General features: G+C 40.3%; 1 protein-coding gene across 1 annotated transcript; it reads right to left on the reverse strand.

The window, feature by feature from the left end:
• Positions 1–49,973: 49,973 nt before the first annotated feature.
• Positions 49,974–119,784, reverse strand: ACTN2 (actinin alpha 2). Its single transcript, XM_075203733.1, has 21 exons — positions 119,472–119,784; positions 103,557–103,671; positions 101,144–101,263; positions 100,358–100,444; positions 94,522–94,609; positions 90,320–90,398; positions 84,148–84,229; positions 80,261–80,346; positions 77,339–77,431; positions 74,807–75,037; positions 74,310–74,457; positions 72,772–72,922; positions 70,643–70,751; positions 68,564–68,704; positions 65,542–65,724; positions 64,864–64,998; positions 64,418–64,597; positions 63,282–63,428; positions 59,415–59,480; positions 57,757–57,915; positions 49,974–50,770 (listed from the first exon to the last, which is right to left on the reverse strand). Exons 1-21 carry the CDS (start codon positions 119,595–119,597, stop codon positions 50,612–50,614), a joined length of 2,685 nt encoding a protein of 894 aa, XP_075059834.1. The 5' UTR covers positions 119,598–119,784; the 3' UTR covers positions 49,974–50,611.
• Positions 119,785–134,861: the final 15,077 nt, after the last annotated feature.

Genomic DNA, 134,861 nt, shown 5'->3' on the forward strand with positions numbered 1-134,861 from the left:
TGAAATAGGACATGCACACTTTAACAAACCAATCATTTCAGCGACAGGGCGTACCAAACAACTGTGGCTGAAATGATTGGTTTGTTTGGACCCCCACAAAAAGAGCTGGCAAAGAAAAAAAAGAGTTGCAAGATGGAATTGTCCTTGGGCCCTCCCACCCACCCTTATGTTGTTGAAATAGGACATGCACACTTTAACAAACCAATCATTTCAGCGACAGGGCCTACTAAACAACTGGGCCTGAAATGATTGGTTTGTTTGGGCCCCCACAACAAAAAAGCTATTCATCTCTCCCTGTACAAAATAAACAGGCTCTACTGAGGCAAGATGTCGTCCTCATCCTCAACCTCTGATTCCTCTCCCCCTACAGTGTGTACTTCCTCCTACTCACACATTATCAATTCGTCCCCGCTGGACTCCACAACCACAGGTCCCTCTGTACTATCTGGAGGGCAGTGCTGTACTTGATTGAGGAATTGATAATTCATTTTTATGAACATCATTTTTTCAACGTTCTGAGGAAGCAACCTCCTTCGCCGCTCACTGACCAGGTTCCCTGCTGCACTAAAAACTCTTTCTGAGTACACACTGGAGGGGGGACAACTCAGGTAAAATAGAGCCAGTTTGTACAGGGGCTTCCAAACTGGCTTTTTTTCCTGCCAGTAACAATATGGACTTTTTTTTATAATTACTTTTTTTGTCATTTTTTTTATAACTTTTTTTGACATTTTTTATAATTTGGGAATAATGGGGAAATAACAATGCCCTTAGAAGGACAGAGCACAGGACACAGCACCACTGGACTGAACAGGACACAGCACAGAACCCAGCAGCACCACTGAACTCAGAAGGACAGAGCACAGGACACAGCACCACTGGACTGAGCAGAACACAGCACAGAACTGAACAGAACAGCACAGCACAGCACAGCACAGAACTGAACAGCACAGCACAGCACGAGATATAGCAAGACAGAGGACCACCTAACACAACCTCCCTCTACCCTGATTAATGCCCGAGTGAAGATGGCGGCGACTAGCGGGGAATTTATAGGATCCGAGTATCGCGAGATCCGACAGCGGGATTATGACTCAGAGCCTCGCTTTCAGTTTTGCAATTGGCGGGAATACCCGGATCTGTCTCGGATCCGCAACGTTCGGGTGGGCTCGGATTTCAGAAATCCGAGTGCGCTCATCTCTAATATATATATATATATATATATATATATATATATATAGTTGAATAATACGAAAGTTGAATGATATACTTGAATAATATAATAGAACTATCAACTGTGCTTGTGAAGTAATACTTCAATGGAAACCAAAAATGTAAAATACATATTATTTCTATATATAGTGCATGCCATCAACGTATCTCAGAGGCTATGTATCAATAAGTTGAATAGTATATATTAAATAACATGAAGTACTTTACTAAATATTTCCACCCTGGGCTCTTTCACTTCTCAGCAGCAAGTTGCCATGTTAGGGGGGAGGTGCTTCTTTAATAGAGTAGACACAGAGTGGGTGAAATCTTGGCAAACTTGTTTTGCAGAAATGCACTTTGCAGATTTGTTGATTCATACGCAACTGTGGGGTCAGTGATGTCACAACAACTCAAATGACTGTATTCTCAGCTTTTTTATTTGTATCAGATCCCATTAGAACAATGTCCTAAAGATGTGGTTGCCTGTCACTTCCTGCCGGAGAAGCCCTGTTGCCAGACAACAGGGACGCTGCTTCCTCCGGCTGTCTATGCGCTCCCCGGAGCATGCGCAGTAGTGCGTCCTGTTGCTAGGCAACGGGGGGCTAATTCTTGACCCCCTTCAGCAGTCAGTGATGTCACCGACCGCTGGTCTATCACATGTTTGACACCACTATTTAAGCCTGAGTATCAGTTATTTTCCCACCTTCAGCGCTCCATATGTTACTTACCTGCCTTTAACCTCCAGTTTGACCCGACTTGCACTTTGACTGTTCTTCTGGATCCTAATTTGATGTCCTTGCTCTCCTGTATTGACCTCGGCTATTCTGACTTTCCCTTTGGATCGGCCTCGGTACCGCATTGTCCGATTGGCTTGACCCAGATTGTCCTGACCACCCTCACCATTACTACACTGGTAACTGTCCTGGAGAATCACCACCATTGCTGTGAAGCCCAAACCTCCTTGCGGGGGCCCCTGGTGAATACCGGGGGAGCGTTAGACTCTGCGCCTCCATGTTCAGTAGCGCCAATATCAGTTAGTAGCTTGATCCAATTTGTTATCCTGACACATCTCACCGGGTTTTATTAAAAAGAAGATGAAAAAGGTGAAACACGAAAGGAAAAAAATATTACTATTTCTGTTCCTAAAACACCAACGGGTCCTTATTAAAAGTACACATTTAATATCATTATACTGAGGAGAATTAGATCAATGTGCTTGTCTGAAATTACCCTGAATAAGTAAATAATATTTTATGTTTCCATTTAACTATTGGAAAAATAATAGATTTTTTTTTTCTGGTATTCCCCAACAGGTATAAAATAAAAATATACCCTTTTCAGATTGTGGGGTCTATTTAAGAAGCAGTGAAGTGCCAAAATCCCTGCATAAATGCTGGCAAAAGGCTCTATCATCGCTTTTTGTTATTAGCGTTATAGAAATCATACATTTCTCAGTATTAACCTAATTATTGATGCTTACTGTCGTCATCATGGACCTCGTATTGATTATTTTCAATTGAATCCAGCTGAAGCCTCTAAAGCTTCCCTAGTTCACTCACTGGGAAAGAGCTATGCGCATAGCACTTTCTCCATTTGCTGGGAGAAGGGGGGTCATTGCCAGGGCTCTCAGAGCAGGCAGGTATAGTAAATCGCAGCCGTGTTTCTTTTTTGCAGCGGTGCATAGTGAGGGCTACCGCACTGGCAGGGCCAGGAGAACACAGTAAGCAAGGTGAGGGGAGCTCCATGTCTGAGAGGCGCTCCACTCAACTTGTCTTCCCATTTGTCCACCAGGCCAGTAAATTAAAAAACTTCCGACTACATCCAGCGGTGGCGCCCTTCTTCCTGCTCCCTTCTCACTGACTGTTGGGTGTGACATCATCATGTCCCCACACTGTTAGTGTGGAGCGGCGCAGAGAGGAGCCAGAAGACTGAAGAAAAGTAGACAGAAGAAAAGAAGATCATAGAAAAGTAAGTAAAAAGCGAAGGGGGACAGTGTGATGAAGGTGCAACAGTGTGATAACGGGGGCAACAGTGTGATGAAGGAGGGGGTACAGTGTGATGAGAGGGCACAGTGATGAATGGGGGGCACAGTGTTGTGATTATGGAGGAGGCACATTGTGATGATAGCGGGGTGCAGTCTGATGAAGTGGTAACAGTGTGATGAAGAAGGGGGCAGAGTGTGATGAAGGGGGGTACAGTATCATGAAAGGGAAAACGTGTTGAAGGAGGGTACAGTGTGAGGGAGAAGGGGCACAGTGTGAAGGAGGAGAAGGCACAGTGTGATTGTGACATATTGCACCAGCTAAACCTGCATTTATGGTCACTGTTCTCACCTGTTTCCCTCTTTCTGCATTCAATTGTTGGGCTGAACTGAGCATGCACACACCTGGTCTGCTCAATACTTCATGCATCCTCTTGATTGGCTAATTGCCTGTCAGCTCTGTCTATTTAAAGTAGAGAAGCTCAGGCTCGGTTTTCTGAAAACCGAGCCCACACGAACTTAGGGGATCTGAGTAGGCTTGCGAGCCGGCTCGTTACTTTCACGGCTCCTCGAATCTGAATCAAAACAAAATGTCATCGTTGCATTGTCGGATCTCACGGGTTTTGAATTCCAAAAGTACCTTCCTTCCCAGGAGATCCAGCGCCATTGCTGACACAGAAACAAGGAGTAGCAGTGTTCTTTTCACTGTCCAGTCTCCAGTGCCATTGCTCAGTGCCATTGCTCATACAGAAACAGGAGGGGTAGCAGTGTTCTTGTCACTTGACAAAAATTTACTGGAAATTAATGTTATTGAAATTAATAATAATAATGTAGGGATAAAAAATAGGCAAATTATGTGATTTTAGCAAAAAAAGATAGGGATTTTAGAAAAATATTGCGATCCAAAACCAAAACACGTGAGGGCGGTTTTGCCAAAACCAAAACACAAAGTTAACCCAATTAATCAGGATCCAATACCAAAAACAAAAACACGGGGGTCAGTGAAAATCTCTAATTTCTCTTCTATATTTCTCACCAAACTAATTTGGCAAAAATGTAAAATGTTATTGCAAAAAACATATATTCTTCATTTATATTATTCATATAGCAATAAATGTTTGCTGTTTAATGTATTTATTTGTATTACTCTCTTTATTAAAGTTTATTATATGATTTGTATTAAAAGAAGAAAAGCACTATTGAATGAACAAATAATTTTTAAAAGAAGAGGGTGCAAATGTATTGTTTGTAGGAGGGCTTCATTCGAGTGAGCATCGGCCATGCGCATTGTGGTCATAAATAGACCCCTGTTTCAAGTGCAAGGAAGAGGATTTCTTTTGTTTGAGGTTCTGTTTTGCACATAAGTTAAATACTGACTGTTTTTTCATGTAGCACACAAATATCAACTTTCAATTTCAGTGTACAAATAAGCTATCAAGTATTTGTGTGCTACATGAAAAAACAGACAGTATTTAACTTATGTGCAAAACAGAATACTAATTTGCACCCCTTGCATTGTAACATGGTTTTGTCCAGGAGACTGAAATAAGAAGTTTCTCAAGTTAAGATCCTTAATGAATTAGGCCCCAGATGCTGCAGAAACTTGAAATATTTGGAAAACAGAGAGTGAGGGACAGGGAATGTTTGAAGAGGAAAATAAAAATTTTTAAACACTTGTTATTTTTTTATTAAAGACATAGAAAACTGTTATATTTTAACATGACTTTTTAAACAATTTTCATTATAGTTTCCTCATAATTCAGCAAAACCTGATATTCAATACCAGGAATACCAAAGAGATTTTTCGATAACCTGAGTTCCAGAAATTATGTAAAAACATGTTAACAACAGAAAACACAGAATATGCTTTTTTTCTTTCATGTATTAAAAATATAAAAATATATACAGTTCATTAGTCAGGACATTATTTATCAATTTTCTTTACTTGGCTTTGTCATTGACTAAAATATACACTTATGTTTTCAGCTTGCTTTATAATATATGTAGCAAAAATATTTCTATCACTGCTTCCATCATTATGCCAGCTCTGAATGGCGGATATTGGCAAGAGTTAACTGGGCTTGCATGTCAGGGTACGATCTCCGAGAATTCAATAAGAGCTTGCCGAACACACCGGTGATGACTAATACCACTGTCAAGACACAGACAAGGACCATTGTCTCTACTGGAATGAGTGTTCTCTGAGCTGTAAGGAGAAGACAAAGACATGGTGCTGGAATAGTTTTTAAATTATTTAAAAAAAAAAAAATCAGATCGCCAATGAATAATAAAATGTTAATATTTTTGCTGCCTTCTGGTATAAAAATAAATGCATATTAAAGTTGTTTCTAACTTAATCACATGTGAGCTGAAGATTTAAGCTGACCTATGAATTCAGTTTGAAAATCACTTGCATCCCCATCATAGGCAAACCCGAGAGGGGGTTTCCGAGTGCCTGGAAACCCCCTCCAAACCTGGGGCACTGTATAATTGAGGTGGCTGGACCTTGCCCTCACTTCACAGAGCTCGGCTTGAAAAGGGAGAGCTTCATGCACCTAACAGTAGTGCACGCAGCATTGCCCATATATATTATGGGGATGGGAAGAGTTGGAGAGCAGCCAAGCACTGTCTTAAATTATAGCCACGCCCCCATGCATGCTTGTCACGCCCACTGGTGGCGTGGTGTGGAAACCCCCCTCTACAAATCCTGCGTTTGCCCCTGAACATCCCTTCTCTACCCTTATCTATACTATCATTTTCCCTCTGAGTAGTCTTGGCTGTGCATCATGTCAGAATGGCCAGTGTAGATTCATGCTTGTTACCTTCTCATTAGTCCTGATACCAGGTCAGAATAGATAATATGGACTCATGCTTCCTTCTTACCTTGTCATTAGTTCTGATGAATGTAAACTGGTCAGAACCTAGACAGATTGACTGCTGGAAGTCACCTTGTGGAGAGGTAGGTGGGTAAACTGATCTACTTTCTTTTTCTTTTTTTTTTCTTAATAAAAAATGTTAACAACAGCAACAGGTTTCAGCAAGGGAATGGGGGTCACTAAGTACAGATTACTGACATTGGATATGAATCTACATATTATAGTTTGCATGACATAAGGCTCTGTATATTAGACTGGACATCAGATTTTGCCCTGTATGTTAGACTTGGCACCAGATATGGCTCTACATATTAGTTTTGGCACCACATATGTCTGTGCATATTACACCTGGCACCAGAAATGGCATTGCGTGTATTAGACTTATAGTTAGATATGGCACAACATATATCACAGTTGGCGCCAAATGTTGCATTGCATATTTCACTTGGCAACAGATATGATTCAACTTTAGTGAGTGACATATATCTGTCCAACTTGGTACATACATAAGAAAGATTGATCTTGGACCAAACTACAAAAACCAACAGGGCACAATTAACATATGCAGTTGACCACATACACAGTCTGTTGCAGTCATAATTTGACCACATTTATGTCCTAACTGACATCTGAAGGTTCTCATTCAGATAGTAATAGGGATTGGTGGTCTTTCTGTCCTTATACACGCTCAGCAGGTTCCAGCTAACTAGAAAACAAAACACCTTTATAGGCCATCAAAATCATAGAGTATGGGCACCTAGAGGCCAATGCCACCGTAGCTTTTTTCTACAGGCCAGGGACAGCGGCACACGGTAAGCCCTGTAAACACAGTAAGCATGGCAGGAGGTCGTCGCTCTTACCGGTGTGCCCTGACAGCCCGCCTGCGAAGTCTCTTCTTGTTCCGAGTCCCTGCTCAAAAAAGAGCATTGCAGGGTATATGGGTTTCGGCGCATGCGCAGGATATAGGGATTTTTGTGTCTGTGCAGGATCTAGGTATTCTGGTGCATGTGCAGAGGGCAGAGGTATAGGGCTTTCTGTGTATTTGCCATGGACAGTTTCACGGTGTGCTGCAGGCACACACAGGTGTGCTTTTTAGTGTCATATAATAAATCAGCTCAATGAAAAATATACTTGATTTTTGTTTTGAAGAATTATTTCACCTTATTGTATATTTTGGCTATATAAGCTCATTTTCTTGGTGCCCTCATGGCTTTAGATGTGATATCTACAGTGATTACAGACAAGGTTATCTCTCAGCCCCTGCTTCACAAATTCTTTTCAGACTGAGGTCAGTGACTTGTCAGTCACAACAACAGACTGCTCTTTATATGAAGTATAACATGTCAACTTGTTATTACCTTACTATTACCCTTTTTTCCAGGACAACATAGGCATAGTTACATTTATTAATCTGTATTTTGTATTTATTTATGTGAATGAGCATTCCTTGTTTTAGAATGCAGGAGTGCCTGTGCTGCCATGCTGCTCCCTGACCTACCAACCAAATTGTATTTTTTGGACCCAGTGTTTCAATGCTTATCTTCTTAGTAATGAAGGAGGTGTGATTAGCAAATGAATAAAGCAAGGGCATACTTGCCAACTCTCCCAAAATATCCTGGACACTCCCGAAATCTGGGTCAGTCTCCCGGGCTCCCGGGAGAGAGGGCAATTCTCCCGATTCTTGGGCGGCGGTGGAAAGTGAATGGAGGAGGCGGGGCTTATCGGCATCACGGGTGCGTCATTGTGGCCCGCCCCCTTGTTTTAGTGGACGAAAATGTGGTGACAGCTTTGGGGGCGGGGCTAACAGCGAGATTCTTCGAGCCCCGCCCCCAAACACCCACCTGACCCCCGGACCTCCCGGGACTTAACCTGCCAATGTTGGCAACTATGAGCAAGGGTGAAGGTACTAGAGGGGGAAAGAAGAGTTCAAATGTTCTCTTTCACTATACCTCCATCCAATCCTCAACAGATCGCTAATCATACAGATATGCAAACGAAGCGCACAATAATGATGTTATTCATTGGCCTATCTATCTCTGTCAGGGTCACACGCAGGGAGGTTTCTGGGTCTTCAGAAACCCTGCCCCTCCGCTAAAAAAGTGCCCTACATAGCGGCACTGCACTATACAGCAGCCGCGGACGCTTCTTTGACAGCGCCGCAGCTGCTGTATATTACAGTGCTGCCGAAACGGAGCTGCGCGGCAGATCTCTCGCTTCTTTTTTTATGGGGGGGTGGAGGGGGAATCCCCCTTAAAAAATCCTCTGTGCGCCCCTGTCTGTGAACCTCTTCCTATATCATTGTAAGAGCAGTGCAGCTAATAGACAGACTGCCAGTGGCAGCCTCTCAGTGTATGCCCTTTAACTCATGAAGTTAACCTATTCCAAATGTAGGTGTCATCATTATTCCCTCTGCATTGTTCAATATTAGGTTTTTTTTAAAATTTTTGTACTTTAGCTTGATTCTTTACTAGTTTGGCCCCATGGATTTTCAGTTTCTCTGTGTTGTCTTTAAATTAGGGATGAGCGCACTCGGATTTCTGAAATCCGAGCCCACCCGAACGTTGCGGATCCGAGTCGGATCCGACACAGATCCGGGTATTGGCGCCAAATTCAAAAGTGAAACTGAGGCTCTGACTCATAATCCCGTTGTCGGATCTCGCGATACTCGGATCCTATAAATTCCCCGCTAGTCGCCGCCATCTTCACTCGGGCATTGATCAGGGTAGAGGGAGGGTGTGTTAGGTGGTCCTCTGTGCTGTTTAGTTCTGTGCTGTTTAGTTCTGTGCTGTTTAGTTCTGTGCTGTTTAGTTCTGTGCTGTTTAGTTCTGTGCTGTTTAGTTCTGTGCTGTTTAGTTCTGTGCAGGGCTGCCAAGAAGAATTCAGGGCCCGGGTACAACAAATTCATGGGGCCCCCCTCATATTCAAGTAAGACCCAAAATTTTTTTGCGCCGCCTTACGGCGGCGCAAAAAAATTTAAGTGTATGGTCATACATTCAGGGGCGTGGCTAGCCAAATGGCGGTGCAAAAATTTTGGGAGGTGTGGTCATGCATTTGGGGGCGTGGCAAACGTGCCATTGGGGCGTGGCTAACATAAAAACCACTAGGCTCTCAATTCGCCAGAGCGTCACATATGTTCAAGCACTCCTGACTTTCAGGACATCTACCACCACAGTGTAGTATACAAACAATGCAGTGTGTACACAAACAGTTCAGTCTTGGCCTACACCTTACATTGGGCACAACATTCACCAAAAATTGGTATTGTCCTTACTAGAATCACAACATTTCACACACTGTGCTGCTCTCTCCTACCTGTTCTTCTCACTTTCTCCACCTGTGGCTGCTGGTTTCTTTAGTTGTGGCTTGTCTGGATCCAGGAATGTTGAAGGACCTATTTTGAAAAAAAAATGGCTACATTTAGAAAATTACAGCCAGCCCCGGCCTTAAATCAATAGCACTCACGATTAATAATTAGGCCTTCCTCCAGCCCCAACATTAAAATAATAGTATTCACATTTAATAAATAAACCTATTTCACTTCCTGCAAACAGCCCCAGCAATACCTATTTCCCGCAACCATCACTGCCATTAAATAATTCATAGTCACATTTAATAAATAGACCTCATTCTCCCTAAACTCACCCCAAGATTCAATAGCCCCCAAACCACCCCATCTTAAATTAATAGTCCCTACTATTAAATTGCCTCACCATCACCCTACAAACAAAATAGCGCCCATTAATTAGCCGCCACCTACCTCACACACACTACATTGCAACAAGCCCCCTGTGCCATCACACACATTACTGTGCCCCTTCATCACAACTACACTGTACCCCCTTATGCTCACACTGCGACCTCCATGCTGCTTTTCCCCCTTCTTTTTTACTTTGTGCCTCTCTCCCACTTTTTTTATTCCTCTGTTCCTCTCTCCCACTTTTTTTCCTCCTCTGTTCCTCTCTCCCACTTTTTTTTCCTCCTCTGTTCCTCTCTCCCACTTTTTTTTCCTCCTCTGTTCCTCTCTCCCACTTTTTTTCCCTCCTCTGTTCCTCTCTCCCCAATTTTTTTTTATTCCTCTGTGGCTCTCTCCTTTTTTTTCCTCCTCTGTTCCTCTCTCCCACTTTTTTTCCCTCCTCTGTTCCTCTCTCCCCAATTTTTTTTTTATTCATCTGTGGCTCTCTCCTTTTTTTCCTCCTCTGTTCCTCTCTCCCACTTTTTTTCCCTCCTCTGTTCCTCTCTCCCCAATTTTTTTTTTATTCATCTGTGGCTCTCTCCTTTTTTTCCTCCTCTGTTCCTCTCTCCCACTTTTTTTTTATTCCCCTGTGGCTCTCTCCTTTTTTTCCTCCTCTGTTCCTCTCTCCCACTTTTTTTTTTATTACTCTGTGGCTCTCTCCTTTTTTTCCTCCTCTGTTTCTCTGTCCCCTTTCTTTATAGTACTGTCCCTCCCTGTTTTCCTCCCCTAGCCTCTCCGTTTCTTTACTTACCTTTTGTCAACTTCTTTCTTTTCTTTTCTGCTCTTCTGTCTCCTCTTCTGTCTTCTTTCTTCCTGCTGGCTGCGGCGCTCCTCACTGACTGACAGGCGTGACTTGATGACGTCACGCCCGGCAGTCAGTGTGAATGGAGGAGAGGAGGGACACGGCGCCGTGCGATCACGTGAGTATTTTTTTTTTTTATTATTTATTTTTTCTTACAGCTCCCAAGAAACCCAAGACCCCCCCCCCCCCCCCCGCGGGAAAAAAAATAAAAAAAGTTAAAAAAAAATACCGCAAGAGAGAAAAATAAAATAAGAAAATAAATAAATTTTATTAGCAGCGAGGGCCCGGCCCGGGCCCCCTGGCATGGCCGGGCCCGGGTAAACTGTACCCGCTCCCCCCCCCTCTCGGCGGCCCTGGTTCTGTGCTGTTTAGTTCTGTGCTGTTTAGTGCTGTGCTGTTTAGTGCTGTTTAGTGCTGTTTAGTGCTGTTTAGTGCTGTGCTGTGCTGTGCTGTGCTGTGCTGTGTTCTGCAGTATCAGTCCAGTGGTGCTGTGTGCTGTGCTCTGTCCTTCTGAGGTCAGTGGTGCTGCTGGGTCCTGTGCTGTGTCCTGTTCAGTCCAGTGGTGCTGTGTCCTGTGCTCTGTGCTTCTAAGGGCATAGTTATTTCCCCAATATTCCCCTGTGTTTAAAAAAATAAAAAAAAGTTTTTTTAAAAAATACCAAAAACTACTTTAATATTTTTTAATTACCACAAAATTTTCACAACCAATCCTGCAGTATAAGCCCATTGGTACTGCAATATTACCAAGTTCACACATTCAGCAGTAAAAGTCCAGTGGTACTGCAATATTACAAAGTTTACACATTCTGCAGTATCAGTCCAGTGGTGCTGTGTCCTGTGCTCTGTCCTGCTGAGTTCCGTAGTGCTGCTGGGTCCTGTGCCGTGTCCTGTTCAGTCCAGTGGTGCTGTGTCCTGTGCTCTGTGCTTCTAAGGGCATAGTTATTTCCCCACTATTCCCAAGTTTTTTAAAAAAAAAAAAAAAGTAAAAAAAAAAAAAAAATTAAAAAAAATAAATAAATATAATAATTATAACCAAATTTGCAAAACCAATCCAGCATTATAAGTCCATTGGTACTGCAATATTACCAAGTTCACACATTCTGCAGTATCAGTCCAGTGGTGCTGTGTCCTGTGCTCTGTCCTGCTGAGTTCCGTAGTGCTGCTGGGTCCTGTGCCGTGTCCTGTTCAGTCCAGTGGTGCTGTGTCCTGTGCTCTGTGCTTCTAAGGGCATAGTTATTTCCCCATTATTCTCAAGTTTTTAAAAAATAAAAAAAAAGTAAAAAATAATAAAAAATTTAAAAAAAAAAAAAAATATAATAATTATAACCAAATTTGCAAAACCAATCCAGCATTATAAGTCCATTGGTACTGCAATATTACCAAGTTCACACATTCTGCAGTATCAGTCCAGTGGTGCTGTGTCCTGTGCTCTGTCCTGCTGAGTTCCGTAGTGCTGCTGGGTCCTGTGCCGTGTCCTGTTCAGTCCAGTGGTGCTGTGTCCTGTGCTCTGTGCTTCTAAGGGCATAGTTATTTCCCCACTATTCCCAAGTTTTTTAAAAAAAAAAAAAAAGTAAAAAAAAAAAAAAAAATAAAAAAAAAAAAATATATAATAATTATAACCAAATTTGCAAAACCAATCCAGCAGTATAAGTCCATTGGTACTGCAATATTACCAAGTTCACACATTCTGCAGTATCTTGTGCTACATATAATGGAGACCAAAAATTTGGAGGATAAAGTAGGGAAAGATCAAGACCCACTTCCTCCTAATGCTGAAGCTGCTGCCACTAGTCATGACATAGACGATGAAATGCCATCAACGTCGTCTTCCAAGCCCGATGCCCAATCTCGTAGTACCGGGCATGTAAAATCCAAAAAGCCCAAGTTAAGAAAAAGTAGCAAAAAGAGAAACTTAAAATCATCTGAGGAGAAACGTAAAGTTGCCAATATGCCATTTACGACACGGAGTGGCAAGGAACGGCTTAGGCCCTGGCCCGTGTTCATGACTAGTGGTTCAGCTTCACCCACGGATCTTAGCCCTCCTCCTCCTCCCCCCCCCTACAAAAAATTTAAGAGAGTTATGCTGTCAGCAACAAAACAGCAAACAACTCTGCCTTCTAAAGAGAAATTATCACAAATCCACAAGGTGAGTCCAAGGATGTTGGTGGTTGTCAAGCCTGACCTTCCCATCACTGTACGGGAAGAGGTGGCTTCATCCAGCATTTGCAGCACGCCCTCTGCATATGCTGGAAGGATCACCCACAGTCCAGTTACAGATTTGGCTAATGAAGGTGTGAATGTTGTACACCGGGAGGAGGATATTGATGTAGCTGGCGCTGAGGAGGATGTTGATGATTATGATGCAGACAGATACCAAATTGCCTTTCTCAATTTCTATTTATATTCTAGATTATATAACGGCTGAATAGTTTTCTATTTTACTCCTAGTGGAGAGGGGATCTGATGCAGATAGATAGCGAACTGCCTTTGTCCATTTTTTTGTATATTTGAATTTCTAGTTCTACAGTCTATGCAGGCTGCTTTTTTTATATTCAACTACAAGTGTAGGGCGGGGAGGGGGGGGGGGGCATAGATAGCCACCAAAGTAACGTGGTCCATTTAATTTCACTTTCTAGCTCCACAGTCTGTGCAGCCTGCTTTTTTTATCTTCAAAGTATTTACAAGCCTTGCAATCTAAATTAACTAGAGGTAGTGACGTGGTAGAACTCCAAAAGGCAGTTTGGAAGCCCCTGTACAAACTGGCTCTATTTTACCTGAGTTGTCCCCCCTCCAGTGTGTACTCGGAAAGAGTTTTTAGTGCAGCAGGGAACCTAGTCAGTGAGCGGCGAAGGAGGTTGCTTCCTCACAACGTTGAAAAAATGATGTTTATAAAAATGAATAATCAATTCCTCAATGAAGTACAGCACTGCCCTCCAGATAGTACAGAGGGACCTGTGGTTGTGGAGTCCAGCGGGGACGAATTGATAATGTGTGAGGAGGAGGAAGTACACACTGTAGGGGGAGAGGAATCAGAGGTTGAGGATGAGGACGACATCTTTCCTCAGTAGAGCCTGTTTAGTTTGTACAGGGAGAGATGAATTGTTATTTTGGTGTGGGGGCCCAAACAAACCAATCATTTCAGTCAAAGTTGTTTGGTAGGCCCTGTCGCTGAAATGATTGGTTTGTTAAAGTGTGCATGTCCTATTTCAACAACAGACCTCTCAACTGCAGCTCATCCCTCCTCTGCGGGGATAATGTCTCCTGTGCTCTGACACGTCACTCTGTGTACTCTCAGCCTCAGGATCTGACACTACAGCTACCATGCCTCTTGTAGCAGCCCTCACTCCAGGGCCTCTTCCATGTGCAGTGTCCCCCTCTCTCTTGGGTTCACTATAGTGGCATGGAGTTCTCCCCCTCATCCAGGGCACACATTCCTTGCCCTGGCTCAGTCACCACGCTCAGACTTCCAGGCAATGCTGGGGGAGCCTGGGAGCTTCCACCCCAGGTCCCCAGCTACAACTCTCCTCTCCTGTGTCTTCTCTCTCTTTCTGACACTTTAAAGATCGTGCCTTTAAATGAAAAAGTCAGTCTTCATTGCACGACTATGTGCAAGTGCAACAGGGACATTTTTTTGGGTTTACAAAGTCAAACAATAACACTACGACCCTGTCTGTCTGGGGTCTGTCAATGACGAATTGTCTGGAGCATGTTTGGAGGAGGTATTGTGGCCCCGGTATCAAATTGGGTACCGGGGCCACCCCACTATGCAGTCCAGATACTTGTTTGGTGGAATTCCGACACGTGGAGGGTTTTTAAATTATATTGTGGCCTCGGTACCAAATTGTGTACCGGGGCCACCACACTACGCAGTCAAGATACTTGTTTGGTGGAATTCAGACCAGTTGAGGGTTTTATTATTATATTGTGTGGACCACTCTATCTATACCACACTACAACTCTATACCACTCTATTTCCTACTTTAATTCTATTTAATTCTATTTCCTACTTTAATTCTATTACTAATTAATTACCATAAAGAGGAACAAAAAAAACCAATTTTACCAAAAGTATAATATGACTTAGACTTACAAACACTACACTTTAAAGATCGTGCCTTTAAATGAAAAAGTCAGTCTTCATTGCACGACTATGTGCAACAGGGACATTTTTTTGGGTTTACAAAGTCAAACAATAACACTACGACCCTGTCTGTCTGGGGTCTGTCAATGACGAATTGTCTGGAGCATGTTTGGAGGAGGTATTGTGGCCCCGGTATCAAATTGGGTACCGGGGCCACCCCACTATGCAGTCCAGATACTTGTTTGGTGGAATTCCGACACGTGGAGGGTTTTTAAATTATATTGTGGCCTCGGTACCAAATTGTGTACCGGGGCCACCACACTACGCAGTCAAGATAGATAGATGCGTATTGCGTATCATAGATAAAGTACATTCAGTGGTGTGGGGCAAATTGAAAAATATTCCAAATGCACTGACATTATCAAAAACAAGAGGTTGTCACACGCTAAAACTCCAACATGTATATGATGGAGAGGATGGAGGAGCAGCCGTATGTGTAGTGTAATGCAGATCTGTTGAAGGTTTTTTATATATTTTATTGTGGTGCCCAGTGCCCACTCCTCTACGCAGTCCAGATACATTTATTGGTGCGAATCATAAAAGTTCAGGGTTTTTAATATATATTGTGGTGACCCACTCCTCTACGCAGTCCAGGTACATTTATTGGTGCGAATCATAAAAGTTCAGGGTTTTTAATATATATTGTGGTGACCCACTCCTCTACGCAGTCCAGGTACATTTATTGGTGCGATTCATAAAAGTTCAGGGTTTTTAATATATATTGTGGTGACCCACTCCTCTACGCAGTCCAGGTACATTTATTGGTGCGAATCATAAAAGTTCAGGGTTTTTAATAGATATTGTGGTGACCCACTCCTCTACGCAGTCCAGGTACAATTATTGGTGCGAATCATAAAAGTTCAGGGTTTTTAAGATATTGTGGTGACCCACTCCTCTACGCAGTCCAGGTACAATTATTGGTGCGAATCATAAAAGTTCAGGGTTTTTAAGATATTGTGGTGACCCACTCCTCTACGCAGTCCAGGTACAATTATTGGTGCGAATCATAAAAGTTCAGGGTTTTTAAGATATTGTGGTGACCCACTCCTCTACGCAGTCCAGGTACAATTATTGGTGCGAATCATAAAAGTTCAGGGTTTTTAAGATATTGTGGTGACCCACTCCTCTACGCAGTCCAGGTACAATTATTGGTGCGAATCATAAAAGTTCAGGGTTTTTAATATATATTGTGGTGACCCACTCCTCTACGCAGTCCAGAAAGATACCTTGTTGCAACGTTTTGGACTAATAACTATATTGTGAGGTGTTCACAATACACTGTAAATTAGTGGAAATGCTTGTTATTGAATGTTATTGAGGTTAATAATAGCCTAGGAGTGAAAATAAGCCCAAAAACTTGATTTTTAAACTTTTTATGTTTTTTTCAAAAAAAATCCGAATCCAATACCTTAAATCCGAACCGAGACCTTTCGTCAAGTGTTTTGCGAGACAAATCCGAACCTCAAAAATAACGAAAATCCGGATCCAAAACACAAAACACGAGACCTCAAAAGTCGCCGGTGCACATCCCTACTTTAAATTCAGTCTCATGAATCTACATTGTACTGACTCCCAGAGTTGTGGCCTTTTGTTATCCAGACCTGTTACTTTTAAAATATTTTCAAACTAAACAAATAATTAACCCAAATAATTAAGTGGATACCAGCCCCAGACAGATTGGGCTGGTATTCACAACAACATAGAACAAAAATGTGGGATCCTCTTGCTATAGTGAAAATCAGCTTAGCAGAAAAATGCTGCGGCTCTCCAGGACCCCCTGGACTGTGGTGGCTGACAACATTAACAAGATTCAGAACTCTGGAGGGTCAACCCTGTGGAAACACCTTTACTCTCTCCAACTCGTCCTCTCTGCCTGAGCAAACAGCTTCTCCTCCACAAATGCGATCATCTTGCTCCACAAACATATGTGCACTAGTTGAATCCTAAGTGCACTTGTGCAAATTGAAGTTTTATGCTTGGTAAGTGAATTCTTCTATTCCCAGCCATGTTACCACTTATCCCAGTTGCTGTATTACATTTTATTGGGTCTTGTTTTCTGTTTTTTATGTTATTGTCATCATTTTACCTGTTGTTTGTTCGTTTATGTAGCCTGCTTTCAGCGAGCACATGTGGATTAACCCATCCCAGCAATTTAAGAAACAAGAAATAATTGATCCAATATATTTTCTCTTCTCTCTCAACTCTGTAGGGCCTCATTAAGTTACAAAATGCTGAGGCTTAGCACAAAATCAATTTGAGCAGGTGAGCCTAGATTTCCACCAAAGCAAAGGCGAGATGGCAGCAGAAGAGCAGTTTGCACCGGCGAATTTGAGTAGATGGGCAGAGTGAGGGCGTTCCTGGCTAAGTATGGAGTAAGCGCATGTGTGCTCCTAGTTTTGTGCAGTACATTAACAAGATTCCATTCCTTGGAGCTCAATTATTGAAGTGAGAGGAAGGGTGAAGAGCAGTTTAGGACATTCCTTGCTGTACATATGGAAGCAAGGAGGTCACACAACACATCTGATCAGAGGAGGAATGAGTACAGTGCATTCTGTACCACATGCTCTCCCTCCATCCACTGTGGACTGAGAGTTTCCAGACTAAAGGTAAGTATTTTTACTAAACATCACTAGATTAGCTAGTGAGTGGATGAGTTTTGGCATTTGGGCGGGTCTGGGTTGCATGTGTGAAGATCTAGGTGGCAGGTGGGGAGCTCTGAGATATATGTGGGTGGCATGTGGGGAGGACTGTGGGGGCATTTGGCGTAGTCTGAGTGGCATGTGATTGAGTTTTAGAGCACGTGTGAGGGCATTTTATAACAAGTGGAGGTTTGAGTCCTTGTATGGACATTTTGGAGCAAGTGAAAAACATGTGGGGTATTTTGCGATGAGTGATGGGGTGCAGAGGTCATTTTGGGACTTATTATTAATTCTTGAAATTAAGGGTAATGTACAGCCCTTTTGAAGGTTGGAGGGCTGCACATGTTGCCCTTGAAGTATGGCAGGTTAGCCATTACTGCTGTATAGGTACAAAATGTTTTTGGAAGTCTCATGTCAAATGTTATCTTTACTGCAATCAAAGCTGAATGGTCACAAATGGAAATGAAATAATTTTTAATCTAGAGAATAATGAATATGTGCACATAAGGACGTATCAACAAATGATTCTCTGGAAAAAATGGATGCCCGTATTACATATGCCCCTATACAATGATGATGGCATTGCCCTTATGTATTTTATGGAAATGAAATGAGAAACTGTTGTAAAGAGGTTATGCAGCAGTGAATACTTCATGTAGTCTGGCAGTGGCTATTTATTTATTCAGTTACTTTTTAGCTACGTTATGTATTCCTCTACAACAGCACCTGGAGAAAGCATATCATAGAAGCTTTATTGATCATCAAGACAGATGATGATTTCATTGCTGATGCCTTCATGGAAGATTTGCAGCAAAGTCTATGTATAGTAGCACAAAGATCCTTGTGACTGTGAGAGGCAGACACCAATTTCAAGGTGAACTTATGCCTGTTGTCTTTTCTAGGCAGTATTTGTATTGGACCCTGACTGGATCCTGACTGTGTAGTGTTATACAGGGGAGGGTTGACAAATTTTAGCCTGAGGGCAAGACTTGACTCAGCAACTTATTAGGAACATTTTAAAGTAAAAAAATGCAGGTGGCCCAGTAACCCTGCCCAAAGTAGCCCAAGGTAACCCAGAATGGGACCAACCCGGGGGGCAGATGACCCCCTGTCCCCCAGCCCAGCCCGCCCCTGGTGTTAATATCATGATCCCCTGCTGGAACAGCTCCTTCTAACTGCAGAAATAAACAAGAATTGGATTTTTTGAGAAAATATGCTTGTCAAGGCTACCTTCAAAGAAATAAGAAAATAAAAAAAACTGGTAGAGCTCTTACAAGACAACAGGCATGGAAATCAGGCCACAGTTCAGCAAAAAGAGCACCCAAATGTTAAAATAAAGCCTTTTGATGATCAGTATCTGGCTCTAACCCTTGTGAGCCCCAAGCTTGTAAGCTTCAAACTATTCAGGTCTACTAACCTAAAAGTCATCCAAACTGTTCCTACAGATCTGTATGTTCTAGTTATTCACTATTGTTCCCAATAAATTATTCTGAAAACTGTACCCCAATCATCATTGCTTCCTTAACTTTTCTGCCTTTGATGGATGTTACCAGTACCGTACAATCACCTTCAGGCCGGCCATCTCTCCCTGTATGCTTTGAAAAGTACTTGTTATGCTCATTTCTCATCTACTGTTACAGAGCATTCAATTAGTTTCCTACCTGGATGATATTCTGATCAATGGCACAAATCAGTCGCTCCTCATTGAACATATCAATATTGCAATAGCGTTTGCAAGAGAATAATTGCTTGTTAATTGGGCGAAACTACAGCTTCAGCCTACTCATATCATCAATTATCTGGGTGTTATATGTGATACAGACTAATTTTGAGTGATCCTTCCAGTGGACAAGGAGAAAGATGTCACCAAGACACCTTGGAATTTTACAGAGCAACCTATAGCCATGGTCAGGGTTTGGGAACAGATGATGGCAATTAGCCCATGCAAGATTACTACAGTTTCCTTTTCTAAAAGAAGAACAAAAGCAAATCTTGGGCACCACTAATTTTTCACACTTCAGGGGGGTAAATGTATTAAGCATTGGTTTCTGCAAGTCGTCGGAAAACCTGCCTTGAAAGCGATTGCCATTTTATATTTTCTGTGCAAAGTCGCCGATATCCGGCGACTTGCAGAAACCAATGTATAATGCACTTACCCCCAGAGATCTTAAAATTCCTGAGCTGATATAAGCATAAGAGCGATCTCTGCCATGAGATCTGACTGGAACCCCCACAGTGGTGAGAGATAACAGTAGATGCCAGCCTCAAGGGTTGGGGAGCTGTTAGCTTGGGTGGTGTTGCCCAGGAGAACTGTATATTGTAAAACAGGGAGGGACATCCAGGTTTTCCCAGATAATATAAATTTGGGCAAAGTCCAACCTTCAAGCAATAATAGCTTATTTTCTTCCATGATGTCTATCTTAGCAATGTTTCTCAGCTGCTCCAAATTTCAAACTCAAGAAGAGAAGTTATCTCAGAACATCCTATTAAGTCTCTAGGTCTTGTGGAAAGTCCTTGACCTAGATCTTAAGGCTACCAAAATGCAATATAAAAATCAGTTGATACTGTTCAAGATTCCTGGAGCGGTGATCGCTAAATCTGGGTACACACTGTACTGTTTTCTTCCAATAATCGGCTCAATCAGCCGACATACGACCGCTCGTTCAAAAGTTGGGTCAGTGTGTGTAGTGACACAATGGTCGAAAGTCTGCCCAAATGGACGATTGTCGCCTCATTTGGTTGGTTGTACCGTCAAATATTTTCGTTCCAATCTCGTTTCTGTTGTCTAGTGTGTATACGTTTCAGATCGATGTTGCTTCAGTGTGTACGAAATTACAATCATTGCTCACGACAACATGGCTGTAAAAAGTCGCTAAAGGGACATCCGCTCTTCCCTTTATCATCCTAAACAAGGCTAGAGTGTATGCAGTCCATGGACCGAGCGATCGGACCATCGATCGCATGTAAAATCGCTCGGCATAAAAAGTTGGTTGAAATTTCTGTAGTGTGTACCCAGCTTTAGCATTAGCTTCAGATGCCTTCACTTTAACCTGGGAATTAATCCCTAACATTTTCCTGCAATTCCCCTGTTTTTTAAGGGTCTCAGGAGAAATCAGAGAAAGATATGTGGAGTTTGTATGTTCTCCTGGTGTTTGTGTGGATTTCCTCCTGGTGGTTCGGTTTCCTCCCACACTCCAAAAACATACTGGTGGGTTAATTGGCTGCTATCAAATTGACCCTAGTCTCTCTGTCTGTGTGTGTATGTGTGTGTGTGTTAGGAAATCTAGACTGTAAGCTCCAATGGGGCAAGGACTGATGTGCTTGAGTTCTCTATACAGTGCCGCGGAATTAGTGGCATTATATAAATAGCTGCTGCTGCTAATGATGATGTAGCAGATATTTCCATGGTGGCCCAGGAGTCATTGGTTTCATTAACTGTCTTCAATGATGATTTTGCCCAAGTGAACAAGTGCTTAGGGGTTAAACGAACAAGTATGAAGTAGACAAATATGGAGTACAAAGGGCTACTATTGATTCATTAAAGGCATTGTGAAAGTCTACTACATTTTCTGTGTATTATACAGTCCTGGATATTTTCCTAAGTTGGTACCATATCATACAGAAAGTCCAAAGATTGAAGAAGTCAGAATTTATTCAAACTGGTTTTATTCAAGGTCTCTGTCTTATTGTTTTGAAGGACCAAGTCTACCATTTTAGCAGTAACCATCCCAAGATATAGCATGGTGGGGAGAGGGCTATTTGTTTATTAATTTATTTTCATCATCAGCACTTATCTTTGCACCAGCCTTCTGGAGCTACAAAAGCAATGCCTCCTAAGAGAAGTATATGGAGATGCAGCCTACTCTAACTTATATTGGAACAGCACGACCATACTGTACGTAATGTGCTTTTGCATGCACCGATCCTCTTCTCCAGGCACAAGGGATCACAAGTGCAAGGTATGTTTTACTTACAATTCTGTGTTATTTTGCTGTGTCTAAACTATGTCTTGCTAGTGACTTACAGCCCTGTATTTCAAATTAAAGGTAGACTAGCATGAAACATTATTTTGAATATATTGTTGGCACACAGTATAAATAAAAGGAAGTATTATTACATACCAGAGTCAGCAGCTCTGTTGTTTGACACTTTGAGTTTAATTGGCCCATAAGTAACTGTATGAGTAGCAGGAAGGTTTCTTCTCTTTCTGGCTATGCCTCTGTGGTTCGTACAATTCTGACAAATAAATAAGAAATACACATATCTTCAAATACATCCTGAATACAAATCTTGAATAAATAACTGGCATTAAATATAAATACTTACCGGCATGCATAGGTATTCTGTATTATGACATATCTGAACGCTGCAGTGCAGGAAGACATTGTTATAAGCCAGCCCCACAAACTTGAACATTTGAATCCTGAACATTGCTTCTGCACCAACTCCATTAATAATTATTGATAAGGTCTCTTGCAAAAATACATGGGAGCAGCTATTTAGAGATAAAAATGAAATAGATAAAATTAATATGGTTATTAATTATTATATATAAAGAATTTGGTGATCAATTGGTTTAGTCATTTATATACTGCATAATAATGATATGGAAACAAACATGCAAGTGGGGAGCTAATAAGAACTGTCTATGGTACATGTGGTCCACTGCTGTGTTTACTGTTTTTAGATGGTCCAAATCATGTACTGATCCCTCAAACATTGTAGCATTAAGTACTGTTTGTTGACCCATGTTGCTCTATGAAGTCTTTATCCTTATATACTGTTGTAGAGATATACCATATGCCAGAGATGTCTCTCTTTTTACACTGCTTTGCATACCTACCAATTAACAATGGGCAAATTGTACATTTTGACTTGGTGCTTTGAAATTTTCTAGCTTTACCACTGCGCTACGTACATATTTCACATATTGGGGCATATTCAATTGTTGGTGTTACTGCCTAAAGTAACGCAGCACGGGCACTATTACTGTCATTACGATAATAGTGCGCGTAAATACCGTTATTACGGTACCTTTCACGCTGGATTTTAGCTCGCGGCTCAGGGAGCTGCGAGCTGAAATCCGGCTTATTATTACCGTACTAACGGTAATACTTTTTCCGCTGCGGAAAACGGGAACAATTGAATATGCCCCATTAAGTCCCTCACAGATTTCATCACTGTTTTGCCACTGCAGAACAGATCTCTCCTCCTGAATTTCAGTCCTAAATGTTGAGAAACAACTACTTCCCTACACGGCCCCATCCCCAAACAATTCCCTCCTCACGCTCAACCTGCCCATTTCACTCCACCCCCATCGTCTCCATTTACTACTCTATTCCTCTTAATGTCAACACCCACAAGTTTGGCCCTCTCAACCCCCTGTCTCCTCATCCTCTTTGTAATGATTCCTTTGTTCTAGTTGTGTCTTCTTATGTAGTTGCTTTCTCTACAGTCTCTTGTATTGATTTTTATCGATTCTGTTGTTTCTCTTGTCCATTACTTATCTATATTTTTTCTGTTTATTTTTTGTTGATTGTGCAGCACTGCGGACTCTGTGATGATGCTGATGATGACTGTAACATTTCTATTTATTAACAGTCTCATTTTCTGGGGGCAAGTAGGAGTACCTTAAGACTGCCCTATCTTTTCTTTTCTTTAACTCCTAATAGTTTTCCCTATTGCATATTCAAATACATACAGCATTGGTACAAATCTTTAGAAAAGAGGGTGTATTAAAACAAGTCAACTTAAGGGAGTGCCAGAAGAACATCACATGGCAGCCTGGACTGGAGGGATGTCATTGGCAGGGGAGAAAATAAAGGGGTATAACTACATTTTATAATTCACTTATACTTATTGACTACCTCAAATTGCTTTCACTATATGCTGATGGTACACAGACTCTGATGTTACATGCATTCCAATTGTAAAACGGTATACTAGTGTTACATAAATAACTGTTAATAATAATAAACATATCTTCCAACATGGAAACTTTGCAAAAAGGGAGAACTTTCATGATCATACATGTTGCGCACAACACCAAAACATTTTTTTATTGGATTTAAGAAAAATAGTCTAGGACAGTGATGGGCAACAGGCGGCACTAGGACCTCATGCAGTCCTCTGTGCCTTCACCTGCGTCGCCCAACTCCTTCCTGCTTTATTATCAGATTTATTTAACGCTTGTTTGTAATTCACACCTGGGCCTTATCTTATGAGAATGTCAACAGGTTCTAAAGGGGGTATTCAATTGTTAGCGTTAACGAAAAAAAACGAGCGCTCAAAAAATATTACCGTTTATACGGTAATATTGCGCGCGAAAAGCGTTAATACGGTAGTTTACTCGCGGAATTTCAGCTCGCCGCTCAGGGAGCGGCGAGCTGAAATTTCACGAGTAATTACCGTATTAACGCTAAGATTTTTTGAGCACTCGTTTTTTTTCGTTAACGCTAACAATTGAATACCCCCCTGTGTGTCTACATGGTTAAAATAGCTTTATTTTGATTATCGACTAGTAGTAAATTCAACAGTCACAATGCAACATTAAAATAGCAATGCCACCACCAGCCGGCGAACCTGACCACAATAGAGCAAATGAATCTGCCGACAATACAGCCTCCGGACCCGCCGGCACAATACAGTAAATAATACTGTAAAAATGAATTAATGAATCGAGAACTTGATAAAATTCATACTTGTTAATATATATGTGTGTCTGTCTGCTATAAGAATAAAGAAACGTAGCAACAATAATAATTTGTATTTTGTGAATTCAAAGGTCTTTTAAACTTACTCACCTGTCTTGGATAAAGGTGTATTGCACAGGATGAGAAGGGTCATTTGTTGGGGTGGCCCAACATTTCTCTAATCTTATTGTTAGATGGCCTGGAATCTGTAAAATTACAAGTATTAAAGTACACATATTTACTGTCATTTCTTTCATCGATGTTTCATGTTTAATTCCCAACGAACAGCAGGGCTGCCAAATGTTACGAAATTTACTGACAAACAAAGCTAAATTTGAAACATCATTATAATTAGTCAGAAAAAAAAGTCTTAGCTATCAGTAATTTATTTTAAATAAAATTGTCAGCAAAAAGTATTTTCAAGGGTTGGAAAGTGAAAACATATTATCTACCTCCTGGAGGGGGCAGCAGATACCTAGGTTGTCATGTAGAAAGAATCGTACGTTTTATGTCCTGAAGCTTATTTTCTATTTTTGCTAAATTACACATTTTCCTGCAGAAGAATTGAAGGCCGTAAAGGAGCAGACTAATCAAACAACAGTACTAGTATACTGTTTTTTAAAGTATCATTTATTGTCTAAAATAAGATTGTATGAATTTTCTAATATACAAGAATAAATCCATCTAATATGTCTAATTACCCTGCTGCTGATTCATTGTCAGGATAGTAGTAATTGAACAGAAAGAGGGAGAAATGTGTTACTAGGGCACTCACAGTCTATGAATTAATATATAATAATCTTTATTGATATGCATTAAAATGTATACATACTGAGTAAATAATGATTAGCGAAATATTAAAAATAAGAAATGATTTTAGAGTGAAAACAAATGTAAGAACTATTAAAACTGGTAGTTCACACTACCATGGCGCGCCGCTGTTTACATAATGGTATAATACACCACCTCCTATGACTGTATCCTATGGTAAAACTACCTGTCTACTCATTAATCTTAGCTACGCAGTATAAATCAATGCTAATTTCAAATAGATAAAAGTGGATACAATCCATAGGTTAAGTAATCGATATCATGAATATTCACCATGCCTCTGGGAGTTATAACCTATGTGCTGCTCCCTTCCCAGTGTGGATTTACAAGTGCATCTGAATTGTGCCTTTATCTCGTATATGCCACATATAAAGCTGACCCCTGTATTTTAGAATGATCGTTATTTATACTGTACAAATCCCACTTGAGGTCTACTCTAATCCATTAGTTTGATAGTTATCTATTTTAACAATCTGGACTATCAGGCATGAATTTGATAAGATGGCAGCGTGCTGTAATCCCAACACGTGTTTCGCTAATGATCTTTTTCAAGGCAACCTGACGTAGCCTTTAGATCCATCTTTTATAATGTATGGCTCCGCCTCTGTTCAGCATCATCCTTAATTATGTTTGTTAGCTACATGGACGCAGGGCCGTCTCTTCCATTGGGCACAATGGGCAGGTGCCCGGGGGCCCGTCCGAGGCAGCAATGAAGCAAAAAATTCTGCAAAAAACCCCCCCAGTAAATACTTATTATTTACTTATTATACTTACCTTGCGGTCAGCTGGCGATCCGGCTCCCTCCCTGGTCTCCTCATCCGTGCGGCGCTCACAGTGCATGTCGGGCGTGACGTCATCACGCCCGCCCAACGTCCATTGCGGAGAGCAGCACGGAAGAGGAGACCAGGGAGGGAGCCGGATCACCAGCTGACCGCAAGGTAAGTATAATAAAAAAGTGATATATATATATATATATATATATATATATATACACGTAAAAAAAAAAGAAGTGATATATATATATATATATATTATATATTTATATATATATATATATATATATATATATATCTATCACTTCTTTTTATTTTTTACGTGTGTGTGTGTGTATATATATATATATATATATATATATATATATGGGCCCCGGAGCACTGCTTTGCCCGGGGGCCCATAATGTGGTTAAAAAGGCCCTGCAATGACGTCCCAATATTTGAATGGCAAGGCTGCTGACCAATACTCATAGCTGCTGGTTTATGCCCGCCTCCCTGCAGCGTAAAGTCCCAGCCACTATCCAGGGGAGTGTCAATGCAGCTGTCCATTGGACTAGAAATAGCCAGACCCCCTTTACTCATGATTGAAGTGAGAAATGTAAACAAACTGCTTATAGTACGACCAAAAGTCCAACAAGATATCATCTGTTCTAAGTATTTAGGTTACATCTCTAGAAATTCTGTAACTCTTACTGTAAGGGGTAAGTATTACACATGATGCACATGATAACCTAAATACTCAGAACAAGTGATATCTCTACATTGACTATCTGCTTTTCACTGAGTTCAATATAAAATACTACTACTAACATACAAGACCATCAACAAAACTGCACTAACATACATCTCACTTGTCTCAAAATATCTCCCAACTTGATACCTCTGTTCTGCACAAGATTTGCGTCTCTCCTCCACTTTCATTACATGCTCCCATTTCTGGTTACAGGACTTTTTTCGGGCTGCACCCACTTTGTGGAATTCACTACCTCGTGCATTAAGACTTTCCTCTAACTTTCAAGTATTCTTTGAAAAAACACTTCTTTAGGCAAGATATAAATACAATTTCCTGGTGCTCCTCTACAGAATAATGCATTACCATAATATTGAAGGCCTTAGTCGTACATTATTCTGTGGATGAGCGCCAGAAATTTGTATTTATATCTGTTCTACTTGAATGGTAGGGAAGCCATTCTCATTCCTATAGGCAGCACCCCCATGAACATTTTCCTTCTTTTTTCCATATTTGAGGTAAACAGCGCTGGGTAATCTCTATCACTTCTTTAGGCAAGCTTATAAAATTCCTCAACCACCCTCTTAACCTCCCTAGTTTACACTACTACCACCCTTTTCAAAATTCACTCAAGGCAACAATCCCATTTTCTAATGCTGTCCTAAAGAATGTGTCTTAAAATATTTTTTCAAAATCTTATTGAAAATTATTACACTTCTTCTAACATTGCTAATGAAATGTACCCATCTGTATACATAAAATGTGTTCATACCATATGTACTCTGACAAATATGTTGTCATCAAGCTTAAGAGATGGGACTGTGGTCCACATGTCCTGAAATGCTTCATCCTTGTACAGCATCATGGAGACAGAAAAGTTCCCATCCTCTGTACTTAAAGTTATGGTTCTGTAAATCAATTGCAAACTTGTTAGTAAAGAGGATAATTTCAGGACAGATATAGCTTTTGTCTGAAGTTAAAGCTGAAAGAAAAAAAAGAAAAACAGTCCGGCACTGTGGCAAGAAAAAAAACAGGGTGTTAAGGTATAAATAGAGATTGAAGTGTTGTTGTTTTTGCAAACAAAGTAAAGATTCATATGAGATTCTATAAAAATATACTTGTTTAAAGTGACTCTCAAACTAAACTCTTGAATAATTTATAAATCTAGTCATAAATGCCCCCATAGATGAACTTTCTTCTAACTGTACTATTACCAGCTGGAGCATTATAGCTCTGCCCTCTCCCTGGAGCCCTGGGGGTTGCTCATTGCAGCCATTTTGTCTGGGACTCTGTGGTTAGTCGCACTGTTATAACTTGGAGGGAGGTTTTAGCAGCACAAATGAGAAACCACAATCATGGCCATTGTGCTTCTGATTGGTCCTCCTGTTCACACCTTCCTTCTGCAACCAATGGTTAATGAAAGTGTTCACCACTAGTTGTGGTGGTGCAGTTTAAGGTGTTTGTAATTCTATATAATATTATACAATGCTTGTAGGTTTTTCCATGCTTTTTTCACACACAAATTTCTCTATCCTCCAAATCTTTCAAATTTGATTTAGTTATTATAAGTTAATGATGTTTTTTGCATAAAAATATGGAGCATCCATACAGCCAGGATTGTCAAACTGATATATATATATATATATACAGAAATGTAGTTCATCAGTAATTTTTTAAATAAAATTACCATACATTAGGGTTTGGCAACCCTGGTCACAGGAGCTCAACAGACTGCAGTCTCACATTCCAATAGAACACTGTTCTGAAGATGTGGGATGGGCTTCAGCTACAATGGAATTCAGGTTAATACAGAAGTATGTATTACCTTCATGTTTAATATACTGTATATCTAAAAAAAAATGTGTGTGTGTGAGAGGGGGGGGGGGATGGTATTGGTATTTGAAGCTAATTGTTGCAGAACTACAATTAAACACACATGGACTGATAATTCCATATGCATGACTGCCTAATACTAAATATTCTTGCATGTCTAAGAAATTGGTAAAACGTAGCATTCACAATCCCACAGTCTATATGAAATGATAATAAATATAACACTTACCTTATATCAACACTGATCCTGTTCTCCCCATTTGGCTGCTGTACCATGTAATTAATTGGGTAGCGACAGGCAAACGTAATATTGATGTATGATCTTGTAATTACATCAGAGGAATTGCTATGTATTGTATTGATGAACACAATATGGGTGTCATCTGAAGCCTGAAATACAGCAGTAGCATCAATTGGTGATGGCTGATATACAATTATTTGCCTGTATCATAAGATCTGAGATAAAAACTGATGTAGAATATACATTAGTAATATATAGTGGCACCATACAAATAAACATCATAACTGTTATGCTATTTATTTTCCAGTAGTGGAAATATAGTTAAAACACAAGAATTACTGAGAAAAAGCAAAATTTTCACTGTTTAGAGCAGTGATGGGCAGCACGGTAGCATAGTGGTTAGCACGTCTGCCTTACAGCGCTGGGGTCATGAGTTCAATTCCTGACCATGTTCTTATCTGTGAGGAGTTTGTATGTTCTCCCCGTGTTTGCGTGGGTTTCCTTCGGGTGCTCTGGTTACCTCCCACACTCCAAACAAAAACCATACTGGTAGGTTAATTGGCTGTAACAAAATTGACCCTAGTGTGTGTGTGTGTGTGTGTGTGTTAGGGAATTTAGACTGTAAGCCCCAATGGGGCAGGGACTGATGTGAGTGAGTTCTCTGTACAGCGCTGCGAAATTAGTGGCGCCATATAAATAAATGGTGATGATGATGATGGGCACAAGCTGGCTTCAGGACCACATGGGGCCCTCTGAGCCTTCACCTGTAGCCCCCAGCTCCTTCCTGCTTTATTGTCAGATTTGTTAGTTATAGCTCGTAACACTTGTTTAAATTTCCTGCTGATATGTCATTACAGATAGGTGTCACTTTCTGTGATACAATGTATTGTTTTAACTTATTACTGACATTAATGGTACAGCCTTTGAAGTGTAACAGGTTGTTTATCACTGGTTAAGGTCTATCTTTACGCAACAGATAACTAATGTGACTATGCCTACGGTACAGATATGACAATGGGCTGTAACTCATAGCAACAATCACAATTGCTTTCAGAAATCTAATAAATAAATAATAAAATCTGATATTATATTGGTTTGTTTTAGTGACTGCAGTTTGTCTTGTGACTTTCATCATGGTATTTAATGTGGTCTATGTAAATATGTATATAACATATTACCAATATAGTTCCACAGTCCGTAAAATTGGTCTGGATGCTAAAAATGTAAGAATCATTTATTTCTCTTCCTCGACATTCTGGGTCATTAAGATGCAAATCAGATATCTGAAAAAGACACAGATAAGTATAATGTTTAGGAAAAAATGCATTGGAATATAAAACATTTTAACATCTCAATAGCAAAGTTGTGGTGGATGCTATATTGTACTGTTTGTGTCTCTTTCAATGTAACATTTCCCTAAAAAGTATCTTCCCTATGTGCAGGGGAGTAACACACAATGATTTGTCCTCATAGCAAAATTTTTGGGGGCACAGTAATGTGTGTCCACCTTCTCTGGAGGCCTCTGCTCTGCTCTTCTAAGCAAACATGGGCTGTCACTGTATGCTGTATTGGTTCTCAGTTCTGGAACCGGGGCTTCACTGTGCTTAGGCATGGGATACTCAAGCAGTAATTAGGCCGCTGCCCACATTCTGATCCACAGACTTATATAAAAGTCTGCCCAGTTAGAAGTCAATCATATGAAACAGAGGGTTTTTTTTTTAGCTCTTTTATCTGTTTACAGATCATGCTTATTACAAAATAGACAAAGCATTGTGTGGCAATTACAGTTTTATGAGAAAAAATGCAAAACCATGTATTTTCAAAAACCCCAAGGCTGAATATATTATAAAGGCACTAAAAAATGCAAGGCCAGTAGGTTGCCTAGGGAGAGACCACACCTAGAATACTGGGCTCAGTTCTGGAGGGCATATCTCCAGAATAATATAAATTAGAAATTGTACAAAAAAAGACAACACAAAATTGACCAGCTAAAGGCTGTAAACATGAACCATATGGGGGAAGGAAGCACCCTTTAGAGGGAAAGAAAAGTATTAGAACAAGAGGACATGCACTGAAACTGGTGAGTAGTAGGTTTAGAGGAAATTTGAAGAAAAATGACATCACTGAATGGGTAGTAGATAGATGGAATAGCCTCCCAACAGAGATGGTAGAGGCTAATACACAGGTTATTCTAAATCTGAAAAGTACTAAGGATCAAATAGGGTCTTCCGTTACGAGGTGTAACAAATGGGCAGACTACATGGGCCAAGTGGTTCTTATCTGCCATCAAACTCTATATTTATGTAAACCACCATAGCAGTATTTTTTGCATTCAGATTGTAGATCATCATGGCACATGTACAAAGGCCTCACAACTGCATGAAGCATGATTCAATACTTATTAGTCATGCTAAAATATATGAATAGTTGACTGTTAATGCTGCACTATCAACTCGAACATTATAGTCCCCATATTTGGGCCAGCACCATGCACCTGTTTTTCTCTGGGCTCCATGGTTAATTTCACAGCTGGAAATCAGGGATGTGTGATGCTTAGAAGGTGGTGTGTGTGGGAGGACCTCTGGGAAGCAGCAATCACAGCAATCTGCAGTCATATTAAAATGAAGAAACAATTTTGATCACCACTTTAGGTGGTATGGCTAATGAGGGTATGGTTCTTTGGCAGACAGCTTGGGGGTTTGGGGCAGAACTTATTTTTTCAGGATTTTAGTTTTGTTAGGATTCATGGGCTGGTGTATTAAATTGGTGAAAGCCCTATTGTCTTCTTTTGCTTTGCACTACGCATCAGAGGGTTACACCTGGAGATAACAATGCTATCACAGTATAAGTGGTTAGCACTTCTGCCTTACAGCACTGGGGTCATGAGTTCAATTCCTGACCATGTCCTTATCTGTGAGGAGTTTGTATGTTCTCCTCGTGTTTGCGTTGGTTTCCTCCCACACTCCAAAAACATACTGGTAGGTTAATTGGCTGCTGACAAATTGACTTTAGTCTGTATGTCTACCTATCTGTGTGTGTTAGGGAATTTAGACTGTAAGCTCCAATGGGGCAGGGACTGATGTGAGTGAGTTCTCTGTACAGCGCTGCGGAATTAGTGGTGCTATATAAATAAATGATGATGATGATGATGATGATCACAGTCAATACTCCCTGACGGCAAAGGAAGGGGTGTCTATCTAATAAGTATCAGGTTGATAATTGCACTGCCACATTAACTGTTGTGTTATCGCCATCTAAGGATGAAACCCAAAGATGATGATAATAGATTAAAATTATTCAAACACTACAGTATTCTTTGCATAAAGTAATTTTTAATGAATAAACGGCGTAACTATTTTTTAATTTTTTTATTTCCATTTTTCCACATTAGTGGAACTGAAAGCCCACATCTGCAAAAGACTGGTCCACCAAATCGATAAGTTAACTTCAGATCAGTATCACTCAGCTGGCCCAATGATACATTTATGTTACATTGCAGGACAAGTGATTTAGTGGCAATAAAAAAATCTTACATGTCGCTGGAATTGGTGTCAAAAAGTGGTCATACAGCACAGATGTTTACTGCATGTTTGGTGGTTTTCTACAAATTAGACTAATATCCCAATGTGTATGGCTATTTGGGCAAACATCCTATTCCATCATCTAATCCACATCTATAAAGAATAATTGAACAAACAGGAAAATACAGTCACACAAAGGTACATCTATCACTTGCCAAAATGGCCATTCTGGCTGAGGGTCAAACCAATGATATGTGTCAACCAATTTGCTGCCCAGAGTTTGAGACAAATGGCCTTGTTTTACCTTGTCAGTGTAGTGTATGGTTTTACCTATATAAAATGCATTAATTATGCAGTTCTATCTAGTTTAGAACAATCAGTGTAGGGTGTTTTTTGCTCACATTACCATAGTTCTAACTAATTTTGGGTCAAGGCACGCTACATATACTGTGGTATAACACTTATATGTTCACTGTATATCAAACATACACAAATATGTAATTTTGTCTATACAGAATATGTTAGTATGTTAATTTATGTTCATGCTAAGGTTTGTCAAGGTTTACTTTGTAAATGACGTTGAACTTACAAAAATTGGAGGTTTCTTGGTCAAGAAAAAACTGCTTGGAATCTCCACCTCTATTAAGTCCTTTGTGCAGATGACAGTTTCATTGATTTCTGCATGAAGATTAAGAATGTCATCACAGCCGTTAGAACAGTACAACAATTACTTAATATTTATATTAGAATTGCACTTAATACCCCCCATTTCAATTATTCAACTCTGCAACAAGCTACCTATTGTGTGATGTATACCTAATGTAGATACTAATAGCCATACAATTTAGTTCTCACCAAATTCTGAATATATATTTATTCTTATGTACTAAACGTCACATAACATTTGCTACTTTGCCATTATTTATTCAACTAAAATAAGTCAATTTGAAGTCATGTGTGAAAAAATAAATATACGCTTTCCAGTTCTATGCTAATAAAAAAGGCAATTTGAGCAAAGTGGTCCTAAACAAATGCACTCCATTATTTAATGGTTGGTAATTTAACCATCAGGAGGTGCTACCACCTCTATATAAAAGCAGTTCGGTCTAGAGCATTTAGGTTTGTGTTAACACAAACCTAAATGCTCCTCCACTGGAATAAGCTCCCTCCCTCCATCAGAACTTCCCCTAATCTGTCCAGTTTCAAACAGGCTTTAAAAACCCACCTTTTTCTTATAGCCTTCCAGTCTCCCACTTAACTTCCTACCTTCTCTTCTGCCTCTTCTCCTTCATTCCCCTTCCCTTATCCTTATTCTCCGTTCCTCCTTCTCTCCCTCTCTCCCCCGTGTCTCTCTGTCTGTCTACCCCACCCCTTAGATTGTACGCTCCTTTGAGCAGGGACATCTCTCCTCCTGTCTTCACCATTTTTAACTCTGCTCTCCAGCTACCTAGCCCCCCTCCTCGAGGACCCTCTTCCCCCTGTCCCCTCTCGCTACCTCCTCTCCCCTCTGAGGGTTTCCCTGTCATCCATACCCTCCCTCTCGGGCTCCGTCCTATGCGGACCTTCCCCTCTCCCCTCCCCCGCCCCTCTAGCTGTGCTTTGAGCTCACTGAGTTACTGTGCTTATTGTTTACTGTACTGTGCTGTCTCACCTCGCTAAGGACACCTAGTGGCGCCCTATAAATAAAAATTAATAATAATAATAATAATAATAATAATAAAAACACCATGCCAGGAAGAAAATACATCAGCAATAATCTCAGAGAAACAATTGTTGCTGCTTGTCAGGCTTCAAATGGTTAACAGGCAATTTCTAAACAAGTTGAAGTTCATCATTCCACAGTGAGAAAGATTATTTACAAATGGAGAACATTGAGACAGTTGACAATCTTTCAAGGTACAGGTGTCCCAGCAAATAGAATAGAATTAGAATGACTACATAATCAAGAAAGTTATAGCTTTCATGGAATGGTAGCCAGGCGAAAGCCCAGTCTAAATATATATTACAAAGTTGCATCAAGACTCCTAGAACAGTGTTTTCTGCTGAACAGACAAGACCTAAAAGAAGTTGTTTGTTCTTAAATTCCATTAGTGAAAGCCAAACACATTTTTTCACCACAAGAACCTCATGCCAACTGCCAAGCACAGTGGTGGAGGGGTGCTGATTTGGGATTGAATTAAAGCCACATTACCTAGATGTCTCACTACAGTTGTGTCCTCTATGAGCTACTCTTTATGCCAGAGCATTCTTTAGGAAAACAAAACGTCATCTATTTACAACTGAAGCTAGGTTGAAATTGAATCATGCAACAGGCATAAGTACACCAGCAATCTACAACTGAATGGCTGAAAAATAAAAGAGTCAAGGTTTTGAAAGGGCCAAGACAAAGTCCCAACCTCAACCCCACTGAGATGATGTGGTAGGACCTTAAGATAAAGGTGCATAAATGACTGCCCTCAAGCATCAATGGACTGAAGCCGTGCTGTAAGGAGGAGTGGGACATATTTCCTCATATACAATTTAAGAGACTGAAAACTGTACAAAAATTGATAACTTCAAGTTATTGCTACTATAGGTGTTTCTACAAGTTACTAACTCCTCGGTTGTATTTACTTTACCATACATGGCTTTTTTTTATGTTTTCAGAGGTTACCTACCAGACATCTCTAATTATGTTGACAAAATGACAATAGACTTTACCCCTCAAGCTTACTCCCTGGGTATCCTTGACCCAGAACTGTCCTTATTTTACTGCAATCAACCTGTCATCAATTCTAGGAAACAGCTCTGGAATATATATATATATATATACCGATGATGTGCCCCTTCCCTTGACAAACCCCCAGATTTCAATTTCCAATCTGTTGATAGAACTCAACCACTATGGGGACCTTTCATGGTACAGAATTAATGATTTGAAGTTGGAGGCATTGACGCTACATATCTCTTACAGCACCCTGCAGAGTCAATATAACTAAAATATACTTCCAATTATACCAATCCAATTACTGAACGCCACATTTCACATTTAAACTCTCTGTTTATATCTTCCTGGACTACTTTATTTATTTTAGACACTCACAATGCTCTTACCTTTTCTTTGGCTTCATTACAAACACAATGTAATATGTTTATCTGGGAAGAGAGGAAGAGGTCAATGTGAGCTCCCCCCATTGGTTACTGAAATTCCACAGACCAGTTTCAACATATGCAACACACCATCCAATTTACCTTCACAATATAGGTTAAAGCCAAGAGTAACGTTAAGCTGGCAAACTACCCCTACCCCCCAACTCCAATCTGTTCCCAATGGGTTTCACCAACAAAATCACTGCACCATGGGTTAGCAAAAATATTAATTGATTTATACATATTTTGGCAGAATTTGCTCCCTCCTTCTTTTGCACACATGTATGAAAGGTATCACATACTAGAAAGGTATCACATACTAGAAAGGTATCACATACTAGTGTCCCTGCATTATCAGTACATGCAAATAAGCAGTTTCATTCAATCCCAAATTCAATCTAAGACACTCCATAAACCAACTCAATTGGAAAGGCTGTGCATTCATTAAGTGGGACGCATTGGCACAATCTCGGTTACTTACCACACAATTCTAACCCACAAAACCCCCACACATGAACCTCATGAGAAAGCATGAGATTAGGGGTTTCCCTGGATGATGAGGGATGGTCTACCATCAGACAACTAAAGCTAGATATATACTTGGTGTTGCCCAGTCCTTGACATACCCTACTTCATAAAATCATAAAATCTATGCTAGAGAGTGTGTGGAGAGGTTGGCACGTTCCTCCACATGTGGTGAGACTGCCCTATCATATGCCAGTTTTGGCTCCCTACCACAACCTTAATAAAACAGATTACTGAAATTAGTGGCCCTATCAATGGCATTTCTCTTGAACAAATCAATTAAATCCCTTACTAAGCCAATGGATAAACTGATTATGCAGATATGCAATGCGACCAAATTCTTAATAGCACGAGATTGGTCAAAAATCTAATCCCCCCCACTCCAGAATTGCTCACAACTGCATTTGGTTTATCTTGTCTGTGGAATATATCTTGGAACTAATAAATAGCACTCTCACCAAATACCAAAAGGCATCAGTCCTCTGGTATCAATTCAACAACTTATCAAATCCCAGTAAGTGGAGTAACTTTTGGTTATCCCTCGGGGATCTTAATAGTTAGAGTAACTCCCCCGACCTGAGTATGTGCATTCTCCCATCCCCACCCCCAACTAAAGAAATAAAAAAATGTTTAATAGAATAACTTTTTCTTTATTACTAACCATCAGATTCACTCAAGAGGTTACTGGACTGTCTTAATTGGATATTTGTGCATTTGTATTGCTCTGCACCATATACTGTGCCACTGTCAGTTTATCTTTCATTGTTTCCTATGTCAGTTCGTAACTGCTACTTCAATAGAAAAAACTGATTTAAAAAGGAAATGTACATAAATTCAATAAATCATTTCTGAAAGAAAGAAAAAACTGTGAAGGTCCATTTTTATTCTATAGGTAGAGATGGCCTTACATGGTGAGACAATGTCCATGGGGTACATTTACTAAACTGCGGGTTTGAAAAAGTGGAGATGTTGCCTATAGCAACCAATCAGATTCTAGCTGTCATTTTGTAGAATGTACTAAATAAATGATAACTAGAATCTACACTTTTTCAAACCCGCAGTTTAGTAAATATACCCCCATGACTTCAACTGGCCCCAGAAGAATGATGGTTGATGACAGGGTTACACTTATATATATGGTTTATTTTGCTTTCAAAGTAGATCTTTCATTCCTAAAACAACAACACTAGTGTTTAAAACACTAAATAAAGTATTTTTAGATCAGTGATATAAACAGAAAAAATCTGTTCTATCTTTTCACCAATCTACAATAGCAAGTGTCGTCTTTCTTTTTATACTACTAGAGTACTGAATGTCTCTCTTCCAATCCAGTTTCAAATAGATCATCTGACATGAATTATGAATTATCAGCAGAAAATGATGGAGACACAAAGAAAATTTAAATAACTACAACACAGCCTGATACGTCATTTCAAATTGAAGTAAGTACTAAGCTTTGCTATAGAGCCTGCGGGATATTCAGATTATAAAAGTGGTTGAATATGATGAGTTATGATGTGTGTTTTGAGAATGATGGAGTTCTAAAATTAGTAATAATAGAGAGCATGTATACAAGCTAACACCTAATACTGGAGAAACACATGGGGTAGTTACATGTAGCCTTTGCACTTAAATTTGTTTTCAAGGCATTCTGTTAGTTAGGACACCGACTTTACATATAATTACTTCCTTAACAACATGGTGTAAGTTGCAATGTGCCATAGCATGCAAAACATTATTAGTCCCTCTAGGACATTAATATAATCTAAATAATTTACTCACAATTTTTGTATTCCAAGTATAGAAATACCAATTATTTGTACTCTAAGGGTAAATTCATTTTTGATGGGTCTCTCCTATTTTCAACACTCATAAATCTGGTACAACATAAAGCTAATTGTGTGAGCTATAATAAGAGGTATGAGTGGTAGTGTACAGAGGACACCTTACAGCCCCTGGAGCTACCTCCACTAGTGCCATCCCATGGCCTCATCACAGTTTTGCCTCTTACCCAATGTGGAAACAAATTCGCTCCCCTTTCATAAGAACACTGTGCTCATTTTGAATCCTGTGTTCTGCAAAAACTCACTCCCTAAATCCACATGTGGTGTTACTGATAGACAATGTTTAGTGCTAGCAACACGTGAGAGTGAGCAACCACCACTTTTAATTCCCGGTTGTTCAATTTTCTATGACGTACTGCTTCCCCGGGCATTGCATGCTGAAAGAGTTTTAGCTGGGATTCCTCCATTTTTTTTGTATAGCACTGGCCTTTCCTGTACAGCCTTTCGGGGTGTCACTGGGCGGACCAGAGGAAGGTGCAAGCACGGAGCCTACGATTTCATGGGCGGGGAATGGGGTATGCACGTGGTCATGCCATGCTCTAGCGCATGCAGCAACATCTGATTCAAGCTTTGGGCATCTCAAAAGTTTGTGTGTTTTCTGTAGTATCACTTGCACTAGTGATGACGGTTGTGTATGTATGTATGTATGTATGTATGTTAGAACATGTGTTTACAATCAGGAGCAATTGTAAAAATGCATTTTATGTACAGTAGGCATAAATAACATCCTGAGAAGTGTATTTTATGGAAATAAACAAAAAATGTAAAAAACTTCTATATTATTATTATTATTATCTATAATATTATTAACAGATGACATTAATTGAATTTTTTTTTCTTTTCTGTGCATTCTTTTGTGACTTTACATTCCATATGTATGGGACATATCCTGCAGTGTATTGTCTTTTAGAGCAGAGCGGACCTAGACCCGTATTTATCCACAAATGTATCTTTACATCCACTCCTTGTTCAATACAGAGATATATACGCCCAATTTATGTGTGTTTTTTTAAAAAATTTGTTCATTTTGTGTGGCTTAGTGAATCAGGCCCTGAATGAGTAAAAATAATGCAGAGTACAGCAAAATCTAAAATAACTATACCATATAACCTAAATTGTTACATGCTTCTTTAAAAGAAACAGCATTAAATTGCACACTTACATAAGTAAGGCCATGGGGGTATTTGCTAAGAAACTAGAAATGTGCAGGAAAACACAACAGCCAATTAGCAATTACCTTTCATCAAACTCGTTAAAATCTATTGTTTTGTTAAAGAATCGGAACAAAAAATCTTTCCAACATACAAAACTGTTGGGACATCTCTAAGTTGTAGAAAGTGTCTGAAACATATTAACAGTTGCTGGCATTAATTGGGGAGGTAAACAGGGGTGTTTGAAAAGAGAAGATGGTCCGAGATGGGATGGAAGAGGGGGATATAGGCAAAGCTAAGATGCAGAGGGATCTATGCATGATAGGAATAGGCGAAGAGCAGAAGTTGTAGACAGACACAGGCAGTGTCGGACTGGCCTGCCGGGGTATCCCCCGGGAGGCCCTGTTGCCTGATAACCCCGCCCTCTTTGTTGGTGAGGCAGAGCAGAGAATTACCGAGTTGCGGTCAGTCTACATATGAAACGGAGACTGTCAAACTAATCCCTGCCTACAGCCAGCACGTGAGAACACTTCCTGCTCCTGAGACAGAGAGAGGCAGAAATGCTTCACAGTGACACAGATCTCAGATTACTCCTTCTGCTGTAGTTGCAGGCGTCCTGTAGTCATAAAGTTGCCATCCTAACTGCAGTGTGAGTCCGTGTAATCAGTAAGTAATAAATCGTGCAAACTTCTCTAGAGCTCTCCACTGTGTGACCTCGGAGGGAGGGAGATAAATTAGAATGGCTTCATTGCAATATACGTCTTCAGTGCCTCTATAAAAGGATCTTATTGCAGCTGACCAATGAATGGATTCCTAATAAACTAGTAACCAAATTCACTGTTTATATCATGTTCCATGTTTATTTGTTTTCAATCAATTGTGGGACTCTATTCCCTATAGAAGCATATCTTAATCAGAATAAAACACATTCAGACAGTTAGGTCCTTATAGGATTGCATCTGCTATATGCTTTAATATTAATGTTTTGCTTTTGTCCTTTGTAGTGGCATTGGATTATTATTGAGTGTACATTTTGTGGGTAGATCATTTTTTAGAGTCCTGTTTTTATTTGCCAGTGTCTAGAGTGTAATTAGATTTATGTAATATTTTAAATGTGCATATATTTTTATGCTAATAATTTTGTGGTCTCCATAGTGCTTCATGGATATATTAATTTTTAGTCTATACCCTTATATTGTGGTTTTCATATGATGAACGGTTGATCTCTAGTACTGTAGTATAGCATTTGTTTTCTGTGTACACTATGAGGGGAGAGAACACTAACCACAAAGAATGGACAGCACACAAATAGCTAATGATGATTGATTGTATTCAATTCATCCCTCCCCTTTCCCTGTCTCCCCTGTTTCACACAGTGCCCTCCATGCTGCATTTGCTCCCCTTCACTTACTTTCCTATTGACTTCTTTCTTCTCTTCTGTCTTTTCCTTCGCGGCTCCTCACTGCAAATGTCCTCTTTTTCTTTATGGACCATACTAAGGTGCTATACGTTGTCCTCCATGGCCTGACCCCATCCCCTTTAATGACTGACCACAACCCCTCTTACAGTTGGCCACACCCCATTGTAGTGGGCCCCTACCGCTGCATTTCCCCCGGTGGGCCCTTCATGTCCCAGTCCGACACTGGACACAGGGGCACAGCATAGGATGAGATTCAAGGGGAGGTGAATTCAGCAAATCAGCTTTAATGAATCTACTGCAATTTAGAAAATGCAAACAAATGTGTGATACATTTCTGCACATTATCACTTTTGAACATTGTTAGCAAATACTTGTAGCTTTGCCCAAGACCACATTTTAATCAAATGCACTTTATAAATAAAATTGAATACAGTTTTTAAACTAGATAAGATTCATTAAGAAATACAGATTCATTTAAACAGATTGCATGATGAATGACCTAAACAACTTCTTACCCACAGAGCTTACAATCTATGCATAATATATATATATATATATATATATATATATATATATATATATATATATTTATATATATATATATATATATATATATATATATATATATTGGAAATATTTTTAACTTACCTATACCAACATCAGAATCTCCTGATATCGGGTACATCAGGAGAAAAGATGATGGAACCACCACAAGCAATATCACAAAGTAAGTCATCATCTTAGTCACTCCAAAGCTCTTGACGCATCAGTGTTCAGCAGTCCTGTGAAGGTTCCCACTGTAAGTTCCTTGTGATGAGGTGATTATGGAGACGCCTACCCTCAATTTTTAAAAGTGGTGCTTTATTTTATCACCTTTGCAGAGATGAGTGCCTCTTACTCAGACATGGAACAATAAATTTAAAGGCCAACAATGGGATTCCCTAAATTCACAAAGACTGTTAGTGGAAACCACGACAACACACACAAAACTTTCACATTTCTTTTTTAAGACCAAATTGCCCAACAATAGAAAGTACAAAACAAGACATTTTTGTTGTTGTACTATAGTAGCGGTGTGATAACGTGTTATTTATTGGCCTGGAGTGTGTAACCTTTCTAATGCCCCACTTCATTGATGTCTTTAAAACGTTATAGTGTTTGTCCGGTCAGCTATGAAGACTTCTGAGTGGGAAACACTATTTTTTATTCCAGGAAACTATAAATACCACATATGTCACAACAGCTTGTGGGGAAATGAAAATAACAAAAAAATCCTTTTGAAATGATAAGGAAAATACTACTGTTTTGCTATAAGTTTGCATAGGAAATGATGAGATGAAACTCCTAGGATACAGGGTAGTGTAAAAGTGTTTTTAAAGCGTGATAAAAAATTTATAGCATGTCTTCAACACACAGAGCCATATGTTCCTCAGAAATGTGGGTAAAGGACATGCCACTATCTCATTAAAAAACCTTGTTAATATACTGATGTATGGGGATATACGGCTAGCCTAATACGTTTCATTCTACCAAGTCTTGTTATAATGTAGGCATCCTCACTGCAAACAGTATGTTAAATAACATTTACTGAGATGCTATGATTTAAATTCAATAACTGTCAATTCTCACCTTTGTCTGTTTTACCCAGTTTGTTTATTAGTTTATTACGTTTGTCCCCAATTGTAAAGCGCTACGGAATATGTTGGCGCTATATAAATAAATGATGATGATGATGATGAACTGTACTTTAAACAGCTTTTATCAAAGGATATGAAATAGAAATGAGTGGTTCGTATTCTATAGAAGTTAATTCCAAGATTTACCAACAGGAGTTCCCATACATCACATATCTGAAAGTCATGTAAAATGTGAAGATTCCCTCTTTGTGACAACGTCATTTTATGTTGGGAAGCGGGTGTGTGAGAGTCCAAAGTCTGAAGCTACAACCAGTATTCAGTCCAAAAGAATGTAATAACCTAAATATGGACCTCTCTTAAAGGAAAGATTTGGACAGCCCACATAGGAAGTAATCAGATAATACACAGGATTTATTATTTGTTTGTTGGCTAGGTTGTTGCTAAAGGATTACATAGATTCATGTGTAAAATTACATATTATTTACTATCTTTTTGAAACAATGGTTGTATAGTTATGGATGCTGTAAGGAACCCCTATAAAACTCTATAAACTTACTTTACACTGCTCAGTAATGGGTTCTATGTGCATACTATATTACTAGAAAATATAAGATACTATACTCACTTCTGATGATGAGTAAGCTTAACATTCTGAATGTGACAACACAGAGATATGGATGCTTTAAAATAATCACTGTAGGATAACTATCAGAGAGGTGTAGGATGTCTTTGGTAAGTTAGCTCTCAATTTAAAAACACATATGTATGGCCCAAATATATGGGACTCTCATTGTTTAGAGTAGGACCACCCTATTAGCAAAAGCACCGTGGAGTGGTGGGTGGCTTCAATATACATTTGCAAATGTGTGCAACTAAGACTTTTGCATTTTTATCTACAGTAGAAATAGCAGATCTGTTGCTGGCTATAGCAGTGTGCTGGGGGGATTTGTCTGTGTTTGTTCCTTTTAGGATAACCCCACCCTTTCATGCACCAGCTATAGCCTATAAATTGATTTGAACGAACGTATACTGAAGCAATCAGAAGACATTGTTGTGGTGTTTTCACAAGCTTAAAGTAGCTATCATATTCATACATGTATATCAAATAATTTGCAACCTACTCATCAAACGGGTCATTCCATAATGGTGACTTTTTTAATACACAACTGTCAAAATTTGGGGTTACCCAAGGCTACTTTTATTTCAGAACTTGTGTTACTTTTCTTAACTTTGCTACATTGCACTTTAATAATGACCACTACGTGCGAAACCCTAATTCTCAGATGAGCAAAATTAACTACAACAGCAGTATATCAGAACAAATATAGTCCCATTTCTGGATTGCCCAACATGTTTATTGCCATATTTCCATCAGTTAACCCATAGTTAGAAATATCTGTTGCAACTTGGTTTGATCCCACCAGGAAGTTCAACATTTCCACTACCTCTCATCCATGTCTTCTGAGTTCTGTTATCTTTTCAAAAATAAATTTTGCTCTAAACCTTTATTGATAGTAACTGTCATTTCTAAAAAATTCCACAATGACATCAGCTCGTAGCCCATATTTAGTCTTTCCCTATTGAAAGTATCCAGGATGTCATTGAATTATCATTGGTTTAGCATAACACAAACAACAGTCTTTTTCAGTATCTCTTTTATTTTAGGGATGGTAAAATTATGCATATGTTTATTTTTCCACCTGTTTCACTCGACAGGGAAACTGTGTGTGATCGTCTTTGTTGTCGCGTAATGTGAAACCGTCTGTGATGTCATCAAGCTGTAGAAAATCTGTTAGATTCATCACTCTGGCTCTTAGTGATCATGTAAGATTAGTAGCACAGGATATATAACATCTAAACAATATTCACTCTACTGAGCTTACAGGCTGGATATTGACCCACAGCTATTTGAACATGTCAGACATAGAAGCTGCTGGTTTCTTCCTCCAGGACTATTATGTCACTGTGTACATAAATTGAAATCATTCTTTTACTTCAGTTAAAGCTAAGACACACAAGGAGGTGCACCGCCCTCTCCCTATGTACAGCGCTAGTCTTGCACTCAGACCCCTCCATCTGTCCAGGGACCCCTAGTCTAGGGATTGTATCTTTTATTAAACTGCCATGTATTTATGCCACTGCTCTGTCACTAATTGTAGCCAACATATGCAGCCATTGGCCAAAATTGGTGAAAATTTCGATAGGTGCGAAGATATCATTAGAAAATAGACTGTAAATAAATGTTAATGTTATAAATAGTAATGTAGGAGCAAAAACAGCTCAAAATCACATGATTTTATCTTTTTTCACAATGTTTAATCAAATACAGATCCGAAATCAAAACCTTTCAGGACTTTTAGCCAAAACCAAAACACGAAGAAGTGTTAGAACCAAATCCAAAACCAAAACACAGGTCCGCGTACATCTCTAGTTTTAAAGTATGAATCTCTCCAAACTCTCTCAAAGTAACATTTCCCTCCATAGTTTCTTTCTCCAACAACTGAAATATTCCTTTGCAGACCTAAAATACATTTGTTTCAGCGCAGTCTATGTCTGTCGGTTCGGCTGAATCTTTTGTTGCCTCTTTCTAAGAGACCCATGAGCTCTAATAAATCTACTCTATTTATCTGTTTTCTATAAATAGATCGTAGATCAATATGGGATGTGCTTGAATGAATACTTGTCTACATCTTTAAGAAGGAATGAAAAAACCTTGCAGACAAAGTATTTCTGTAGAATGGTTGTCTGCAAAAGCCCTTATAATTATCTGCTGATTAATGAATGCATTAATTTTGTTTATGACTTTTCCTGTTTTTTGTTTGTTTTCTATTTGTTTGGAAAGGCGCTGGAAGCTTAAGATAAACACAGGTGGTTGGATCAGGACTAGCAAACCTTAAAAATATTTTTTCCTGACTTTTCTATAATACACATTGGATGTTAAAATAGATGTTAATTTATATATAATCTACTGTGAATAATATCGGTATAAAGTAAACAGTGAGCTCTGACTTCATTGCTTTAGAGTTCATTAGGAAAATATGTATTATAAAGAAAAATGATCATTATCATCTTAATCATTAGTTATTTGTAAGGCACCACAGATTCCATAGATTCAGTCATCTTACATGATATGACAAGTATAATACACCCCCTACTCTAAATTATTGTAGGCACTACAAGAAGGGGTGAAAAAGTTCATAACCTATACCCATGCAAAATTTGGGTAGGCAAAGCAGCTCTCATTTCCCAGACCACCCATTCTGCTCTCGGTAGACCAGAGCAGGGGGCCTTTCATGAACGTGCGTGGTCTGACACATATGCCCAACACGCTCTTTTGAGAACACAGCAGGGGCCTTGGAGAGGGGTGAGGTAAAGTCATACCACCTGCAGTCCCTATTGTTATACCAGTGATTTGAAATAATCTTTGATCTCTGTGACCTATTTAGAAATACTTGGCCTGTGCTTTGTGAATTAATATGGACACATAACCCCTTGGGAGCTTCTAATATCTTTATAATTTAGAGCAGGGGTGCATTATCCAATTTTTTTTAAAATGTCAGATATAAATAAGTAGTATGTCAATGATGACCAAAAATGTGATATAGTTTAACTGATGTTAAATTTGGTAATGGTTGGCATCTCATGGGCTGCAATGGGTGGGTGGGTGTTGCAAAACTGTGACACAAATGAATCTAGTAGAATTGAGCTCTGTGTGTGAATATTGTGCAATAATTTTGGCATTCAATTTGTACAGTGTCTTTTTAGATAATGTCAAGGGATTACAAATGAATAAGAAGGGCCATTTACTGAGCGCAAAATATTTAACTGCTTTTATCTGACCATCTTGTGCACTAATAAGTCCAACTTTTTTTTCTGGTAAATGTCTCAGTATAAACACTTTCATTTGGGGACTGTGGCCTGCTGCGGAAATGATCAAAAACATCCCTTCAAGATCTTTTCTATCACTGACTTTCCCATTTTTCTACTAAAATACTGATAGGTGGAGCCTAATTGAAATCTTAAATACGGTATGAGAGTAAGGGGTGACCGATATCTTTATTTCATCATATTTGTACATTTTAATCTTGCTAGTACAAGAGCTATTCATAGTAATTTGCTCCATGATGTTGCAAGGTATTTCATTAAAAGTAACAGCCAACTCACAATCTCTGCTTCTGAAGGTATGTACAATCCAAACACTTAAAACTGTTAACATCAGTCATTTTAGTGAATACCAATATGCCAGGTAACTCCTGCTTTTCACCTGTAGCAGTTCCTTTACCCTTAGAGCTAGATATGCTCACCTGTACTCTGTAGCAAGTTTTGCCTTTAAAGACATTGCCGTTTTAAATTTGCCCTACAAAGTTGCTGAATATCAGTGACTTGCAAACACCCTGGCATAATACATTTACCCCCAGGTGTCCCAAACCAGATCAGCTATGGCAGTGCAAAAATAGCATACCTAAATTCTCTCCACTTCCCCTATTTCCCATCATCTTTCCGCCCCTCAGGTACCATAGGTCTTTCAATGAGAACACCCTCCCCCACCTCACTTCCTATGGTGTATTCTTTCTGCCTCCCTTACCCACCACCATCACCCACATAGTCTTGTCACAATACACCCCTCTCACAATTCTTCTCACTATGTACTACTCTTCACCTCACTCTTTCTCCTGACAGATGAGGATATCTCTCCCAATCCTGGGCTCCCTCATATCCCCACTCTTCACTCCTTGGTTGCACACCAGAGAGGGGGCTCGGCTCTGTAGGGATCTTCTGATTGGCTTCCCGATCCTTATAGTGCATCAATCCTTGAGGCCAAACTGTGGCCCCTCTGTGCTATGTAGGCTAAGAATGGCTTGTGTCTATCCTTTATTGAATTGTAGGGCATTATAGAAATGTATTCACTCTCACAGTCATATAAGCTTTGCTAAAGTAGATCTACCAGCAGGATTTCAGGAGAAAAATCAATCATAGGTTTGATTATTCTACAGGAAGACACCCTTGTCTCATCATGAGCTAACACTTTCGATATTTGGCTGTCCCTATAAAGAAGTAGTGGTGCTGTTATAGAATGGTATGTTTACTTTTGCTTGCCCAAAAGCTAACATCTTCTACATTAAAGGTCACTTTGAGAGGAGCCCTGAGATAAAATATTGAGGTGTGGATCAGGGAAATTACATCACAAGCTTTTTTAATATATGATTGCAGCTTTTATTGTTTATTCTTAGGCACTTTAACAACCTTTATTCCTACTTTATATCAAATGTTGACTTGATAGTGAAGTAGTGGACAGAGTCAATCAACATACAATTCTTACAGGTTTTCCAATGAGTGTAATAATTACAAATGCAGACATATTGGAGAGCAAAAAGGTTGTGGGACATAACACAACATAGAAGAAAACAAACATGTATAAAGAACTGTATGAGTTATTAGGGACAGAAAAACAGATTACGTTAATAATCATTCATTTGATTTACAAACATTGAAGAGAAAATATTAGTGATATAGGACGGTCATATAAAGTTCACTTGTCACCAACATACAATGAAGGCATCTGCTTTGGGGCTGATATAAAGTGGGATGTACGCCAGTTTGCGTGGTGTAATTTGCTTGAAATCACACTGCGCATGCCCAGAAGGTGGACGCATGCATATGCACCTATGCAGACCTGAACGATTCTGGTAGTTACGTCTGGCTGGAGATGCAGGTCGGGGAGGGAAGGAGCGTTCTAACATGGGCAGAGTACAGTATAGGTGTGTTTACAGAAATCCGTTACAATATATATATATCACGCCAGGTGCAAATAAACGCTGATGATGATGACTTACGGCCTCCTGCACCTGGAGAGGTGGGACGCGGAAGGGAAGGGGCATGAAAGACCTGTAGAAGCATAAACGCCTGTTAGGCGGCTTATGTTTTCCACCTGCTATAAGGCAGGACAAGTATGCGCTGATGATGATTTATCATAGACCAGGTACATACGCTGCTGATGCAGTGGTGAATTCCTCCCGGGATGTGTACCGCTCTGCATATGGATGCAAATATCCTATTTTTCAGTGCTAATTTTTAGAGTAATTTCACACCCATTTTGCCAACATCTCTTCTCCAGCATCTTTGTGTGCTGGAACAATATTATTTAGGAACCTTATTAAGGCACTTTGTTCGGCACAGTGTTTGTAGCCATTTTGTGGGCTGAAGAAATACTTGAATGCAACATATTTAGTCACTGGTTCCTAACAAACATATAGCCTGAAAATCGTAGAATGGCTGCATCCACTCGGTAGGTGACATGTGCACACTTCTACTAATAGACTGTAAGCAATGATAATTGCAGCACCATCATAAGCCTAATACATGCAAACAATTCACTCTGTTAAAGATACATTATATAGAAATATTACTTATTCTAATTCCAATACAAGCTTTGTAGTTTTATTTTGCCAAGTAAAACAAGCACATGTCTAAGAGATGCTTTCTTCAAAAGTTTTTGAGCATTTTTCTTGATAATTTCGGCACTAGTCGTATTGATTGATCTACTGGTGTTGAAATCTGACATTTCACTTGTGTTTAAATGCCACTATACAGAGAAGTAAGGTTCTCTATGCAGGATGACATTATTTCATATTGTATTGCACATTTATGGAAACTTAAGGCATATCTCCTCTCCAAAATGATAAACAAAAATATTTTGCATAATTAAAATCATTACAATAGGTACAACTACTCACTGGAATAACTCTTGATTTTTGAAAAAAGGGCTTATTGGCCCTTGAAGACTCTGGGCTAGATTTACTAAACTGCGGGTTTGGAAAAGTGGAGATGTTGCCTATAGCAACCAATCAGATTCTAGCTTTCATTTATTTAGTGCATTCTACAAAATGACTGCTAGAATCTGATTGGTTGCTATAGGCAACATCTCCACTTTTTCAAATTCGCAGTTTAGTAAATATCCCCCTCTGACTTCTTTGTTGCTGCTATATTGGGGGCCCTTTAGAAGCAGTTTTATATGTGCTTGGTACGTACTTAGGGAAAAGCAAGTAAAGGTACCAAGCGTAATATATTAAATTTGGCAAAATCATTTTTTAAAATGATTTTAAAGTGGAGTTATCCTATAAAGTGAAAAAAACCTTTGTCTGTAAATAGGATGTAATTTCCCTTTAATTAGTCCTAAAGTAGTTGATAGAAGTGTATGATACATATACATTCATTTTACTTCACTTGACATGATTAACATTCTATTTTTGCCCTATAATTATCAACCTTTATCAGCTGACAGTGCCTACAGCACCATGCTTTGCCTTTTGCTTTGGTGCAAGTCTAGTACCTGCAAGTTTATTTCAATGATCTGAATATCAGATACTAAGTTAAGAGTAATGAGGTTTATACTTTAAGGCAAACATGTGGGAAGGATTGGCGCATTTCCACTTTTTCCTCCATATTCGCCTCCAGACTGTGTCATTTTAGGGGTGGACATTAATCATTACCATGCTGTGGTTTACACCACTCTTTTAACTTCTCACTGTGCTGAAATCCCATCATCTCTGAGGTGAGTAGGTTAGCTTTGCCTCATTATTGATCAGAGCTGCATTATATGTAATAATTAAATAGTACATATGGTGCCGCTTTGCTTCTGAATGAAAGCACAGGGGTTCTATGTACACTAGTGAATGGAGTCCCATGTAACTAACTCTAAGGGGTATATTTGCTAAACTGCGGGTTTGCAAAAAGTGGAGATGTTGACAATAGCAACCAATCAAATTTATTTAGTACATTCTACAAAATGACAGCTAGATTCTGATTGGCTGCTTTAGGCAACATCTTCCCAAACCCGCAGTTTAGTAAATATACCCCTAAGTGCCTCTTAATATCAGGATAAACATCTAAATACTCTAAATAATAATCTAAACACACTATTATGTTTTTAATCTTGCCAAGAGTCACTTTAAAGAGAAAGTTTCATAAAACTTATTATAAATGCCTTATATCAGTAACTTTTCATTGTGTGGTTTACTTGTAGGTAATGCCTTATATCAGTAACTTTTCATTGTGTGGTTTACTTGTAGGTGTATTCAGGAGTCAGATAGACCATTTAAATTACATCACATAAAAGTGGCAATAAAGGGTCACAAAGTAAAGGGCCAGAGTAAAATCTTGTTAGATAAGAAAAAAACATGTTTTTTCAGGTGTCTCTGTAGCAGATTTAGACACAATTTGTTATGTTAACAGAGAAAGAAGTCAAGATGGGACTTTGCAGAAATGTCCATTGCAACTACTTTTATTATTCACTTTGATGTGCACTTTATTTTTTGTACTGTAATATATTTATTTGTTTACTTTCTCATACCTAATATCTTCATGCTACCCAGGGCTGGAAATAGGGACATAGCGTGAAATCCCAGACTTCTACAGCAAACATTTTTTGGGGGTGCAGTGATGCGTGTCCATCTGCTCCGTAGGCCCTTGTTCTGCTCTTATTAGCACGTGCAGAAGACCACAGTGGGGGGGGGGGGGGGTTAATGTAGTGGATAGACAGGCATCACCGTGCTACCCCCTCCAAAAGTTATTTTTCCACCCAATATAGACTCATTTTCCATCCCTGAAAACTGTAGACTGAATTGGTGTTGCCTGTTTGCAACAATGTCAAGCAATCCCATTAATTTTATTCAACAAGTGACAAAAGCAATCATGTATGCATCACATTACAAAACATTTTGCCATTGACTGCAGACAGAGAAAAAAAAATATTCCCAGGTTTTCATACTTGTCCAATCCAAAAACTAAGGTTTGATTTAACATTTTAATCACATATATAGTTAATGCATGTTTTACTCTGAGCTCATCAAAACCTGCAAGCAAACCATCTGCGTTTTATGTGTGCACATCCAACAGAAAACAAGTTACAGATCACTTTCTCCATACAAAGCAGATGAGAAACAAGAGTAATCCAGGGCACCAGGAACAGCACCACGGCCAGTATATGGTGGCATCTTGGAAATACAGTACTGGGCTTGTTCTGGGGGAAGTTCTCTGCGAAGCTCCTCTGCTAATATGTAGAGCTGAAAAGAAAGACAAACATGTAATGATGTAAGAAAAACACCTAGGGGTATATTTACTAAACTGTGGGATTGAAAAAAGGGGAGATGTTGCCTATAGCAACCAATCAGATTTTTGCTGTCATTTTGTAGAATGTACTAAATAAATGATTACTGCAATCTGATCAGATGCTATAGGCAACATCTCCACGTTTTCAAACCTGCAGTTTAGTAAATATACCCCTAAATCTGGGCAGCGCACCGTATGTTTATGTCTATATATATTTATTTACAAAAGTAAATCACATTCAGGCTGTAAGTATATTTACCAGCTATAAAAATAATAGAACAGTGGCATATTAATAATAATATTAATATTAATATAGTAGTTTGGAACAATAACACAGCTGCAGGGGGATTGAATGTGTCCACACTTTGTAAACAGCAAACATGTACAAAAAACACCAAGTTACAGCACTGTAATTGCCCAAATAATGAGAAACCAACACGATGCTAAGTACAAATTACATGTTACAATACGTTTTATTTGATTAATAACTATAACCAAACAATCAGTATAATAAACACATTCTGGCTGCAAGTAGGGGTGAGCGGGTTCGGATTTTTGAAATCCGAACACCCCTGAACAGTGCCGATCCGAGCACTGTTCGGGGATTCTCGCCCGACGCAAAACTCAGAACGAGGCAAAACATCATCATCCCGCCGTTGGATCTCGCGAGATCCCGATTCATATTATTCCCCGCTTCCCATCGCCATCTTCACTCGGGCATTGGAGAGGGAAGAGGGAGGGTGTGTGGTGGTGTCCTCTGTCCTGCTCAGTCCAGTGGTGCTGTCCGGTGCTCTGTCCTGCTCAGTCCAGTGGTGCTGTCCTGTGCTCTGTCCTGCTCAGTCCAGTGGTGCTGTCCTGCTCAGTCCAGTGGTGCTGTCCTGTGCTCTGTCCTGCTCTGTCCAGTGGTGCTGTCCTGTATAATTCCAGTGGTGCTGTCCTGTATTGTCCTGTGCTGCTTAAGTCCAGTCCAGTGGCACTGCCATATAAGTCCAGTCCAGTGTTGCTGTCCTGTGTCCAGTCAAGTGGTACAGCCATTTAAATCCAGTGGTGCTGTCCTGTGCTGCTTAAGTCCTGTCCAGTGGTACTGCCATATAAGTCCAGTCCAGTGGTACAGCCATATAAATCCAATGGTGCTGTCCTGTGCTACAAAAGTCCAGTGGTGGTGTCCTGTACTGCATAAGTCCAGTGGTTCTGTCCTGTGCTGCTTAAGTCCAGTCCAGTGGTACTGCCGTATAGGTCCAGTGGTACTGCCATATTAGTCCACTGATCCTGCCGTATAAGTCCAGTGGTACAGCCGTATAACTCCAGTCCAGTGGTACTCTCCTGTGCCGCATATAATTTTTAAAGGCTTTGCCGAGTGTGTCTGGTTTAGGGGTACGCTCTCTTGTGCTGCAAATAATGGAGAACAAAAATTTGGAGGATAAAGTAGGGAAAGATCAAGAACCACTTCCTCCTAATGCTGAAGCTGCTGCTACTAGTCATGACATAGACGATGAAATGCCATCAACGTCGTCTGCCAAGGCCAATGCCCAATGTCATAGTAGAGGGCATGTAAAATCCAAAAAGCCAAAGTTCACTAAAATGATCAAAAAAAGAAATTAAAATCATCTGAGGAGAAACGTAAACTTGCCAATATGCCATTTACGACACGGAGTGGCAAGGAACGACTTAGGTCCTGGCCCGTGTTCATGACTAGTGGTTCAGCTTCACACAACGATCTAAGCCCTCCTCCTCCCCCCCCTCTAGAAAATTTAAGAGAGTTAAGCTGTCATCAAAAACACAGCAAACAACTCTGCCTTCTAAAGACATGGCATCACAAATCCCCAAGGAGAGTCCAAGGGTGTTGGTGGTTGCGATGCCTGACCTTCCCATCACTGTACGGGAAGAGGTGGCTCCTTCCACCATTTGCAGCACGCCCTCTGCATATGCTGGAAGGATCACCCACAGTGCAGTTCCATATTTTGATTATGAAGGTGTCAATGTTGTACACCAGGAGGAGGATATTGATGTAGCTGGCGCTGAGGAGGAAGTTGATGAGGAGGATGCTGATGTGGTTTGCTTAAATGAGGCACCAGGGGGGGAAACAGTTGTTGTCCATGGGATGAAAAAGCCCATCGTCATGCCTGGGGAGAAGACCAATAAATCCACCTCTTCGGTCTGGAATTATTTCTATCCCAATCCGGACAAAAAATGCATTGCCATATGTAGCTTATGTAAAGCTGCAATAAGCAGGGGTAAGGATCTTGGCCACCTAGGGACATCCTCCCTTATACGTCACCTGAAGAATCTTCATAATTTTGTGTTTAGTTCAGGAACTGTGGCTAGGACCGTCAGCAGTCCAGAGACACCTAAATCCCTTGGTCCTGTTGTATCCACACCAGCAACACCCTCCTCATCAATTTCCTCCTCGATCCGGATCGGAGGTAGTCCTGCAGGCCATCTCACCGGCATGACTGAGTCCTCTTCAATCCAGGATTCTTCCGGAGGATCCTGCAGCGCTACGCCTACTACTGCCGCTGCTGCTGTTGCTGCTGGGAGTTGGTCATCTTCCCAGAGGAGAAGTCGTAAGACCGCTTCATCTTTCACTAAGCAATTGACCGTACAACAGTCGTTTGCCATGAGGACGAAGTATGACAGCAGTCATCCTATGGCAAAGCGGATAACTACGGCCTTGACAGCTATGTTGGTGTTAGACGTGCGTCCGGTGTCCGCCACCAGTGGAGTGGGATTTAGATGGTTGATGGAGGTATTGTGTCCCCGGTACCAAATCCCGTCTAGATTCCACTTCACTAGGCAGGCGATACCCGGGATGTACAGAGAAGTACGAAAAAGTGTCCTAAGTGCTCTGAAAAATGCGGTTGTACCAACTGTCCACTTAACCACGGACATGTGGACAAGTGGTTCAGGGCAAACTAAGGACTATATGACTGTGACAGCCCACTGGGTAGATGCATCGCCTGCTCGTTCCAAGGCAGGCAACGTTGTCTATCACCGTTTTCAGTAAGAGGCACAATGCTGACAACCTCTTAGAGAAACTGAGGGAAATCATCTCGCAGTGGCTTACCCCACTTAGACTCTCCTGGGGATTTGTGGTGTCGGACAACGCCAGTAACATTGTGCGGGCATTACATATGGGCAATTTCCAGCATGTGCCATGTTTTGCCCACACAATAAATTTGGTGGTGCAGCATTATCTTAAAAGTGACAGGGGTATGCAGGATATGCTTGCGGTGGCCCGCGAAATTGCGGGACACTTTCGCCATTCTGCCACTGCCTACCGAAGACTGGAGCACCATCAAAAATGCATGAACCTGCCCTGCCATCACCTCAAACAAGAGGTTGTGACGCGCTGGAACTCCACCCTCTATATGCTGCAGAGGATGGAGGAGCAGCAAAAGGCCATTCAAGCCTACACAGCCACCTACGACATAGGCAAAGGAGTGGGGATGCGCCTGAGTCAAGCGCAGTGGAGACTGATTTCCGTGTTGTGCAAGGTTCTCCAGCTGTTTGAACTTGCCACACGAGAAGTCAGTTCCGACACTGCCAGCTTGAGTCAGGTGTTTCCCCTGATCAGGCTGTTGCAGAAGCAGCTGGAGAAAGTGAGGGAGGAGCTGGTAAAGCATTGCGATTCCACAAAGCATGTAGCTCTTGTGGATGAAGCCCTTCATACGCTTTGCCAGGATCCGAGGGTGGTCAGTCTTTTAAAGTCAGAGTAATACATTCTGGCCACCGTGCTTGATCCTCGTTTTAAAGCGTATGTTGTGTCTCTGTTTCCGGCGGACACAAGTCTACAGCGGTGCAAAGACCTGCTGATCAGGAGATTGTCATCTGAAGAGGACCGTGACATGGCAACAGCTCCTCCTTCATTTTCTTCCACACCTGTGGCTGCGAGGAAACAGATGAGATTTCCTAAACGACCCGCTGGCAGGGATGCAGAGCAGGCAGGAGCGAATTTGAACATCTGGTCCGGACTGAAGGACCTGCCAACGATTGCTGACATGTCTACTGTCGCTGCATTGGATGCTGTCACCATTGAAAAAATGGTGGAGGATAACTTTGGTGACAGCATCCAAGTAGATATGTCAGACAGTCCTTACTTGTACTGGCAGGAAAAAAAGACAGTTTGGAAGCCCTTGTACAAACTGGCTCTATTTTACCTGAGTTGTCCCCCCTCCAGTGTGTACTCAGAAAGAGTTTTTAGTGCAGCGGGGAACCTGGTCAGTGAGTGGCGATGGAGGTTGCTTCCGCAAAATGTGGAGAAGATGATGTTCATCAAAATGAATTATCAATTCTTCAATGAAGACCAGCAATGGCCTCCAAGACTACAGAGGGACCTGTGATTGTGGAGTCCAGCGGGGACGAATTGATAATGTGTGAGGATGAGGAAGTACACACTGAAGGGGGCGAGGAATCAGAGGATGAGGATGAGGACGACATCTTGCCTCAGTAGAGCCAGTTTACTTTGTACAGGGAGAGATGAATTGCTTTTTTTGTGTGGGGGCCCAAACAAACCAATCATTTCAGCCACAGTAGTTTGGTAGGCCCTGTTGCTGAAATGATTGGTTTGTTAAAGTGTGCATGTCCTTTTTCCACAACATAAGGGTGGGTGGGAGGGCCCAAGGACAATTCCATCTTGCACCTCTTTTTTTTCTTTGCCAGCTCGTTTTGTGGGGGTCCAAATGAACCAATCATTTCAGCCACAGTTTTGTAGGCCCTGTCGCTGAAATGATTGGTTTGTTAAAGTGCGCATGTCCTATTTCCCCAACATAAGTGTGGATGGGAGGGCCCAAGGACAATTCCATCTTGCACCTCTTTTTTTGGCATTATGTGCTCTTTGGGGCCTAGTTTTTTAAACTGCCATCCTGTCTGCCACTGCAGTGCCACTCCTAGATGGGCCACGCGTTTGTGCCGCCCACTTGTGTCGCTTAGCTTAGTCATCCAGCTACCTCAGTGCAACCTTTTGGTCTAAAAACAATATTGTGAGGTGTGAGGTGTTCAGAATAGACTGGAAATAAGTGGAAATTAATGTTATTGAGGTTAATAATAGTGTAGGAGTGAAAAAAAAACAAAAAGCTGGATTTTAGCAGTTTTTATGCTTTTGAAACAAAAAATCAGAACCCAAAACCCAAAACCTTGAGGGGGTGTTTTGGCAAAACCCATTAGAACCCAAAACCTGAAGGTAATCAGAACCCAGAACCCAAAACACAAAACGCGAAAAGTGGCCGGTGCACATCCCTAGCTGCAAGTAACACAAATAAAAAACGATTGTTATAATATCTTAAGAAATGTTCTGAATAAGGTATAGACCCTTTAAAAATTACTTGAACTGTTGGAAAATACGTTCAATGAGCACCAACCAATGGTAATCAAGAGATAATAGATATTGTACTTATTAAAAACTCCATAGATTGTGCATGGATGTTGAATCTCGGGTATCAATACTATATCAAATAAGCAGTAAATCTCTTGATCAGTCTGTTTGCATTCAGAAGTGCTGTGAGATACTTGATCGTTACTAGAAAGTGAGCTGTTCTTTAGAACAGATCCAAGATCTTTTTCACACAGATATGAGATGTCCAGTATCTGATTAGACAATGTGGGCTTACAGTTCGTCGTGGCTGACCAGCAGAAGTCCAGTCTAACCCGGGCTCTATGCCTCGCTGCTGATTGTGGTTGGACTGGACTTCTGCTGTATTTGGATTGATTGGGCTCAGTGAAGCCAAACATATTAGATTTGTGGCCTTGCAATAAGTCTTGTCCCACTGAATAAACAAACATATATAGGGGATAAACCAACTGGGACCGTATTAACATTAAATTGTTTTTCACAAATTATATGTTTTTCATAGGTTATACAAATCTCATGGTTAGTCACCTTCTATTATGACACAGAAAAATGTTTTGTAAGCATTAAATTTAGTGGGTTAAATTCAACTCCACACGATCAACTTCCCGGCAGAGTCTGGCTGTGCCCATTTCTGAGTACTATGCTACCCGAGCATCGTTCATTTCGGTGGTAGTCACATTTGCAAAGGTGTTAACACCGAGAGCAGTTACAGCGACTGTCAAATTCCAATTGCTGTAATTCCGATAAGCTGTCAATTGCAAATGCATGAAAAACAGACATTTTCACCATTATAACTTCCCAACAGTGAGATTCATGTCACTGTAAATCGTGACTCTTACATTTATGCCATTAAAGGGGCAATGCGAAGGCCCGCGGGGTGTCTACTGTCCAGCCCTTCCTAAAATACATTACACACCTGACGGCTCCTCGCATTGCCCCCTTAATAACATAAATGTAAGAGTTGCGATTTAAAGTAATGTGAATGTCATTGTCGGGAAGTTGTAATGGCGGAAATGTTCACAGTCAGTTTTTCATGCATTTGCAATTGACAGCTTCTCGGAATTACAGCAATCGGAATTTGACAGTCGCTGTAACTGCTGTCGACATTACCACCTTCGTTAAATCCTACCACACCCGTTCATTTTCCCGTTCAGCTCTATGGGGTGCAAGGAAAACTCGTTAAAGATACATAGCAGCGTAGTGTCTTTACGAATTCAATTCACCCCTGTGAGAAAAGTGATCTAGATGGCTTGGGACATATGTTCCCAGGTGTTTGGAATTACAGCCCGTTTATTTTACCACCTACAGAAATGGATTTTGCACTAAGTAGAGTGAATTGAACAAAGGTGAGTTTAACAGAAGTGGGGAAAGTTAAAATAACTGAGGTAGGTGAAGGTGAAGAACATCGATTAACTGAGGAGGGAATGCATTGTGCGTTACCTTTCTCTTTGTCAGGACTGACAGGCTACATCATTTTCTGTGTGGTTATTAGACTGTGTAGGGTATAGTGTGCCAAACATTATGCACATACAGAATCATCCATCACAAATAAATAAAACCTATTCCTGAGAAAAATGCTGATATTTTACTAACCTTATCAGCGGCCAAAATTCTGAAGGCAGCAATCACTTGTTCTGTCGAGTCAGTTTCAGCGGTCTCTCTTGTCATGAAGTCAATAAAGGATTGGAAAGACACTGATCCTGTAGCATTGGGATCAACTAGGACCATAATCCGAGCAAACTCTGCCTCCCCCTTTTAAACAATCACATATGGGAAAATATTACTTTCTATAGCTAAATGTATAGAATATGAACAACAGAATTATATATAATTCTATCCATGTTGAGATATAGCCATATGTAAAAGTAGTGTAGAGTTTCCATGTAAATTTATAAATTTAAACTTATGTAAATATCCATATCAATTTCTATATAAATTTAAATTCTGCCTAAAATAATAAAGCAATTCTAATCCTGAAAGAAATGTATTTAATGTTTTAGTATGTAATGTAAATACATCCCTAAATAGTAAATACAGAAAAGTGGTGATATAAAGTTAAACAAGCTGCCAATTTGAAAGTAACTAAAGTGAAAATATCATAAAAGGCATATGGGGTTAAGAATTCATAATTTGTATCCTTGTTTTATCTTAAATAATTACAATGCAGACTGCAAAAAATACATAGAATAACACATACTGATTCATCAAGGTATGTAAACAGCGATTGTGTGCATATAATCTGTAAAATTATTCTGCACGTGCCCCAAACCAGCTCATACGCCATAGAACGCAGCAACGTTCACTTCATTTTCGAGTGCAAAGGACACAGCCTACGATTTCCGGAAAGGGAGGGGGAGTGGAAGGTGCGTTTGCACATAGTCAATATACAGTGAGGGTGTGCCAATTGCAAGTGCACACAGCAGCATCCGATTTAAGCTATCGGCATCTCTCAGCTGCTAGTTTTTCAGCCATATCCCTTGCTCCAGCTACAGGGCTAGTCTAAGTGCCGCTTACTAATGATGATGGCTGTGTATGCAGCCTATAACAGGTGTCTGCCACCAGTAGCAACTTTAAAACTATACAGTAGACATTCATTACATCCTAATAAATGTATTTTATAGGAAAAGAAGATTAAACAAAAACATTTTATTAACTATTTTCATTGTTTTGTCATCAATGTCTATATTAATAACAGGTGACATTAATTGGATATTTCTGTGCATAAATAATTGTATCCTGCAGTGTCTTATGTAGTAGAGCTGAGCAGACCTACACTCGTATTCATCAGCGCTCGTATCTTCAGATATGCACCTTATTGAATTTCGGTGTACATATACCCGAAATACGTGCATTTTAAAACAAACGCACATAGCACTCAGTATGTGTCCCTTGTTGAATCAGGCACTTAGTTATGAAAGGAAATACATATAATACATACTTTATAATGATGTAGCAAACTCCTTATTTTCCTAACTTAATGGTGTTTACAGTGATGTTAAAATGCTGTTTTTTGGTTCAAGCCAAAGAAAAAAAAGAGTTAACTTAAACTCTGATCTGGACAATCACACAAGGTGCAAACCTTGTGTGATTGTCCAGATCAGAGTTTAAGTTAACTATCATTCAGTTCACATGAGCATTCTGGTTATCTGAGTGAAATGTATCTGTTACTGTGTTTGCTAAAAAACACAAAGCCATTTGCTACAATTTTTAGTTTTTATATATTTTCCAAAATTTAAATGACCATTACATACCAGGTCATAACCCATTGAAATAAGGCAAGCCCTGAAGTCATCATGTTCCATCCGCCCTTTCTTTCTCTTGTATCACCAATGAAGGTCATGTAGGCACAGGTTCAAGGTCAGTAGTTCCATGTAGGATCAGTAGGAGATTTATGTCATCCATTATTCCACAATGGAGTTTCCAATTTTTAAAGAAGCAGATCCAAATATAGCATGTAGAATACAAAGAAACATGAGTCATTGTTCTGTTAAAAATGTGGAGTTACTCCTTTCTAACTGACATATCACACCACCTACAGCATGGGATCTTAAATAGTTTTCAGCCTAGGACCCATATTATCTCTGGAAGTCATATGGGATCTGTGGCTAAGTTTTGAATTAAGAATGTTGTTTGTTTTAATTGCTTTTCACTGAGCTAAACATAAATGCTTAATTAAATTGATAAATTCCCAAAATATTAGGTACTAGTAAGCAATAATGAAATATATGGAGTCACCATAAGTCGTGTGTGGGTCTCTTTTTTTGAGTCTTGACCCACTGGTTAACAATCCATGCACTTCAGAAATGGTTATGTTCTAAAATGTTATATTCTATACAGTTAATCTTTGCGGGAGTGTCATCTCCACTATATGGTAATGTTCATAATGCAGGAGTCTGTAATCTTGCTTTGGCAGTTAGATAAAAATAGCCATGACATAACAGTATCACCATGAGGATTGCAGGTTTAAAAATAGGACTAAACACAATGTACACAGAGTATAAATAGCAGTCCATGAACAGATTATTCCTAATAACACTGTGTCCGATGCATTTCAGTAGATGGAAGTAATCCTGCTCTGTCTTTCTGGAAAGATTGACAATGAGCAGTAAACTCACATGAGTTCTGGATGGGAAGTTACTGAACATGTGTAGTGGTATTTCTGAATTGTTATACTCTCCATGTATTTAGAAATTATTGATGCTCCATTGGCAATATTCACCTAGCAGCATATTACATAATACAAGGATTGAGATGGAGATGTCACAGACTCTTTATGAAGCCTTACTTTTTGTATGGACAAGCTCTTATTTGCCAATTTAGGGCCTGATGCTGAATTAGGAGCAAAGCAAAGAAAAGGAGTAACTTTGCACCTTGGTAAAACCTTGTTGCATTCTAGGGGTAAGTAAATTTGAAATATAGGGACAGCACTGACCCCATCATCTTTGTGTCCTCTCTCGAACCCTTATTTGCTCCCATTTCTTCCCTATCATGTCCCAACACTGCTGTCTCTCTTTACAACACCACAGTCTCTGTTGCCCTTGATACTGCAGTCCCTGCCACCCCCTTCTTCCCCGCCAATCTAAACCCCAACCCTGGCACTCCCCTCTTACTCGTCTCCTCCAAATGTGCTCCCGCTCCTCTAAATACCAATGGAGAAAATCCTGCTCTATTGCTGACTTCACCAACTATAAATCCATCCTTTCCTCCTACTATGCCACCCTCTCTCTTGCCAAACAAACCTATTTCACATCCCTCATCTCCTCCCTGTCCAAAAAACCCCAACGCCTCTTTGCTACCATTAATTCTCTACTGTATCCTCCCCAACCACCTCCCCCCTCATCCATCACCACTCAGGATTTTGCCACCTACTTCAAAGACAAAATTGACACTATACACAATGATATCTGTTCTTGTCAGACTTGCCTCCCCCCACCTCTTCTCTCTATCACTTACTCTGCCACCCTTGGCTCCTACCCACCTGTTAGTGTGCCTGAGATCCTCTCTCTTCTCTCCTCCTCTTCTTCTACAACCTGTGCTCTCGATCCTATCCCTTCCAAAGTCCTCTGCTCCTTCTTTTCCAATGCCTGTTGTCACCTTGCTCACCTCTTTATCCTCTCTCTCTCTCTCTCTCTACTGGTATCTTCCCCTCTGCCTTCAAGCATGCTCTCACCTCTACTATTCTCAAGAAACCTTCCCTTGACCCATCTTCTCTCTCCAAATATAGCCCCATAACTCTGCTTCCCTTTGTTTCTAAAATTCTCGAATGACTTGTCTTCAATCATCTGACCCACTTTCTCTCTTCCCACTTTCTTCTTGACCCTCTCCAGTCTGGCTTCCATTCCCGTCACTCAACTGAAACTGCCCTCACTAAAGTAACAAATGACTTACACTCAGCTAAGTCCAATGGTCACTTCTCCCTTCTCGTACTCCTCAACCTCTCTGCTGCTTTTGACACCATTGATCATTCTCTTCTTCTCATCACTCTTCACTCCCTAGGTCTTCGTCTTCCTACCTCTCTGCCGCTCTTTTATTGTGTCTGCTTCTGGCTCTTCCTCCCCCCTTCCTCTTTCTATTGGATTCCCACAAGGCTCTGTCCTTGATCCTCTGCTCTTTTCTCTCTACACCCCCTCTATTAGTGAACTCATTCAATCATTTGGCCTCCAATACCACCTCTATGCTGATGACACGCAAATCTATCATTCTTCCCCTGACCTCTCTCCCGCTGTCGTAACCCATCGCTTCCTGAAATTCAACATCTCCAAATCCAAGCTCATCATCTTTCCTCCAGCCAATGTTGCCATCTCTCCCATAATCTCCCTCTTGGTTGACAACATCACTCTTTCTCCTGTCACCCAAGCTCGCTGCCTTGGAGTCACCCTTGACTCAGCCCTCAGCTTTACCCCTCACATCCAGTCCCTCATCAACTCCTGCCACTTCTGCTTCCGTAAAATCTGTCCTACCTCTCACGGGAAGCAACCAAAATCCTGGTCCATCCACTCATCATTTCTCGTCTCGACTATTACAACCTCCCTCTCACTGGTCTCCCTCGCTCTCGCACTTCTGACCTTCGATCCACACAGAATTCTGCGGCTAGGCTCATCTTCCTCTCCCTCTTCCACTTCTCCTCTGCCTAAATCCCTTCATTGACTCCCTGTCAGTTTCATAATTCAGATTATGCTCCTTACCCTCACTTACAAAGCCCTTACCAACACTTCCCCTCCTCACATCTCTGACCTTATCTTGAGGTACATACCTACCCGGCCACTCCGCTCTGCCTCTGACCTCCGCCTCAATTCACCTCTCAATACCTCCTCCCATGCTCATCTCCAAGACTTCTGCCGTGCTGCCTTTAATCTTTGGAACTCCCTACCCCGTCTCACTCGACTCTCCCCCAACCTCCATTCCTTCAAACGTTCACTCATAACTCACCTTTTCAAGCTCGCCTATCCTACCACCTCTTAACCACTCTATCCATCACCTCTTCTTCCTCGTCTGCCATCTAAAAAAATTCCCCCAGTTGGTCCTGCTGTCTCTCACCACCCCTTAAGCCCTTGAGGGCAGTGTCCTCTCTACCTATTGTCCCATGTCTGTCTCCTGTCCCTTGTACGTCCTGTCATGGCTTTTGCTGAACCCTGCATGAGTCCCCATAGCACTACTCACACTCATCTGAGCTACTGACATATATTACCTCATCTATTTGTTACTTGCTTCTGTATCCGGCGCTATGGAATCTGTGGCGCCTTATAAATAAATAATAATAATAATAATAATAATTTATAGTTGGGATATGGCATGTCATAGATAAACTTTAATATCCGTGTAACAATAAAGCTATCAAGTATTTGTGTACTACATGAAAAATCAGCCAGTATTTTCCCTGCATGCAAAAAAAGAAATCAATTTGTACCCTTTGCATTGTATCATGGTTTGTCCAGGTGCAAATTTGCTCCTTGTTTTTGCTTTGCTCCTAACTCAGCATCAGGCCCTTATTGTAGAATACCAGAATAAAATAGTAATATTGAATCTTGATAGTCAATCTAAGTTTGACTGTCAGTGAGGTCAAATTACTTTACAATCACTTTACTTTTCCTTTAACTCCAAGCAAATAAGCAGATTACCTTGTCAAAATGATTGAATGAAGAGCGAAATTCATTAATTTGCTCCTGTGTAATGCCTTTGGCATCCCGTGTGAGCATTTGAGTTTCAACCTCGTTGATAGTTCGGGCAACTGTAGTTAACAGGACCTCCCAGCCGACACGGATGTGCTATGTGGAAGCAAAACAATCGGGTCAGTTAAAATATTCATATTTATATATACTATGGGATGGTATATTTGAGAATGTTGAACCTTATACTCTCTTGGCATGATCCTATTTAATAGAGATTGTTCAGCTTAGCAAATATGACTTAAAAGGGGAAAAATAAGGCAATCTGTATGAAAATAGGTCCTGCAACAAAATCAAACTGGTCTACAATCTGCGGATTTTATAAAAAATAGGAAGTAACCTCACAATAATGTCTCATCACTACATAAGACTGTCGTACTTACATACACCTTTATCCATTGCATATACATATATATAGAATGAGCAGAGAATACTCTTAAAGTTACAGGTAGTGAAGCTAAAAGAACTGTATTTTCCTAAAAAATGCATAATGTAACAGACTCAATGCATATGCAAATGACTACACATGATTAGAATAATCGTTAATTGTCTAAACAACATCCTAGTACAATATACTGTAAAATATAGGATAAAGGATATCAGAAGTTACTGAGGGGTTCTGGAACCATATAAAACCACAAGGCTGAAAGTAGACAGAACCCAAGATGACTTGTAATAGCCTTATAGTTCACATTAGGGGTGCAACATTTTTAATAATACATGAGTAGAACTTAAATACAATAAACATTTTAGCATATTTCTTCCCATTGTAAAGAAAGGAAATAGCTGCACTGTGTGACAGGTTTGTAATTCTCTATGACAGCTCAGTCATGGAAGCTACAGTCAGGACCAGACTGAGTGTAGGGTACACCGCATATGAACAATTGTTGCAAATATTATTTTTGTCATGCTCTGACATCACATAGAAAATGATGACATCAGTAAGCATGAAATAAAAACGTAATACATAATCATCTTTATTTATATTTAGGTAGTAGTCACACAATATATGCATGTATTATATATTAATAACCAAATAAACACTTTTGTTGACATAATTTGACAGGAGAGGTAATGCATGCTCCTACCTCCATAGTGTAATTAGTGTGCTTGTTATCGAAGACGAGGGACTCTTGAATAACTTGATGATCACCTTCTAGCTTGTCTATGTTATGCTTGTAGTTGACAATGTTGTGTTCGTGCTGCTTGAGATTGTTCATCTGATCTTCTAAAGTTGTAGTGAGGTCAATAGAGCTGCGAGCGATTTCCTGTACAACATACATATTGTCATAAGAATTACTCCAAATGGATCAATGTTATTTAATCAGCTGACACCCTTGTGCAGTTTTAAAAGACATGTAACATTTTGGTACAAATTGACAATTTATCTTATATTTCAGATCAACATTAATAGTATCTTGCTACATTTGTTAATCAAGGAGTATGACTTCAATAGATTTCAAGTTGGAAATAATAAGACACATGTGAGTTCAATTCCTGTCGCATATAGTAAAGTCAATGGTTATTTTGTTACCTCCATTTTGCTCTGGATCCATGGTCCTATGACATTTGCTTGGGCAGCGAATTGACGGCGCAAGCGTTCATTAGCTTGCTGCCGGGCCAGCTCTTCTTGTAAGGACTGATCTCTAGCAGGCACAAGTCTTTTCACCTATCAAAGGATTATGCTTTATTATATCACAATTAATATAATATGTATGATGTTTTAACAAGTTTGCATTTATTGTTCATTATTATAAAAAAAAGGTTTAAAAAATGTGCAGGCGTCAAGATACCAGGGGGTAAATGTATGAAAGTCCGATTTCTGCAAGTCGCCGGAAATCGGGGACTTTGCAGGTAAAATTTAAAGCGGCGATTTCTTGTAAAGGCAAGTTTGCCTTTACAAGCCATTGCCCCTTTAAATTTTACCTGCAAAGTCGCCGATTGTAGCTCTGAAGTGACATTTGCTAGGGGCTCAGTGAGTTGCAACATCTCCACAGGCTGTGACAGAGTTATTGCACATTTGCATTTTGTTGTGACAGGGTTATTGTACATTTGCATATAAGACATAAATTAATTTTTTCAATTATTTTTTATATTAGTCAGAGGCTTTATAATAATGTATAAGATTATTTTCATAATGTTGTAGTTTGTGAACTTTTAAAAACCAGGATAGGTATATTGGCTACTGGAAATGTCTCTCTATTTTATTTACCTTTTCCCATTTGGTGCGCAGTTCGTCCAATGTAATTGTGCTATATGGATTGACTGAAGATACTTTAATGTTGTAGCTCTGAATCACTTTTTCCACCTCGCTTTGGATACCCACAATTGCTTGTCTTTCGCTGTCTGCCTCTGGTAGCGTGGCTTTAAATTGTTCATGGGCAGTAATTAATTTCTAAGAAAAAGTGAGTAAACATTTATTATTTTATTAATAATAGCTTATTATGCAGAGTAGTAGCTCAACCAGAGGTTATGTAAATTATGTACTACAGCTGTTCACAGAAAAACAGATGCTGCTTTTAAGATCTCAGAAGCAGTTTTGTGGGCTATTAAAGCAGCTGTAGCAAGTATTTACAGAAGTACAATAATACTAAAATACATATCAATTGTAGATATATTATTTCTACAGAATAGCATGCATTTTACATTTTTCATGAAGCATGTGATTTTTTTCATACCTTTAACCACATTAATGATTCTGAACAACCTAATTATTGAGTACCTCCACACAAAGGTAACACAGTAGCTTTTTAATAATAATGGTATTTATTAAGTGCCAACTTTAGGTACTTTGTGATATACAATTTAATTAGAAAATGTAAATCCATGATCTTATTATGCTAAAGTTATCAGTGGCACTTTGGCAGTCTGATTTGACATTTCTCTTGCTGTCCCTTCAAAAATAAATAAACATAAATTATGACATTCAGGTCATGTTTGAACCCTTGAAAGCTGACAAGGGGTTATCCATGGCAGAACCTATACCTTGACAAAGAAGTTGCCATGGTATGGAGGGCTGCCATGGACAACTTGTTGGTTTTAAGGGTTCTAGCATAGCCTGAATGTCATAATTTTGTACTTATTTTTGTTATATTGTTCTCATGTCTCTCATAAGTTTCCTATATTAGAATTTTATCACTTACTGAAACAATCCTGACAAGATTCCTGATCTATTCACACATATGCAAATGATAAATATGTATTTTTAACTGGCTGAATCAGTAAATTTGAAATCTAAGTGTCATGAAACTGAGAGCTGTAATGTGGAAACTAATATTACTAATATTACGCCTCATATATAGAGAGAAAACTAAATTGTAAAGATTTACTCTAATAGGGCTCATTTTCTAACATTACATTTAGGTGCAACATTTCCAGTGAACCACAGCAACCAATCAGCAATTAGCTTTTATCCCTGTACTACAAATTAGACAATAGAAGCAAGTATTGATTGCTATGGCTGCTCTGGTTTAGCGGAAAATGTTGTACCTAAGCGCAGTATTAGTAAATGAACACTATTATCTGTTTTGTAAGTGTGATATGTAAATAGGTAGAACAAATACAAAAATGTATGTTGCAGCAAATATTGTTACAATCAAGATTATTTGTTCATTGATTAAAGTCAGGGGCGGACCTAGACTTTATTTTTAGAGGGCGGTCGATTTAGCATAATCATGCCCTCCTTTATTCTGATTGGCTGGCCCCGCCTGTGATTGGCCCCAATCCCTCTCCCACTTTGATTGCCATCTAGGGGGAGCGATCGCCCCTCTCTGGATCTGCTGCTGATTAAAGTCATTGAGCCTGAGTCATCAAGGAGAGCAAAGCATAAAAAAAGAAGTAACTTTGCATCTGGGCAAAACCATGTTCCATTGGAAGGAGAGATAAATTTAAAATGTGGGGACAGATTTATAGTTGGGCTAGGGCATGTCCTAGATCAACTTTAAATTTCAGTGTAAAAATAAAGCTATCAAATATTTGTGTGCTACATGAAAAAGCAGCCAGTATTTAACTTATGTGCAGAATAATAAACTAATTTGCTCCACTTGCATTGTAACATGGTTTATCCAGGAGCAAACTTACTCCTTTTTAGCTTTGCTCTCCTCAATGACTCAGGCTCAGTAACTAATGCTGACCCCACTTCCTGCAATACTGCAGGCGATGCCGGACAATTGGCCTGATACCATCACATGTGTGGTCCCTAAAATGTTTGCTATAGGCTACTGTATACAGCCATCCTGAAACTGCATCCTCGCCTGCTCTCATTTGGACTTATTTTCTTCTTTATTATAAAGCAGAGAATAAGACTGAATGGGAGCAGCTGACTGCTTTGCACAATGCAGGTCATGCAGCATACCAGACAAGGAGGAAGGGGGGGTGCAGTGTGCTCTACCTCATTCTTCTGCGGGCAGGAGAAAGAGCAGTAGCTAGGAGAAATAGCTGTAACAGTAAGTAATAGTGGGGGAGGTGTGAGAAGCATTTGTTGGAGGTGTGATGGGCATGTGGGGAAGGTCTGATGGACCCATGGGAGAGGTCTAATGGGCATGTGACGAGGTCTGGGGAACATGTGATAAGGTTTAAGGGGTATGTGGGGAGGTCTGTTGGGCATGTGTAGAGGACTGGTGGGAATGTGATGGGCATGTGGGGAAGGTCTGATGGACCCATGGAAGAGGTCTGACGGGCATGTGTCGAGGTCTGGGGAACATGTGACGAGGTTTAAGGAGTATGTGGGGATGTGTGTAGAGGACAGGTGGGCACATGATGGGCATGTGGAGAAATTTGAGAGGCATGCAGAGAGGTCTGAGTGGCATGTTGGAGACATGTTGGGAAGTATGAGTGGCATGCGAGGGAGTTTTGGAGTACATGTATGATCTAAGAACTTATGGGGGTCTGAGTGCATGTGGATCTATCTTGGAGCAAGTGAAAGGTTTAAATGGCATGTGGTGTAAATTTGGAGCATGTAAGGGGCATGTGAGAACATTTTGGGATCAGTGATGTTTACTTGCCAAATTAGTTTTCCAACTGTTTATTTTCGTTCTTGAAATTAAGGGTAATGTGTGGGCCTTTTGAAAGTTGGTGGACCGCACATGTTAACCTTCAAAGTTGCTCATCACTGCTTTACAATATACAAATTTTTTTGCTTTTAGTTCCACTTAACATATTGTACTTAACATATTGTACTTGTTATACTCCATTATAGATCCCATTGCATAAATTGTTCCCCAAATATGGCACACCTGAATTTCTTCCACACTGTGGACAATAAACATGTCCTGGAGATCCTCCATGGCTCCCTCCATCCAGATGTTGAAAGGTCCAGCTCTCTTGATGAACTCCAAATGAAGATGATCAACAGTTTCTAAAAGCTTCTCTGTCCGCTGTGCAGAGGAATAGAGAGACATATTATATACGGACCTATGCCATGTGCTCTTTGTGCTATAATGATTTTTATTTTGCACCATTTTACCAGTTTTTGGTGAAGCCACATTGAATTGCAAGAGTAGTAGGGTACCCCTTAGTCTTTCTCTTCGTTTTTAGTTTAATACTTTTTTTTTATTTTCTTTTTCTAATGTACATGTATCTTTATACTTTACTGGGGTTGGGAAAATTACGCCTGTCATCAGAAAAAAATTTGCATGATTACTGCTAATTATTGGTAATTAGGTATTTTACACAAATAGTTGATAGAGGTTGTGGTCATTGAACACTGTGGTAATGGAGAGGTCGGTGTACAGCAAAACCAACCGGGGGAGAAAGAGATCTGAGCCTGTCCCTGATGAAAATAAACACTATTTTATGTTCTGGGAAATCCTGCAGCAGTTGAGAATGCCCCTATTAAAGTCCAGAAAAGTACAGTATAACTACGCAACCATTTCTTAAACATTCTTTCTCTGCTTTAAATTTTAGAACTGGAAACTTAACAACAAAAATATGACCGTATGCTAAACTACAGGATAGCACAGTCCACATTGCAGCATAAAATGACTCCTGTTTCATTCTTTTCCTTTTGTTTGTACTTGTTTATAGATGTCAGCTGCTCATATATTCTGTGAAGGGTGTCTAGGTAGTGTGACTCGGGTTTGTGGAGTGCAAAGTATATTTGTCATGGTGGTTTAGGGCAGCACACATTGTATATACAGCCCTGCTTAGTGTACATATAGGGCTCAGCCAATTCATACCTCATTGTTAAAGTATTATTTACTAAACCTCACATAAAAATCGAATGGCAGAAATCATTTGAAAGGACAGTGTTTACTTAATGGGAGCGAAGCATTGCTGCTTCTGTGCTTACAAAAAGTTAGTAGTTGTCCTTGTTTTTTTTTTCCGTACTGCTTTTGTTTCTGCTGTTGAGTCTCATAGTTTTGATATTTTGGTTTTGGAATTTTGTTCAAACCTTACCCTCCCTTCACCTAACTTGTTATACCCAACATTCCCAGCTCTCCCTCTACCTTAAACATGTGTTTATCTGTATCTTTGTTGTAATTGTTTACCATGTTTCTAATCCTATGACATCTAATAAAAAATCAGACTACTGCTAGGGGAAGGGGGCAATTGCCCCGATCGCCCCCCTCCCCACACGGATCCGCCACTGCCTAAGATCCATACAAGGTTCAAAGCTAAATACTGTTCTTACATTGGAAAAGTTTCTGTGACATCACTAGCAATTTTCTCCTGTATGCTGGCCTGTGTTCTTGCTGTGGACTGAATCAGCTATCCCACACAACGAATTGCTAATAGATGAATGCTAACAATGTATCTAATAGTAACTCTAATTTTATTCATTATTAGATCCGGGTTGCATTGGATCTATTAATGAAAAATGGTTGCGACCTATTTGAGTGTATTGTGATTCCTAATTGTCTCCTATGTAAAAAACAAGTCTGAAAAAATTGTGAAAAAAGTGGACAGAAATATCTCAGCCTCCGCCGCTGTATCTCCTATTAGGTTTCTGCTACTATAACACATAATTAGCTTTTCCTATACTTAGGAGAACTAATCAAACCAGATACATACATTTCATAATAATAGTCTTGTTATCTGTGGTGGGACCGCCATTATTTTATTCAGCTAGAAATATTTTTCCTCTTTTTTTGTAAACCCCCCCCATATTCTTTAACTTTACTGCACATTTAAAACCAAAAGCACAGACAAAATGTATACTATATTTTACATACAGCACCGAATCACATATTACATATAGCTAATAAATATTCACAATCAAATAATATAGATACATGTATATATTAAAATATTATATTTTATTCTTTAGCTTCATACAAAACATTTGTCTTTATTTTGTTCTATATAAGATCTACCTCAAGAGCTTCCCTCCTCTTTTGTGTTAATGTTCCAAGTCTGTCCCACTGATCACATATCTTTTGACATCTTTCGTTAACTCTGGCGGCATCATGATAGTCCAGCTCACTGGGTGAAGAAGACAAGCTCATTATCATGCCTCAAAACGAATGCAACTCAGTCACTAATAAGTGTAAATGGCTCAGTTACTGTTCTTTGCTAAAATTCTATAGGTTAAGACCCCCTGACATAATGATATGTTGTGTATCTGAAATCTCCTATTGTTACAGTCATTTGCATGTCTGTGATTTATTGACCCCAAGTGGCCTTTTGTCTGTAATTAGGTCACAACTGTATATGATGAAAGAATGAAAAGATAGAAAAGTGCCTCAAAGCACTGGGGTCATGAGTTCGATTCCCGACCATGGCCTTATCTGTGTGGAGTTTGTATGTTCTCCCTGTGTTTGCGTGGGTTTCCTCCGGGTGCTCCGGTTTCCTCCCACACTCCAAAAACATACTGGTAGGTTAATTGGCTGCAATAAAAAAAAAAAAATTGACCCTAGTCTCTCCCTCTCTGTCTCTCTGTGTTTGTGAGTGTGTGTCTATAGTAGGGAATTTAGACTGTAAGCTCCAATGGGGCAGGGACTGATGTGAATGAGTTCTCTGTTGAGCGCTGCGGAATTAGTGGCGCTATATAAATAAATGATGATGATGATGATGATAACAAAAGAAAAGAAGAACAGGAAGAAATGCCACAAAATTTCCCTTTTCCATTGGACTTGGATAACATCTTTGTAGTGCAATGAAATCAGTAAAATATGGCTCTCTATGGGCCTGATTCATTAAGGAAAGTTAAGCAAAAGTAAACAAGTAAGGCAAAACCATGTTGCATTGGAGGGTAAGGTGTATTTAAAATGTGATGGCAGATTTATAGTTGGGGTAGAGCATGTCCTAGATCAGCTTTAAATTTCAGTGTACAAATAATCTATCAAGTATTTGTGTGCTGCTAGTATTTTCCTTATGTGCAAAATAATAAACTCATTTGCACCCCTTGCATTGCAACATGGTTTTGTCCAGAAAACGTACTAAATTTTTTGCTTAACTTTCGTTAATGAATCAGGCCCTATGTGTGTGGCCAGCCTATTTACAGATTACACTGCAATTCTCCAATTCAGTTTTATTGCAAAATGTGATGCTAGCTTAATGCTTGCTTTGCATCTGTAATTCCATTGACCACTAGATTTTCATTCACTTTAAAATATCGCTATTGGAAAAATATTTGGCATACTGTTAACATAGACGCAGCTTCCACAAAGCGCTAGCCAGTGGAGTTGAAGCAGTTAGCTATTCTCTGATTGGCCGGAATAAAACATAATGAACACGCATTTTACATGTAGAAACAGCTTGCATTATTGGTCTGTGAACTACTCTATAAAATTCAAAATGATGACTGAAATGTATATATTTTGAGGTTAGACAGGAACAGTAATCGGTTGCAGAGAGCAGGGTGTAACTCTCAGTAAACACTACCCTAGAAACAGTTTGTGAACTGCAAAATGATGAGTGAAACGCTATGTGATCTCATCACTTCTCATTTTCTGTTATCAAATTTTATGATTGATTTTTAAATGATGACGCCCAGAAATATATACCAGAAACAATATGGTCATTATAATTGTGACTATAATAATTAGCACATTGCACACATTTTAAACATGAATATTCTGTTGTAGTCTTGTGCCAGATTTGCATCATATAAGACAGAGTCCATAAGATATTAAACTCAGGTGAAGAGAGGTGACCTGTTATAAATGCATTTTGATAAATCATAGCTCTTCATTTTAGACATTCAGTCTGTATTGTAAGTAAACAAAAGGATCATCCTTTTAGAACAGTTGTTTAAAATCATCCACCGCTATGTTTGCGGTGGAAGAGACTAATAAAAACTAAGCATTGTTTAAACATTCAGATAACATGGAGAACGAGTGATGACTAAATTTAGCCACTAAAAGAAAAGAAGCTCAAGATAATATTCTAACCAAACTATGCTAGGAATTCTTTTACACAGTACCTATGACACTATTGAATGCCACGGAAATAGTTTTATCAGCTAAATGTCAGCAGCTGTGTGTCTGCGAGTGGAACATACTTCAGTTCCTGGGCGATGGCAGCAATCTGCTCCACTCGGTCCTGGCGGGAGGCCAGTTCACTCTCAAAGGCCTCATGCTTCCTCAGTAGTGCGCGTACTTCAATCAAAGATGAACACTCGTAGTCTTTCTGCGTTAGCATATGCTCTTTTCCTGAAAACGTATAGAAAAAACCCCATTACCAGGTCAATACAGAGCACACTGGAGGCACCACAGAAATCATGATATGAGTTATAACTGCAAAGAAAAACATAAAAATATAGTGAGATCCCTTTTTCATGAAATTGAATAAAACATTCTTTAGTGAGCCCACATTTACATGAAGTTACTGGAGGATGTTGTGACATGGCTTCAAGATCTTGTCCTGGGTCTGTAGAGTCTACTTTCCAAACACATGTAAAGACTGTGAGCACTGCCACCAGAGAGCTGGACAACAAACATTGGCTTGGAGTAAAGAAGGAAATACCCACTAAAGAACTTCAATTGCATAACTGATTTGACAAATGCATACCATAAGGAACACCATGTTGATGATATAGGCATCCAACCATGTAGACCAGGATCAGGTCAGTTCATTAAATACCAGAAATGCAATTTGGAGGGCAATACATCATATCCTATACATTGCTAAATTTTAAGTGTTATACTTGCAGGGACTTAGGCTTAGGAACACCATCTAACATAAGGATAATAGAAGACATAAGATTACTCAGATTGTAGGATAAGTTTTTTTTACATAGGTCAAAGCAACACTGACCTGACTTTATCCTTATATGACACAATAGTGGGTAAGTTATCCCTTTTGAAATGTGTAAAGCTAAGTACACACTACAGGGTTTTTGTCCAATAATCGGCTCAACCAGCCGACATACGACCGCTCGTTCAAAAGTCGGGTCAGTGTGTGTAGTGACACGATGGTCGAAAGTCTGCCCAAATGGACGATTGTCGCCTCATTTGGTTGGTTGTACCGTCAAATATTTTCGTTCCAATCTCGTTTCTGTCGTCTAGTGTGTATACGTTTCAGACCGATGTTGCTTCAGTGTGTACGAAATTACAATCATTGCTCACGACAACATGGCTGTAAAAAGTCGCTAACGGGATGGCCACTCTTCCCTTTATGGTCCTAAACAAGGCTAGTGTGTATGCAGTCCATGGACCATCGATCGGATGTAAAATCGATCGGCATAAAAAGTTGGTGGAAAACTCTGTAGTGTGTACCCAGCTTAAGTGTTGCTAATGAATACTTATATGTTGATTTAATTAATCATTGTTTATATACTTTATAAAGATATAACGTACAGTACTTCATACATGTATATACTGTATTGATCTCTTCTGTTGTTATTAAAGGTTCCTGTTGCACTACTCTTCAGAGCTCTGTGTTTAATTCTTTTACATGTAGGTAAATTGTGGTCTCATATGACGAATGTAATAGGATTAAAAGTGCAAGGAGCTTGCTGACAAAAGTAATTTTATGCATAGAAACAGAACTGGTACACAACCAGCTTCCAGATTAAAACACGTCTGTACTTGTCCTTACCAGATGTCCATGTCTCATGTGTGGTCGCCTTCTGCCTGAATTTCTCAGCCAAGTGGTCAAGTCTTTGAAGCCTCCTCAGCTCGTTAAGCAGCCACTCCTCGTACCCCTTCTCACCCTGCTCCAACCTTTGCCAGGCGTTTGCAATGTCCTGTATGGCAATAACAGTTGCTCATGCTATTCTGCGGTGATTGATGTATTTCTCTTACAATTTAATAATTATGTATCACCTATCAATGACCATTAAACCATTAACCTAAGTAGGCTACATGTGTAAAATCGTAAACAGGGACTTGGAGAATGGGATGTTAACCAAACATGGATGTAGCCTGGTATTATAGTTTTGAAGGCATTATACTAATGAAAATCTATCTCAAATTTGCCAAAGAATGATGTGAAATGATGTGTATTAGACAAACATAAGACATAGATATTGGTATCCTTATATATGTTATTTCTAGAATTGTTGTGCTATGCCAAAGGAAATCCATTCTACTTACTGAAACCATCTTGCCTTCAGATGGCATGAATGCCGGCCTATTGCTTATTCTCAACTTTGTCTGTAAAGTGTTGAAGTTGATTTCTAGCTGACATTTCTCCTGCACTCGGGGAGGTTTGTGTTTGCGACGGTAATCTCGGAAATCTTCCAGTTTCTTCATCATGGCTTGCATGTTCTTCTCTGGGGTGCGGTTTTCCAGCCATGGGATGGTGCGTCTTATCCATTCTAAAAGCTAAATAATGTAAGTCATTTACTAGTAAATAGAAGCTCATATAAAGTCATTTAGATATGCAAAATACAATAGATACTGGGGATCTACAGTTATACATATAATTGGCTGATACACAAGTTTGCATAGATGACTGAAAGCACTAAATTCTGTAAGCCCTACATTTTTGATGAGCCTTGTATTCATAACCAGGTAAACTCTGGAGTCAACAAGAATCTGAATTTTTCATAATCCTCCTGCTAAACCAGGTTATCAGTTTACACTTCAAGGCCCCATTCACTAAGCAGGTGTGCAGCTGCTGGTAAAATATATTTGCGTGTATTTATGAGTGTGAAGAAGTAAAAAACAGCAAATTACAGTGGCTGTTTATAATTGGGGCATATAGTTCAGCAGCCTGGGACTGTAAGGAGAGCAAGATATTCCCAATTGGTTGTTACAAATGCCAGGTTTTGGAGATCTGCATCAGAATCCTTGGGCTTAGTTGGCTTAGTAGATGAAAAGTTGAAGCTGGGGGCCTTGCTCACCTGGGCCTTATCCGGAAGAGTGTCAGGCTTCTGTGGGTGCTGGTGGCCTGGGACATGAAACTCAGAACTGGACCTTGAACCAGAGTACTCAGGACTCACTACAGGGAACTCAAGGTTGGTACAGCACAATGTAGTGTTTAGCACTTTTGCCTCACAGCACTGGGGTCATGAGTTCGATTCCCAACCATGGCTGTGTGGAGTTTGTATGTTCTCCCCGTGTTTGCGTGGGTTTCCTTTGGGTGCTCCGGTTTCCTCCCATGTTCCAAAAAGATACCAGTAGGTTAATTGGCTGCTATTAAATTGACCTTAGTCCCGCTAAGTCTATGTGTGTGCATGTGCGAGTGTGTATGTTAGGTAATTTAGACTGTAAGCGCCAATGGGGCAGGGACAGATGTGAATGAGTTCTCTGTACAGCGCTGTGGAATTAGTGGCGCTATATATCTAGCTGCTGCTGATGATGATGATGGTACGAACTGAAGGAGACTCAGAACTGGCACCCGGTGAAGCAACCAATAGGACCTCTGAACCCACAGTGAGGAATGTTGGATAGATGCAGGAGGAGGATGCTGTGGTGGTGCTGTATAAATAAGTGGTGATGATGACGGTACTGCTGACATGAGATCCAGCAGTTAGGAACAGAGCACTTGGTAATGCTGGAAGAAGAACTTTACCTAAGGATGAGAGTTGCTCTGGCAATGTACAACCAGCAGTTCCTTGTTTAAGTAGGGTGCCTTGTGCCCTGATAGGCTGGTTGAATCATGTGACAGGTGTAATGTTCGTTTTGTCGCTACCAATAAACATTGTCCAATGCAATTATTGTGTTATAATAATAAACAGGAAAGTATATAAATCAAATACATTACATTACGCCAGCACTACCTGAGCCCAGGTCTATATTCATCTTTGTAGTCAGGAAGAGAGATTTACAATGGCCCAGGGGCTTGCTTATATACAGTTTGAATTAACATAAACAGGAATGATGTCACAAATATACACAGATAACACTAAGATAGGTCTTCATTGGCCCAGGGTTAACGATGTTCCAGTAGACTGCTGGTCATAGGTCAGTTCATTTGATCCTTTCACAAATAAGGGCGCAACTCACTCCAACTGTTGCCTACGTGTCTTCCACAGAATAACCAGTTTAAACTGACCGATAAACAAAGTACTTTTGAGTATTAATCTCATATTGCTCATAACTTGCGATCACTAGGTGCGATCACTACTCTGTCGAAACCGGGTTAATGCTGGTGGAATAAGCTTTATTATGAGACCAAACTCTTTACCTTGTAGAGGACCTGACCCATAAATACCTTTATTATAATATTATCTATGGATAAATAATCTCTAATACATTTTACTAATAAATAAATGTGGATTGGAACCTTAATAAATGTGTACTATTTACAAGTGTAAGTGCGAATGTAAATGTGTGTGTTATTAATCCGTGTGATTGCATCATTACACGTAGAGTACTAATCGCAATAGCATGGAAAACAAATATTAATCAATTTAGTTTACTTCATCCAATTATTTGACTTCCTCACCGGAGTTGCTGGAAACTGGTTTGTAACGTGAAGCCATCCATGCCCATGAAGCTGAACAGCAGGGAATGTTTATTTACAGATAGTGACACAGGACTTTGTTAATTCTTATAAAAGGAGTTTATTTAAAAATTAACACTATTTATTTAAGGTATGTTTGAAAAATTACTTCTGTTTTCTGTTTAAGATATATTATTGCTCTTTTTATTAGAATTTAGGACAATGTGTAATATTACCTCACTTGCCAGTCTCTCATACTCTTCCATCATTTTTTCATTTTCCTGATTCACAGCAAGTACTTTGCAGATGCGATTAGCTGCTGTCTCTGCCTGTAGATAATGATGAGATATCAGCCATGAATAATAGGGCTATTAAATACCACAGAAAACAGTTTAGTTCTCATTTATTCTTAGGGGGTTGTGCACATGGTGGCTTACCTGCCTTGACCCTGCATCTGAGCTCCATACCACTCAATTGATGCAGAATGGAACAGAAATGATCTAGGACATTACTTGAAAAAGGATTCATTGATCCTTAATAGTTATTGATCCTTATATAGTCATGGTAAAATATGCTCATTCCCATATCAGTAGCTCTTACAAAACAATTTTCCTTATTTCATTTCAGCCTGGCTTTTATCCAAACCATCCAACAGTCAACAGTAATTATAAATCGGTAATGAAATTCACTGTGATATGGAACATGGATTGCTAATTGACGTTGGGAATTGCTCTATAGTGTTACGTTAACCTCAGTCCTCAGTGCTCAGCAACAAGAGCTAAATTTGCTTAACTTTATCAGGAAGATCCGTGCTTGTGTAAATATCTAACTCCAGCTCTAGCCTACTAGATGTCACCTGTGGGGTCCCTCAAGGCTCTGTTCCTGGGCCACTACTGTTTTTCATATTTATAAATGACCTACCCACAGTCTGTTAGGCTAGGTACACACTACAGTGATTTTAGCCGGGTATTGAGTCTATCAAACGACCACTCGGCCTGATATTGCAGTAGTGTGTACGCTTCAGCGATGAACGAGGATCGTTCCAAAGCACAGATCATCACTGATAAAACAGTATCCATGTTATTTGGGTCAAATAGTAAACTTGCAAAGTGTATTACACCTGATATACTAATTAGACCACACTCCAACACTAATCTGACATCAATGTCCAAACAAATATTTTGTTTCATGTCTTTGCCCTAACCTTCCATTTGTTTTGCTTATAGACACAATGTCATCCAAAATGTATTCCAAACTAGGCTTGCTGTATAGAAACATATCCTGTCTAACTTTCATGGCCAGAAAGCACGTTGCACAACAGATGTGTGCTACATGAAAAAACAGTCAGTATTTAACTTATGTGCAAACCAGAATACTAATTTGCATCCCTTGCATTGGTTTTGTCCAGGAGACTTAAATAAGAAGCTTCTTAAGTTAAGATCCTTAATGAATCAGGCCCTTAGTTATTTGCAGATGGATTCAGGTAAAATGAGTTAGTATACTGCAATTATATATACACATATATATATATATATATATATATATATATATATATATATATATTTCTTGTTGCTGTGCCTAAAGGTACATGTTGTCACAAACAGTGCACACAGCCAGTTTGTTGGCTGTAGTAATATTGACAGAATATAGAATTAGCTGACTAGGAAAGGGTGATATTACAAAAGTGCTTCATGATTATACTTTATATTCACCGGTTCAGCACACAAAATGGTGTGCAGGTGTAGGTAGTCTTTAATGCATTCATTATCCATGTTGCTCAGATGCAGCATTTTGCCTTTATTATAGACTACGGGATGCAGTTTACAGTACAACTCCCCAAATTCACCTTGGAGGGCTTTATACACTTTGCAACTAAATTTGCCAGCTGTGTTTGGCCCTGGACAGGGGCAAACGCAGGATTTTTAGAGGGGGGTTTCCACACCACGCCACCAGTGGGTGTGACCAGCATGCATGGGGGCATGTCTATAATATTAGTCAGTGCTTGGCTACTCTCCAACTCTTCCTATCCCTATAATATACATGGGCAATGCTGCATGCACTACTGTTAAATGTACGCAGCTCTCCCTTTTCAAGCAGAGCCATGTGAAGTAGGGGCAGGGTCCAGTCACCTCAATTATACAGTGCCCCAGGCTTGGAGGGGGTTTCCGGGCACTAGGAAATCCCCCCCCCCCCCCCCCCCATTGTTTTGCCTATGTTGGAGTCCAGTAAAGTATATTTTGCCTATTTATCCTTCAAATACATTCTGGACAAATTACACAAATACCTCAACAAAAATCTACTTCCAGAATCTGACTAATGGTTCCTGCATTCGATAAGAAATCTAGATGTTCCGCTCTCTCCTACTGCCCATTTGCAGGGCCATCTTTTCCATTGGGCACGATGGGCAGCTGCCCGGGGGCCCAACGGGCAAGGGGGCCCCATAGGCACGGCTCTTAATGAGAATAAATTATCCTGCAAAAGAAAAAAACCTGCAAAAAAACCTACAATGGTCACTGAGCAAGTACATCTATCTATCTCTATCTCTATATATCTATATCTATATCTATATCTGTATCTGTATACATCTATATATCTATATCTATATCTATATCTAGGGGCCCCGGTGCACTGCTTTGCCCAGGGGCCCATAATGTTGTGAAGATGGCCCTGTCCATTTGAATCACTAAAACAACTGTTACCTGTCTAAGATTGAAAACATCTGACAAACTGTTCTATAAGAATGATTGTGTAATAATTAATGCCTTCAGTCTGTTACCAAATCACAGTTATACTTGATGTATCTAGGACGTACTTAAAAATCAAACATAGACTCTCAATGCATTTGTTCCTGATAAAATACTTTATACAGTAAATAATAATACATAATGATAATTATAACAGCACAAGGGCAATAGAAATACCTTATACTATTTATTTATGCTCTATCCTGCTAAACCCAAAATGTCTAGATGAATACAACACAGCTCCGATAGAAGGCCGACTGGGGGCAATCTAAATGAGGCCAAAGGTAGCTTAGATAGACAGATAGATAGACAGCCCCAAGTCTAGAGGAATGCTATTTATAAGTTAGGTGCAGATTAAACATAATAATTGCCTATACATTGGAAAAAATAAAATATTATGGACATTTCACATACCTGTTCTGCTCCAGCAAATGCATGGTAAAAACATGACACATAGGTCATTATTGCTCTCTCATCAGGTTTAGGTGTGTTTACAATATCTTCGGAGAAACCAAGAAAACAGGAGAGATACAGATTATTGATTACCACAACTTTAAAGGGTATCATTATTTCTGACAAACATCATTCCATCTCCCAAATTCACATACATTTTGTAACTGTTTTACATTTTACCTTTAAAAAGCCAGCAAATGAGTGCTTGGAGCAGAAAAAAATACAGTCACACCAACACACAATGTAAATATTAATAATGATAGACATAATAATCAAAAGTTGTACACAAATCTAATTATTTGTATGTGAATTCAGGTAAATTGATTTACTAAAGAAAGGGGCTTTATATATATATATATATATATTAGAGATGGTCACTGACCCCCGTGTTTTGGTTTTGGATTCGGTTTTGGATCTGGATTACCGTCGTGTTTTGGTTTTGGTTTTGGTTTTGCAAAACCGCCATTGCGTGTTTTGGTTTTGGTTTTGGTTTTGTTTTGCTATTTTTTGGGAAAATCCATGTTTTTGGGCCTAAATTAACCCAATTTAGTGCTCCAACTGTTTTAGAGACAAGTAATCTAATTGTTGAGGTAATAAATCATCCAAAAAAACAGTTTAATTCTTCGTTGGTAGGCCTATTCTACACACAAAACAGATTGTCTTCCTCTCCATCTATGCATATTGGCAATGCAGCCATCGTCTTTGAATGTATATTACACCCTACACTTATAGTTAAATATGTAAAGAAATGGAAAAAGCCAGTTTGCTTTCTGTCTCTCAAGGCCCCCCTCCACTTGTATAAAATAGCAAAAAATTCAGCCATTATAGACTGTACAATATTAATTGACATGGAGAAAGCCAGTTTGGTTTCTGTCTCTCTAGGCCCCCCTCCACTTGTATAAAATACTAAAAAATTCAGCCATTATAGACTGTACAATATTAATTGACATGGAGAAAGACAGTTTGGGGTCACTCTGTCTCTCTAGGCCCCCCTCCACTTGTATAAAATACCAAAAAATTCAGCCATTATAGACTGTACAATATTAATTGACATGGAGAAAGCCAGTTTGGTTTCTGTCTCTCTAGCCCCCCCTCCACTTGTATAAAATACTAAAAAATTCAGCCATTATAGACTGTACAATATAAATTGAAATGGACAAAGGCAGTTTGGTATCTGTCTGCATCAGATCCTCTCTCCACTAGGAGTAAAATAGAAAACTATTCAGCCGTTATATAATCTAGAATATAAATAGAAATTGAGAAAGGCAATTTGGTATCTGTCTGCATCATAATCATCAACATCATCATTAGCGCCCTCGTCGCCTACACAAATCTCCCCCTCATCCTCTTCTAATTCCAAAGTGGCATCCTCAATTTGGGTATCACCGGCTACACTCGGGCTATTAAGGCACACATCAGCAGAATGCTCACGATTAGACATCCCACTGTTGGATGGACTCTCCACAGGGATTGTTGTCATTTGTGAATCAGAGCAAATATTCTCCTGTAATGCCTCACTGGTATCTTGCAGCTCAGCTTTGACGCGTAACAGTAGTTGTGCACCAATTGTAGCCTGGGTAACTTTTTGGGATCTGCCACTAATAGCCAAAGGTGAAGGCCTCATTCTCTCTTTGCCACTGCGTGTGTAGAATGGCATGCTTGCAATTTTTTTTTTATCGTCACTTAACTTTTGCTCAGTTACACTTCTTTTTCGCTTCAATACAGTAAATTTTTTTTTGGTTTTTGTTTTTTGCACTAATTTGAAAACACTCTGTTGTTTGACATCGCCTTGGCCAGATGACGTACTGGGAACACTAACATCAGGACTGGTGACAGAACCTGGTTGCTCATTTAGATCATATGTGGACTGCTTTGAATCCATTCTGAGCGCAAACCACTGAGGAGTGCTAAAAATTATTGAGTAGATACTGCTGACAGATATGACTTTTGACAGCCAGAAATATTAATGCACAATTAGGGAGGACACCCCAAAAACACTGAGGAGTGCTAAAAATTATTGAGTAGATACTGCTGACAGATATGACTTTTGACAGCCAGAAATATTAATGCACAATTAGGGAGGACACCCCAAAAACACTGAGGAGTGCTACAAATTATTGAGTAGATACTGCTGACAGATATGACTTTTGACAGCCAGAAATATTAATGCACAATTAGGGAGGACACCCCAAAAACACAGAGGAGTGCTAAAATTTATTGAGTAGATACTGCTGACAGATATGACTTTTGACAGCCAGAAATATTAATGCACAATTAGAGAGGACACCCCAAAAACACTGAGGAGTGCTTAAAATTATTGAGTAGATACTGCTGACAGATATGACTTTTGACAGCCAGAAATATTAATGCACAATTAGAGAGGACACCCCAAAAACACTGAGGAGTGCTAACATTTATTGAGTAGATACTGCTGACAGATATGACTTTTGACAGCCAGAAATATTAATGCACAATTAGGGAGGACACCCCAAAAACACAGAGGAGTGCTAAAATTTATTGAGTAGATACTGCTGACAGATATGACTTTTGACAGCCAGAAATATTAATGCACAATTAGAGAGGACACCCCAAAAACACTGAGGAGTGCTTAAAATTATTGAGTAGATACTGCTGACAGATATGACTTTTGACAGCCAGAAATATTAATGCACAATTAGAGAGGACACCCCAAAAACACTGAGGAGTGCTTAAAATTATTGAGTAGATACTGCTGACAGATATGACTTTTGACAGCCAGAAATATTAATGCACAATTAGAGAGGACACCCCAAAAACACTGAGGAGTGCTAACATTTATTGAGTAGATACTGCTGACAGATATGACTTTTGACAGCCAGAAATATTAATGCACAATTATGGGGGACAACCCAAAAGCGCTGGGGAGTGCCAAATATGAAGAAAAAATAATAAACCTCTATCCTCCTCTCTGCACTAGCGATTTTGGTTAGAGCAATTGCAAGAACAATATTGTATTCTTTCTCTGTCCCTGCTCTAATTAGCCTATGACTACACCCTGCTCTCTCCCTCTGTCAAATGGCGATGGATTGCTGTGGAGGCGTGTATTTATAAAGTTGAAGTATCGCGAGAACCGAGTCCCGAGATCCGACGACGTCACAATGACGTTCGGCCTCGATTTGGATTCGGAATTGGCGGGAGAGTACCGAGCTGCTCAGCTCGGTACTCGGATACCCAAAGTTCGGGTGGGTTCGGTTCTCGGAGAACCGGACCCGCCCATCTCTAATATATATATATATATATATATAATTTATTCTTACAGCTCATAGATTTCCTGATGTACAAAAAGTGCATGTCATCTACACACAGTGGAGGCATCAGTTTTGTTCGCTGAAGTATTATTAATAGAAAATAGAATTAACTGGCTAGGAAATGGTGATATTATCAAGGGGCTTCATGATTACTCTTTAGTTTCACTGGTTCAGCACACAACATGGTGTGCAGGTGTCGGTAGTCTTTAACGCAATTGTAAAGCGCTACGGAATATGTTGGCGCTATATAAATAAATGATGATGATGATGATGATTCTCTTTCCACGTTGCTCACAAAATTTTGCTTTTCATTCACAGATTCAGCCCACATAATAGTATAAATAGTATATGTAATGCATGAATTGTTTTCTTTCTCTATCTTCATTGCTCAGGTGCAGAACTTTACCTTTATGTGACTATTTCTTACCTATTACTGATTCCCAGTTCCAGAAATACATTTTAAACTAGCATTACATTTTATATATATTCAGTTTAATTATGTTCTGCCTTTTTCCCATTAAATAAAGAATTGTGCACAAAGAAGGAAAAGCGGGTTTCTACCTTCAGCATCCAGCATCTTTGGAATATCTAGGTATTTTTCAGCAACGTCCATCGCTAGGTTAATGTTTCCCACAGGGTCATCCTATTTCAAAAGAAAATATTAAATATATAATTTTACTGTTTTGTGTATATAGACGCTTCTAAAAGATGTTAGGCAAACTTAATTATATTAATTCATTGTTGATTATTGTTTTAAAACTAAGTACAGTGGCGAAAGAGCCAGAATCATTAGTAGGTTACAAACATGCAATTAACGCTTCATATATTTTAAAGGAAGTTTTTATGCAGCAATTAGATCTCTTTATTCCCAAAAACTATGAATAAACTGTTTTTGTGTAATGAGAAAAAGACTAATGAGATGCATTTTTATTGATTAACTTAATGTTATTAGCACAGAATAGTATACCAGATCCATTATATGGATTTAAACATTTACTAATTTGTGGACTGCAACAATAGCATTGTATCATACTTGCCAACTCTCCCTGAATGTCAGGGAGACTCCCTGAAATAGGGGTGATCTCCCTCACTCCCTGAAGAGTCTGGCATTCTCCCTGATGCTGAGCCAGTACTAGGCGTGGTTGGCTTCACCATCTGTGGCATGATGACAAAGTTCAGAAATTGTGTCCTATGTTCATGTATTGATACCTATGGAGGTGACCATTTTCATAGAGACCAAGATTTAATCAAAGACTGAGAGGTAAGACAACATGACTTCAGTAACGGAGACAGAAATGTAAAAGACACTTCAGTCTCTAGAGATTCATTAGCTGCTTTTCTTTAACTCATAGTGTTCTACTCTCCCGGAATGTCCGGGAGACTCACGCATTTCTGGGAGACCTCTCGAGATCCCAGGAGAGCAGGGCAGCCTCACAGTTCTCGCCCCTGCAATAGATAAGTGGTGGGGGGCGGGACCTAATGGCGCAAATAGTGAGTCATCTTAGTCCCGCCCCATGCTGTAATTGGCCAAAACTGTGACAATCATTTAGGGGGCAGAGCCAAAATGATGCGATTCGTCAAGCCCCTCCCCACATGCCCACCTCCCCCGGGATCTCCCTGAAGCCAACAAGGTAAAGTTGGCAAGTATGATTGTATACCAAGCACTATACTGCAATTAATTGAAGATGGATTTTATTGGCAGCTATGGAATGGGTTCTTTTCTTTACAGTAATAACAGGAATGTTTTGGTACATGTACAGTGTCAGATAAATGACAAGTACAATAGGCAGCTTTAAAAAAGATTTAGGGGTATATTTATATTTGCAGGTTTGAAAAAGTGGAGATGTTCCCTATAGCAACCAATCAGATTCTAGTTAGCATTTATGTAGTACATTCTACAAAATAACAGATAGAATCTGATTGGTTGGTATAGGCAACATCTCTGCTATTTCAAACCCGCAGTTTAGTAAATATACCCTTTAGATAGCAGAATAAGCTAAGGCTAGGGCTTACATGGAAACAGAAAAAACAGGACATTTATGTAACACAGAGTTGGTTCAGTGTGTTCATTTTGTTTAATCCTCTGGTTGCCAGCTATCTCTATTATTTTAAGTCTTTATTACGGGAACATTATTCTTCCTAGCCTATAATTATGCTTCACACTGAGCAACTACCTTGGTCTCTTAGCACTAAAACTAGTTTTAGACAAATGAGACAGCAGATGGTGCTCTTTCCTGGAGGAAGACCTTGTATCATCTTTGTACCTACCAGGGGATCTATGTGACCTTCATGGGGATAAATATTAAATACATACACTGGAACTTAAGCAACCTGCACTGAATAAGAGTAATTTATCTTTAACTTAGTATTGGAAAAATATATTAACTTAACTTGTGATAACATCAGATGAGAATACTGTACCTTACGTTCATCGTAGAAAAACTGTTATGGTTAGAATACATTTCAAAGCATTGGAAATCATAGCTTTTGCTTCTATATAATAGCCCTGTTGTGTATATTTTATGGCTGTAACTGGTTTGGACAAATTATTTATGATTCCTCTTTTAGAATTATCTCAGCCTCTTATTCTGGAGAGAGAGAAAGATTAAACTGCATTCCCTGGGATTACACTGTATAGACAGGCTATGATATCAGCTTTGCCAACACACTCATGTTTCCAAAAATAGGGTAGTGATCTAGACAGAAGGCTTTCAGGTTGAAATACAATGAAGTAATATCAGTCAGGGCAGGATTTATGTGAGATCAGATATAACTGTAATTCCAGGTCTTTCAAACAAAAAATGCCCAACAGATTATTTCCCAAAAAATTGTTTACAATTTGTATTATTGTTATTTTTTGTTTATTTTATATTGTTATTTCTTTTCTGTGCAACTTCAGACTTTATGCCAGAAAACAGTGCAACCAAACTTATAAAGATTAAAAAAAGATTGAATTAATGAACTGTGATTAGTTTGTTCTATAATTATAATTCAAATTATTCTGCTTGCCTCACTGTCTAGGTATTTTGCAACACAGGAACCACAGACATCGAACAACACTGTGCCTTCTCATTATGACTTTATTACTGCAAAAATCTCTCCCTCATAGGTCAAACATACGTTCCACACCTTTATTTGTCCCAATATATGAATTTAAATAAAATGTAATTACAGGATTTAAGCTGCTCCATTACCTGAAGACCACCCAGAAGATTCCCTTATACTGAAACACCTAATCAGTAGCTTATTAGTGGAGAAAAACACAGTCAACCATTGGAGCAACTTTCATTTCTTCCAGTAAACATTAATTTCTGACTCTAGTCACCAGGGCAATCAGAAGGTGGGCCTTCCAACACAATAAGGAGCTATACAGAGGAGCGGGTAATGTAGAGCACTGAGCTGCCTAGTGGGTACAAAGGAGCATACAGTCTACTTTTGGGAACTGCCCTGGTAAACATCCTGTTCTGTGTGACCTTCAGCAAGATTGTAGGTCCAGAAGGAAATGCACATGGCTATCACTTCAAAGTCCTGCCTACTTTTACTATGGGACCCCCATTTTATTAGATTACTAGAACTGTACTTATAATGCGTTTCTGGTATAATGTGCACCCGGTAGTTGCAAAAGATGTCTCCATGAAAGAAGAAGCTGAGCTATGCTCTCCACCACATCTATGGGCATGTAAATATCCAGTTCTTTTGTGCAACTATGATTTCTCAGGAATGTCTGCATAAATCCATGTTTCCTTTGCTGGAATGTCATTTAAATATCTCATCCTTTGGATGTGTGTACAATACGTGGGGCATTACTGCATCTAGTCTGTTTGCACTTCTTGATCTGCCCACTTCCTTCCAACAGAAAATGCAAACATTTTCACCTTCCGCCGTCTTGATGCTTATTTTGAACATGAAAACAAAGCATTATACTTTGGGGTTGCTTTTAAGTTAACAGAACATGCAAAACATCTCCTCAAAGCCACCCTGCAGCATAGTGTACTATGTACTTAATGAGCACTCTCATGGAGCTCAGTTTTATTGTATAGAACATTATTAGGTAAATGACGCAAAGTGAACGCTTGTTAGAATGAGTGTGTAGGTCTACTTGAGGCCATTATTCTTTGAACTATCAGCATTAAATGGCATTTAGAAGTCTTTAAGAATGTACATTGAAACCTGATTTAATTGTCTATGTGTACGAGACTTATTGCCTTCAATAATGAAAAACAATTATGAACCTTAATTAACAATTCACTAATATTACAATACATGTTGCTGGAACAGCCCATTGACTGCTATGAGGCACAGTGGTGAGGAAGGTTCTGGAAGGGAAATCCCAAACTGGAGAATTGAGCATGGCCCCTAGGCAAATTTTGCAATGGGGCCCAGAAATTGAGTGATACACCCATACCAGACCCCCTTCCCACTTAATATGGCGGCAGATAGAAAAGACTCTGACACAGCATATTTCCAGCATTTTCAGTGTAGCACTGACTGGTCAGTCCCCTTACTGCACCCGAAGAGAGAGCCAGAAATATAGGTGCTGGGTGGGTGACACAGGGGCCCTCTTTAATCATGGGCCCAGGTGCACTGCACCCATTATAGATACATTACTGGTTACGCATTTGCCAGTAGCACATAAATACATAACAGTAATTGGAGCCATTATTGCAACCACCCTATTTAATTTGTATAGAAGCAAAGTACATTCATTGTACACGTAAAATGCACATTTGTCAATGTACATAACAATTTTTAAAAATGTGCATATTTATTATACTTATTAAACCACATTTCATCCTTGTTCTCTCAGGATAGTCGGTAAAAAGTTCTAGCTTGAAAAGTTTATTCTCATAGAACTTAGATACCTGATTGGTCTAGATTTACATGTTTAGTGGAAATAATCCGAATAGAAGTATAGTAAGTATAAGTCCCAGTTTTCTATTTAAAAAATATATCAGCACTAGAATAATGTCCAAACAAAGACCTGGTAAACTGATGTTTTGATAATAACTTCTTATCCTTGACTGAAACATAAAGCTGCCACCTGTCAGTTTTCCCTTAGACAGTCTGGGTTTCATTTAGAATACTGTTTGGCTTCAGTGATCTTGGAAACTGATGTGCTTCTGAAGTTAAATAATTGCCTACAAATGCACATATGAGAATAAAACAAGAAAGAGGAACGGAATAAATAGAAAAGGCCTGACAGGATACTACACAATTAAATAGAAGCATAATAGGTCTTAGAGGTACACCATACTTGCCAACTCTCCCAGAACTCCCGAGAGAGCAGGCAATTCTCCCGATTCCCGGCGGCTCGCCAAATTAAACAGGGGGCGTGGCTTAGTGGTGTCGTGTATGCGTCGTTGTGGCCCTGCTCCCTATTTTTATTGCCCGAAACAATGATGACTGCTTTGGGGGCGGGGCTAACGATGCAATTCTTTGAGCCTCGCCCCCACACACCCACCTGCCTACCGGGACACAAGTTGCCAATGTTGGCAACTGTGAGGTACACATATACTGCACTTTGTACAATCCCAGGAACTCGCTGTCACTATCCTGTTCAATTTTCCCCAAGTTTGGAACATAAAATGTACCTGATGTTTGCTCACAGTGGAGGCAGCCATTTTGTGGGATGAGTCAATATTTATTAATGCAACAGAAACTAAAGATATCACTGTGGAGTTTTTATATACCAGCAATTTTGGTCACCTTTGGTTATGTGTTTTTTTAGAGGTTGGAGTCGTACCACTCTTGTTTAGCTTTTCTGAATCCTTTGTGGAAGCTGAAAATGAAATTGATTAAACCTATATACCATTTGTAGTCAATAACAGGAATCAACTGCATATTTAAACCACTCACTTTCAGCCTTTGCTTTAGTATTATAACATATGTACCATATTTACACTGGCAAACAGGGGTAAAAGTAGACTTTTGTGGGCCCCATAACAAAATGTTTTAAGGGCCTCCATGTACCACCCCAAGTTAAAAAACATATAGCCTATACACATGGAGTTTTGGAAGGGAGACAGGGCCCCACCAGCTGCAGGCTCCATAGCAGCTACACTTTTTGCTTTTAAGGTAGTTATGCCTTTGCTGCCAAACAAAGAGTGGTATAAGCATTGTGTCTGAATCACTTGATATCTGCCAGATCTGACCTTGACCTTTATTGACTGTTAGTTACTGCTGCCTAGTCCTAACATTCAGCTTGGCTTTGGATTTTGGCTCTGTCTAGGTCCTCCTGTAGCAGAATCCAAGTCCCCTTGTGGGGTCCTTTGGTGAAAACCAGGAGGGTCATTGGACTCAGTGGCGGAACTACAATTGGGACAGCTGATGCCATGGCCCATGGATATAATGGGGCCCGCTGCATGGCAGATGCAGAGTGTTGGGGGCCCCGGTTCCCTCCTCCCCACCTTCCTGCACCAGGGCCCAAAGCTCACTAGTTCCGCCTCCGATTAGACTCATTGCACCAATGGAGCCAGTGCAAATTACCAGAGGTGCAGAGGATCCCCTTCCTCACACGGATACCTACAGTCATAGTGCCTCAGTGATACCACCAGTTCCTAGTGGAGGCAGCCATTTTGTGTGCTTAACCAATACTCAGCTTTAACAAAGGAATAAAAAGTACTTAAGTTGATGTTTTTTAGAATTTAGTGGTATTTTGGTGTTCTATTGAAAAGCAAACCAGGTGTGCATGCAGAGTTAGGTATCAGTACAACTGGTTCTCTACGAGGTTGACCTTATTTAGCTTGGAGTAGTCAATGAGATCAGGCCGATGTCTGTGGATCAGGGCACAGAGGCCAAGGCCATCTTTCCAGCTTTATCACACACAATGCAAGAAAAAGAACATAGTTACATATGCGCAGTGATATTATTAAACAAAATCCTATAACTAGCATTCAAAAACACATATTTAAACCATTTTGCAATTCAGATTTGAAATAGTGTTCTGTATGGGAAGCATGTATCCTAGGTATAGCCTACAAACAGGAATCACAGGAGCCACATTATTATTATTATTATTATTATTATCATAAATTTGTAAGGCGCCCCAATGTTCACATAGAGGTAAACAACGGAGCCATACATTAGAATAATGGCTCAAGTGAACAACTGCACTTTAAGGTATGTGAGCTTTTATACATTTGTGAATGCTCTGGGGTTTTCATAAGTACATGTCAACTTTTTAATACTGTCATCAACCTACAACAAGACAATTAACATACAGTATGCATGTGAGACATTTCCTTTTCCATGATACTTGTACTTTTGGCTAAATAAAAATGTAAAACACACTTAAAAAAAACTATTGGTACAGTATGTCATACTCAGATTAAAGCAGCAATACCAAGACAAAATGTGGTGGTTTTTTTTTAACATAAATCACAGCTTAAAGAATGTTGGTAGCTACCATTTTCTTTGGGTTGTTTCTTCAGACTGCTATTAATGATTTATAATTATGCACAGTGTCATGGACACCCCTTCCTATTCCCTCTGCCTTCATATGACATGTTTAGAGCTGTGAGTCTGTGTCTGTAATTGGCAGTCATAATTTTTGCAAAATCCAGAGAGATTTTGAAAAGGAGATAATGATTTGTATAAGGTCAGCTAAGAAAATTGATAGTGCTTAAAAGGTAAATAACTAGCTATTTAAAGAAAAAAACTGTCTACGTGGGATTGTTGCTTTAGTTTGGCATTCTCATCTGTTCTGATTACATAAAGCCGGGATTCATGTATATAAAGGACAAAAGGTGAACAGCTCTGGATATAAGTGATAAAATATGGATATAAAACGTCTTCTGGACCTTTTTAGAATACATTGTCTGTCCCTTACTTAACATATTACAGTGGGTATCACTAAATTTGAAAGAATATTTTCCAAATTTGCTTTAGATTGACATTATATGGAGTAATGGATGAATGAATGTGGGTAAGGAATCAATGAAAGTGGACATACTATGCAGAACATGTTAATATCATTAACTTTTCAATCAGGATAGTAGGATCCATTTATCTAATTAGATACTACCAGATCAGTTATTGTTTAGGACATCATTCTGGTTACAGTATGATTACATTAGCTTTAAAGACACATTAACCCTATTTCATTATTGTCCCTTAAATAATTTAATTTATTATTTAGAGAAAAGCTCCTCCAATGAAAGCAAAATAGCTATCAAACACTTCTTGCATGGGGAAGCAAATTTAACAAGAATAGAGGTGGTATATTTACCTTTGCTGTCCTCTTTTCTTTCTCTCCATCTCAGGATGGCGATAGCAGGAGTAAATGATTGGAAAAATGCTTTATTTATTTAAGTAAAGCATTTTTCCCATTGGAAAACATTTTAAAACAATTCTTTTTTTGTATATATCTTTTCAATTTTTTTCTATTTTTATTTTTTATAAGTGGAAATGGAAGTTCAAGTCAGGGCTCCAATTCCACCAAGCAAAGCAGATGCAGATGCAAGGAAGACTAGCTAGAGAACTGTTACTATTGCCAGCTGTTGTCACTAGGCAGCTGAGTATCAGCAGTAATTGAAGCCCTTACATTAGAGGAGCCTAAGGTAATTGCCTCAGTTGCCTTACACTTGTTTATGGGTGAGTAGGATGTTCGAGTTATGAGGCACATTAGAGGTATTGGTGAGAGAATGTTCTAATGGGTGCACATTAAAGCAATTATCGTGCAGATCACATGATAAACAACCGTTTGGTCAGATATTGCAGGAGTGACTACGCTCCCACGATCATGTTTTATTGTACCAAAACACATTGCATCTGTTGATTTGGTTTTATAAACTTCCTAAAAATCACGATCAACGATGAAATGATGTTGGGCAAATGTGGAAATGTGAACGCACTCACGACCAGCAGTATAAGCAGATCTCTGTAGAGCAGTGGTTCACAATCTGTGCGCCTAGACTCCCTGGGGTGCCTCGACGATCTTATAGGGGTGCCTCGGTCAAGGTCAGTGGTAAGCAAGGCAGGGGACTTCTTGGTAATTATTTTGGCTTAGGGGTGCCTTGAAAATATTATGGAGACCCTAAGCCTTGAACTGAAAATGTTTGGGATCCATTGCTGTAGAGTGTGCAGAGTCACGATCTTATCAGCAGATGGTTATGAGAGATGAAGAACAGAGATCTGAAGGTAAATTGTGTAGGTTTGCACACATGAATCTACAGTCATGGCCAAAAGTTTTGAGAGTGACACAAATATTAGTTTTCACAATATTTGACTGATGGCCGCCCATTCTTGCCTAATCAATGCTTGGAGTATGTCAGAATTTGTGGGTTTTTGTTTGTCCACCCACCTCTTGAGGATTGACCACACGTTCTCAATTGGATTACGGTCTGGGGAGTTTCCTGGCCATGGACCCAAAATTTCGATGTTTTGATCCCTGTGCCACTTACTTATCACTTTTGCCTTATGGCAAGGTGCTCCATCATGCTGGAAAAGGCATTGTTCAACACTAAACTGTTCTTGGATGGTTGGGAGAAGTTGGTCTTGGAGGATGTTTTGGTACCATTCTTTATTCATGGCTATGTTCTTAGGCAAAATTGTGAGTGAGCCCACTCCATTGACTGAGAAGCAACGGCACACATGAATGGTCTCAGAATACTTTACTGTTGGCATGACACAGGACTGATGGTAGCGCTCACCTTTCCTTCTCCGGTAAAGCGTTTTTCCCGATGCCCCAAACAATCTGAAAGGGGATTCATCAGAGAAAATGACTTTACCCCAGTCCTCAGCAGTCCAACCCCTGGATCTCTTGCAGAATATCAGTCTGTCCCTGATGTTTTTTCCCGGAGAGAAGTGGCTTCTTTGCTGACCTTCTTGAAACCAGGCCATCCTCCTCTTTGCCTCACTATGCGTGCAGATGCAGTCACATCTGCCTGCTGGCATTCCTGAGCAAGCTCTGCACTGGTCGGAGTTGGGTCACTCACAATTTTTCCTAAGAACACACCCATGAATAAAGAATGGTACCAAAACATCCTCCAAGACCAACTTTTCCCAATCATCCAAGAACAGTTTGGTGACGAACAATGCTTTTCCAGCATAATGGAGCACCTTGCCATAAGGCAAAAGTGAAAACTAAGTGGCTTGGGGATCAAAACATCAAATTTTTGGGTCCATGGCCAGGAAACTCTCCAGACCTAAATCCCGTTGAGAACGTGTGGTCAATCCTCAAGAGGTGGGTGGACAAACAAAAACCCACAAATTCTGACAAACTCCAAGCATTGATTAGGCAAGAATGGGAGACCATCTGACAGCATGTGGCCCAGAATTTGATTGACAGCATGCCAGGGCGAATTTTAGAGGTCTTCTAAAAGAAGGCTCAACACTGCAAATATTCTCTTTGAATAAACTTAATGTAACTGTCAATAAAAGCCTTTGACACTTATGAAATGCTTGTAATTTTCCTTCAGTATACCATAGCAACATCTGACAAAAAGGTCTAAAAACACTGAAGTAGCAAAATTTGTGAAAACCAGTATTTTGTGTCATTCTCAAAACTTTTGGCCATGACTGTACATGATCATCAGGACTTTTAATTTCTGGCAAAAGCGTTCCATAAATCGCAACTGATTTATGTAACATAAGATTGCATTAGTGTGTACCCAGCTTAAGAGGATGAGAAAGAGCAGAGTGGAGAAGAGCTTTGGAGTAAGGGATAGGACTGAATTTGAATGTGGAGACTATAGACAACCAGTGCAGGAATTAGCAGGACTAGAAACAGAAATAGAACACCTAGAAGTGTGGACAAAACTGGCAGCTGCATTGAGGGTAGACTGAAGAGGAGATAATCTTAAGGAGTTTATAGTACTATTATTTAACTTTACATATTTTCCGGTCAATTTAATAATAATAATACAAATCATAATAATGAGAAATCTTATCAGCAGAGTTATCTTGACTGACAAATGATGTGCTTGTTGAGAGTACCTGGTATGGAAGTTTTGTATGTTCACATTGCGGTAGGGAGCAGTCTTCCGTTGGCACCATAACAGCAGTCCTTCTTTTGCGGAGGTTTCTAGTAAATTAACAGATATATTATAGATAATTGTTGTGCTACATTACCTAAGAAAAATGCCACTGTAATTTACATGTTATTTGCTATGAAATGAGTTGCAATGTAACAAGTTGATATAGTGCTTGATTTGAATATATTTCTGTCACGATCCGCGGCGGCCGCGGGCACCGCCGCGACTCAGCTCCTGCTTCTTCTGGCGTCCCGGCCGGCGTTATGGCGACCGGGACGTCACTTCCGGAAATTCACCGAGAACGGTGCTTAGGCGCTCTGGGCGCATCAAACAGCTGGGCACATGCGCAGACTAGCGCAGCCTGTAGGGTATTAATCAGGCAAGGGCTGGGATTTGTTTCAGAGCTAGGCTCTGATTGGCTAGCAGTGGTATTTAGGGCAGTGAGGACTGAGCCTCACTGCCGGTTATAGCGTCCTGTTCTCAGTTCTGCTGCCTGCTTGTGCTCTCTCTCTGCTTGGTGTTTAACCTGTGACTGACCTCCTGTGTATGACCCTCGCTTGTTCCTGGACCTTGAACCTATGCTTCTGACCCTGACCATTTTGCCTGTATACCGGATTCTGCTCCTCCGCCAGTGCCCCTGACCTTTCGCTTGTCCCTGGATTCCGAACCTGTGCTTGTGACCTCTGACCTTGCTTTACTCTGCCTGAACTCCACGCTGCTGTCCGCCAATCACTCCACTCTTGGGTTCTCCTTAGCCGGTATACGATTCTCGACCCTCTGTCAGCCTGCGGCCAAGTCTGTCCCCACCACTAGGGGCTCCAGCGAACACCAGGCTTTCGGAGTAGCCTCCGAGTTTTATTGTGCTGGCTAGGGAGTTCCTAACAATTTCATACTTGCCAAATTTACCTCGTTGGCTTCAGGGAGATCCTGGGGGAGGTGGGTGTGCGGGGGCTTGACAAATTGCATCATTTTGGGGCTAAGATGATGTGATATTTGCGTCATTAGGCCCCAACCCCTGCCACTTATCTATTGCCGGGGAGAGAACCGGGAGGTTGCCCTGCTCTCCTGGGAGATCGGGAGGTCTCCCAGAAATGAGGGAGTAGGCAACTATGCGTTAATGAAAAGCAGCTAATGAATCTCTAGAGACTGAAGTGTCTTTTACATTTCTGTCTCCATTACTGAAGTCATGTTGTCTTACCTGTCAGTCTTTGATTAAATCTTGGTCTCCATGAAAATGGCCACCTCCATAGGTATCAATACATAGACATTGGACACAATTTCTGAACTGTGTCATCATGCCACAGATGGCGAAGCCAACCACGCCTTGTACTGGCTCAGCATCAGGGAGAATGCCAGACTCTTCAGGGAGTGAGGGAGATCACCCCATTTCAGGGAGTCTCCCTGACATTCAGGGAGAGTTGGCAAGTATGATATATTTGTGAGTTATGGGGTATGATTTTTGTTAGTATGCACTGCAGACTTCCTGTCTGGGACACTATTAAAAGATAATTAGCCTTTAAATCAAATCTTAGAGGCTAATTATCTTTCAATATTGTCACAGACAAGAAGTCTGCAGTGCATACTAACAAAAATCATACCCCATAACTCACAAATATATTCAAATCTGATAATCTTCTGAAATATTTCAAATATTAGTATACATACTGTAGATAAAGAGGGAATGGGGATTTGTGGCATAATTGAATTCATAAATATCTCAATGACAGTTGCCATATAAAATTCATGAGGAAAACATCACGTAAGACAAAGTACAAGCTATTACCTCCTGACAGTAATACAGATCAGAGTTAGGGGTACACAAAAGGTGCCCATATCATGAAAAGACAGTGCTCCATAAAACCCAATATATAATACAGTAATATTTATAATTATACAAAATCACTTAGTAATAAAATAAATTGTTTCACACCCACATAATAGTTTTGGCATTGTGAAAACATCAGTACTGTCCATTAAGGGTCTTGTTATTGACTTGTACTTACCAACTCCATATGATAGCCGGAATTGCAGATTAGTGAATGCCAAGCTATGAATGTTGTTAAAAAGTTTACTTGATATCAGATTATTCTTCCATTAGCATGCAAAGCGCTATTACAAAGTATCCTAATGTGGCAGTACACTACTACAATGGACAACCAAGAGATAAATATCAGAATACGCTAAAGCTTTGTGCCCTAAACCACCGTTCCACTACACACGCATTTTTGCATTTATGATGCAAATCTGAATGCAACAGTTAAATAAAATTGATGCCCCGGAATGTTGTGCACATTGGTCTCAATTCTAGAGCATCAATCCAACATACTCATAGAGGAAGTCTGTTCACATCACCTCTGAGGAGCAGAGTGTGGAGTGGAGCAGCAGTTGAACATCCTGACAGGGGATAAGTGGGAGTGGGGAGGCAATAAAGTGCAAGACAGGGAAATTGGATGGCATTAAGACATGAGAAGGGGCAAAGAGGGATGACAATAAGAGACATGTGAGAAGGCAGTTAGGGTATCAATGAGAGGTAAGAGAGTGAGCAATGAAGGTGACAATAAGAGATTTGAGAGGTGGCAATGTGAAATTGGCAAACAAGGATGACAATGAGAGATATGAGAGGCGGCAAAGAGGATGTCAATTAGAGAAATGAGGGGGGGGCAGTAAGGGCAGTATTGAGAGGCATGAGAGAAGGCAATGATGTTGGAAATAAGAGAGATAAGTAGGGGCAATTATAGACATGAGAAGGAGCAATGTGGGTGACAATGAGAGACATGAGAGGGGACAATGAGGATGGCAATGAGAGACATCAGAGAAGACATGAGGCTGACAATGAGGTATGAGAGAGGGCAAAGAGCACGAAAGGGGATGTTGATATATACATATATATAAAAAATATGAAGAATATTCATATTTGACCCAACCGAGTGATGGGATATTTATTTCTCTGCATCTTTGCATTTATTAGCATGAAGTGAAACTACGTTTCTGCTTTCTGGCTGTGGAAAAGTACAATATCTGCTATAACCTTCAAAAGAACAGTGCCTCAAATTTTCACAAAAAAATTATATAAAGTTCTAGAGGCACATACAGGATATCAATTACACCTCAAAGGGACTCAGATACTCTCCCACCTAATGAAGAGTGTCACCGGCAGCTGATTGGGCTGAGTGAGCTAAAATGCTGAGGATGATGAGTAGCTTATACTTTATTAGCTGTGAACAATATAATGATCATTGGCATGTTTGGACATATGATATATGAAGACATTTTTCACAGCTGCAGTGAAGCAGGGATGGATAAGGATAGGAAGGAAGAAGGGAGAAGATAAGAGAAAGAAGCCCCTTGAGAAATGTGGTAAGACCTAGAAAAGAAGTCCTGAAGTGGTGTCCAAATCTGAACAGCAAGAGCAAAGAGGAGGAAAGAGGAGGAAACACTAAACAGCTGAGTCCATGGGACCCCAAGTTTTATGAAATGCTACTGAAATCTTCCGCTGGACACTGGTCATCATTTCTATTTCATATATGAACCAAATCTTTTTACTGAGAGTGGTCAGGATAGAAGGGATTAGACTCTTACCAATGAGCTAGCAATGAGACAGGTAGAGACACTCATAACATGTCTGACAAGTTTATCAAGATGCTTTGATATGTCTGAGAGTAAGAGGGGCAGCAAGAAATATTTGGGGTGAAAAGGGATATCAGTGTCAGAAAAAGAGTTTACAAGAGAATGGACATCTAACCAGAATCTCTGTAAAGCCGGGCAGGTCCATCATATGTGTAGAAAGGTGTAACAAAACTTACCTTCCATGTTCTCACACTGGCCTCTCTGTGCCGCTTGCGGCACTTCCAAGTAGCGGGGCTCCGATTGGACACTCACCTGTCACTCGTTCCAGCGTTGATCTTGCAGTGTTGTGATCGGCTCTCCGAAGCGATCACATGATCAGGTCTCTGGGGCGGGAGTTTCAAACCTCCTTCTACTTAAACCTGCACTGACACTTGCCTTGTGTCAGTGCAACTAGTTTGCTGTGCCTGTTGTTACTTTAAATCTTGGATCTCCTTGTGCACCAGTATCGCCTGTATGACTAAGTCTGTGGAACATCCTTGTGTACTTCATTGCCTGAACCATGTACCAGTATCGCCTGTCTGACCAAGTCTGTGGAACATCCTAGTGCACTTTATTGCCTGAACCGTGTACCAGTATTGCCTGTCTGACCAAGTCTGTGGAACCTCCTAGTGTCTTTCTCTGCCTGATATTCGTGTACCAGTTCCCGGTCTGTCTGACAACTCTCTGTCTGATATCCGTGTACCAGTTCCCGGCGTGTCTGACTACTCTCTGCCTGATATCTGTGTACCAGTTTCCGGGTTTTCCGACTCATCTCTTCTGCATCACTTTGGTCCTGCTGTTCTCCTGCGGACTCCTTTCTACATCCTGTCCAGCAGCAGGTTCCTCAGTTCTCTCAAGACCTCCTCCTGTGATTTGGACCTGGCCTGCCAGCACTAATCAGGATTGATACAGGTACCCTGAGTTGTAAAAAAAGGAACCAGCATCTTGGCAGCACCTACAGTGTATTTTGGTTGGGACGAGGTATCTTTGGTACAACAGTTTGTAAACATATTCTTTGAAAGAAGATTTGACAAATCCCAACCAAATATCTGAACATTACTCTACGGCCTGTTCCTCCCTCAAATCCCTCTACTTTTCATGGAGGGGTTTCAAAGGTATGAACTTTGTTAAGAAGGAGCAGTAGAGGGACCATTTGAGGCTCCTGGATGAGGGATTACCCAGACAAAGATGTTCAAATGAAGTTAGAAGCCTAGTAGAGATGCCGGTCAGGGAGGACTGGAAGGAGTGTCTGACTTGTATTGGTGGAAAGTGGAGGTAGGAAGCTTATAAGAAATCTTCACCTTTTTTGCATATAGTTGCAATACAAAGTTTACAAGTGTCCCAATTCCACAGTTAACAATGAATGCCTCCATCCACGATTCAGCAATAACTACGGGACTGAGTCATTAAGGAGTGCAAAGCAAAAAAAGAAGTATGTTTGATCCTGAACAAACCATGTTACAATGCAAGGGTTCAACTTATTTTATTATTTTGCATGTAAGAAAAATACTGGCTGCTTTTTCATGTAGCACACAAATAGTTGATAGCTTCATTTTCACAATGAAATTTAAAGTTGATCTAGGACATGCCCTACCCAAACTATATATTGGGTTTTCCCAAGGTGTAAATTGACTCCTTTTTAATGCTTTGCTCTTCTTAAAGGCTCAGGCTCTACCTGTGCACCTCTCATATGCCAGTATCTTGATCAGCTAATATGTGCACTACACGTAGAATTGGGCACTCTGGGTACACATTTTTGCAGCATTGTAAATTACCATTATTGTCTTTTTAATATGTAATATTTATAATATAATGTTTCTTTGCAAAAAATAATACAGAAAAACAAAAATTTGATATTTTCTCTAGTATAAAAGACATTAAGGAATTTAGTTACAAGGGAAAATAAGTTGTTTGTAGGAGAAGAATATCAACTTTAAGTGTGTTTGGTTATAAACCTTGTACCGTGGAAAGCTATACAGTTGGGTGGTGTCATATTGGAAGTGGGTGGAGCCAGTTTTGTACACATAAAGCAAACAAGAAATGTCAGAAAATCGCTGCATTGTAAAATGCCTGTATGACATTATAAATCCAGCATGCCATGTACTTTGCAATACTCTTACTCCATGTATACATTTTATAAAGGTGATTTATCATGTCCCCCGTATTGTGTCTGACTCAGTCAGCCTGCTTACCTTCTACTGATATGTCCTGGATAGCAAATCGAAGGATGATTGTCCAGATCATACCCAAGGTCATCTTTATATTCCCGTCAACAATTTCTAGAGGAAAAACAAAGGCATCTGGTGTTAGTATCTCCATTAACTGCTATTTGTTACACAATCAGAAAACTTTGAGGAATAATAATACTGTGGAATCCTAGTTACTATACTAATAATAGTGCCATCACACACTGATTTGCCAGATATAACAGTTAAACAACCAGGACATTGAGTCATTTGTATGTGAGCTCAGTAATAAGTAGGGACTTGGCCACCTGTGTTTGGAGCTATGCTACTATTCTGTCTGCCCTGATGTCAAACCTTCTACTGTTTAACCCTTTGGCATCTCATCAGTAAACCTCTTAGTGGGACTTCTTGGGGACCACAACCTAGAAATATCCATGAACTACTGTTGTGGTTGCCTTTGGTAAATACCTTACTACTTATTCTATTCCGTGCCATGGGTGTAGCCTGCACGGATCCCTAGAGGTCCAGTTAACCCACCTTCTGCTGCTTGTGAACACAATAAGCTCCTCAAAATAGTACATGGCGACCCAGAGGCTGGATTGAGAAGTAGAGACTTACGATTCTATGAGGCTGCGGTACTATGCTACACATCTGTGGTCCCCTTGATCTGAGTATGTTAATATATTTGTGTGTAAGGGTTAGTGTGTGTGAACTAAAACCATAACATGATACCTGCTATGAGAAGAGGGGTAAAACATCAGCAGGTCAGTTTTAAAATGTATTTCAAAATACCTTCTGCTCCAATTGATACCAACTTTACTCCTTTGCTGGCAATGAAGTCCAAAGCTTTGTTGACATTGGCAATCTTATGGAAGCGCATCTTTCCTCTGTCTGGTTTTGGCAGTCTCTCCCCTGGTGGAAAGGAAGTAGTAAGTGATAGCTAATTAGAAAGGGAAATAAAGAACTGATGACTACCCAAGCCTAGGTATGTTATTAGGGCAGCCAAGGCATGTGAAAAGTAATTTAAATAATGTTGGAATTAACCCCCATTTGATGTATTACATGTTGTTATGCATTTACAGGATGCATTGATAAGTGGAAAATGTTTTGCGTGGAGTCAGATGCTTCCTCACGGCACAGGTCACTCGTTTGTTACTACATTCTTCATAACTAATGTCTAATGGCTTCATTACTTGAAGTATTTGTTGTGTGCCTTTGACTGTATGGACTCTTGATATGTGAAGTACACCTGTGGATGTACTATACAAGAACTTGATCAACATTATAATTTACATCCCATATATCTGTTTATTTCAAAATGTATCCAGGAAACCAGGAAAATGGTTAATAATTGGGTAGAGGATTCATAGTAAGAAGTTTTCAGCTCTACAGTTATAAAGTACAAAAGCCACTCAATTCCACTTTCATGGCATGACCAGATGGAGTAAGGGACAGGCTAGTGATGATGATACTTGAAGATGATAATGGTCATATAGATTTCACAACATGGAATTTTCATGTAGCCTTTTATTTGTGTAAATATTACTAATTACCTCTTACTACTCTGTATGTAGATATATATATATATATACACACAAGTTAACCCGTGCATGATACTCATGCATTCTAGTCAAATCAAGCTACTTCAGGTGTTAAAAAGGTTCTTGTCATGCATTTGGGCCATAGCCCAGGCCTCAACCACCAACCACTCCCCACTGTCACCCCCGGCAACCACCAACCACTCCCAACTGTCACTTCTCCTTCAAGAAATATATATATATTTTTTAAATCTTTATAAACACTTTTAACAATTAACAAATTAAATTAACAAATTAAAAACATCTTAGTATACCAAATTTCAGCCCTTTCTGAATTTTTTTTTCCACACACACTAAGTATTTAGTAGGTCAGTGTATAACTCCGCCCAGCAGGTGGCGCTGCAGCTTGGTTTTATTTTTTCCACACACACACAGACAGACTAACACACGCCACTAGACATTTATATTATAGATATATATATATGTATATATATATATATATATATATATATATATATATAGCTGTTTCTCTGATTCTGATATCCATTATTCATATAGAAAACTGATTAGTTTAATTAAACAAAGGGTAGTGCTATTTTATTTAGCTTGCAATACAACCAAATGTACCATAGGTTGAGAAACTGTGATCTAGGCTCACCATATACTTACATTTCCCATTTAACAAGTTTTGTAAATGTGCCCAACACATACAAAGTCAATGAGGAAACAATGGAGAGAAATAGAACTTGGAAGTACATAATGTAAGGAGGAGAGTCAGGAGGTGGAGCCCTGATTTCAAATACCAGGGGGTATATTTACTAAACTGCAGGTTTGAAAAAGTGGAGATGTTGCCTATAGCAACCAATCAGTTTCTAGTTATAGTTTATTTAGTACATTCTACAAAATGACAGCTAGAATCTGATTGGTTGCTATAGGTAGCATCTCCACTTTTTCAAACCCACAATTTAGTAAATATGCCCCCTAATGTTTCTGGAAAGTTTGTGGAATATCACAATAGATTTAAAAGCCATATTCAGAATCACTGATATATGGATGGAAGAAAAGGTGTCACTTTCATTTAGAAGATTGAGAAAAAACACACTTCCAGATAGGAAGTTATTAAAAAAAGAATTTGAGAAGAAAAGGAAAGCAGTGTTGCTTTTTACAGGGAGGTAAATTAATATATTTTTTATTATGCCAAAACATGAAAATGTATATGAGATAACAAACAGACCGAAATGAGTGATATGGACGGACCCTAATTGTGGGCAGAGACATGCAAGCTGTTGGTGCTTTAGTTAAATAAAAACGATTTGCCAGTTCATTGATGATTGTATAGACACATTGCTACTTTCTCTACATCGCATGTATTGCAGTCTAGGTGGACCTTGGGTCAATGCAATCTCTTACTCTGAACATGTATAATTTTTCTGTATTTAAATACTCATATTCAGTAAATATTTACTTGCAAAACCCAAACAAATGGAACTGATAGTGTGAATTGCCGCTGCTATTCAAAAATAAGAGGAATTGCACGGTTCAGTTGGTCAATAGAAATAGGGACATTCTAAAGACAAATTTTTTTAAACCTCTGACTGCCCTGTTAATCAGAGACTGTTGGTGACGATGTAAAACGGCAGATAAATGTAATAAAATGAACAACAAACCTGAAATTACTTCTAAAAGAAGCATTAATTTTAGTCCATTTCTGAAATCCTCTTCAATGTTCTCAATCTCTGTGCCAGCTTTCCGTAAATGTGAATTGCACCAAGCTGTAAATGTCTGTACAAATAAGAACACAGTATTGCATTTTCACAGCCAATCACAAAACGTCTTTTCTGTCATTGCACTATAAAGCACAGGCACTAAGGACGATTTAGGTGTTTGGAATACACAACTTAGAGTAGAATCTGTCATTTCAGAGATAAAGGCCATTTTGCATGGGTGCATAATGTATTACTCACTTTCCCATAAAATGTCCCTCCACGTTATATATGTAAATGCAGAATTTCCGCTGTGGTATTGGATTCATGCTCGATGCCTAGTGGCTTCCTACTGCGTCACAGATTCCCCTGCCTATTGTGCGAGGGGGAGTGCTGGGGACTTTCTTTTTACCTCATACATAATGTACAAGGCACTATCTAAAAAGAACTTTATCTCAGAAATAGCAGGTCATCTTTAAGTTGGGTATTGCACATATTAGTAGTGCCATTGCTTTATAATACACAAAACACAATATTAACATTAAATAGTAGGTCTCTTTAAACCAGAAATATTGTCTGATCTACAGAAAGGGTGAATGAGGTTGTCACTCTCCTAGACATCTTGGGCTTGAGTCATTAAGAAGAGCAAAGCATAAAAAAAGGAGTAACTTTGCACCATGGCAAAACCATGTTGCATTGGAGGGGGAGGTAAATTTAAAATGTGGGGACAGATTTTTAGTTGGGGTAGGGCGTGTCCTATAACAATTTTAAGTTTCAATGTAATAATAAAGCATGTAATAAAGCAATAAATCAAGTATTTGTGTGCTACTTAAAAAAGCAGCCAGTATTTTCCTTACATGTAAAATAATCAACTAACTTGCACCCCTTGCATTGTAACATGGTTTGTCCCGGATCAAATTTACTCCTTTTTTTTGCCTTGCTCTCCTTAATGACTCAGGTCCATTGTGCAGAATGGTGTAGCAAAAACAGAACTCGAAGATTGTATCACCGGAACATTAGAAATGACGTAATTTTAGTACCCAGAGGTCCCCCTGACAGCCGGCAACGCACCGGAGACACCGCTGGCTGAAAATAAGTTAAGTAAACATTTGTTATGTATTTTTTATTAATTAAAATCATTTTTTTTTACTTTGCCATTTTTTTTTTTTACAGTATGAATGGTGAGACCCGGGAATTACACGGGTTGCACCATTCATACTGCAGGCGAGCGGGGTCCAACCCGGGAATTACCCCTCGCAAAATCCCGGGTCTAAATCCCGGGATTTTAGACCCAGGATTTTGTGGTTGGACTATTCATACTGCACCAAGACCCGGGTTTTTCAGCGTGCCTCTGCAAAAACCCGGGTTTTTGGTGCAGTATGAATGGGGTATAAGTAGTAATCTCCTTCGAAACTTTTATTGCCCCTCATTTATTTGTTTCTCCTCTTAAAAAGGGAAAGGGAAAGATAAGGGTAAGGAATTGTGTGAATAAAGAGAAGTGTGTTTCATTTTTCTTTCATTCTCTGTGATTACCAGTGCCCTACTCCCCCCCACACACACACACTATATTGTTATAAAATGTTATAGTTTCTTGAGTATTCTGGATAACAACTATATAATTACCTGTCTGTTTAATGATAACCTCTGGCTGTCTTGTATATTTGCTACTGAAATATTTTCAGTTTCATTGACATATGCCCATGATATGTAATGTTCTCTATTTTTGTTTTTATTCCTGCAAATGTACTTATTGTTGATTCTTATCTGTACATGATTGCTATTTTTAAAAATAAATAGTTAAAAAAAAAAAAAAAAAAAAAGGTCAAGGATGTATAATCTCTTCTTTATTTCTAAACACTTTGATGTAGTGAGAAAACAGTATACTGCAAGGTAAAATTATAGGTCTCTTGCTCACTGAAAATGTCTTTAAAGTCTTATTAATAGATAGCAAAGTCCAAGCAGAGGGTATTACTCATAGCGTTAAAACTACAAGACTGCACACATTGCTTCCAGCAGGATTTACTGTTCTGTGTACTTAGTTACAGAAGCTCTTCCAGCAAAGCGTACCAGGGGAGCTCTGTTTCTTAACAGGGATTCACTATTTAGACGAGCAAGTGACATTTAAATTCAAGTGAAAGGCCTGACTCACTGAATCTTTGGGAGGTTGTTAAAGTCAGTCTATAAAAAAACAGCTACATCTCGTGTAATCACCAAACATTATTGTTTATAGTAGAGGAGAACATTGCAAATAAATATTTCTGCCTACTTATGACAGTTTCAAATGCATTATATTGATTTAAAAGTTCTATAAACATTGTTAACCAGATGGTTTATATAGAGGCACTGTTTATGAAACTTATACTTTTAGATGCTGCACTAAAACCTCTTTTCAGCATATTGTAAGTAATATTACTAGAAAGGACCTTTGTTTTGTTGAACAAGTAAAAAAAATTGATTTAGAGAAAGAGAGAATACAGAAAACCTCATACACAAGACTAGAGTGATAAAGTGAAGATCCTGTCTTAGTTACAAAGCACAAGACATATTACGGCTCCTATTTATAATTATGTGCTGATAGCACAGATTTTCTATTGCCGCTTATAGCAGTCATAGAAAATGTGTTATCTCTGCAACTGACTAATAACATATCACCAGAGAACCTGATTGATATCAATAGTCTTACCGCTTTGCCGGGCCAGTGTTGGTGCATCTGCACACACGTGATCCGGCTTGCCGATTCATTTATGTGCAGTGCAACTGAAAAGTCTGACTTGGGCTTCCAGTTCCAGAAAATTAAAATATTAAAAGATATCTAACAATATTCAAAATAATATATTATTTTACCACGATTTTAAAAAGTGGTTTATTTAAATATGAGAAGTTCAAATTGCCTGACGCGTTTTGTGCTATTTTAGGACTTCATCAGGGGAAGTATTACAATAATACCCAGGATGAACCTGTGTTACTGCATCTGCTACACTACCTTAAATTGTAGCAGTCCAGCCCAGGAAGTAAGAGAATAGCTTGGACTCTACATATGGGGCAATAGATTAGCTGGAATTTTCTTAATATAATGTATGTACAATTTTAGCTCTATATTAAAGTGTAACCTACTTACTACACTATAAGTGTCTCTCTCTAGTAATTTCTTTTAATTTCTACAAGGTCTGAGCAACTTTTTAAGGCTAAAGTGATTTAACTGGGAATTCTGTTGATTCAAGAGTTTAACCAGATAAGCAATTATTTCATTTACATTGGGAATGCTGCCATCTCTACATATGAAAAATGTTGGTTCTCTTTTGGTTCTCTAATAGCACAAGTATTTGCTACACTATAAGGGCACCTTTTATCTATTGTGCTTGTCCATCTAGCAAATCAAAAGCTGGTCTAAAAAACCCTCTTTTTTCTGACGGTTTTGCTAGCGATTTCTACTAAATAAAGTGAGTGAATGAAATCAAATAAGGAGTAATTACTCTGTGGATAGGATTTGCCAATAAATATGTAGATACATAGACTGCAAACTATATGATGGAACAGTCAGAGAAAAAATACATAGCTACAGAAATATACTATTAGTATTTGTGAACATCCTACGAGAGGATATAAGTGTTGAGAAGCTATCCCATAGCAGGGATTTCAGGAAGCTCTAGTGTTAGTCTTTTTTGATGAACTGGAAACCTACAGTCATGGCCAAAAGTTTTGAGAATGACACAAGTATTGGTTTTCACAAGGTTTGCTGCTTCAGTGTTTTTAGACTTTTTTGTCACATGTTGCTATGGTATACTGAATTAAAATTACAAGCATTTAATAAGTGTCAAAAGCTTTTATTGACCATTAAGTTTATGCAAAGATTCAATATTTGCAGTGTTGACCCTTCTTTTTGAAGAAGAATTGCAGTTCCAACTGCAATTCGCCCTGGAATGCAGTCAATCAACTTCTGGGCCTAATACTGACTGATGGCCGCCCATTCTTGCCTAATCAATGCTTGGAGTTTGTCAGAATTTGTGGGTTTTTGTTTGTCCACCCACCTCTTGAGGAATGACCACAAGTTCTCAATGGGATTAAGGTCTGAGGAGTTTCCTGGCCATGGACCCAAAATATGGATGTTTTGATCCCTGAGTCACTTAGTTATCACTTTTGCTTATGGCAAGGAGCTCCATCATGCTGGAAAAGGCATTGTTCATCACCAAACTGTTCTTGCATGGTTGGGAGAAGTTGCTCTTGGAGGATGTTTTGGTACCATTCTTTATTCATGGCTATGTTCTTAGGCAAAATTGTGAGTGAGCCCACATCTTTGGCTGAGAAGCAACACCACACATGAATGGTCTCAGGATGCTTTACTATTGGCATGGCATAGGACTGATGGTTTGCAGAATATCAGTCTGTCCCTGATGTTTTTGATGGAGAGAAGTGGTTTCTTTGCTGGCCTTCTTGACACCAAGCCATCCTCCAAACGTCTTCACCTCACTGTGCATGCAAATGCACTCACACCTGCCTGCTGCCATTCCTGAGCAAGCTCTGCACTGGTGGTAGCCCGATTCCGCAGCTGAACGAACTTTAGGAGACGATCCTGGCGCTTGCTGGATGTTCTTGGGCGCCTAGAAGCCTTCTTCACAACTATTGAACCTCTCTCCTTAAAGTTGTTAATGATGCAATAAATGGTTGATTTAGGTACAATCTTACTAGCAGCAATATGCTTGCCTGTGAAGCCCTTTTCTGCAAGTGTTTCCTTGCAGGTAACCATGTTTAACAAAGGAAGAATAATGATTTCAAGCACCACTTTTGTTTTAAAGCTGCCAGTCTGTTATTCTAACTCAATCAGCATGACGGAGTGATCTCCAGCCTTGTCCTCGTTAAGACTCACCTGTGTTAACGAGAGAGGTCAGCTCTCCTTTTGTGGCAGGGCTGAAATACAGTGGAAATGTTGTTTGGGGGATAAAGTTCATTGTCATGGCAAAGAGGGACTTTGAAATTAATTGCAATTTATCTGATTAATCTTCATGACATTGTGGAGTATATGCATATTGCCATCATAAAAACTGAGGCAGCAGATTTTGTGTAAAATAACATTTGTGTCATTCTCAAAACTTTTGGTCATGACTGTATGTAAGAGCAAAATAAAAATATATTTATATAATAACCTGAAGAAGATTATTATATGATTATCTGGTATTTATACATCTAAATATCCAGAGCATATTTATTTTGAAACTCCACACTTCTACATATCTATTTTTTACTACTTTAATTCTATTTGTCTGCTTTTTGAAGTTTTAATACAGTTGTGGTCTTTTTTGAACCCCAGTAACAACCTGCTGTTTCCTATTGTTCTACTTTGGTCAATATGTCGTTATATTGAGTAATTCACTCTTAGAATTTAATATTGGCTAACATACAATTTTCACCCCAGTTCCAACAGGACTTTTTGGATTGTGGTATTTTCACTACTCTGCTGCTAACTCTTTTCACAACTTCTTCACATTTCCCAAATTATGTGCCTCATCCAGAGATGAACTAAAAGCCTTGATCACAATTCTAGTAGAGACCACCAATAAGTTCTTCCTTCAAAGGAAAGCCCTAGATGTTAATAGCTTCCTAATATAATGATATTCCAGATATAAAGATCTAATAGCACCTCAAATCCATCAACCCTAAGTGCAGCCTTTGATACTGGTGTGTTTATTAGTTAATATGCTGATAACTAACAGACATCATATTAAACCTGGCAAAAAAACTGAAAAACGTGACTCATTTAGACCAATTTCTCTGTTGAATTGTGATGTAAATATTGCAGCTATGGTCTTGGAAATGTGGCTCAATAACTATATTGCAAAGTTGATTCATGATGACCAAGCAGAGCACCAGATGGTAATCTCCGATGCTTGCTAAAGGGTAGTGGTAGTTATCTATGCAGGCAAAAGGTTAGTGGTGCCCCTTGGCTATCTGAATCACTGTGGGTTTGGACCAGATATTTGTTAAATGGATTTAAATGTTGTATTCAGCTCCTCTACCTAGGGTTATGACCAAGTCACTGATTTCAACCTTCTTTTATTTACCCAGCTGTTTATTTCCTTCCCCCTCTTAGCTCTGGTAAAGAGGGGGAAATAAGTTTTTATTTCAAAACAGTGCATACAAGAACATGACCATCATGTAAATTTGTAAATAGCATACAAAATAAAGAGCATGATTAAACTGTGCAAATAGAATGTATTACTTTTTTGTCTTGGTTTATGGAATTCTGTGAAAGGAAGGTTGGGGAACTAAGTGGGATGGCTGCTTAGCTAGGGTGTATAGTTCTAAATGTGTAGTTACAAGTGTATTAAGATTTAAATATCATAATTTGGAGTTATACCGGAGTTAAACAGGAGGAAACAGGAGAAAAACGTTCTACCCATCACCACAGCTACACAAGGACAACAGTGAGCACTCACCTGAAACTCTATAATCTACTCCTGATGTTTCCATCTCTCTCTGGCTGCAACCACACCACAGAAAGACTGTTTTGGACTCTGATCATATTGCCTTCTTAGTTCATGAAAGCTTGTTTTACTGTTAATTTATTTTCCATTCAACATCACCTCTGTTTAATCAGCCTGCTGTACTACTTGCTCAGCCATTCCCTCCTCCTGCTTCAACTGTTTCTGCCTGCTATGTCATCATTGTACGTTCAAGGCTACTCAAGGCTTTATCTGCTGTATGAAGAGCTGAAACTGAGTTTTATCTGACTTTGACCCACTCTCCTATTTCATGACTCTGCAAGAACTCAGCTACTACATCACTGGTGCCATATTACTGTCCATTTCAACCACTCCCCCACATGGCTCCCCACATCATTACTCCATACTGTTTGCCCAAGCCCATTCTCTCTAGTACATATCACCTTGTTCCCCCAGGAGATCCAATCCCGCCTACCTTACACCCATCCTTCCTCTCACACATCTTCCCCTATCCTGCGCACTCTGGAATACAAGCTCTGTCTGCATTAAGCTCACTTCCATTCATGACCATTTCCTCTCCTACTCCTTTGGTCTCCTGGCCCTTACAGAAACATGGATCTCTCCCTCTGATACTGCTTCCCCCACTGCACTCTCTCACAGGCATATCTCCTACTCCCACACTTCCTGTCTTGTCTTGTAGGTGTTCTATTGTGTTCTGGCTACACCTTAAGCGTTATCCCCCTGAATCCTCCTTCTCCTTCTCCTCCATCTTTTCTCCCCTCTACACCTTCGTGTTGCTCATCTATTGTCTCCCTGGCTCTTACATACAATTTCTGGAAAACTTCACCACCTGTGTCCTCTCCCAAATGGACTACTTCCGCCACCCACCGTCATGGTCACTCCCTGGACCTAGTGTTCTCCCATCTCTGTGACATTTATAACTTCTCCAATTCTGTCTTCCCACTCTTTGACCACAATCTCCTTTCCTTTACCCTCTCTTTACCTCCTGCCACCCAAAGTCGCTCACATGCAGTGTCCCATCAGCAGCATTGACCCCATCATATTTGCATCCTCCCTCAAATCCCTCATCGCTCCCATTTCTTCCCTACCATGCCTCAATGCCACTGTCACTCTTACAACTCCTCACTCTCTGTTGTCCTTGACACTGCAGCTCCAGTCATCCCGCTCCTTCTCAGTGCCAACCCCGGCACTCCCCTTTAACTCGTCTCCTCCAAAAGTGCTCTCGCTCCTCTGAACTCCAATGGAGAAAATCTTGCACCTTTGCTGACTTCATCCAATTTAAATTCATCCTTTTCTCCTACTATTCTGCCCTCTCTCTTGCTAAACAAGCCTATTTCACATCCCTCATGTCCTCCCTCTCCAATAAACCCCAACGCCTCTTCGCTACCATTAATTCTTTACTGTGTCCTCCCCCACCTTCTCCCCCTTCGTCCATCACTGCTCTTGATTGCCACCTACTTCAAAGACAAAATTGACTCTATGCACAATGATATCTGCTCTCGTCAGACACACCTCCCCCCACCCATACTTTCTATCACTCACTCTGCCACCATTGACTCCTACACTCCAGTAACTCTGTCTGAGATATTCACTCTTCTCTCCAACTCTTCATATACAACCTGTCCTGTTGACCCAGTCCCCTTCAAGTTCTTCTCTAATGCCTGTCGTCACCTTGCTCACCTCTTTAACCTGTCTCTCTTAACTGGTATCTTCCCCTTAGCCTTTAAGCATGCTCTCATCTCCCCTATTCTCAAAAAATCCTCCCTTGACCCATCCTCTCTCTCCAACTATCACCCCATGTCTCTGCTTCCCTTTGCTTCTAAAATTCTGGGGTAGATTGGGGAACTAAGTGGAAAAGGCAGAGAAGAAAATAAAAAATAAAAAGGTAAGTGTATTGTCTCTAAAGGATAACAAATTTAGTAAGCGTACCAATGCTATAGATGTTTTGAAACTTCAATCCACAGAAATATCATTAGGGAGTATATGGGGTTCCCAAATTTTAAATAAACAATTGTTCCCACACTTGGTTAAATTTGTCACCTTTGTTGTAAATAAAGTGGGTAATTATTTCCATACAAGCTATGAACCAAATCTTACATTTAATTTTTTGAATGGGAGGTGGTCGTAGCTGTTTCCAAAATGTTGCTACTTGGCACTTGGAGGCTTGGAGGACTTGGCATGGGACCCATATTTTGTTATGTTCTATATGTTCATTGGTTTGCACTTTTTGATGCACAAAATCATTGGCAGGAATCACTTGTCCGAGATCCATAAAACATGTCCACCTTAAATCAATTCTTATGAAATTTGTACCGATTATCCACTGATGTAAATTACTGATGTCAATTATTAACATTATGAATTTTATTTCTTTGTGTATTGCTTATTCATTGTTTTGTATACTATGTACTGTCTTGTAAAATAAACAAAAATGTTTATGGTAGTTTGTATAAGAAATAAAGACCATTCAAGTAGCTAGGTCGAGTATCAAAATAGCTAAGAAGACCCCAGGCATACAGACCAAACTGGATCATAAAGGCCTAATTAATGCAGCTTAGAACAGCAACTGGGTACTCCTAGGATTGTTGCCTCATCCTCTACAAATATGTAAAAGTGTTTTGAGTCCTATTGGGAAAAGGTGCTATATAAACAATTATTACTATTATTATTATATGATGTGCATTGACTACCAGAAACCTATATGTTTATTTTACAGCTGAGAGGAAACATTTATCATCTATGGAATGTTTTATTTCCAAGAAGACCCATATGAAACAATGAAACAGATTTCAATGCATTTTGTTTGCTATATAGGCCTAACAATAGGTAGATCATTCATATTTAGGTCTCCTGTATCCCCTGTTTTTCCAGGACCTCCTGATTTTAACCATTAGAAAACTGTAACTTGGATCACTATTTTTCAGAAAAACAACTTTGATCAACAGAAATTGTGGGAATGTTTAAATGGGTTTTTTCACCTCTCGAATACCTAAGAGAGAGCACCCTACTACCAAACAAGTGTATTTCTTGCAAAAATATGTTATGTCTTTTGATACATTTGGAAGCTAATAGCTTTAATTTTGCTTTCTGTTTGTTTGCCTGTTCATTGACTCACAATTCTATCTTCTGCAACCCATCGACTTCAGCTTTGTCTCATATGACCTGTGCTTGCAGGAATAAGGGGCTTGGATGGTCATGGTGTGTCTCTGTTAGTTCACCCAGACAAGTGGTCAAATGTTGGCAACTATGGACAAGCACAAAAGGCGCTTCTTATCTTTGGTAAACATACCTCACTGTCAGTCCATATAAATAAAATTTCTGCACCTTTTCTATTAATTCGTCCCCACTCAAATTTGTTTGTTTGGACACATTTTAATGAAGTTTATATTTTAAAAATACCATTTCAGCATTACAGGACAATGTATTTTGACTATAAGCTACAATTGGGCAGGAACTGATTTGAATTATACAATATTCTTTGGAAAGCTCTGTGTAATATGTTGGCGCTATACAAATCCTAATAATAATGTATCCTGCATTGTGTACACTATGAGAATATTATACATCACAGTTCTATTATCCAATATAAAAACACTTTAGTCTTTTATGATAATGGATCTTCTCTGTGACATCCTGTATCTCCTTATACCCTGTATATTATCATCATCATCATCATCTATTTATATAGCTCCACCAATTCCTCAGCGCTGCACAGAGAACTCACCCACATCAGTCCGTGTCCCATTGGAGCTTACAGTCTAAATTCCCTAACATACACATACACACACAGAGAGAGAGAGAGAGAGACTAGGGTCAATTTTGATAGCAGCCAATTACCTACTAGTATGTTTTTTGGAGTGTGGGAGGAAACCGGAGCACCCGGAGGAAACCCACGCAAATACGGGGAGAACATACAAACATACAAATTAAAGGGTACATTATCCTGATATCATAATGGAGTGGTGGAATTGTACCATGGGTTAACTCCTTATATTTGGTATAAAGTTATCCATTTTTTTGAATTTTAGATGAGAAGCAAGCTGGCCCAGATTTAAAATTTTTGGTCCATATGTCGCTCTTGATGTGCTGTCGCCTTATATCTTCCTTCAAGCATCATGCTCTCAATGTCCATCAAGCTGGATATACCATAGGCCTGATTCAGTTTACAGAGGGTAAAATGTGTTTTTTACATGCCCACAAAACAACCACACGCAAATGTATGTATTCAGCGTCGCACACAGGTGACATTTTAGACTCCTTACAACTGGTGATGTGAGAAGGGAAGGGAAGAGGCGGACCAACGCTGGCTGCGTACAATAAAGGCGTGTTCATGCAAATGAGCCTGATTCAGACCTGGCCACCTGCATACATACGCCTGTCAGCAGCCTTATAATTTGCTGGTTATTATGTTGGTAGACAAAAATAAGAGAAAAAAATGTGATAAGATGATAAGCGACAGCTTGCCGTTCCTGCAATCCTGCCTTCCTATGCGTGTCCACAAAACCGGGCCTTGCGGGATGGCACCTCAATTATTACACTACAACATAAAATATATTTATTTACAATTCTTTGTAGCAATTTATTTGTATAAAAGGTTGTGTGGACAAATTAAAAACTCTGGATTGATAGTGGGGATGGAGAACATTTGATAGTCCTGAAAAAAAGAATTTGCTAGAAAGATGCCTGGATTACCACAGACTTTACAAACTGTAGTTATAATTAGCCATCTCATCCATTGTAATCCCGCAGACTTCATCATTTGCTAGTAGCATCTGTTGAAAGATTTCATACCATGCATATCAGCTGAATGGCAACAGTCTAGAGTCTGCTGCCCACAATAGCTGCAAAGGCAGTCTTCTGTCCCTCCGCTTCCAAGAGATTGTCTCATAGGACATACATGTCTACTGCCTGCCAGGAACGGCTGATTGGGGTAACTGTTCAATGTGATAAATAGGAAATGCCAGCAGCATCCATTTCAACCAGAAATATATTGCTTGGGGCATTTAACCATTTATATATATAGGTACATCAATGGTGCCCTACTCTATATTGCCAATATTATATTATTTATTGTATTGACTGAGCATAATCATATCGGAAAAGTAGGTAAAGTCCAATTATGTGCTATTTACACTTAGGGTAAGAAGTCAGTTCAGGTTTACTTGTTTTGTGGATGGCGTTTTAAGCAGCTTCTCAACATGTATAAAGGGGTTAAAAAAGGAGTTTGATTTAACTTAATTTTGCTCTCATCCACAAATGCTAATACTTGTCATGATCAGGGAAGGATTTATATAATTGAACCCTGTAGGCAGAGAATCCTCAGTACCCTAACACCACCCCATCCACTGACCACACTTTTAACAAAGAACATTGTGTACTTCTCTCACAGAGCAGAATGTAGTACCCAACACAATTGATCCCGAACTTGTAAAACATTAGTTACTTTTTTCCTATTATTCGAGTTTACTTTCCTCTACTGTTGCTGATAATTTTGCTGTAGAGGGGAGTAGATGATTCTACTCTTCTGCCGTCCATAATACAGGCCTACCGTAGCTAAATCTATCGCCGACTCTAGCCATGGAAACAATAAATATACCATAGTGAAACTCCATTTATTTTATATGTCAGAGACAGATCAATATGTCTGAACTATTAAAGTGCACCCACTGCCTACAGGAGCCTGCAATTTTATGGGGTAAACCATTATTTATGATAATGCAGTATATGAATTCACTAGGAATTACATCAAATTGATATCTGGCTGTCGGTAAGAGGGGTCCACCAATACTGGCAAGTCTGCTCCGGAGGCCCTGCTTTACACTTCTGAAAGCCTAAACCATGCTTCACTGTACTGATGGACAGGTAATGCTAAGACCAACCCAAAATTTTGCTGTAGGGCCCAGTGTGTTACGTTACTGCTATTTCAAATTGAATTTATAGTTTACATTATCATGGGAAGTGTTATTTTCAAAATTTAACTTAATTATGTATTATGCTTATGAGTGTTTTTTTTTACTTTTTCATGTAACATATGTCATTCTGCATTCTTTTCATATTTGCACTTACTTGATATTTGCTTCTTGGTTATTTAAAATAAAACGTTCTTTATAAACTCAAACAGAACAGTGCCGGTACAACCAAATTATCATAATCTTTTACGTATATAGTGCACAGATTCCATGATGCTGGAAGGGAAACAAATTGAACACAAAATCATAAATGTACAGCAATCTACAATGGTATCCAAGGAAAGAATGTGTAGTGTTACTATATAAATGGGGAGATCTACTGAGTTAAATGTTTTTCCTTTCACTAAAAAGTTTTATTATGATCTTGGACCCAGTTCACTAACCTTTGAGTTGTATAAAATAAGGGCACTCAAAGTGACTTGTAGGTCTCATCATAATGAAAGACAAGTGACTACCATATACTGTAGTGTGAGCGCTCTGGTCATGAACAACTTATGCTAATTAAAATAAAACTAGAAATGTGGCAGCAAAAGTCATATAAATAAAGTATATAATCCCTAGCATTTGGGTGCAATGTTTGGGTCATAAAGTGACAGGTATCAGAAGGCATATTGGTGGGTCCTAGTTTCCACTGAAGGATTGCCAGGTATTGCTTTAAGTGACAGCTCTTGTCAGGCTATTAATCCCCTGCTGACAAGCAGATCTAACATTGTGTAGTCTTACAGATTTATTAGCCTATGCTGTAACCTGGTAGATACACTATTATGTTCCCACTATCATACATGCATTGCATTCACATTTCAGAAGTACATGTAAAGCATTTTATGTAACATTTTTAAATGTTATATAATATTTATTTTTTTAGAGTGATGATTTATGCATTTATCTCTAAAGATGATTAATCTTATTTAGGTTATATCCGCACAATCCCTGCTTGCCATTCAGTAAGTCCTACTTTTGTATTCTTACTCTGAATGCATTAATTACCACCTTTGGCTGACACTATTGAATTATAGTTCTGGAGATATTGTAATTTGCTTGTTTAGTCAATGGTTGCATCAGGTTAAATGCACAAGGACCATAATACATAAGGCAGCCACTCTGGAAATGAACAACTGTTGAAGCTTATGTATGTGGTGTAGAAGTGATTAGGACACTCTGTCAAATCAACAGAATCTGATTAAGACCCCATGAGACCCTAGGCAAGACTATGTTTCCCCAATTCACCTTTTCCCGGCCTCATTTGTAGAAAAAAAACCACACACATTAAAACATTTTAGAGCAATCCAGGCCCCTCGGTGCCCTCTGGGCCCTAGTTGGGAGTATAGGTTGCCTAATGGATGCTATCACTCTGCAAAACAACAGTGACATGGACAAGAAGCCTCAGAGCACTGATCATATGTGATTAAGAGTCCTACATGAAAAATTCAGCTGACCAGTTTTGTCTAATAAATATGCTATAATTATATTGCAATGTGTGTATGCCTATACATCTCACAAAGGCATAATGATCCATTTGAGTAAATGCATTCAGATTCTGTTCACACTGCACAGTTGATTGCAGCCCAGTTAAAGACACCTCACATATGGCCAAAAGATAACATACAGTAGGCTTTAAAGATTGGTTATCAGGTTATAGGATCTTTTGTGATTTAAGAGATTTGATATTCCAGAAGAAGGTGACTATTTTGCTTCCTTCAATGAAAAAGTATTTTAGGCATGTGGAGATAGCATTGTGAGTTGGCACATATACTGCAATATTCCTGGCAATATTGGGCAATTGGCCCTGCACTGATGTGTGTTTGGCCTCAACATTATCCAAATATAATTCTGTCTAAACTGATCCGATTATCATGAAACATGATGGTTGGTCCATATCTGCTATATCTCTGTGCATGCTCATCTTCCAATTGCAAAAAGTCATGTTCTGGTGTAATCCTTAGGTGACCCTGCTGCTCGGCTAAAGAAGCAAAGATATCATTCAATTTGCTTACATATGTGTATGCAACTTTCATCCTAACATTAAAATGGATATGTCCTCAAACCACCTTTGTGTCTTGATTCATCAAAAAAGGATTTGTCTAGAAGAATGTGTGTTTAAACAGAAAGGAATGGTTGTAATTGCCATTTTACACTTCTTAAATGTTATATCTCACTAACATATGAATAAATTAGAGGATAATTGTGCTAAAATGCAATGTTGATCAGTTTTATGTTACCATTATTCTTAACATAATGAAACATAGGACAAGTAATTCTGACATCTTTTCCACAGATAAATGTACAGAAACGATATTCCCTACAGCAACCAATCAGATGCTTGCTCTTTACATTCTAAACTGTCCTAGAAAAATATCAGAATCTGATTGGTTGCTGTTGGTCCCACCTCCTTTTCTAAAATGTCCGTTTATGGCATATGCTTTTAAACATTACACCGAACAATTGTGTTCATTTAAAGGGGACCTAGCTTATTGACACCTTTCAATTTATTTAAATATAAGTAAAAGTAAAAAATTGTTGAAATACACTTTTTTTTTGTTTTATGTGGCCACCTGTTTGAGTTTCACCTGAATCGTCAGGTTTTGGGATGTCCTGGTTTCAGTGATTTAGAAAACTGCACAATTTAAAGTCATGCAGTCCTGGTTGAAAGTGAACTAACTGTCTACAAATAAGAATTGATCGAGGAGAGAATAAGGATTACGAAGATATGGGGCAGTGAGAATTTGAAATATCTGATTAGAAGCATAATATGGCTAGTGTTGCACTTTGCATTATTCCTGGCACCTATTATCCCAATCTTGATTGGGTTTTCAATGGCGTTTGTTACAGGGGGGCAGACATGAGGTTCTCAGCTTGCCTCTTGTACCCCAACATACCAATCCCCACCTGACACGAGTCTTCTGCACAACTTTCTGCATTTACTATAGTGCAAACACTGACAAGTGAGAGTAGGGACAGGAGACAGAGGAAGTATTTTTCCTCTTCCTTTGCCACACTCTGTCTGACAAGGCTTGCTGGGACTTGTAGGTCAACAACAGCTGAAGCACCACTGGTTGCCTATCTCTGAGCTATAGGGAGTGCATGTGGTTATATTACTTGTGGTTATATTACAGTTTATTACAGTGCTTGAGTACTGTTCACCAAGTACACAGTGATATAGTTATTTTGCATACCAGGCAGCAATGTACATAGCATCTTCTCTTTCCAGAATAAGTCATAGACAAATATAGCAACTTTTAGTACATACAAATGAAATGAGTAGAAACAAGGACATCAAATGTAAATCATTTGTATCACTTATGTTATGCTTAAATGCACATTCAAAAATAATATTTTTACAAATATGGAAACTGTTCAGGATGCATACAGCTCATTTTTAGATATATTCTGCCCTTGCACAATTAAAGACATCATTCCACAACTTTAAATGTTATGATGCTTAGGCTGCTGACCTTTCTTTGTTGCTTTTCCCATGCTGGGTCTAAAAGCATGTCTCGATCCCAATCATCTTCTTGGTTCATATATTCATTCTCTTCATAGGTGTAGCTGTACATGTCGTTTGTCATTACTTGGGTCATGCTGCTGGTAAAACAATCTGATAATGTGAATTTGAGTGGTTTTTCAGTTGAAAGCCTGATAGATGAATCTGTGATGCTGCTGAAGTTAGAAAAGATGACCTTTATTAACCTTCACACTCAGTTCAGCTTCATCAGCCTCTGTCTGAACACCCTTGTGCCTGCTTTCCCAGTGCAGCTCTGGTAGGCAGCTGTCTATTATCCCCAGAGATCACGTGACAGGTCCTCTTAATAATGCCAGATATGAAAACACTCCTATTGGAGGCTATTTTGGAACCTGCATTTATCACTCTAATATCTGAAAACAATGTGCTGCTCACACAATGGTATGGCCATAGTCACGATAATCACTCAGTGGGTTATGTCTGCCAACTGTAATAACTTAACCCTCTGTTACAGTACCAAATAAATCAGAGCACGTTAATGCACTTTATGCCCGACTGACAATAGGTTTTAACAGTACATTATTCTAGTAGGTTTTATTTTAAAGGATAGTTCACCTTTCAAACAAGTATCTTATAATTAGGTACACCTGTACACTTGCTCCTTAATTCAAATATCTAATCAGCCAATCATGTAGCAGCAACTCAATGCATTAAAGCATGCAGACAAGATATTCAGTTGCTGAACCAGAATGTGGAAGAAATTAGGACTAAATGGCTTTGACCGTGAAATGATTTTTGGTGCCACACTAGGTGGTTTGAGTATCTCAAAAACAGATCTCTTGGGACTTCACACACAACAGTATGTCTAGAGTTTACAGATTGTCGAAGTCGTATAATTGGATGAACGAAAGTATATTGGTTTAATATTGTTTTGCCGTGCGATTGCGATCCGTATGCCACGTAACACGTGGCATGGTGCGAACGCACGGTAAAATACGCACGCACACACTCGCATTACAACATTTAGTTATTTATATAATTCATATTCATATTGATTATACGTACACTTCAGTGATATTCAAGGTTCAGGTTATAGGAAAGGCATCATGCCTAGTGTCATATTAAAGCCCTATTCATCAGCAGCTGTCCGGTTCCATCGCCGAAGAGATCGCATATTGCATACTCTAGTTATTGATGTTAGGGAATAAACCTTTGTATGATACTGGCTATTAAATGCTAATTGTAACTGGAGCATTGGCGGGAAGAAAGGAGCTCATCCCCTGGGAGACGACCCCCACCTTTGGATTCCTTAGATTGAATCAGCCTATGACCTGTTCACCCTGGAACTACCCTTGTCTGGACCTATAGAAGCAAGCTACGTCATCTCTATTGTTCACTGTGTAACACTGTACTGTATATAATTATAGCTGCACCCCCATGGCCCTCAGTCTTCACTGATCACAGTATTCTAACAGATATACTGTCCACCGGGTCCCGTGGGTGCGCAGCTAGCGCATGCGATAGCATTGGTATGTATTTATCTTTTGGTATTGGCTGTTGTCACTCACCGGACTGTAAGTGCCACTTCCCGTGTATTCAGGAACCGTGGCCGTCCGCCATCCTGAGGGTCTGCGCATGTGCAGCCCTTTCAAACCTTCAGTACCTGTTGCTTTCAAATGATTGGATGATCAGGCAACCCTCCCTATTTAAACCACCTGTGATCATCACCTGGTTGCCTGATCTTGGAGTCTCATTCCCCATGAGCCTCTGAAGGTGTTCCTGTGTTCCTCGTGTATTCAGCTCCTGCTGATTCCTGTTCACTTCAAACTCTCCTGTGTTCATCGTGTCTGCACTCAGCTGATTCCTATCCGCTGCCTCCGTTACTTCTACAGAGTTCCTGCTCACTTCAACTCTCCTGTGTTCATCGTGTCTGCACTCAGCTGATTCCTATCCGCTGCCTCCGTTACTTCTACAGAGTTCCTGCTCACTTCAACTCTCCTGTGTTCATCGTGCCTGCACTCAGCTGATTCCTATCCGCTGCCTCCGTTACTACTACAGAGTTCCTGATCGTCTCAACTCTCCTGGGTTTATTGTGTCAGCGCTCCGCTGCCTCCACCTCTACTACTGGATACCAGACAGCCTCAACTCTTCCGTGTTCGTCATGTTTCCAGTTCCACTTACTACTGCTTCCTGAGTATTGCTTCGTTCATCCTGGATTACCTGCCGTGCTCTGCACCAACCTGATTACCGCTTCCACCCTCCAGTGTCTCTCCTCCTGCCGTTCAGGTATCCCTGCACGTCTCTCTGACAGCCTGCTCTCCTGAACCGCGGTATGCATACTTTCCATTGACTTTGCTTGTGTATTGCATATCCATCTGGACTGAGCTGTGTTCTCCTCCGGAGCCTCCTATCCACTGAAGCTATTGTTACCATTGACTTTGTTTCCTATTGCCTGGATAGTTATTGTGACTTTGTATACTTAAGCAGTGCTTGTCAGTTATCGTTGTATTGTGGATATCATCGTGGGATCAAGTTCTGTGTGCCCCGTGTATACTCTGCTTTACATTCATCTCCTCGTGCCCCTCCTCACATATATATAGCAGTGGTACAACTTGCTGACGCAGACCACTGACTCCTGTTCCCTGTGACACCAGTTTCAAGTATCCTCTCACATAAGCAGTGGTACAACTTGCTATACGCAGACCACTGACTTCCCTGTTACCTACCTTGACCTGGATTCCATTCCTTCACCTAGACAGCGGTACAACTTGCTATACGCAGACCGCTGACTCTCACTACCTCCTCGCTACTCCTGGACATTCCTCATCACTATAGCAGTGGTACAACTTGCTATACGCAGACCACTGACTTTCCTCACGTTCCCTTGTCCATCTGGTTCCTCGTGTGCATTCATCTACTCATTACCAGTGCTGCTAGTCATAGACTTTCCTCGAGCATTCTCTCACCATCTGCTATTTCTCCTGTTCCGTTGTCACCCTGCTACCAGAGAACCATTGTACCAACTACATTACTCTGGTAAGTCCATCATCTGGTGATATCCTGGGCAAAGACTCCTAGTGCCCGTGACAGTAAGATCAGGCAATGACAGACCCAGGTGCGGAACCTACAGCTAAAGAGATGCTGCAGCATCTGGTTACCCGTGTGGAACAACAGGATGTTCGCCAACAACTTTTGCTGCAATGTTACCAGGCGTTAGCCTCCCAAAGAACGTCTGTGCAAAATATCACAGCTACTGTTGATGCTCCTGTGTCTTCCTCCGTTTCCCCAGTGCCATCCCAGGTGTCTACTGCTTCCACGCTTCACCTGCCTACTCCGTCAAAATATGATGGAGACCCCAAAACATGCAGGGGTTTTCTAAATCAATGCTCAGTTCATTTTGAGCTCCAACCTCACAATTTCTCTACTCATCGTTCCAGAGTGGCCTATCTCATTTCCTTGTTTTCCGGACAAGCTCTCGCATGGGCTTCCCCTCTGTGGGAAAGAAATGATCCATTATTACAGGATAGTGCCAAATTTATTTCCACGTTTCGAAGTGTATTTGATGAACCTGGTCGTGTTATTTCCGCATCCAGCATCCTCCGTCTACGTCAGGGTTCTCGTACAGTAGGCCAGTACGTCATTCAATTTCGGAAATTAGCCTCTGAACTTCAGTGGAACACTGAAGCGTTAATTGCCGCCTTCTGGCAGGGGCTTTCTGATAAAATTAAAGATGCACTGACTACTCAAGAATTACCTACTTCTCTAGAAGATTTGATTTCTCTTTGCCACCGTGTAGACATGAGATTTCGTGAAAGAGAGTCTGAAAAAACAACTTCATTTAAAGCACATCTTCGCTCAAGTCCTCAACTTCGCCCAGCTTCATCTCCGGTGATACCCATGGAGATAGGTCGCTCCAAATTAACTTCAGAGGAGAGGGACCAAAGAGTAAAAAATAGACTTTGTATCTATTGTGCTGATTCCACTCATATGCTCAATTCATGCCCTAAAAAAATTGGGAAATGCCAGGCCCTAACCAGTTCTGGAGAGGTGAAGTTAGGGTCCCTGGAGTCCTCTCCATGTTCTACGAAATTAAAAGTTTGTGCTTTTGACGTTACAGTTTCCTTTGCTACCAAATCCTTTAAGTCCCAAGCACTTATTGACTCTGGAGCTGCAGGAAATTTTATTTCTAAATCCCTCGTGAATCAATGGTCCCTACCAGTGATTACTTTGAAGACACCTATTACTGTGACTGCTATCGATGGATCACGCATTATTAATGGTCTCATCACCCAGAGTACGTCTCCAGTAACCCTTCAAATTGGTGTATTACACCAGGAAAAAAATTCATTTTTAATTCTCCCTGTTACTACCAGTCCGATTGTATTAGGCCTTCCATGGCTTCAACGTCACTCTCCCCAGATTGACTGGCACACTCCTCAAGTTACGTCTTGGGGGTCTGAATGTCATCATCGCTGCCTCTCTCAAGTCATTCCTCTCAAAATACAGCAATCCTCCATTTCACCTTGTCCACCGGGACTTCCTCCTCAGTATGCTTCTTTTGCCGATGTATTTGATAAAACTCAGTCTGAACGTCTTCCTCCTCATCGTTCGTGGGACTGTCCGATTGATCTTCAACCTGGCAAGACTCCTCCCAGGGGACATGTGTATCCACTTTCGTTACCTGAAACTCAAGCTACATCTGAATACATCCAAGAGAATCTCCAGCGAGGATTTATTCGACCTTCTACCTCTCCCGCTGGAGCAGGGTTTTTCTTCGTAAAAAAGAAGGATGGATCATTACGCCCCTGCATAGATTTCCGTGGACTTAACGCCATAACTATCAAAAAACGGTATCCCATTCCACTAATAACTGAGTTATTTGATCGTATCAAGGGAGCCCGGATTTTTACCAAGTTGGATCTTCGTGGTGCCTACAATTTAATTCGAATCAGGTCCGGTGACGAATGGAAGACAGCTTTCAACACCAGAGACGGGCCTTATGAATATTTAGTAATGCCCTTCGGGTTATGTAATGCCCCCGCTGTTTTCCAGGGTTTCATTAATGAGATCTTCCGGGACTTGTTATATGTTTGTGTCGTTGTCTATCTGGACGACATATTGATCTTTTCGCAGGACCTGCCTTCTCATCATCAACATGTGGCAGAGGTCCTTTCCAGACTCCGGAAAAATTCATTATTCTGCAAGTTAGAAAAATGTTCATTCGAGTTGCCCCAGATTCCATTTCTGGGATATATTGTCTCCGGAGTTAGTCTTCAGATGGATCCAGAAAAGGTGAATTCTGTGTTACATTGGCCTCAGCCAACTACTCTTCGTGCAATTCAGCGTTTTTTAGGTTTTGCCAATTACTATAGACGCTTCATTCAAGATTTTTCCTCGATTGCATCTCCTATTGTGGCCCTAACTCGTAAAGGGGCCAATACTAAACAATGGTCCTCTGAGGCTCTTCAAGCCTTCCAGTTTCTCAAAGAGTCCTTCTCCTCTGCTCCTGTTCTTCGACAGCCTGATGTGACGCTTCCCTTCTTCCTAGAGGTAGATGCCTCTAATGTTGGTTTAGGAGCCATTCTCTCCCAAAGATCGGAGCAACAAAAATTCCATCCTTGTGCCTTTTACTCTCGGGGTCTTCTGCCTGCGGAGAAGAATTATACCATCGGGGACAAGGAGTTGCTGGCTATAAAAGTAGCATTAGAGGAATGGAGATATTTGTTGGAGGGAGCTCGTCATCCTGTGACAATTTTTACTGATCATAAAAATTTGTCATATTTACAGTCTGCTCAATGTTTGAATCCTCGTCAAGCAAGATGGTCTCTTTTCTTTTCTCGTTTTGAACTAATCATAACCTTCAAACCAGCTGCAAAAAATAAAAAAGCAGACGCTCTATCTCGAGCTTTTGTGACGACCTCAGATGTTGAAGATGATCCCAACCACTCTATATTAGACCCCAAATGTGTTTCTCTGGCTGCTTCTTCCACTAAGGTGCTACCATTTGGGAGAACCCTCGTGCCTCCTGCTCTTAGGAAGAAAATCCTTTCGTGGTTTCACTCTTCTCGTTTCTCTGGACACTCTGGTGAACACAAGACCTTTGAAATTCTTTCTCGAAGTTACTGGTGGCCTTCTATGAGGAAAGATGTCAAAGATTTTGTGGCTGCGTGTGAATTGTGTTCCCAGTTCAAGACTCCCCGCAGAACTCCAGCGGGTTTGCTTCAACCACTACCCATTCCCTCCAAGCCGTGGACCCATATTAGTATGGACTTTGTTACTGATCTTCCTCCTAGTTAAAACTGCAATACTATTTGGGTAGTGGTGGACAGATTTTCGAAGATGGCACATTTCGTTCCTTTGACCGGTTTACCTTCTTCATCTACTCTGGCTGATTATTTCATCAAAGAAATCTTCCGTATTCATGGATGTCCTTCCGAGATTGTTTCAGATAGAGGAGTACAATTCGTTTCCAGATTCTGGCGGGCCCTCTGTAAGACCTTGGGTATCCGATTATCACTCTCATCCTCCTACCATCCTCAATCAAACGGACAAACCGAAAGAGTCAATCAAGATCTTGAGACTTTTATAAGGATGTTCTCTTCAGCCAACCAAGACAACTGGGTAGATTTGCTTCCATGGGCTGAATTCGCTCATAACAACATGTATCATGAGTCATCTTCTAAAACTCCATTCTTTGTGGTTTACGGTCACCATCCGTCTTTTCCGGAATTTCCTGCCCTTCCTCCCACCCAAGTTCCTGCTGTAGAGACTGTTTGTCAGACCTTCAAAAATATTTGGTCTCAGGTCAAAACCTGTTTAAAGAAGACATCTGCCAGATATAAGTCTTTTGCAGACAAAAAGAGACGGGCTATTCCACCACTGAAAATCGGAGATCGTGTTTGGTTATCAACCAAAAATATTCGTTTGAAGGTCCCATCTATGAAGTTCGCTCCTCGTTTTATTGGTCCGTATAGGATCATTCAAGTGATAAATCCAGTTTGTTTCAAACTTCTACTACCTAAGAACCTTTGTATTTCCAATGCCTTCCATGTGTCTTTGCTCAAACCTCTTATCATCAACCGTTTCTCGGTCCCTCCTTCAGCACCGCGGCCAGTTCAAATTCATCAAGAGGAGGACTTTGAGATTACTCACATATTGGATGCAAAAATTTCGCGAGGAGTTCTTCGTTTCCTCGTTCATTGGAAAGGCTTTGGTCCTGAAGAGCGGTCATGGATCAAAGCAGAAGATCTTAATGCTCCAGCTCTTCTTAAGAAGTTTTATTCCAAGTTTCCGGACAAACCCGGTTCCAGGTGATCTGTGCCCACCTTTAAAAGGGGGGGTATTGTCACTCACCGGACTGTGAGTGCCACTTCCCGTGTATTCAGGAACCGTGGCCGTCCGCCATCCTGAGGGTCTGCGCATGTGCAGCCCTTTCAAACCTTCAGTACCTGTTGCTTTCAATTGATTGGATGATCAGGCAACCCTCCCTATTTAAACCACCTGTGATCATCACCTGGTTGCCTGATCTTGGAGTCTCATTCCCCATGAGCCTCTGAAGGTGTTCCTGTGTTCCTCGTGTATTCAGCTCCTGCTGATTCCTGTTCACTTCAAACTCTCCTGTGTTCATCGTGTCTGCACTCAGCTGATTCCTATCCGCTGCCTCCGTTACTTCTACAGAGTTCCTGCTCACTTCAACTCTCCTGTGTTCATCGTGTCTGCACTCAGCTGATTCCTATCCGCTGCCTCCGTTACTTCTACAGAGTTCCTGCTCACTTCAACTCTCCTGTGTTCATCGTGCCTGCACTCAGCTGATTCCTATCCGCTGCCTCCGTTACTACTACAGAGTTCCTGATCGTCTCAACTCTCCTGGGTTTATCGTGTCAGCGCTCCGCTGCCTCCACCTCTACTACTGGATACCAGACAGCCTCAACTCTTCCGTGTTCGTCATGTTTCCAGTTCCACTTACTACTGCTTCCTGAGTATTGCTTCGTTCATCCTGGATTACCTGCCGTGCGCTGCACCAACCTGATTACCGCTTCCACCCTCCAGTGTCTCTCCTCCTGCCGGCTTTCAGCCGTTCAGGTATCCCTGCACGTCTCTCTGACAGCCTGCTCTCCTGAACCGCGGTATGCATACTTTCCATTGACTTTGCTTGTGTATTGCATATCCATCTGGACTGAGTTGTGTTCTCCTCCGGAGCCTCCTATCCACTGAAGTTATCGTTACCATTGACTTTGTTTCCTATTGCCTGGATAGTTATTGTGACTTTGTATACTTAAGCAGTGCTTGTCAGTTATCGTTGTATTGTGGATATCATCGTGGGATCAAGTTCTGTGTGCCCCGTGTATACTCTGCTTTACATTCATCTCCTCGTGCCCCTCCTCACATATATATAGCAGTGGTACAACTTGCTGACGCAGACCACTGACTCCTGTTCCCTGTGACACCAGTTTCAAGTATCCTCTCACATAAGCAGTGGTACAACTTGCTATATGCACACCACTGACTTCCCTGTTACCTACCTTAACCTGGATTCCATTCCTTCACCTAGACAGCGGTACAACTTGCTATACGCAGACCGCTGACTCTCACTACCTCCTCGCTACTCCTGGACATTCCTCATCACTATAGCAGTGGTACAACTTGCTATACGCAGACCACTGACTTTCCTCACGTTCCCTTGTCCATCTGGTTCCTCGTGTGCATTCATCTACTCATTACCAGTGCTGCTAGTCATAGACTTTCCTTGAGCATTCTCTCACCATCTGCTGTTTCTCCTGTTCCGTTGTCACCCTGCTACCAGAGAACCATTGTACCAACTACATTACTCTGGTAAGTCCATCATCTGGTGATATCCTGGGCAAAGACTCTTAGTGCCCGTGATAGCTGTACTGTACTGTATCATAATATAATAATGTATTGAATTGTTGACTATTTACATCTGCTAAAATAAATTACTTTGTGCGTTAGAAACACAATACAATCGCCTATGCAATGCTTATTTGAAAACGATAGAATTACTTTAATAAGATAATGGTGTGCAAAGCAAAAAAACATCCAGTGGGCAGCGGTTCTATTGAAGAAAACACTTTGTTAATGAGAGAGGATTAGAGGAGGAGGGTCAGGTTCAATGCAATGGAAATGCAATGAAATGCAGGTGACAGGAGGAGACACTGGATATCAGACACAAGTGCAGAAGTGCAGATTCAGGCTACCAGATTTAGCAGATGACAGGAGGCACTGGATGATCAACGGGAGAATCAGGCAAAGGTGGGTCAGGCAAGCCAGGGGTCAGAAGTCGATAGATCCACAATAATACCAGGGAGTAAACAGGAGCATGGTCAAACAAAGCCGGGTTCTGGGTCACAAAAGGTGGAGCAGGAGTCAAAGGCCAGGGAGAAGTCAAGATCCAAACAGGGATTTTATAGGGAGACCAGCAGCAGCACAGACAATTGATGAACTGGCTCGGATTGCTGGGAAAGGCGGTCTCTTAAAGGCGGTCTCTTAAAGGCCAGACACAGGAGATTAGGCTTTAGGAGTAATGATGATGACTTAACCCCTTACAGGCAGGATCCAATGCAGCCTCTAGAGAGGGGATACTGAACTGTATTCTGAGGCAGAGCGTGACAGTAGGACGGTGACAGTAACTCAAATAACCATGCACTAAAACAGTGGTAAGCAGAAGAGAATCTGAATGCACTGCACATCAAACCTTGAAGTGGATAGGCTACTGCAGCAGAAGACCACAGGGTTCTACTTCTGTCTGCTATAAACAGTGGGCATAGACTCACCAAACCTCGACAGTTGAAGATTGGAAAAACCTTGCCTGCTCTGACAAATCTCGATTCATGTTGCGACATTCAGATGGTAGGATTAGAATTTGGTTTATGTTTGTATATATATATATATATATATATATATATATATATAGACAATTAAGCTTAAAAGGCGCTTGTGCCAAACATTGTGACTCCACAGTAGTGAAAAGGTGAAATACTTAATCTTTGATAATTGGTAGGCAGCTTCTTCTCTTTGCACTTATTTGCAAATGTCCAATCTAAAAGATTACAGAAAAAAGAAAGAGAAATAGCACCACAATAGTGTAAATCTTTACTTCAATTGATATAAAGTGCCAGTGCCCAAAGTGAACTCGTACTAAAATAAAATGTACAATGCGCTTATTTGATCAATATGTTGAACACCATAATATCCTTTCTCATATTAACGAAGAAGAACCCAAAGCCGAACGAGAGGATGATTTACGAATAAACTATCGTTGGAGATTCTCTGCAAAATAATCAGACATAGCCTGGGTCTCAGACAGTAACAGAGAGTAAACTCATATACCTGGTAGGATCTTCCCCAGGATCAAATCAATGGCACTATCCCAAGGGCAGTAAGTTGGTAGTTGTTCGCCAGAGGCTTTGCTGAATACATCTAGGTTTGGCGTGTACGTGGGCAGCAAGTGACCCGCAAGCCACAGTCCTGCAAAAAGGGGTTAGAACCCTGGGAAGAACCTGTGTCAGGCAGTCTCTAGAACAGCGAGGACCCCAAGATAGAACTTGGGCGGAATTCAGCAAATATCTACTTTTATGACCTTCTGGTATTCTCTACAAATGAACATAGACTTTGATTACAGATAAGAGCCACACAGCCCATCTAACATGCCCATAACATCAAACCCAATGGCAGAACTACAGGGCATGCAAGGGATGCAACCACTAAGTCCCTGCTTGAAATGTCCAAAATAAATTTGTAATTCCAATTGTCCCTGCTGATTGCAGGCCAGGAGGGCCCCAATGTTTGCAATCCAAACTGGAACATGCTTGGTTAAAAAAAATAAAAAAGATGACAGACGACATTGAAACAGCTTGTACAGTGTACAAGCTCCGATACGCAATGACTATAACAGAGCCGCAAGCTCTATTTATAGTCTAAGGCATTTTCCCACGCTGTAATGGGTAAATCCCTTAGACGGGCGGTTCCTAAAGTGTGCGCCGTGGCTCCTTGGGTGCCGCGGCGCTGTCACAGGGGTGCCGCGATCACTCTCCAAATAAAAAGAAAAACCAAACCAAAAAAAAACAAAAAAACTTACCCATCCAGCGTCGGATCCTTGCCCTCACTGACTGCCGGGCGTGACGTCATCACGTCCGACAGCATCAGTGAGGAGCGGCAGCAGAGAGGACAGAAGACAGAGGAACATGAAGAATGAAGGTAAGTAAAGGAACGTAGAGTGAAGGGGGACAGAGACACGCTGAAAGAGGGGGGGGGACAGAGACACGCTGAAGGAGGGGGGGGGCAGAGAAAGCGAGAGACACGCTGAAGGAGGGGGGCGGGACAGAGAGAGAGAGACACGCTGAAGGAGGGGGACAGAGAGAGAGAGACACGCTGAAGGAGGGGGACAGAGAGAGAGACACGCTGAAGGAGGGAGACAGAGAGAGAGAGAGCGACGCTGAAGGAGGGGGACAGAGAGAGAGAGACACGCTGAAGGGGGGGGCAGAGAGAGAGAGACACGCTGAAGGAGGGGGACAGAGAGAGAGAGAGACACGCTGAAGGAGGGGGACAGAGAGAGAGAGAGACACGCTGAAGGAGGGAGACAGAGAGAGAGACACGCTGAAGGAGGGGGACAGAGAGAGAGACACGCTGAAGGAGGGGGACAGACAGAGAGAGACACGCTGAAGGAGGGGGACAGAGAGAGAGAGACACGCTGAAGGAGGGGGACAGAGAGAGAGAGAGACACGCTGAAGGAGGGAGACAGAGAGAGAGAGACACGCTGAAGGAGGGGGGCAGAGAGAGACACGCTGAAGGAGGGGGACAGAGAGAGAGAGAGACACCCTGAAGGAGGGGGACAGAGAGAGACACGCTGAAGGACGGGGACAGAGTGAGACACGCTGAAGGAGGGGGACAGAGAGAGACACGCTGAAGGAAGGGGACAGAGAGAGACACACTGAAGGTGGGGGACAGAGAGAGAGAGACGCTGAAGGACGGGGACAGAGTGAGACACGCTGAAGGAGGGGGACAGAGAGAGTGAGACGCTGAAGGGGGAGACACAGGGTGTGAGATGGCGAAGAGGGGGACACAGGGTGTGAGATGGCGAAGGGGCGCAGTGATAAAGAGGCACAATGTGATGGTGAAGGGGTCTAAATACATCTTACGTCATTTTGACCCAACTACTTAAAGACGGGACTACCTGGTAATTATTTTTGCTTAGGGGTGCCTTGGAAAAATTTTGGTGACCCTAAGGGTGCCTTGAACTATTAATAGTGCAAGGATGGGGGGGCACACTTTTTTTAAAAAAAACCTCTTATCTATTTTTAAATTTATGACAGCTGGGACCTGCGGCTGTATAGTCTACAGACAGACAGTGTAACAGTGATGTGTTTACTAATCACGCAGTTAGGAAAAAGTGTGCTGTATCTAGCGATTTTTGCTTAATCGCAGCTTCATACATTTGAGACTTGTATAGCTAGAGTGGCAAACAGTTGGGACTCTTTACAGTAAGGGCAGTCAAGATATGGAATTTATTGCCAGGGAAGGTTGTGATGGCAGATTCAATAGATATGTTTAAGAAAGGGTTAGACAAATTTTTAGCGGAAAGGTGTATCCAGGGATACGACCGTTAATTAAAATGAAGGATAGTAGTGGATATAGGGTAAAAATAGGACTGCAATATTGAGTCTGGGGGGATTTTCACAATTGAAACAGATTGGCGGTTGCTTACTCTGGATCAATTTCAAATATAAGTGCAGGATCGCAGGAGATCCAAAATAGGTTGAACTTGATGGACTGGTGTCTTTTTTCAACCTCATCAACTATGTTACTATGTTACTATAGATCAACCTTAAGGGACCCCAGACGGAGCCCCTTTTCTAGGCCGGCCTGCAGGAAGGACAGCAGCCTAGGAAGGCTAAACCTGGATGTGTGGAAACCCTGGGACTCACGCCAAAGAATGTATGTCTTCCAAACTTGATGATATATGGCTGAGGAGGACATTTTCCTAGCCTTGATCAGAGTACCAATAACATCTTGTGAAAAACCCTTAGCCTTGAGAATGATGGTCTCAATAGCCACGCCATCAAAGTTAGCCGTTCTAAATCGTGGCAGAGAAGAGGACCTTGAACGAGAAGATCTAATCTCATCGGCAGATGGAAGGGAGAATCCACTGCAAGTCTCAGAATGTCTGAAAACCATGCCCTGCGTGGCCAATTAGGGGCTACCAGAATTGCGGAAACCCGCTCTTTTTTTCACTTTTTTTAGCACCCACAAGAACATGGGTATCGGGTGGGAACAGGTACACTAGCCGGAAGTGCCATGGAACTGTCATGGCATTCATGAAATGTGCTTGAGGGTCTTGAGACTTTGAGCAGTACAGGGGGACTTGATGGTTTAGTCTGGATGCCATGAGATTAATCTCCTGGCATGCCCCAGCATTCTATTAGGAGGGCAAAGACCCACTTGTTGAGGGACCATTCGCCTGGGTGAACCCTCTGCCTACTGAGGAAGTCGGCCTCCCAATTTTCCATGACGGGAATGTAAACGGTCGATATCTGGGATACATGGTGCTCCACCCATACTATGATCCAGGCTGTCTTCCGCATGGCCCCTACACTGCGAGCCCCCCCTTGGTGATTCAGATACGCCATTTTCTGACTGAATCTGAAGAGGCTTCCCTGCCACAAACTGTGCTTGCATCAACGTCCTGTACTGCGCTTTGAGTTCTAGGACATTGATCGAGAATGTGGCTTTTTGGGGGGACCAGAGGCCTTGAAATCTCAGTGACCCTGTTACCCATCCCCAGCCTAGCAGACTTATGTCTGTCGAAACTAAGGTCCATGGGCCAGTCTGCAGGGTTTGGCCCTTGTCCAAATTTTGTCTGGATAACCACCACGCCAGGGAAAGACCAGTGAGTTTCGACAGGCGAATGATCTGTCTCAATGCTCCTGAGACCCCGACCACTTTAGAAGAATCTCCCGTTGAAGTGGGCGAGAGTGGAATTGTGCAAAGGGCACTGCCTCGAACACTGATACCATTGTTCCCAGGAGCTTCATGCAGCTGAGGAGAGATACCTCTCTCCGTGCAAGTAGGGTCCTGGTTCTGCGCAAGAGAGTGAGGACCTTGTTTTCCGGCAAATATACTCTCTAGGTCACTGTGTCGAACATGAGACCCAGGAAGCGCATTCGCTGTGCCGGAATGAGAGATGATTTGGGTAAATTCAGAATCCACCCATGAGCTTCCAGAAACTGCATGGTGATCTGGATGTGATGAGTTAAGAGCGATTTCGACTGTGATTTCAGAAGGAGATCGTATAAATAGGGAACTATTGTGACTCCCTTCTGCCGCAGAAACCCCGCCATGATCGTCATGATCGTGGTGAACACTCAGGGAGTGGACGCTAGACCGACAGGTAGGTCCCTGAACTGAAAGTGGGAGTTTCCTACCGCAAAGCGGAGAAGGCAATGGTGAATGCAGGTAGGCATTTTTTATGTCTATGGAGGCCAGAAACTCTCCCTGCTCCATTCCAGTGATGACAGTCTGAAGGGACTCCATTCTGAACCTTTGAGTTTTTACCTGCTTGTTTAGAGACTGCAGATTTAAATTTGGACATAATGATCCGTCCTGTTTTGGCACTAGGAAGATACTGGAGTAAAACCCCTGACATCTTTCCTGTGTTGGAACGGGAACAATAACACCGGCTGCCAGCAAATTCTGGATTGCTTCCTGAAATGCCTTGCGCCTGAGGGGGAAAAGGGGGGATGCCGTGGTGAAGAACCTTCGTGGTGGGAACTGGACAAGGTCTATGACATAGCCCCAGGATACAATTACTTGTGTCCAAATGTCTGTGGTGGATGCCTGCCACTGGCCCTGGAAATGAAGAAGGCGAGCCCCCACCACAGATTCTGGTGTGGAAAGACTGTCACGCTGCGGGCTTATCACCCGGTCTCGAGGATCCTCGCCTATCAGCGCCCCTACCTCTGCAATACCCCCCTGGGGCAGAGGACTGGCCTCGGGCAAAGTAACAAAAGGACCGAAAACGTCCTTGTTGTGGTCTACTGGATCCCAAGGGAAAAGCGTTGCTCTTTCCTCCTGTGGCCACCTGAATGACCTTCTCTAGCTCTGATCCGAACAGAGTAACCCCATTAAAAGGCAAACCCTCCACAGCTTGCTTTGAATCAGCATCCCCTGTCCAAGAGTGTAACCATAAGTTATGTCGAGCCGCAATAATGAAAGACGAGAAACTAGAATTGATGGACACAGCATCCATGGTTGCCTGAGCCACATAATCAGAAGTCTCCTCGGCCAAGGAGAAAAGCTTCGCACGTGGGACGTTATCCTGAATGCCTCTAACCAACTGCTCACCCCATAGCTGAATAGCCTTGTGTCA

Source organism: Mixophyes fleayi, chromosome 3 (assembly GCF_038048845.1).
Source record: "Mixophyes fleayi isolate aMixFle1 chromosome 3, aMixFle1.hap1, whole genome shotgun sequence".
Classification (NCBI taxonomy): Eukaryota; Metazoa; Chordata; class Amphibia; order Anura; family Limnodynastidae; genus Mixophyes; species Mixophyes fleayi.

Bases quoted from the DNA above. Each gene is read 5' to 3' on its own strand.
- ACTN2 (XM_075203733.1), bottom strand. From the start codon at position 119,597: ATGACCCAAGTAATGACAAACGACATGTACAGCTACACCTATGAAGAG. The intron at 65,725-68,563 runs GTGTGCCATATT...ACTTTTTCTTAG, and splicing joins ACAGTGTGGAAGAAATTCAG to AAATTAATTACTGCCCATGA. The intron at 59,481-63,281 runs GTAATCTGCTTA...TGGTGATACAAG, and splicing joins CATTCAATCATTTTGACAAG to AGAAAGAAAGGGCGGATGGA.